General features: G+C 43.1%; 1 protein-coding gene and 1 pseudogene across 2 annotated transcripts; one reads left to right on the forward strand and one right to left on the reverse strand.

Moving 5' to 3' along the window:
- The first annotated feature begins 30236 nt into the window (after positions 1-30236).
- On the forward strand, positions 30237-114841 carry PCYT1B (phosphate cytidylyltransferase 1B, choline). The gene is made up of 8 exons (XM_041000176.1): positions 30237-30578; positions 58659-58758; positions 74889-75005; positions 89076-89227; positions 91780-91858; positions 97676-97818; positions 100336-100524; positions 112427-114841. Exons 1-8 carry the CDS (start codon positions 30462-30464, stop codon positions 112637-112639), a joined length of 1110 nt encoding a protein of 369 aa, XP_040856110.1. The 5' UTR covers positions 30237-30461; the 3' UTR covers positions 112640-114841.
- On the reverse strand, positions 71213-71948 carry LOC121169558 (annotated as a pseudogene). The gene has a single exon (XR_005885866.1). The product of XR_005885866.1 is annotated as a high mobility group protein B1-like (transcript).
- Positions 114842-132289: the final 17448 nt, after the last annotated feature.

Consider the following 132289-nt stretch of genomic DNA (forward strand, 5'->3'; position numbering starts at 1 on the left):
TACCTACTGAACAAGGAAATAGTTCCTTATTATTACCCCACCAGTGAGACAAACTTAAACTTGTTCCAAACACTCATTAACAATTCAGGAGAATTAGACTGTTACACCATTTCACCAGTCCCTGCATGGATATGTTTTGTTTCTCTTGAGCACATAGAAGAGTGGAATTGTGAACTCTCATGGTAAGTACGAGTCAAACATTGAAATAAACTGCCAGAAGCAGGCAGGCACTTTCCCTCACAACATAGCTGTCATTTCACTTATTCGTTTCACTTTTCCCTATACCATAATCAATTAATATATTGATATTACTATGTTTTAAGTAACTATCATTTAGGACCTGCAGCCCATGTTGGAGTGCCTTGTTTGAGTCCCAGTCCCAGTGTCAAGTGCTTGAGTCCTTGACACTCACGTGGGAGACTCAGATGGTGTTTCAGATTTCTGGCTTTGGCCTAACCCAGCGCAGGGCATTTTATACATCTGGGAAGTTAAGCAACAGATGGAAACATTCTCCTTCTCTCTGTGTAACTGTGTCTTTCAGACAAAAACAAATACATATATTTTTTAAAAGACCAGGGTAATCTGTATGCTCCCCACCCCCCACGGCATTACTTTACAACTGTAGCCTTGGAGTGGCTATCTCCTATTTGCTTGTTAAATATATAACAGATTACTGTGAACCACAGTCACCCCACTGGGCTGTGTAACTCTAGGACCTTTGTTTTTTCTATCTAACTCTGATAACAGTATTTTAAAAGAAAGAAAAGTGAACACATTGTAAACAGCATTTAATTTTCTCCAGGAGAATAATTACTCAAAAATGGTAATTATCCAAAACACTGAGAAATTTAGGTATCATTAAACAGATTCCAGTCTTTTGATATTGAATAGATGGACAGGATCTAACTAGCAGTATAAATAATGGCAAACTTTCATAGTTGGCATAACATTTTTGTTGAATCAATACTTAAAAATTCCACAAAAGAATATAAAAATCAAAATAACATATTATAAGCAATTAAACTTGACCAACATTAAAAGAATGATTACATATTCATAATAATGGGAATTAAAATAAGGTCAGTCTACTAATTTTTCACAAAACAGTCTTTGTTCTCTTGGCTTTACACATCATCAGGATCACAATAAAAGAAGTCAAGAATGCTTCCATTCACTGCCAAGAGAATTTGTTGTATTTCTTAATTCTCCAAGTTGTTCTCAACATTTTCCTCTTTCCCTTTGAAAGGAGTTTGCTGGATATAAAACTCTAGATTGGCAGGGTTGTTTTTTTCTTTTCACACTTAATTGTTTATATTTTATTTATTAGTTATATTTATTTGCAAGGTAGGAACACAAATTGTGATATCTCCCAGGTGCTGCTCACTCCTGCAATAGTCAAAGCCAGGAGCTGAGAACACAGTCCATATCTCTCAGGTGGATGGTAGAGAGTCCCTTACTTGAACTTCCACCTGCTGTCTGTATAATCTGGAAGTTCTTGGCCACCATGACTTCAGATATTTCTTCTGCTTGATTTTCTCTCTTCTCCTACTGGTAATCCAGTTATGTGTATATTATACTTGTCAACATTGTCCCGCTATTCCTTTCCTTGATTGCAGTGTTTGCAAACTATTTTCTCAAGATTTTGTCCCTTATTGCCTATCATTTCTTAAATTTTCTCCTTAAGTAAGAGGAGGAGACTAGAGAGGAATGAAATGTCCTTTCCCCAAAGAGAATCATGTTTCAGGGGCGGGCATTTGATGCAACAGCTGGGATGTCCACATTCCATATTGGAGCACCTAAATTCAACTTTCAGCTCTGTTTCTGATTTCCTGCTAATATGTGCCCTGGGAAGCAGCAGGTTATGGCCCATGTACTTGGTCCCTGCCACCACATTGGAGATATGGATTAAGTTCCAGATTTTAGCCTGGTCTAGCCCTATCTGTTGTGGACATTTGGGAAGTGAACCAGCAGATGAAGAGCTCTCTCTTTCTCTCTCTCTCCACCCCCTTCTGTCTTTTAAATAAATACACAGATGCGCATACACAGAATACTTACACATGTAAATACATAGATACTTCAAAATTACCCTTTTGATAAAATTTGCCCTGGCCAAGCCTGTTTGTTGCAGGCATTTGGGCAATGAGTCAGCAGATGAAAGATCTCTTTCTCTCTACCTTTCAAATGAATGAATGCATAACAAAATAAAGTTTCAGAACTGCCCTTTGGCAGAGTTTTGCTCTCTGAAAAACTCTTTCCCCACAGAGTAGGCCTTCATGTTGAAGAAGATTATAAAAAGGTTTCCCACCAGTGCTCCTGGTACATCTTGAGAATATGATGAGGTTCCTGGGGAAAAAGAAAAAGTATACAAAAATATACTTGTTCCTGATTCCAAGGAGACATGGCTTTAGCTATCACTATCAAGGTTTCTGTCCAAATTTGGGAACAATAACAAAATGACAGAAACTTAACAGTGTTACTTTGATGCTCTGATGGGCCTAAGAAAATATAGTGACTTGTAATTTTTACAGCTTTTTCTTTTTATTTGAAAAGCGGAGAGACGTCTTCCATATACTGGTTCAACCTCCAAATGCCTGCCAACAGCTGGGAACTGGGCCAGATCAAAGGTGGGAGTCAGAAATTCAGTCTAGGTCTCCCATGTGGGTAGCAGGGACTCATACTGTAAGCATCGCTTGCTGGGTCCAAGGGGTATGTATTAGTAGGAAGCCAGAATTAGAAGTAGAGCCTGGCTTCAAGCACAGATTCAGTAATGGGCTGTGGACATGACAAGTGTTATCCTACCTGCTGTACCAAATGCCCATCCCTAGAGTTTTCTTGGTATAAGGATAGTAGTGACACCTTCCAAGTTCCTACATGTTAGGCTCATATCTCACATATCTTTTCTGATGGTTGTATCTGGAAGTAAGTATTTTTTAATTTACAAGGCGAGCATTAATGCCACAGCCTACCCCACCCTATCCCACCCCATCCCCACTGTCTCTTTCTGCATATAGCCATGTTGTGATAGAATCATGGAATCTTTTTTTAAAGGATTTTATTTCCTTTTTTTGAACAAGTAGATTTCATAGAGATGGAGAAACAGAAATATCTTCTGTCTGCTGGTTCACTCTCTGAATGGCTGCAACAGCCAGAGCCAAGGTGAGCCGGAGCCAGGAACCTCTTCTGGGTCTCTCATGCAAGTGCAGGGTCCCAAAGACTTGGGTCATCATCTGCAACCTTCCCAGGCCACAAGCAATAAGTTGGATGGGAAATTGAGCAGCTGGGAAATGGAGCAGCTGGGACATGAACCAACATCCATTCGAGATGCCAGCACTTACAGGATTAACCTGTTGAGCCATGGTTCGTCCCCTGCCAAGGGACCCTGGTCAGATTCCATGCAAAACTATAAGCCAAAAATAATGTGCTGATTTCTTTCTGTGTTACCCAGCACCAGGAAGTCTGTGATAGCAACACAAAATGAACAAGACACCAATATTTGGCCCATTTTAAAAACAGTAGTCTTAGCCTGGAGCATTGGCTTTCTTGGGGAGGTCAGCCAGCAGGACCTGAGGCCATAAAAGGGTGTAGTAACAATGTTTTTCAGCCACAGAACCATCAGGGAAAATCTGGTGGAGGGATCTCCATTTATTGAGCACATTACAAGCTTATAAAGTTTAGGGAAGGGGAGGGCTAGAGGGCATCTCCTGACAGTCCCCCTACCCATCAAAGACACTGTAATTGGTTAGAAGGCAGGTCTATTCCCTTAGATCCTCCAGTCATGTCAGAGGTCATGTTCTGCACACAGGGATAGAAGCTGTGCCTTAGGTCATGGGTAGAAAAGCTATGAGTCATGCCCACCAGGTAGCAGGCAGAGACCCAGGGGCGATCTCCCACATGGCTCAGTGATTAAATCTTTACCATGCATGTGCCAGTATTCCATACGGGCTCTGGTTCATGTCCTGGCTGCTCTACTTTCCATCCAGCTTCCTGCTTGTGGTCTGCAAAAGCAGTAGAACATGGCTCAAAACCTTGGGACCCTGCACCCATATGGCAGACCTGGAAGAAGTTCCTGGTTCCTGGCTTTGAATCGGCTCATCTCTGATCATTTCGGCCATTTGGGGAGTGAATCAACAGATGGGAGATCTTTCTCTCTCTTCCTCTCTGTAAATCTGCCTTTCTGATAAAATATAAATAAATCTTTTTTAAAAAATTGAAGTCTAATTATTAAACTATGAGTTCATTTATATCATAAATAAAAACTTCCTTATACAACATGAGTTTTGAAAATATTTTCTCCCACCTTATGGTTTATGTTTTTTTATTTTCTTAAAAATGTCTTAGAAAAGCAAAAAAAAAATTTAATATGGTTGTAACTCAATTTATCCTTTCAAATCAACTCATGTCTTTTGCGACCTAGGCAAGAAATTTGTCTATCCAAAAGTCAAAAATATCTTCTCCTCTGTTTTATTCTAGAAGTTTTATGGATTTTTACCCTGAAGTCTATGATCCATTTCAAATTAATTTTTTATATAATATAAGGATCAAGATTTTTTGGTGCATATAGATATCTAATTGTTCTGGTATCTTTAAACAAGGGACAAAGAGAGAAGGGCTGCTAATGTGCACATGGGAGGCAGGAGCAGATGGCTCAGGTACATGAGTCTCTGCCACCCATGTGCAAGACCTGGACTGAGTTCCCAGCTCCCAGCTCCTGGGTGGCCCAACCACAGCTACTGTGGACTTTTGAAGGGTGAATCATTAGGTGGAAAATCTCTCTGTTTCTGTCTCATTGTCTTTAGAGGTGAATATATAGCTGGGATGCCCCTGTCATGAATGGATGGATTAATGTTACTTTCAGGAAATCAGTTCCTGATAAAAGGATAAATTCAGCCCCTTCCCTTCCTACCACACATTAGCTGGCTTATTCTTCTACCATAGTAGGATGCAGTGAGAAGGCTTTCTGCAGATACTTCCCTGCCTACAGATCTGTAAGACAAAAACAAGAAAAAAACTTCTACTGTTTACACTTTACCAAGTCTGTGGTGGTCTGTTGTAACAACAAAATGTACAAAGATAAGTGTCATCAAATATATTCAAACTATTGCACAACCCATCTCCAACATGCTTTTCAGCTTAACAGAAATCAAGCACTTAACAGCTCCACATTCTTCCTTGCCTGCAGTTCTTGGTAGCCAGCATTATATTCTATGTGTCCATAAATTTGACTACTCTAACTAGAATATACTGAATGGAATCGTACAACATTTGTCTTTTGTGATTGGTTTCTTTCACTTAGCAGAAAGTCCTCAATCTGTATTGTGGCATTTGTCAGAATATCCTTTCCTTTTTAAGTTTCCAACCCATGGAGTTTAGAGGGTACATTCAAACCACAGCTGGGAGACTAGAAATCATGAGCTTAGAGTGGCAAAATACAGTTTTAAAGTAAGGGAAACAGTCCAATCAACAGCAATTACAGACTGATTTACAATCCTATGAAGACTGCTACTGTTACAATTGTTTTCCTTTATGACCTGCCTTCAGGTTCAGCTGATGTCGCATGGAGGACCTAAGGCTGCTGTTGGTCAACAGAGTCAGCATCCAGAAAGAACATCCGGACACGAAGAAGAGAGCAAAGAGAAGCTGGGAATGCTGTCACTTGCACAGCTGCTAGTCACCACAACAACCTATGGAAAGTAATGGCTTCTGTTTTACTCCTGCATGCTAAATCTTGGGAAGAATCCTATTTTGGCCAACTGATCCTAGAGCCTTAAAGGGCAGATATTCTGTGAAATGAGATTCTAGCTTACCAAAGAGGTATGCCATAACACTGTCATGCTGAGGGACTTGCCAGGCTGCCACTGGCAGAACTCCTTAAACAGCTGGAATGGCACGCAGACAGGGTCTAGAATGAGTGAGCAGATGCATAGGCTGAGAAGTATCCTTCACCTGATTCTAGAAAATTTTATTCTTCCAGAAATTGGAACCTAAGAGAAAGCTAGTAAGGGTTTTCTTGCTGGCATAGCACAGAGGAAATCCTTACTTGCGTAAAATAAATTTAGACAGCTAGCAGTCTTCATTCTGTATTCAGATAACAACATACGTTATCATAGCACTTAGGCACAGCCATATTTTAAAAGAATCTTTTTCTCAGAACGGTCCATGCACTTACAGTTTAAGAAGTTCACCATGGTTATCTGAGGGGCCATTATCTTAACACACAATTATAAAGATGCCACATTGTTATAAAAGGTACAAATTCATCATCAGTGGTACCGAGAATAACTCCTTGGAAGGAACAAAATGTACACTACCATCAGTCAAAGTGCATGATATTTATTTTTTTCCATCTTTATGTTCCTACTCAAAGAGCTGAGTTGTATTTGATAGTTTGAGATCTTCACCACTTTTTATCCTTAAAAAAAAAAAAAGCGAGAGAAATGTTTGTCATTCCGGGAGCATAATCAGTTGAGTCCATGGACAATGACATAGTTAATTCACCAATGGAATTTGTTGCCATAGCTCCAGAGAGGGACAGGGTAGATGAAACAATGGCCTTTTTCACAAGTGCAGCTTTTGCCACAACCTGCCTGCCCCCACACAACAGGCCATCATAGTGCCGGTCCAGAGCACAGCGATTGTCAGTGAACAACAGTCGAGAGGGGACAAGAGGAGGCTTGTGACAAGTAAAGGAGGAGTGCCCAGGAACTTGAATCTCTGCTTACTCAATAACTGGGTCACTCCTATCTCCTCCAAGTTTATCTTTGAGCACTGGGCACAGGGAACTGGCTTGACCTTTGGCCAAGTGCCCAGAACAAAAATTTTACCCTGTGGTTTAAAAGAGCTCCAAAGGGAAGCAGGTCCTACAAAAGAGAGAAGACACAATCCGGGGAGGCCATGGTGGGCTGCCACCATAAGGCACCATGGAAGAGGAACCCAGCAACCACTGCACTCCCAGATTCTTGCGCAAGGTAAGCTAGATGCTTTGTCATTTTTTGCCTTTGAATATCAAAGTCAGTTGCAAAGCTAGTCCGAGGTGTCTTCAAGTGGGGTGGACCTGTGCCAATCCATAAAGTCACAATAACAATGAAGACATTATTTGCTGCATCTGAAGATCATAAAAAGGAAAAAAAAAAAAGAAACTGGCTAATTTATCTTTCTGAAACCCCTTGCAAAGTAGGTAAGCTTCCTGGGTAGAGTTGTATGACAGGGATAGATTTGCTTTCTAAAAATAGTCTCATCAATATGAAGAATGGTTGTTTAAGGCAAAGAATGATGCTGTGGAAACCTGTATGAGAAATTCTCCTAGTAGAAACGTCACAGGATTCTGATTAGAGCATCTATTTCTGAATAGCACTTACTCAACTGCTATTGAAGTGACAACACCTTACATGGTCTCTTACAGAGGGGGGATGTGCCCAGGAGAATGTGTATTAATGACTTATATTAGAATTCTTCTAGAGGGAGAAACTTTAGGCAGTGGGATGAAGTGTTAAGGACTCCAGGTGATGCAAAGAAATTTGAAAGCACAAGTAGCTTCCCAGCAACATCATTCGTTCAGTGAACAGTGGAGTGGCTTTCACTTCAGCATCCTGAGAGTGGGTTCTCAGGCCTCAGAACACTTGCTCTGCACTTGGTTGTCATACTAGCACTCCTCCGGAACCCTCCTGTGCTCTTTAGAATGGATGTGGATGCATGGTTTCAATCATCAAACATTCCCTGAAGAGTATTCCAGGTTGGTTCTATAACTAGCGGATGGATGCTTGAGTCACATGAGTCACAGATCCCTTTCATGGTCATCTCCACGTTTCCTCAGATTTGGAGAAACATGTGGATTGAAGGCTCAAATGTTTTTACCAGCTCATTTTAGTGAGTTAATGGGGTATCAGAGAACAAAAGCCTTATTGGCTTTACTTTTGATTCTACAAGCATGCAATACTTCCTTCTATAAAATAGAATAAGTATCCCAATCAGCCGAGAAAAAGAGGCAGCTATCACAGAAAGGAAAGAGCTGCAGGAACAAGAAACAAAGAATGGATTGGCCATTTCAAAATACAGTCACAAATAATAACCAATTAATTAGCATCAAGTTACCTCAGTTACATTGTGTGTGTGTGTGTGTAAGGATTGTGACAGAGCCAACTTCATTAGTATGCCAACAAGAAACTGGCCTGTTTGAGAAGTTTGGCTGTGAGTTTGATTTCTCAGCAGGTTAGATAAACTGCCTTATTTTAGCATGACTCCGTTTTGATCTTTAGCCTGGTCTTTTGGGGCCTAGTGCAGGAGCTCAGTCCAAAACAATGGTTTCTTATAATCTTTATTTAACAGGGAAAATCAGGAGGCATTTACTTCCTTACTCATTTATTCATGCCTCTGTACCAGATTTAGTTCTTGATGGGTACAGCCATGAAAAATTGAGATGACCTTTCTATGCTCCAGTCACACAGAACAAAATCTGTACAAATCATTCTGAACTATCATGCCTTTTGGGAATTAAAAAACAGAAAAAGGTCTCTAATTTTATTGTTTACCAGGAGCATCAATTGTATTCATAATAATGGTTAGCATCTTTAGTCTTTAGTAGGAGGCAAGCCTCATGCCTTATTTAATGTGATGATGCTAAAAAGGGTGTGTGTGTGTGTGTGTGTGTGTGTGTGTGGCTTAAGGTCCTGACCACTCACCTCTCCTGTTAGGTTGTACCTTTATTTCTCCTAGTTAAATGGGATGGGTGTATTTAACCTCCTCAGGCAATTAAAACGTGTTAATTAATTATAATAATAAAATAGTGATCACATTATTATTTTACAATGCTTTTTGTTTCTCAGTGTGCAATACATTTCTCACACAGGAGATCTCAACTGCTGTGTAAGTTGAACTCTCTGAATGCCAGCCCTTTTAGGCACAATATACTGATACCCACAAGCTAACACATGACAGTTCTGTCTATTGCTAAATAATGTTGCTTACTAACCAGTAGTACAATCATTGTCATTAAATATCTGTACCTGTAAGCTAAGCATAATTATGAATTTAATAGAGTTCTCATGGAATAGAAATTCCCTCTAAATGAATTGGTTATTTATGTTCCACACACCGAACTTAGGTGTTTGGCTGGCACTTCTTTGGCAATAGGGCACAGATATTTAAATCCTGATTCTCATATGAGAAAAAATGGAAGCCCAGAGAGTCAAGGGCGTTGTCCCAGGTAGCTGTGGCAGAGCTGGAACTGAGGTTGCTAGAATACAATTTTATTTTCTCTTTATATCTGCACTGTCATGGAATTAGATAGTCACTAACCATATGGGTCTGTTTAAATTTAAATTTAAATCAATTAAAATTCCTCAGCCATACCAACCACTTTTCAAGTGCTCAGTAGCTCCCCGTGGCTAGTGGCTACCATTTAAACAGTGCAGATAAAGAATATTCCATCATCACAGGAACTTGTATTGACTAACACTGCTTTAAACCATGATATCTCTTTCAGATATATTGCGTGTCCTCAAAATATATTGCAGTTCTGTTACAAGTGAGATGGATTCAAAACTTGGCAGCAGAATCTCATTCATTTGCAGGCTCCTCATTTGCATAGTACCAAGTTAACTTTGATCTGGAAATTAATAATATAGATAAGAGTCAAGGAGACTGTTAAACGCACTTCAGAGAGCAAAGATTTTGAAGCACCATCAAACAACTCCAGAGGCACTCACTAAGATGCAAGCAATTGATATGATAATTATACATCATTTTTATTTATTCATTAAACAGGAATCCCCTAAGGTGCCCTTGTAGGAAATAGTGTGGTTAGTCTAGTTATTTCTAGCAATGCCTCTGCTATTTCAAAGTTCTCTGTAAAATCATTTTATACAACCACTGATTTAGCTTCCTCTCCTCCTTTGGATCATAAAATAAATTGGTAGCATAAAATAGTTTCACACTGAATTTCTGACTAGCTCAAGATCTAATTTCAAAGCTCTTGCTTTTTCCCTAAACCCTGTGATTCCCTGGATGGGGTGTTTTTGTGGGTACTGCATTATAAGGAGTTTGGTAAATATCTGTTACTTGATAAATATCTGTGTGATAAATATCTGAGTAATGTCTTCAAAATATGACTCAGAAACTGACACTTGTCTTGTACCAAATGCATGGGAAATATATTTTCCACTTTTTCTTTTTTCTTTTCCTCATCCTTACTGCCAAGTTTTCAAAGTGAGATAAGGGTTTTCTCTGTGACGAAGATATGCCTCACAGGCATTCAAGTAGGAGGAGTGTAGTTGTAATCTGGCCTGAAGATTTGGAAACAAAATTGACTAGCTTCTGTAGAATGGGGAGCTGAGTGACCAGTATGCTGATTTCCAGGAGTACCAGGCATCATTTTGCTTCATCAGTCCTTGAACTCTATTGGCAAGTCAGATATACAGAGAAGAGGAGAGACAGAGAGGAAGATCTTCCATCCATTGATTCACTCCTCAAGCAGCCAAAATGGCTGGAGCTGCACCGATTTGAAGCCAGGAGCCAGGAGCCAGGAGCCTCTTCTGGGTCTCCCATGTGGGTACAGGGTCCCAAGGCTTTGGGCTGTCCTTAACTGCTTTCCCAGGCCACAAGCAGGGAGCTGGATGGGAAGCAGGACTGCCAGGATTAGAACCTGTGCCTATATGGGATTCTGGTGCATGCAAGGGAAGGACTTTAGTCACTAGGCTACCTCACCGGGCCCTGATGAGGGAATTTTTAAAATAGGAAGTATGGTCCAGGACAAAGAGAAAAATAAAATTTCAAATATGTTTTCCTTGGCTCCATTATGCCAGAAATACAAATATAGAAGAATTTAAAGTATAATTGGATAAACACAGGACTCTGCTTGAGCTGGTTGAATATGGAATATTGATTTGAATCCTTTCTCAAGCAGTTCAATGAAAATTAAAAATAATTGTCAGAATATTTAATTTATGTGAAAAGAGGATGATAGAAGAAATTCAGATGTGTCTGTCCTCAAATGCCCACAACAGCTGGGGCTGGGCCAGGACAAAGCCAGGAACCCCAAACTCAGTGTGTGTCTCCCACAGGGGTGAATGTGACCCGATCACCTCATTACTGGCTGCCTTCCAGGCTCCACATCAATCAGGAGCTGCAACCAGAGGCAGAAGCAGGATTTGAATGCAGGCACTGCCATAGGAGATGTGTGAGTCCCCTTATCTTAACCAGCAATTTTAAGTCAAATAATCACATCTTGTCTTTTGAAAACAAGTCAGTCTTTTTCTAAAAGATGTATTTATCTATTTGTTTGTTTGTTTGTAAGACATAGTTAGAGAGAGGGGAGGGGAAATATCTCATCTGCTGGTTCACTCCCTAAATGTGCACAATCCCCAGGGCTGAGTCAGGTGGAAGCCAGGAGTTTCTTCCAGGTCTCCCACAGAGATGCACATGGTCAAGGACTGGGACCACCTGCCACTGCGTTCACAGGTACATTAGCAGGGAGATGGATTGAAAGCGGAGCAGCTGGGACTTGAACGAGCACCCATAGGCGATACCAGCATTGCAGGCAGCGGCTAATGCCAACCTAGTTTCTTCAAAGCAACTTTTTTGCAAGACTTCATCAGCTCACATAATGTTGACTAAACTCTATGTTGTAAATCACAAGTACAACAGGCATAAACAGGTATGGGCAAAACTTTGGTTAACACTTGGAAAATGTATAACACAAATGATGGGATCAAAAGTTCCCAAGCATTCTCAAAAGTGGCTTACCTATTAGGCCAAATCCTTCAGAATGCTCTTAGGATTTTCAGAGGAAATGGAAAGCATTGATTAATTCTGCAGGGAATCAATGACCACCATCGTTCTTTGTACACAATATTAATAGAAGTCAGGAAGAGATCTTGTCACAAATGTCATCCACAACACAGCTCCATTGCAACACTTACCAAGGGCCAATCTACTTATTTCTTAGATGCTGAGGTGATTCAAAGGGACATTTTCAAAGATACAATTTACAACGTCAAGAGTATAATTTGAGTTTTCAGTATATTTATGGGATTGTGGTGATGTCAACATTTTAGAACACTTTTATCACCCTGTAAGGGAAGGTGTGCCAAGTAGCAACCATTCTGCATCCCCCAATACCTTCAGCACCCCCAGGTAAGGACTACCTACTTTCCGTTAGATGGATTTGCCTATTCTGAATATTTCATATGAGTAGAATCATATAACATGTGACCTCTCATATTCCGATTCTTTCACTTAGCATATGCTCTCAAAGTTCTTCTGTTTTGTAGCATGTTCCGGTAGTTCGCTCCCTTTTGGGGCTATGCAATATTCCACTGCATAGATATATCACATTGTGGATATACCACAGTTTGTTTTTCTACTCATTAGTCAGTGGATATTTGAGTTGTTTCCTCTCTTGGATCGTTTTTAATAATGTTGCTACAACATGTTTATGGGCTTTTTATATGGACACATACCTTCAGTTCTCTTGGGTATATGCCTGGGAGTGAAACTGCGAAATCAAACGGTAACTCTACTGTTAGCTTCTTTTGAGGAAATCACAAACCACTTTCCAAAGAGGCTGTATTGTTTTATAATTCTATCAGATGTCTCTCCATTTTTTTTCACTAATCCTTTCCCTTTGTGGGTTTTAAAAAATGACTACGATAGCCATCGTAGTGGGTGTAATTTGAGTGTAATCTTGCTGTCATTTGGCTTGAGTTTCCTTAATGGCTAATGATGTTAAGTACTTTCCATTGGCCATTTATAGTACCTTCTTTAGAGAAATGTGCACTTAAATATTTTCCCCATTTTAAGTTGTGTTACTGATAACGGAAGTTCATCCTTGCCCTGAAGCAGACTTTCTGAATCCTACCATAATTGACAATTGGGCTGGAAATTTTTTTTGTTGTAGGAAACAGTCCTGTAACATTATGGGATGTTTAGCAGCCTCCCTAGTTTCTACCCACCAGGTGCCAACAGCACATCCCACATAATATTCAAAACTGTCTCTCAATACAGTAAAATAACATGGTGGTGGTGGGGCATATTCTCCTCAATCAAAAACCACAAAAGATCAACTTGAGTCACTCAGAAATACTAACATGAAAACATAACTCAATTTCAATGGAGCAGAGGAGGCAGTCTGAATGGGTTGAAGACAACAAAACAGACCCTCAGGGTACAATTCACACTCCCCAAATCTGGTTGGTGAGTTAATTAACAATGTTAGAGATGAACATCCAGGTTACAAATGAGACTTCAGTAACTTTATGAGATAAGCAATAATCAAAAATCTAACACAAAAAGAGTGGTAAGAGTGAGAGCACTGCAACTGAGGTATGTTTATGGAGTAGGCATTCAGCTAACGGCTGAGATGCCTGCACCTGTTACCAGAGTGCTGCTTTCAGGTCTCAGATCTGGACCTGATTCTAGCTTCCTGCTAATACACATCCCAGGAAGTGGGTCCGTGCCACTCACCTGTGCAGACATGGGCTGAACTCCCAGCTCCTGGCTTCACTGTAATCGAGACCTGGACGCCGCAAGCATCTGGAGTGAACCATTGGCTGGAAGATCTGTCTCTCTAATTTTTTAAAGATGATATTTCAAGAGCAATATGGTTTTAGAAAAGAAAATTTTCTGCTTTATTTATTTATTTATTGGAAAGGTAGATCAGATTTATGGAGAGGAGAGACAGAAAGATCTTCCATCTGCTGATTCACTCCCCAAGTGGCTAAAATAGCCAGAGCTGGAAGGATCCAAATCCAGGAGCCAGGAGCTCTTCGGGTCTCCCACACGGGTACAGAGTCCCAAGGCTTTGGACCATCCTCTACTGCCTTCCCAGGCCACAGGCAGGGAGCTACATGGGAAGTGGAGCTGCTGGGACAAAAAGTGGTGCCCATATAGGATGCTGACTCTTGCAAGGTGAGAATTTGAACCATTGCACTAGGCCCTGGAAAAGAGAATTTTCTATGAGCTGGTTTCTGGATCAGAATATCATCCCTTGGCGTCTCAGGCATGAAGTGCACATGACTGCTGAGTGGCCTCTCCCTGCTGGGCACGTGTTTCGCTTCACTCTTCACATTATTCTTGTCTCTCAGGAGAACCGCACAATAAAATGTCTCAGACACAGTGTTGTTGCGAGGAACAGCATCCATGAAGCTAACCTTTTCAGTGGATCTACTTTTGGGGGGAATGCAAAGACAATGTGGTAGAATCCACAGAAAGCTGAAAAGCAGGCCTCAGCAAAGCCGGAAACCAGGAGAGCTTTGAGAAGCCTCCAAAAGCAGTTCTCTAGTCTGTTTAATGCTCTGCCCTCGGCTCAGTTCTTGGCCTACATGGTCTCCGTGTCTTAGTTCCCACTCCTCAGAGAAGGAATCCAGGGTCCGAGCTACCCACTGTACAGGCAACAGTTTGGCTATCTAGTTATCCCAGCACAATCCCCTGCACGGTAGGATGGGGTAGTTTTCATAAAATGACTATACCAAGGTGAGGGAGGAAGAAACAAGTATGAACCATTTCATGGATCCCTAAGCAGTTCCACCTCTCTGCAGATATCCCCCATGCTTTGTCCTCTCAAACACTTTTACTGCACTGTCCCATAAAATACACAAAACTCCTTACACAAAGTCCCTTACCATTGTTTGACAGTTAGTACATAGATACCACCATTAACCTAAGTCTTTCCTCCAGTGAAGATGATGGTCTTGACTCCAACTATCCTGACTCCAGAATGGGAATGGAAGGTAAATAATACTTAGTGATTTCTATTTAATGATACCATGGTAGCCAGGTGTGATCTAAATGAAGGTGGCTATGTTAACGTGAGAGCTATTATTTGTTTGGGTTCCAGTGTCTGCGCCCCCTTCATCATAACCTTCTCCCATGGGTATAACACTGGGCAACAGGGCCTGGTGTCACAGCATGGTGGTTAAAGTCCTCACTTTGAATGCACTGGGATCCCATATGGTCACCGGTTCTAATCCCAGTGGCCCTGCTTCCCATCCAGCTCCCTGCCTGTGGCCTGGGAAAGCAGGTGAGGATGGCCCAAAGCCTTGGGACCCTGCACCTGCATTGGGAACCTGGAAGAGCTCCTAGCTCCTGGCTTCTGATTGGCTCAGCTCCAGCTGTTGTGGTCACTTGGGGAGAGAATCAATGGATGGAAGATCTTCCCCTCTGTCTCTCCTCCTCTCTGTATATCAGCCTTTCCAGTAAAAACAAACCTTTAAAAAATATATAAAAAAAGTAAAAACAGTGGACACAAAGACTACAAAAGTGTTAAGAGATTTACATAGCAGAATGCTGGACTTGTGACTGTTGTTGAAGGACTATCCTAGTGTAATATATAGTGGAAAGCAGAGGGGGGTGGAATGGGGAGGGGAAATCCCTGAGCCTATAGAACTGTATCCTGAGAAAAAATAATTAAAAAAGAAATATTGGGAGATGTTACATCCTCTCCACTAGTTAATAAAGTGATGCCCTGCCTTCATAGTCTATTAATTAGGAAGGCAATCAGTACATGCTTTGAGTTTGCTATTTGAAACTCAAAGGCAATAAAATCAGAACACTGCTCAGATTTCTTTCTCATAAAGAAATGAATAACAAATTAAGGCCACAGAGCTAGAGTAATCACATTTTGAATGATTTCTCCTGAGCACATATTTAATAACCTGCATGTGTCGTGAATGAAGAACCAGGAAGGCAAAGTTAATTACCCAGGAGAAAGTTTCATCAAAGAATCTTGGTCACATTAGCCCAGGGTTTCTGAATTTTGGTACTATTGCTATTTTGAGCCAGATGATTCTTTTGGGCAGGGGACTACCCTGTGCAGAATGGGCCTACGCGGCATCTCTGGTCTCTAACCACTAGGTAACAGTAGAAATCTCCTCCGCCAAGTGGTGATAACCCAAAATGTCACATTATTAAATGTCTCCTGTGGGGTAAGCTCACTCACTCCCTGGTGAGAATTACTGCATTAACAGGCCTCACCCTAAATCCCCTGGAGCCACAAGTTTGTTGTTCTAAACTCTCAGAACAAAATATTTTATAGTAGGCCCTCCTACATTGCTTAGGAAATTATTTGAAAAGAAAATTTATCAAAATTGCTTGTGAAGATAACCAGAAACACCCCCAAAGAACAAAGCATAAAAGATAAAAGTAGCAGACAAAAATAATAAAGTGAGGTGTATTAAGGTAATTGCATAAGGTATTCAACTAAACATTGTACTTGTATTTAATCTATACAAAACCCTTATGGGGCATTAAAATCTTTTTTTTTTATGGTTGAGGAAACTGAGGCTTAAAGAGGTTAGGATATTTATTCAGAAACATACAATTTGTCATTGAGTAGTGGAGCCAGATGTCTGCCCCACAGTTTGGGCAACTATGGGTACTGGTTTGGTGTGTGTACTAGAGTGCCAGCCATCTAATAAAGCAAGGTAGCCAATTTTTACCTTTTCAAAAAAAATGCAATTATTATTGTGTGGAATTTCAAACACATGCAAAATTTGACAAAGCAATAGATTCCATACGCAATGCATACATGTGTGGAAATATCACATTATACCCCATAAATTTGTACAATTATATGTATCAACTAAAAATGAAATCCTTTTCCTCCTCTCTGTGTATCTGACTTTACAATAAAAAATAAATAAATCTTTTTTTTAAAAAAAAAAATGGAACCTTAAAATGAAAAGTAGCCAGAGAGAGAGAACAAGTAGATTTTCTTGTTGCACTGCTCGTGTACTCCTCATCTAGCTTCATCTGTGAGCAACGCGTGATCAAGCCTGTTTCACCCAGAGCTTTTGAACCTCAGTATTACCGGCATTTGGGGGCTGATAATTGTTTGTTGAGCAGGTCAAGCACACTGTCAAGGTCACTGTCTCACTGACATGGCTGGTAAAACTACAACCACTTTTAGATCCAATTTATTGCTTATATACACAGAAGACAATGGTGCCAACTTATCCTGGTCTTTGGCTGACAAACCAAAAAGAACAACACTGAAACAAAGAAGGCCAGGTGACCCTGACTCCCACAGCTAAGGAAGCCATCGCACAATAAAAAACTGAGTAGTTTTTAGGAGATGAGAGCTCTCCTGAGAGAGGCAGGGCAGAAAGGCCCCTATCGTAAGAGAAGGGAAGAAGGCATTATTAGAAAGCGCCTGGTGCCTGTATTGGGGGAGATAAGGAGGTGGGAGGAGATAGCTTTGGAGTGGTGAGCCTATCCCTATATATGCCAGGAGCATTGCAAAGGGTTCCAGTGGCCCAATGAACTACAATGGAAGCCTTTGCCTGCATGATTAAGTGGACACATTCAAGGTCATCAGGGTGCCAGGGAAGGGCCATTCCCCTACAGTGGAGAAATGCCCTCTGCATTTTAGTATGCTTTGCTGCATCTGTGGCTTCCATCCACTGAATGCCTCTATCTCTGGCCCCAAGTTGGAACAACCAAAAATGTCTCCAGATGTTAAAAGGTCCCCAGAGCCAAGGTCACTCAGCTCAGAAGAACTCTCTAGAGTTCCCCACATCCCAACTTCATAGGAGGAAGGGGGTTGCAAAAAACTTGAGTAGAATGGAATTAAAAGGTCACTTCATTTTGGTGCAAAAAAATATTGCAATCTGTTCACTGTCTTTTCATAATATGCATTTTCCATGAGCTTTCAAAACACTCCTCATACTTGATCTTCAAATATTTCAGAATGTGTTTGAAAAATAAAATCTTGAAAACAAAAACACAAATCTATCATTATTCCTATACAAATTAGTACAATTCTTTCATAGCATTCAGGTTGCTCAAATTTCTAATTATCTCATAAATGTTAACTTTTTTATAGTATTTTGAATTAGGGATCCTAATAATACAATATACAGATTGATATGTCTCTTATATCCCTCTTAATCCATGTGTTTCTTTCAATGTTTTGGTTAAAGAAATTAAGTTTGTTCTACAGTTTCCTATAGCGAAGGTTTTGCTGATTACATCCCTGTGCTGTTAGCACACTCCTTTATCACTTGAGTATTTCCTGTAAATTTCTCTTGCATCAAGAAGCATGATCAAAGCCAGATTCCATTTACTTAGCATACTACCTCCTAGATCCCACATGTATGTCTAGCTGTAGTATGTAACAGTTGGATTGTCCACCTCTCTGCCATGTTAGCAGTAGTTGATGCACAGTGCCTAAGCCCAGGAATTTCCAGAGTTTCTAAAGTGGGAATAATTTGTTACTCATTCTAAGGCAAAACATTACTCTTCACCATTTGTTCATCCAGAGGAATAGTATGTATAAGAAAAGTAAGATAAACATTTGGCACTTCTCTCTAGTTTTCGAGCTTTCAAAGTGATGTATTTGTTCTTTTGCATTCTCCAATGCAGACACATGATGGGTTTTTGGAGGGTATTATGTACTAGTGGACTTAAACATACTCAATGGGCTTCAGTCCACTGCAGTTCTTATCTTTATTGTTGCTTAAACTTTCCATTTTTTATGATTTATTTATTTATTTTTTGATTTATTTATTTTTATTGGAAAGTCATATATACAGAGAGGAGACAGAAAAGAAGATCCTCTGTCTGCTGAATCACTTCCCAAAGTGATCGCAGCAGCCAGAAGCTTCTTCTGTGTCTCCCACGTGGGTGCAGGGTCCAAGGCTTTGGGCCGTCCTCAACTACTTTCCCAGACCACAAGCAGGGAGCTGGATGGGGAATGGGGCTGCAAGGATTAGAACTGGCACCCACACAGGATCCTAGTGTGTGCAAGGCAAGGACTACTAGGTTACCATGCCAGGTCCAAACTTTTCCATCTTTGACTGGCAGGAATGTCTTCCAGTTGGCTTTTAAATTCTTATGACAATTTCTGTCATTTAATAAACTTATGGTGTATTTTCATTTCTTATTTGAAAGGTGGAGAGATAGAGAGTGATCTGCCATTTGCTGGTCTACTCCCTAAATACATGCAACAGCCAGAGCTGGGCCAAGCAGAAGCCAGGAGTATAGAACTCTACCCAGGTGTCCCACATGGGTGCCAACAACCAAAGTACTTGAGGCACTACCTACCGCCTTCAGGGATATGAATTAGCAGCAACCTGGATTAAGTGCCATATCTGGAACTTTAACCAGGCACTCTGATGTAGGTACCCAGTGCTGACTTAACCACTGCACCAAATGCCTGCTACTATATCATTTTTAAAGGTTCGCATAACTTACACATTCATGGATTGTCATCTTCACAGTTTTCACCTCATGAAACCCTGTGCTTATTATATTTTTGTGGTTGCTCTCAATTATGTCACTAGAAGTGTGGGCCTCAGGAAATGCCTATGAGTCTGTTCACAACACAAATTTATGGGCCTTACTCTGGTCTGGAATTAGACTCTCTGGGAGTAGGGCCCAGGAAACTGGCTTAATAAGATCTACACTTTAAAGTTGCAGAACTTTTGCCCTGTAAGAACTGACTTCAGAGCCTTGCATCGCTCCCTGCTGTCTTCTGTTCCAGGTCCTGAACACAGAGATTATTTCTAGTCCTTCAGGAATCTTTCCCCAGAGCAGGCCACCTGCCTGTTATTGGATATCAATAGGAGCATGACCATCTTGCAGGGAGAAGGATATTTCTGAAATTTTGGCAACAATCAAAAGTCAAAATTTGACAGGTATATGATAAATCTGGTCAATATATCCTTATATCCAAAAATTAAGACTTTATAATAAATCATTTTCATGAATGGTCTTATAATTGTAATGAAAAAATTTTTCTTCCTAAATTTGTCTTTTAAAGATTTCTATCTGAAATAGACTTTATATTTGAAAGTTGGACTTAGAAAGGGAGAAACAGAGACAGATTTTCCATCTGCTGGTTTATCCTGCACAAGGCTGCAAATGGCCAGGGCTGGGCCAGATCCAGGCAAGAAGCCAGGAGCCTCATCTAAGGCTCCCATGCTGAGCAGCAAGGACCTAAGGACAAAACCAATCCTCCACTATTTTCCCAGGTACTCGATCAGAAGTGGAGCAGCCAGGACTTGAACCCATGCAGGATGCTGGCATCGCAGGTGGTGGCTTCTCTGCTACACCACAAAGCTGGGTCCAGTCATAGTGAAAATCCAATAGGCTAATTTCAAAAATGTTTCGAGTCATGGTTTTCAGTATTATTCTTGTATGTGCTAGGGATTTCCATGGTTCACTGCTAATGGGTTGCTCTTTTTTGAGTTCCTATAGTTGAATGGCAAGGTTATTTGGACAATTTTTCAGGGGGAAAGGGTTGTTTTTCTTTGAAATCATGCTTAGTCTTTGCTTGCTCCATTGCTTACCCGAGAGAATATCTTCATGTAGTGAAGATGGGCTTCCATGGAGAACCATAAGCCACAGAGTTATTCTCAAGCACCGTTAGTGAGTCATGTGGCATAGCCTCCCAGCTGACAGTAGATTATGTGTTTAATGTGACAGCTTTGGGGTGTACTGAAGGTTTTTACACAGCTAGCTTCTTGGGGCACATACACTAACAGCGCTTCTCTGTCTTGATGCAAATAAAAATAATTTATATAAAAAAGAGGCTAATAGTTTGAGGGTCAAAATCCTTCTATCCATAAAGTTCCCTATAATCTCTGCTTCACCACAGTGGTTCTCAAGTTTTAAAGTGCTTGTGGTGCTCCCCAGACCTGGCAGACCAGCCTCTCCAGGGGAAGAAGCCATGCCCGAGGCTTGCAGAAACTCTCCAGATGATGCTAATGTGCCAGGTAGGTGTGAAGCAAAGGCTGTGAGAGAATACAGGATAGCATGAGCACAGGTGCCAGCATTGCAGTAGAGAGGGCAAAGCTGCCACCTGTAATGCTGGCATCCTAAATGGGCTCTGGTTTGAGTCCCAGTTGTTTCACTTCTGATCCAGTTCCCTGCTAATGTCCTGGGAAAGCAGCAGAGGATGGTCAAGGTGTTTGGGCCCCTGAATCCATGTGAGAGATCTGGATAAAGCTCTGGGCTTCTGGCTTCCATCTTCTCAACCGTGGTTGTTGCAGAAATCTGCAGAGTGAACCAGCAGATGGAAGACTTGTCTCTCCCTCTTGGTCTTTAACTGTGAGTTTCAAAATGAATAAATGAATCTTTTTAAAAAGAAAGTATGAGCTTATACCTCTGAACTGTTAGGCTTTCTTTTTCTTTTTAATTTGCAAGGTAGACTTCTGGAGAGAGAAAAGACACAGAGAAAGAGAGAGAGATCTTTCATCTGCTAGTTCACTCTCCAAACAGCTGCAATGGATAGAATTAGGCCAATTCAAAGCCAGGAGCATCTTCTGAGTTCCCCTCATGGGTACAGTAGCCCCATAACGTGGGCCACCTTTTGATGCTTTCTCAGGCATATTAGCAGGGAGCTGGATGAAGTGGAGCACCTGGGACTCAAACTGGCATCCATATGAGATGCCAACACTGTAGGCAGAAGCTCAGTGTGCTATGCCACAAGACTCTCTCTCTCTCTGCTCTTTTACCAAGAGGGGGATAGCTGGTATACTTGAGGTCTTGTGCAAAAATTGCTCACCAGCATCACTAATTAGGTAGAGAATTAAACTCTACTCAATAGAAGAGAATCTGGTAAACCCATCTCTTCTTGTGTTGCAGGGAAAAACTTGCTGATGCTACTTTTGAAAGATGTATCAGAGGATGTGAAGGTGAATTTTTTTAAATTTTTATTTATTTATTATTTATAGGGAAGAGAAAGAGAGAGATACCTGTGCGGATTCACTCCCCAAATGTCTAAAACAGCAGTGACTTGGTTGGACTGAAGTCAGGAGCCTACAACTCAATCCAAGTCACTCACATGGGTGGCAGGGACCCAACCACTCTAGCTACTTCCCAAGGTCTGTGTTAGCAAGAAGCTGAAGTTGGAAGTCAGATCCTAGTGCTGAACGCCAGCGCTCTGGGCTGGGATGCAAGCTTCATAGCTGCTTTATCATGTGCTCACCCCAAGGCATCATGATGAACATGTGTTTTGTGATTACATCCTGTACTGTCAACTACTAGATAAATCAAATATGAGATTTACAGGGGCTTAATAAAAAGCTTTTATCTAGCTAGGCTGTATTATTAAATGTCAAACAAACTAAATGAGGAGCATTCAACATGAAAGCTCTCCTAACGCAGCAAAGCAAAGAGAGCTTGGGAAACACTGAAGTATCAAGGCAGCCTGCAAAGAGCGGGGCCCTCAAGTCCTGCAGCCCTGAATTTGAAACTGAATCCCGCCATTCAGACATTCACGTTCCTAAGCTGATGTTGGTATCTGAAAATGGGTATAATGCATGAATCAAACACAGAGCAGGGCTCCATAAATGAGTGTTACAATTATAGACATTGTGTTGCTCAGAATCACTGGAGATAGGGCCCGGCACGGTGGCGCAAGTGGTTAAAGGTCCTCGCCTTGCACGCCCGGGATCCCATATGGGCGCCGGTTCTAATCCCGGCAGCCCCGCTTCCCTTCCAGCTCCCTGCCTGTGGCCTGGGAAAGCAGTTGAGGACAGCCCAAAGCTTTGGGACCCTGCACCCGCGTGGGAGACCTGGAAGAGGCTCCTGGCTTCGGATCGGCATAGTATCGGCCCGTTGCGCTCACTTGGGGAGTGAATCATCGGACGGAAGATCTTCCTCTCTGTCTCTCCTCTCTGTATATCCGCCTTTCCAATGAAAAAATAATAAAAATAAATCTTTAAAAAAAAAAAAAAAGAATCACTGGAGATAATACCTCATGTCCAGCTCCTACTAAGGCAGCTGTGGTAGGCAAAATAACAGCTTCTCCGGAAGACAATTACATCCTGAGAATGTGTTGGTGCATGTGGTTACATGGCCTTTACAAAAGTGATTCAGAGCTTGAGGTGAGAGAGTAACCTGCAGTATCCAGGTAGCACCATTGTCATTACAAAGGGCTTTTTAGTTGCAATGTGGAGGCAAGAGACAGAAAAAGCAGATATGACTACCGAAGCAGAGACAATGTGATGCAATTGCTGGTTTATGAGAGGGAAGAAATGTAGGCAGCCTCCAGAGGCTCGAAAGGACAAGGAAATCATTTCCCCTAGGGGTTTCCACAGACATGCAAGCATACTGATTTTAGTTCATCGACACTCATTTCAGGCTTAGGACCCTGGCCCAGAAGATGAAGATAATGAATTTGTATTGTTTTATGCCCCTTTATCTGGGAGTAAATAGTTCCAGCAGCCATAGGAAAGCAAGCCAGATGATTAAACCAAGTCTCTGAACACACAAAGATTCTAAGTACAGATTTTGTAAGACAAAGAGTTTCTTTGGAGATCATGTCATTCAAAACCTAAAGAGGAGTGGTTAAAGAAATTGTGGTACATCTACTCCATGGAATATCACTCAGCCACTAAAAAGAATGAAATCATACCATTTATAACTAGATGGTCCCAATTGCAGACCATCATCCTTAGCGAAATAAGTCAAACCCAAAAGGACAAATATCATATATTCTCTTAATAGAAGGAAATCATCATGCAAATTAGGCTTTTGTGTTTCCTTTTTGTCACCCATGCATTGGATATTCAGTGGTGTGTTTTTTCAACTATGGAGATGTATTTTTTTTTTCTTTTTTCATTTTGTCTTTGTTTTAACTTCATATCTGTTGTCAACCTTATCTTGTGGCTTCTCACTTAAGGGAATGTATAGTGATAGAGTAATAGAGACTACCATATCCAGATGTGAAAATACAATGCAATATGCATCCCTATTTCCAAATCAAAGATGGACTCCCAGTGAAACTGTTGGACATGTCTAGATAATGGGATGCTGGACCATCTGACATTGTCTGTACCAGTAATGTTGAGGAACACTTAAGTAACAGACTGATGGAACTAAAACTCCTTATGAAGCACTACACTATTGCAATAATATGGGGAAAATTAGTTGGGGGAGGGAATTTGGGGCGTGATTCCAGTCCCTACATAATTGTACCATAAAATTCAAAATTAAAAAAATAAATAAAACCTATTAGTAAAGTCCAAGGATTTTAATAGTTTACTTACAAATTGCCATTTTCCAGCTTGGGATTAGACGAGCTTGGGATTGCCTCACCAGGCAAGCTCATTTGTTTTCACATTTGGAAGGACTAAGGTGAAATCCTCAGGAACCTGTAGTATTTGCTGCTGTTCTGAATAGTTGTGCCTGGTTGGATAGAAAGAAGGAAGAAAGCTGTTTATGGCATAACAATTAGGAATGATGGAAGATCTTTAGCATATGAAAGAGTGTCAATGTGTCAATCATTCTGGAGGACAATTTGATAACTAGTATCCAAACATCATGCATGAAAGCCTTAAAAATGCAAAGAAAATTCATCCTAGGGGCTGATGCGCCCTGTCACCTGTGACGCTGGCATTCCATACGAGCAGTCCTGGCTGCTCCACTTCCCATTCAGCATTCTGTTAATGCACTTAGGAAAGCAGTGGAAGATGGCTCCAGTACTTGGACTCCTGCCACCTACTTGGGAGACGCAGATGGCATTCCAAACCCCTGGCTTTAGCCTGGCTCAGCCTGGGCTGTTGTGGCCATTTGAGAAATGAACTAGCAGGCAGAAGAATCAATCAATTTCACTTTTTCTCCTTCCTTCTCTCTATAACTCTGCTTTTCAAATTAATACATCTTTAAAAAAAATCACCCTAGGGGAAAAATGGGATTAATATGCATATCATTCACCTGCTTAAAAATCCTTTCATGGTTCTCATAATTGCTTATAGAATACTTGGGGAGATTGAAAGCAGACATCAGTATACCCATTTACGTTGGATAATTAAGATTGGCAGGTGTCAGTAATGGTTGTATCTTGGACTAGACTTGAATCTAGTTAGATTATTAACCTTGAAGTTTCCTGAACTGTGTTTGATACATTTGATCTTTTTCATTAAAATCACTGGAACAGTGATTGTGACTTACAGTTTCAACATTAAGTCAGTGCCTGGCAATGTACATTTATCACAAACTCATCCAAGCTTCTGTGTTACGTAAATTAAAATTTTATGTTTGTGAAAGTGAGCCATTAAGTGGTGAAAATTACCTGTATCTTACTAATCCAGTGATATTGAGATAATGTATTTGGCATGTAAAAGTGACTCCAAAATTCTAAATCATGCACAGTTAACTGACGAATCTTTATCCATTTTTTTTGTCTGTTCATTTTCATGTCTGGACCCAAATCCTATGAATGATGGACCAAATTTCCACATAAGGTGACAGCTTTTGGAGTTTTGATTAAATTGCACTACATGTATGATTCTTACTTGTTAGCAGATGATTAAATATTAGAAAACAAATGATTGTAAAGCACTTAGAAAATAACTGTTTATAAATAACACCAGGTAATAGCAATAATAATTCTTTACCGACTGATTCCACAGCTGCTAATGCTAACAGGAATGATTTATTCTGCTTAAGGGCAACATTAACTTATGAAAAAAAAAAAAACCCTGCCATTATATCTGGTTTGCTGCAGCAAAATAAAATATTTTCAAAATGGATTTTATCAGCATTTAGGCACCTATCATTTTGACAAAAACATATCTCTTTTAGGACCTTTTCAAACATAGGTGTAACCATGACAGCACAGTAGCTTAGACTGCTTAGTGTTCTGTTTCAACTTATGTGAAATAATTATTTAAATATAAGATGTAAGATGACATTTCATTAGCCACATTTTTATTTATGTCATGTTATCTATGCAATTGTTCCACAGCACCTGAAGACTGCATAGAATCAAGATTTTTGGTAAAAACGATGAATGAAGGTAAATTCCCTTATAGTTACTATACTATGTGGAGAAGAAAATCCATCTTAAGAATCAGACAAAGCACTTTCATTCTATCATCTTGGGTTTTTTTTCCTAATTTGCAAAATGCAAGTTTTGAAATGCTACTTTTGATGTTGCCATTATCTTTCCCCTAAGGGCCTTTCTAGGTTTTGGCCCTTTCTCAGCCCTGATCTCTATCCATTGGGAAGTTATGTATATCTGTGTTCGTCTTTTATCCTATGTAAATCCAAACATCACAGTTGTACAGACATGATATGCAATGAACTAAACGAATAAAAGTGAAAGATGCCTTATGTTACATGAATTTAATAGACAATAGATGAAGGGGTTGTGTTGGATGAGATGTGCATGAATTATACAACAACTTTGCTAAGAAGCAAATATAATTATATCAAACAATGAGGCAGCACGGCTTGATGGAAAAGTGAATTTCCCTTCAGTTCAAATGATCTGGATTCAAGTGATACTTCTACCACTTACTCTATGACATTGGTGAAGTCACCAACCCTCTCTGAATCTTACTGTTTTTTAAGATTTATTTTTATTACAAAGTCAGATATACAGAGAGGAGGAGAGAGAGAGAGGAAGATCTTCCATCCAATGAGTCACTCTCCAAGTGAGTGCAACAGCCAGTGCCATGAACCTCCTCCAGGTCTCCCACATGGGTGCAGGGTCCCAAAGCATTGGGCCATCCTCAACTGCTTTCCCAGGCCACAAGCAGGGAGTGGATGGGAAGTGGAGCTGCCGGGATTAGAACCGGCGCCCATATGGGATCCCAGTGCATTCAAGGCGAGGACTTTAGCCGCTAGGGTATGCCGCCAGGCCCGTGAATCTTATTTATTCAATTGAAACTTTTGATTATTATTTCAATCTCAGAGTGCTACTATAATATAATCTAATGTGTAAAAAGTACCACAAGAAGGGTGAAATGCTTTCTACTGAAAAATGGTTTTTATTGCCATAAGTGTTCTGAGGGGATGGTAGATAACATTTATGCCTGGGTTTTATTACTGCATATAGTAGATCATGGTGTTTTACTGAGAACGCCAGATTAGATCTAGTATTCTTGAGTCTCACCAGGTTTTAGGTCCAAACATGCAGGCGCATGTAGACATCTGGGGAACTAAAGCAGAGACATAAAGGTAATAAAATGTCACTGAAAATAATAACCATCTCAGGAAATCTTAAAATTTTATGTCTACTTTCTGTTTTCCATCTTCTTATGTGTATTTTACAACAAATTCTGTTTTTGTTAGATCTAAAGAGGTGAGGGGGAGAATGAATAGAAAAGCAAATGTGGAAGGAAATAGTGGCATCAGGAGTAATGACACTAGGGACAATTTTGGAGTGAAGATTTTACATGTGGCCCACTTGATAAACAGAGCAGTATTATACCTGTAGTGGCATGCAAACTGTTGGTAAATAATGTAAAATTTACAGTGGGCTGGTGCTAACCTTTATATATGATTTTTAAACAAAATTTCCAGAAGCATTTTAAATACTGGAAAAGTAAAGGAAAACGTATTTTTAGAAGAGACAGATTAAAAGGAATTCCTCTTTTATTAAAAACAATAGTAATAACACATTGAGAGTAAAAGCACAATTGGGAGCAGGTGTTCAGCCCAGCAGTTACAGACGCCAGTTAAGGTACCTGGGATTCATATTAGAATACCTGGATTGGATTCTCAGAGCCAGTTCCTGACTTCAACATCCTGCTAATATGCACACTTAGGGTGGAAACTGGGTTCCCACCATCACATGGGAGAACTGGATGGAACTCCCAGATCTTGGATTTAGGCTCAGCATTCTGGTTCTGGGCTGGCCATTGCAAGTATTTGGGGGTTTGTGGGAGTGAACTAGCAGAAGGGAGGTCATTCTGTCTCCCTCTCCCACTCCCTCTTTCTGTCTTTCCCTCATTTTTACCTTTCAAATAAATGAATAATTTCATAAACAAAAAAAGAATCTCACTCTCACATCACGCAGCATGGTTGGACAAGGGGAATTATCCACAATGCAGACCTTCACTCTTCCAGACTCATGGCCTTGGTCAAGCTGTATGTGCAGCTTGAGTTGTTTCATGCTTACAGGTTGCCACACAGGACAAGAAGGAACTAGAATTCTTGCATCACTGGTGTCTTGGGCATATGTAGAATACTGTCAAGTGATGTCATCATAACATAGCAGATTCTGTAACTCAAACTGTGCGGATCTCCGCTGCAGAATCCTCTTCTGGTTTTGTTTTGCTTTGTTTCTATTTGTTTGTCTTTAGGGGTAGCCTTCTGCCTATGTGAGAAGCAATAAAAACTGTCTTCTTAGGCTAGCATTCTAAAGTATGTCCACATGATACTTCACTTGATCTGCCACAATCTTATGAGGAAGGAAGACAGTATTTTGTGCCCATCCTTTGCACTACTGGTTCTGAAAGTGTAGTGCACACATCTGCAGCATTAGCATCAGGGGAGGTATTCATTAAAAGTGCAAATTCCATTCCCATCCTACTCCCCGACCTACAGAATCAGCTCTGCAGTCCAGTGTACAGCGAACAATTCTCATTTCTTTTTATTTATTTTCTTATTCCCTCTTTTATTTGAAAGGTGTTGAGATTGATCTTGCACTTGGTGGTTCACTGCTAAAACACAGAAGCTGGGGCCGAGTCCGGCTGAAGCTGGAAGGCAGGAACTCAACCTAGTTCTCCCACATGGGTTATAGGGATAAGTACCTGAGCCGTCATTTGCTGTCTTCCAAGGCGTGTGTCGGTAGGAAGACAGATTGGAAGCAGAGCAGCCAGGACTCTAACCAGACACCCAGACATGGGGCCTCAGGTATCCAAATCAGAAGGTTAATCATTATCCCAAATGCTTGCTCCAACAATTTGCTTCTCACAAATTCCCAGGCAATGCTTATGTTAGTGCTACTAGCACTATGGCTATAGATAAAAAGCAAAGATTTAGAATCCCAAGGACTTCTGTTCAGAGCACTTCTGTTGGTGTCTTTTGCCATTGCACCTGCTGCACCCCTGGTCCCTGCCACATTTCCCTTAGCCCTTCAAATGTCACTAATCCTCCACCTGCAAGTGCCGGGATCCCATACGGGTGCCAGTTTGTATCCCAGCTTCTCAACTTCCAATCCAGCTCTCGGCTTATGGACTCAGAAGATAATGGCATCTGGTCCAGGTTCTCACACCCCTGTACCCACATGGGAGACCTGAAAGAGGCTCCTGGCTTCAGATCAGAACAGGTCAGCTCTGGGCATTGCAGCCATTTGGGGAGTGAACCAGCAGATGGAAGACCTTTCCCTCTCTGTAAATTTCCAAGTTAAAATAAATAAATCTTTATTTTTTTAAAAAAATGGTGAAACTGCACTCCTTCTTTCCCTCAGAGTTGTCCTCTTAAAATGTGCATGTCCCTCGACAGTTTCAACATTAAAGCACATCATGCTTTATACTGTTTCTGCAATGTTTCTCTAATTGCCATGAGAATTTGGCTGAGAGCTGTGTGATCAGCAAGGACACCCAGGCTCGGCGCAGTAGCCTAGCGGCTAAAGTCCTCGCCTTGCATGAGTTGGAATCCCATGTGGGCACCGGTTTGTATCCTAGCTGCTCCACTTCCACTGGCTGTTATGGCCACGTGGGGAGTGAACCAGTGGATGGAAGATCTTCCTTCTCTGTAAATCTGACTTTCCAACAAAAATAAATCATATAAAAAAGGAAAGGACATCCAAGAGCAGTAAAAATGAGAGCAGAGGGCTACCTGGCCAGCACAGGCAACACAAGGGCAGCCAATGGGCAAAGGCTTCCTTGTGGAAACTCCCAATGGCTGGCGAGTGGGAGAAGTCGCTGGGGGCGGGCAGGGGGGGGGGGGGAAGCAAGAAGCTGCACAGCCATGGGTGGGAGGCAAGCTGTAGAAAATAATCTACTTCCTCCCAAGGTTTCCTAGGGCAGCCCCAGAGGTAGGCTGCAGGGCTACAGCCAGGCCTCAGGGGACTTGGCAGAGTTAAGTGTTGCTTGCAGTTCAGCAGATGAACTGCAGGTGCTTAGACCCTGAGTGACTCTTGGAGGTCAGGTAGCAACTGGCACAGGGAGTTTGGATTCAAAAAGTGGCTTTATCTTCAGTGTGACTCCTATTTGGCAAGTATTCTGACTACAACACATCACAGGCTCCTGCCAGGGACTTGGTCCCCCCCCTTTTTTAGTGGAGGTTGCAGTGTTCTTTCTGAAGACATCCTGAGCTCCTCAGGAAGCAGTTTTATCTTATCTGGGTAGTGCAGCCTGGGTCCCTTGCCCAGAACAGCCCAAGACCTTTGTAACAGAATAAAATAAAAGAAACAAAGCAGCAAGTTCTCGCCTTGTGTGTACGGTCGGCCAGCCAATGGGGCCGGGTCTCTCGCCGGCGGAGTGGTACTATGATGACAGTAGCCAACCAGCGCGTTCCATGCAAATGAGGCTACTGTATCCCGCACCCGCGGCTCCAGTGCCGTCTGGTTGTTATAGTGATAAACTGAGGCCTTGCCTCTGAGCTCCCGGGAGAAAGAACCGGGCGGCAGGGGGTGGGTGGGTGGGTAACCTCTTACCTCCCCCAGGGAAGACAGAAAGAAGGGGAGAAGAAGGGGGATGGGTAGGGGCGAGAAAAATACGTGACAAAGAAAACATTCTCTGGGAGGAGACTCAGAGAGAGTATAGAGCTGGAGGGAGCATTCGCTGGCCATGCCAGTACTTAGCACTGATGCTGAGTCAGAAACAGGTATCCCAAAATCCCCTTCTAATGAGCCTCCCTCAGAAACCATGGAGGAAATAGAGCACACATGCCCACAGCCTCGACTGGTAAGTAAAGACAAAAGATGCAAGGATATGCGTGGCTATGGCACAAATGAGTTCCTTCTGCGCCCGCAGCCAGCTAGGCAAATGATGCTCGGAGGGATTTTCATGTAAATGAGAATGGAGCTACTGCCTAATCCTTTTCAGCTGTTTATACTTAGCTTCTATACCGGGGCGCTGCTCTCAGCTTACAAAGCATTATTGTTTTGGTCGGGTAGGAAGCAGACTGCATGGGCTGTGCCGTGTGTTTGTGCTTCGGGAGGAGGGGGGTGACCTCTTTCCTTTCAGGTGTATTCTTCCCCTGAAGGTAAAAATCCTACGGTATAATGTGGAAATGCTGTCCTCCTGGCAATGCCGGGAACTAGTTCCTGGTTAAGTCACGTATGGAGCTCAGGAATGACTTGCTCCTCAACTGATTTCCGTGCCTATTTGTCCATTTTGGAGAAATGGAAGCAAAACTTGCCCATTCATCTGAGATTTTCTAAGGAAATAAATAAATGTCCCTCGATGATGTTTTTAGAAATAGTGTGTGTTTAAGAGAAATTGTAACAATTTCCCGAGTGTGCCCTAAGGGTTTCTTTGGGGAGTGGGGATGCAAATTTAAAAACGGAAGCCGCAACTATTTGGCAAGGGGCTGCATGCCTTTAATAGCGAAAGTGTTGAAATGGGCCACTCAGCACTTCCTTCCGTTTCATTAGCTGGTATACCAGATTGGATCAGTCTCTCCACCACCGGTCATGACCCCTTAGGTGGATGCGGAAGCTTGTCCTCAATCACCTTAACATGTGTCAAAAGCATCAAATGAGCAGTGGGGTACACCGTGGTCTGAAGTCTTGTGGAACTTGGGAGACTTCTTTTTGATCCCCCATATCCTAGAGACACACTAGTTAGAGCTACCCCTTATCAATTTTCTCCAATTTAAAAAGCGCAATATTTTGATTGGCTCTAGAATTTGATCCTGGGAAAAGGTTTTTTACAATTTTGTCATGTAGTATTTTGTGTCCGTCTCTAAAGTGAGAGCTCACAAATTCTAAGGACAATTCGCCATGGAAATGTTACTTCTTAATGAGGGGTTAACAGGGTTCAAAAACAGGCTTTGGACAACTTCCTAAAAAGCACAAAAACCAAGAGTTCTGTTAGAGACCTGCGGGCTTTTACAGTTTAAAGACTGCTCTCTAGGACTGTGGTTGCTTCCTGAAGGACTTACACAATGTGGTGTCTCTTTTCCTGGGGAATACAAGCCATCCCAAAAAGTTTATCTCTAAGAGATTCCTTTGAAACACTAAACAATTCATGCTTTGACACCGAAAACAAAATGCATCACCCAAAGTGTGTTACAAGGTCACTCAATATTTTCCTCTGCATGTGAACTCAGTGTTGAAATGTGCATCACGTGTCTTCTTACGTCAAGGGCAAGGCTTCAGTGTGGATTATTTCCATTTCTTGTGTCTACTTTCCTTTTCCTTCTCATCTTCGTTGTTCTGCTGCTGGCTTGCTGCTGGCTGCTGTCTTCCAAAGGTGGGTAGAGGAAATTGAGGGGAGGAAGTTCAACTTTGCTTTCTGCTTTGATCTTTCCTCTACAACATACTTTTAAAGTGAAATTTGTTCCCTCCTTTTCCCATCCTTTTGGTGGTTTTGCTTTAAAGTGTGTATCATACACATGTGCTTGCATCGGCAGCACATACACTAGAAGTGTGTATCAAACATGTGCACAGGCATAATAGAAATGTATAGAAGATAAATTGTTGAAGTGATATATTTTGATCATTGATAACATTTTCTAATAGTGTCCATCATTACTATAAATTACTGAAAACTGACTATGTTGAGTAGAAACTTGCAATCAATGCACGACTTTTTTAAAATCACAGTTTTTAAAGCACCTTTTCTCGTATTAGCAAACTTGAGTCATTGTGGGGTTATAATTGAGATTTATGCTTCATAGCCCAATTTTCTTGATGATTTCCCCGTAATCACTAAGGCAAATATTAACTGTTTAATTGCAAAGTTTGTTGATAGAGTGGCAAGTGAAAATAGGAAATTAGTATTCCTTCTTGTAATTTATAAAAAAATCATTTATTTATTGAAACACAAAGTTTCACATACTCACACACGTGCACAGACATCTTTATATGCTGAATTACTCTCCATATGGATGTAACAACTGTGACTGGGCCAGGCTGAAGCTGGAGCCTGGAACTGCACTGGAGTCTCCCACATGGATGGCAAGGGCCTAAGCACCTGGGCCATCTATTGCTGCTTCACCAGGCACATTGGCAGTGAACTGGATAGGGAGTAGGGCAGCTAGGACTTGAACCTACGCTTATGTGGGATACTGGTATTGCAATCAGCAGCTTAACCCACGGTGCCACATCAACTACCATCTTTTTGTGATTTTTCATCACTCCAGTTGATCCTGTAGTTTGAGTGATACACGTGGATCACTCATGTCACACTCATCATTGAATGCAGCTACTAAACTGCTTAAGTAACTTTGGAAAGTGCATGCCAAGTTGCCATGGACCTGATAACAAATGAAAAGCTCCTCCTCCTGGTTACTGACACAAAGGGGAAGCTGGCTTATCTGACACATAGGACTTGAAAGCAATCTTCTAGATTCCTGTAAGTAGTTAGTTAATATCAAAGGAGTGATTGCATTATGTTCCAAGGGGAAAGTTTTATGTTATTCTTCAGTGGAGGGAAAAAATAATAAGGGAAAGGAACAAACAGAATAAAGTAGTGCTAACAAAGAAATAGAGAAGAAACAACAAAACATTATGTCAGTTTTATAATAAAGCCAGTATTTCAGGAGTAAAATCAATCTTGTTACCCTGACCACTTGTTCACGTTGTTCTAGTTTGAACATTTTCTGAGAATTCCTTGCCATTGTTATGCTTATATTTAATCCTCAGCTTCTTTTCTTATTCTTAACTATTTTCCTGCTTAAACATGATGCAAGGTGACTCACAGGCTTGACTGTCAAGAATAGAGTCTGAGTGACCTTGCATGATGTGATGTAACAGCCCTTCTTGGTAATCTAAACACTGATAGATGAGGACCCTTCACGGGAAAGAATATGTCCTCAAAACCCCCGCCCTCCTCTCCCCCTGTACATACACATACCCCAGTAGATTATGCCTAGACACACGGTCAAGGTCCATCAGTGCTCCCTAACCCCATTTTAAGAAGTCTGCAGCTACCCTAAAAGTTGTCTGCTTGAGGATTTGGTGAATGACTTTGATCAAGTTCTTTTAGAGGTACATTCTGCTATCAGAGGCAGGTTGTAGTTCTAGCCTGTAAAGGCTTTTCCATGAAGATGGATGCAGCCTGGATCAACTGACAAGGTCTTGGAAATAAGAAAGGGGTGGCTCCATGGGCCACAGTAGCATCAGTCATTTCAGGACTGGCTTCAAAGTGGAGCAGTGCCAAGAGACTGCTGTCTTGCATATGGTGCCTTATGTTGGTGGGGAGGTAAGACACTAGCTCACTAGTATATCAAAAGATAACTGGGTTTCCAGAGATCTCAGTGGCTTCCCTTACTAGTGTCACCATTATTTAGTCCCTCAGAGAAACAATTTAAAAATGAGCTGTTCTTAATGTGCTGTATTGGTGAAAACAAACAGGAGCTTCCCTGGGTATTTACTGTGGTCAACTGGAATTCTGTCCAAGGTTATTATTAGATGCTTTGTTGGACTCTGTCCAAGTACAACATTTCTTACATGTTAATAAGAGTCAGGTATAGTGGACATGGAATCTATCCATTTGTTTGTTCTATTCTTTTAAACTGGTTCTCTCACAACCCCTACAACCACTACCACCAGCAGCACCATCACTACCCCACTGCCATTTGCCCATTGCAAGACTCCTAATGGAAGAAATAAATCCAAATCAAACATAAAGCTAGGTATTTTCTTAGTTTGTATTGGCATTTGAGATACACAAATTGAAATGGTGCATTGTCGTCCTTCGGGTGGTGAGAATGATTTAAATGAATCAGAGATGTAGGGCTTTAGATAGTAACTGAGAGAAAATTCAGTCCCTTACCAACTACCAGCTGCTAACAACAGGAACCACAGTCAGCTGGGTGGCTAATAACTTTCAAACACAGTAATGCTGCACTAGGTGCAGTGGGGGAAAATAAGAGAAGTCAAGCAATAGCCCCTGCCCTAAAAAGATCGTTTCCATTTAATAGAAGGCAGTAGCTGCATGTGCAGACAAATGTCAGGACACTGAAATCCCCTGAGAGAGGCTTTTTAGAAGTTTGACTTAATTAGACTTTCTTAAAAAGCTGTATTTTGTCCACTGAACAGAAGAAGCACTTCCCAGCAGGGAAGATTCTGTTAACTTGATTCCAACTTAAGACAATGCCCTGCATTTGAAAAAGAAGGAAGGAAGGGAGGGAGGGAGGGAGGAAGGAGGGAAGGGAGGGAAGGAGGGAGGGAAGGAGGGAGGGAGGGAGGGAGGGAGGAAGGAAGGAAGGAAGGAAGGAAGGAAGGAAGGAAGGAAGGAAGAAAGGAAGAAATACCAAAAGATATTTTTGGGTAATGGAAAGGAGAATTTGAGAAAATTTTAAACCCTCATTGTAGGTAGCATATACTCTGGACTCTAGATCATTACTGTCTAAAATCAGAAACAAAAAGTGTTTCTAAAAGTTCACAGAAAATCATTATAAAAAACTATGTATGGATTTCAAAAGCATTTTGGCATTAAAATAGACTCATCTTTTAATTCAGTTTTCCATGAAAATTTGGGAATGCCCTTGAGTAACTCTAGTCACGAATGTAATTGAAAATGCTCTAGTAGCCACATTTTAAAAAATTAAGAACAAGTGCAATTAACTTTGATAATATGTTATCTAGCACAATTTGTTCCAAATATTCTCATGTCAACATGCAACTGTACAAATTATTGAGGTGCTTTGCATTCTTGATATTAAGACAAAAGTCCAATGTGCATATCACACTTGAAATATACCTTAATTCATACTAGCCAATTTCAATTGCTAAGTGGCCACACGTGGTTGGTGGGAATTCAGACACCCCCCACCTCCAGTTTTGTGGAGGATGAACTCTGGGGGCCTATGGTGATAGATGCTTTTATTTTCATATTAATGCTGCCCATTAAAAAAAATATCTAGCCATTTATTTGAAAGGCAAATTGAGAAAGGGATGGAGTGGGGAGGAGGAGAGAAAAGGAAGGAAAAAAGGAAGGAAGGAAGGAAGGAAGGAAGGAAGGAAGGAAGAAAGAAAGAAAGAATGAAAGAATCTCCCCCCACCCCAGTAGCTTATTCCGAAAATCACTGCAAAAGCCAAGATCCAGGAACTCCATTCAGATTTCCCAAATGGAAATTTGATAACTGAGTCTAAGATGGGTAGTATTGAGGAAGGGTCTGGAAAGGCCCAGCTTCACCGCTCCAGTGAGGGAGAGCTGTCACTGACATGAATACATCAGTGGGGAAGACTATGAGAAATGTTGGAGCTCCCATGGGGACTTCCCCTGAGGGGTATCTAGTCAATACTTGGTTTTGGAACTCGGGAGAGAGTTTTGACCTGGGGCTATAGATCTGGGAGACAGCAGCATGGAAGGAGATGAAAGTAAAACTGTAGGTAGTGAAGTTGGTGACAGCAAAACTCAGTCACAATATCAGGCCTGAAAAGGAAGTGGATATAAATGATTGGCTAGGGAGAGTGCCTAAGGATCAATCCTGCTGCAGCATTAGCTCTAGAAATTCACTGACCCTGTGGCTGTCAGGTCATTAGGGTGGGAGAGGGGGAGGAGCTACAATTAAAGTTACCGGACTCCCTTGATGTCTGCTTATCTCTACATGAGATCTGGTTAAGTAAATCTACTTTATTCCAGAATGTTGCTAGGATGGAATAAGTGAGGAAGACCACTGAAAGAGACAATAGAAGGAGCATGAAAAGAAGACAGAGAGGTATTTCTCAAATGACTAGGAAATCAGAAGGTCAAGGCAGGGTAAATTCCATGAAGAAAATGTCCAATAGAGTCAAATGCGGCAGAGAAATCAGTGAGATAAAGCGAAAGGTTGCCTTTGGATTCAGAGAGAAAGGGTCATTGGCGATGTTGTAGTGAAGTGTTGGATGCATCTGCCCAATGGCTGTGGGCAGAGGAGCCTTGAGGAGGCACGGATCTAGAACCTTGACCACCAGGTAGAGCAACAGAATGTAGAGGACAAGGAGGGTTAGAGGTTGAGAGAGGCTGTCTTTCCACCTTTCTCTCTTCCATGCTTTCTTCTCTTTATCTTTCTTCCATTCTTTATTCCTTCTTTCCAACTAAGATGCCAAAGGTTTTGGTGAAGGCATTCTTTTAAGATGGTAGCAATTTACACTAAAGCATATATGGGAAAGTATATGCAACAAGGTGGAGGAATCCACCATGGGGGGAGGGTACGAGGGGGTTGGGGGAATCCCAGTACCTATAAAACTGTGTCACATAAGGCAATGTAATTAATTTTAAAAAAAGTATATATGGGAAAGTGGCAGGGGCTGAGGTCATAGGAGCAAGTGATGGATAGAATGGCCCTGCGCCTGCAGGTTGTTGGGCTCAGTGAAATGATTGGCTTCAGGCAGGAAAGCAGACACCTCTCTCAATGGTGAGGAAGCTGGCAAGGATGGTAAGAGGGAGTAGAGTAAAAGTTCAAAGAAAATCTCATCAACTGGATTCATTTTTTTTTTCTCTGTGAAAATCGGAATAAAGGTACAGTGACTTAATTCTGGCAGGTGGAAAAGTATAACTGTGGGCAGCCCCAGGGTCTGTAGTGATGTAGTGATGAGAGAAGTCTCATTTGCTTCTTTATGTCCTCCACAATTTGACACCAAGCCTCAGCAAATCCAATCCCAACCTGTCCCACAAGAAAAAGGCTCACAGCTGGTGACGAAAATACACTAAAGTTTAGTCCCTACTCAGTGGAGCTTGCAGTCTCATTTTCATCTCAATTTTGCCACTGAATTGCCATGTGGACACTTATGGAAACCTTTTTTTCTCTGTGGAACCAATTCCACCATCCACCGTGAGTTGGACAGATGATCTCTGGTTTTTAGACTGTGTTTCTAGTTTCTATCTCTTAGAGTCATTTTACTTGTTAACTTTTTTATGTGATCCATTTGAAGTTAAAAAAAAGAAAGAAAAAACAAAAAGCCCAGCTTGAATGATCTTATGCTTCAACATCCTGTTGAAATATGAATAACAAATATTCACAAAGTAAATTAAAATTTTACATTCATGTTGTACAAATGATTTCTACTGTCTTTTGCTTTATGCCTGAGGTGCTTTCTTTAGACAGACTTAATGTATTCAGAATCATATTCAGAAACTTCTAGTCATTGTTTAAGGAAATCTATGCTGCATCTTTTCTTAATGTAAACAACAGTATCTGTGTTAATTTCATAATACTGAAGTTTGAAACACTGAGCTTCCTTTGAGGCCTTTGCAAACAGTATGCAGTATAGCTATGAATTATAACGGGCCTTTCTTTCTTAGCTGGTGGCAATCCATGTAAGCCTAATGTTTGACATTGAAGTATAGTGGTGGGTCATGCCACAGTCCTGAAACTTGCATCTTAAGCTAGTATATGCACAGTGCTTCTTGGTGATCCTAAGGAAATAATGCAGCAAAAGAGTTATCCCATCTGTCCGCTGGGGACAGGATAAAGGGAGAAAGCCAGGAAGAAAGGAACAAACCAAGGCATTGCAAGTTGGGCCTATTTCTTCCAGTAATCTGCCTGGTAACAATCTCCACCTTGCTAGGATCTGATTACCCGTTGCTGGCCACAGACCATAGCATTATTGTTTTAGCATTCCTACCTTCCTCTTTATCCCAGCATGAACTGGGTTGTATGCGAAGCTGCGGAAGCTGACCTTGCTTGGGGATAAAGAGAGAGTTTAACACTCAATGGTCTTGAGGGCCGACTTGAAAACACAGTGATTAGAAAATAAAGCAGTGAGCCCTGGTAGTGTGCGCCTGTGTAATAATGTGCAGGGCCACATAGGGCTAGCCTATTGAGCAAGATTCATTTTCATATAATCTCCTCCTTCCCACCAAAATCTTTGACTTTGGTGTTTTTGTTTTCCACTCAGTAATTCATGCATGTTGAACCTGACATCAGTGCAGAGGGATGCTGAGGGTTATTTAAACTGGCATTTAAGAAAAATAACAACAGCAACTGGTTCATAGAAACATCATGAATGATGTGTACAGCCTATTGCCAACCAAACGATGTTGAAAGCCCATTTCTGGTACACAGGCTTCTGTGATTCATCTCTAGCGTGCCTAATATTGATGTAGATACAGGCATAAAATGAAAAATTTCATTGTACCTCCAAAGTGTTTAGTTATAAGGTAATTGTTTTGCATGGGGTTTGAGGCTAGAGAACTCAATCATTTTTCTTCATGGTCTAGAATGAGAAATGGAGCAACTATTCTACAATTCATAGGACACATTGTGTTGAATCCTCTATTTATGTCATCTTCTCAAAATTAGAGGCCCACAAGGGTCCAATCATTTTTTTAAAAAGCATTTTTATAAATCTATTTGAGAGGCATGGAAGGAGACAAAGAGGTAGGGGGAGGGACAGAAAAGAGGGAAAGGGGAAATGGGGGAGACAGAAAGGGAAGGAGGGAGGGAGGGCGAGAGGGAGAGAGTGAAATAGAGAGAGAGAAACTCATTTGTTCACTCATCAGATGCCCACGAGTGACTGGGGCTGGGCCAGACTGGGAATTCAATCTAGCTCTCCCACACGGATGGTAGAGATTCCGTTTCTAAAACCTTCACTTGCTGTCTTCCAGGGAACACTGACAAGAAGTTGGACTTGCAAATGGGGTCAGGACTTGAGCCCAAGGACTCAGATATGGGATGTGGATGTATTCATTGTTAAGCCAAACACCTACCCATATTATTCATATAGCCAAGTTGTAAACTCACTACATAAGAATTACTCTGCCTGGGGTGGGCATTTGGCACGGCAGTTAAGATACCACATCACAGTACATGAGTGTAAGTTCCAGCTCTGCTCGATTCCAGCTGTCTGCTCCTGCATACCTGGAAGGTAACAGGTGACAGCTCAAGTAATTGGGTCCCTACCACTCACATGGGAGACCTAGATTAAGTTCCTGGCTCAAGTTTGGCTTAAATCCTGCTTGGGCTGTTGTGGATATTTGGGGAGTGAACCAGAGAATGGGAGATTTCTGTCTATATCTCTGTCTTCCATGTCGATAAAATAAATAAGTAAATTTAAAAAATTATTATCCCCCATAGCACCAATACTCAAATCAAGAATTAAGTAATTTTCCAGAGAGCAGATGCTAATTAGTTAAAATTTAAAATTATGTTTGTCTGAATTTAAAAGCCCACTTTCTGCCATACAAAATTCCTAGGCAACAATGAGCAATGAGTTGTCTGCCCAAGCTGCCAGGTGATTAAGCAGATACTCTTGGATGCACATTCGTGTCACATCTTCTACTTTCAAGACCAGGACTAGAAACAAATCAGACATCTTTGTATCAAAATTGAACATTCAAGGTCAATAATTAGACCTGGCATATACTCTTATAAAACTTGTGCCCAGAGCCACCAGGCAATTAGTATTAAGAAATTTTAGCAGCATTATTCAGAATAATCCCAAACCAAAAACTACGCAGCATCCAGCAGAAGCAGAATGGATAAGCAGATTGTGATGTAATTGAGCAATGTAATACTGTACTCTAGGAAGACTGAAAAATGTAGAACCCACCTGCAGGGATATGGGTAAATCTCACAGACAGAACACTGAGTGAAACAAGATACAATACACACAACATGATCCTATTTATTTAGGATAAATTAAGCAGGGGGCCAATGTTGTGGCACAGTGGGTTTAAGCCACCTCTTTGGATGCTGGCATCATATATGTGTGGCTGTTTGAGTTTTGGCAGCTCCACTTCAAATTCAGCTCCCTGATAATGCAACTGGGAAAGCAGCAGAAGGTGGCCCAAGTGCTTGGGCTCCTACCACCCATATGGGAGACCCAGATGGAGTTTGGGATCCTGGCTTTGCCCTGGCCCATCCTGAGTTGCTGAAGCCACTAGGGGAGTGAATCAGGAGGGAGATGATACATAGATCTGCCTGTCTCTCTCTCCCTCTCCACCTTTCCCTGTAACCCTGCCTTTCAAATAAATAATATTAAAAACAAAGTAAGCTCATCTGTAATGTTAGAGATCAGTCCAATGGACAGGGCATGGGACGGATGCTGGCTGAGGTCAGTTGCTTGATTCGGTGCATGTGTGCATTCAGCTTGTAAAAATCTACCAAGCCATACCCTTAAGCCATGTGTACTTTTATGTACATGTATGTTATTGTTTAGTCCAGAGTTTAGAGATATCCTAAACACGATAATGGAGAAAGAATGCACTGCACAGCATATGTCCCATTTCCAGACAATTGTGATGACCTAATAGGTAACACTTTAAAGAATGATATCAGATGCTACATAGAATTACAGCTCTTGGCCACTAACAGAGCATCTACAAAGAGAGCCTGGGAAAGCCCTTACACTAGATTTGCCTTATTCTAGGACTATTTCAGCCCTAGTCAGGTATTTATGAATTAAAATCCATGGCCCCCAGTTTGTATGTCTTATGTCTTATATTAAAAATGGCTTGTCCTTTTCAAGACAGTTTCTGGTCTTGGGAGGAAATGAGTGCCTCAGAATAATCCTGCTACTGAGCAAGTTCTAGAAAATAGTTGACCCAGAGCCATTCTATCAAAGTTTGGGAGGGGAAAAATTTGAACAGCTAAATAACACTCCTCATATCTGCCAATCTCTACATGAAATCTGGTTAATCGACTTGCCCCACAATCTTCCAGAACACAATCTGGAAGAACAACATTTAAAGAACTAGTAGAAGAAGGGTTGAGAAGAAGACATACTTCTCAACTAGTTGGGAGATTAGAGGTCTAACAGCGAAGCAAGCACCTTATTGGTAATTACACTTCCACAGTTTCCATGTAAAATATGAGTGTTGTTAAAGAAGTCATCCACTTTGTAGAATATATCTCTTTTGCAAACATTTTTCCTTTAGTGACTCAGAAAAAAAAAGGTTTTGTTATGGAAATAGAATCTAGCAAATACTTCAAGCTGAGACATGATAGAAATATCTGTACTTTCATCCAACTGTATAGCAAACCTCCCACACTGCATAATTTGTTCTAATGCTTGTTTCTTTCAATCTTCAGCAATGTTTTCTATATGTCTTCTAAATATATTTGCTGACAAAGGAATGCATTTTAGTTTGACATCAATTTTTTTTCCTTCACATCAGAGCAGCTAGTTTTACTGTGGCATGAAGAACAGATGTTTTTGCAATGGTATGGGACTTCTGGTTTTTTCTATATTGAATTACAGAAACTCAAAAAAAGGGTTCTAAATGTTTATATGTAGCAGTATTTTGTGAAGTACTTGATTGCATAGTACATGGCTTGAAGCAGTTAAAGCTTGAAACAAAATCAGAGGTTCGTTCTCATATTCTGGATGCTTCATTTTAAAGTAAGGCAACGACAATAAATTTTTACTATCATCAGATAATATCTCAAGGTAAAATATAAGTTCAAGGTGCATTTTTAGGAGGGTTCATTTATTATTGGAAAAGGCACAGTTATATAGAGAGGAGATAACACAGAAAGAGAGATAATTTCCATCTGCTGATTCACTCCCGAAGGGGCTGCAAAGGCTGGAGCTGAGCTGATCTGAAGCCAGGAGCTTCTTCTGAGTCTCCTACATGGGCCCTCCTCCATTGCTTTACCAGACCATTAGCAGGGAACTATATCAAAAGTAGAACGGGCAGGACTCAAACTGGTGCTCAAATGGGATACTGGTGCCATAGGTGGAAGCTTAACTTGGTATGCCATAGTGTCAGCCACCAAAATAAGGCTTAATGCTATTATGGACAGACATTTCAGTTAGATGTCTTGCCAGATCACATGGTTATTGTTGATAACCAATAATGCGACTGATATAGACTATACAGGGGGTAAAAGGGTCAACTCTGCATTTTCTAGTTTTTCCTGTGCTGGGATTATTTTTGCTTTCCCGCTGCACTGCAGAAAATGTTTTAAGCCACCTGCAGATCTTGTGAGCATGGCTATAGTTGAAAGTAGATCATATAAACCACAAATGCACTCACAAAAGCCCAAACTTCAGTGTATTGCAATCATATGAAAGCAAATACAAATGTCAGTAGGCTCAGGCCACCCAACATTTAGCCTCCCCTTAGGGCACCTTATATACTTTATGGTGACAGAGATGGGGGTGCCAGTATAAACTCATACATCAGATGGAACTGTGAGCCTTGCACCCTTTCTTGTTTTTCTGACATGACAAATGAATACAAGTTCTGAGTCTTGCTCTCCAAGGGGTTATCTTGCCCAGTCTAGCCCATGTGGAAAACACTAATCTAGAAATTATAAGTGTTAGCTGTGCACACTGTGATTAGGGAGAAAGAGCAGCAATTGCAGGCTGCACATTTGGCCCCTTGCAGAGATAAGCTTTGGAGCTGGGGCTCTGCCTTGTATGGACAGACAGAAAGTTCTGGACACCTTTATCAGGGGACTGTTGTTGAGCATTAGTAATTATGCTATAGCATCACCCAGCATGCCCTTCAAGGGGGCTCCACAGGAGTCACTGTCAGAACTCAGCCTCAGGAAATACAGTGCCTATTCATTTGCTTTATCTTGATCATTTTATAGACAGACAAACACCAAGAGAGACAGACCAAGAGAGGCTGCAGCCAGGAACCTGATATTCAGTGCAAATCTTTCATGTGGGAGGAAGGGACCCAAACACTGAGCCTCCCGGAGTGCACTGTGGTAAGAAACTGGAATCAGGATTGGAGCTGGGACTTGAATCCTGTCCCCTGATATGTGATGTGTGCACTGCAAATAGTGTCTTAACTGCTGAAGCAAAAGCTCAACTCTTGTGCTTTTTCCTTATTCTCTTTATACAGTTTTATTTTAGGGGCTGTATTTTGTTGCAGAGGGTTAAGCTGCTGCCTGTCAAGCTGGCATCCTATATGAACTCTGGTTCAATTCCATGTGCTTCACTTCTGATCCGGCTCCCTGCTAATGCACCTGGGAAGGCAGTGAAGGATGGCCCAAGTGCCTAGGTCACTGCCATTCACATGGAAGATTTGTATAGAGCTCCTGGCTTCCACCTCCTCCAACCACCACCATTGTAGCCACTTGGGGGATGAACCAGCAGAGGGAAGATTCTCTCTCTCTCTCCATACTTTGCCTTTTAAATGAATACTTTTTTAAAAAAATGAAGAATAAATCTTTATTTCGTTTTACTTGAGACTCAGAGATATCTACTGGGCTACTCTCCAATTGCTCACAATAATCCCAGTTGAGCTAGGTCTGAAATAGGAGCCCAGAACTCAATGAGTCTTCCAGTGGACAGTAGGGACCCACATGTTTGAGCTGTCACCTGCTGCCACCCAGGGTGTGCATTAGTAGGAAGTCAGGACTCAATCCAGGCATTCTGATATGGAAGGTCCATATTCCAAGCTCTTCCCTGTCTTTTTCTTAACAGGTATTTTGGTCTTTGTGAAGACAGTGCTAACTTATTTCTCTCTTTACTATGACTGCTAAGAGCGTAGAGTCATTTCTGTAATCCACCTGTCTGAAATATAGAAATGATATACATTCCTGCTTGCCCATATTTTATCCATAACCTTGCATCTTGGAATATATATATATGGAATATGTATGTGTGTGTGGAATATATATATATTCCATATAAAGTGAGCAAATTTCACATATTGTACAATATATATTTAGGAGCAAGGTGATACTTCCCACCCTACCTTCCTTCTTGCCCATGTTCTCCTCCTCCTTCCTTATTTCTTTCTGGTTTTTTTTGTTTGTTTGTTTGTTTTTACAATGCCATATTGTCATTTCACTTTATAATCTTAGGCCTAACACTCCATTAAGTAATGAGTTCAATAAATAACAAATAGAAAGACAAAATTACTGTTCCCTAATAGTATAGACACAAAGGCTGCAAACAAAAATTCAGAGCTCCAAATATCAATCTCATATAGATCGCACTTTTTTTAATTCTGTATTATCGTAGATCAGGGAAAACATGATATTTGCCTTTTGTGGACTGGCTTATTTCACTGAGCATAGTGGTTTCCAGTTGCACCAATTTTGTTGCAAAAGATATCATTATTTCATTATGGCTGAGTAATATTGCATGGTGCATATATATATTTTCTCTACTCAGCTCTCCATTGATGGGCATCTGTGTTGATTCAATATCTTATTTATTGTGAATTGTGCTGCAATAAATATGGGTGTATATATAACACTCTCCTATGCTGACTTCATTTCATTTCGGTAAATTCCCAGGAGTGTGATGGCTGGGTCATACAGTAGATCTCTTTTCAGATCTCTGACCAATCGCTGAACTTTCCTCCATGTTTGTACTAGTTTGCATTCCCACCAACAGTGGATTAGGGTATCTTTGCCCTGCATATCCTTGTCATAATTTATTGTTTTTGATTTTTGGATGATAACCATTCTGAGTGGGATGGGTGAAACCTTGTTTGTTTGTGTTTTTTTTATGTCATTTTAATTTCTTTGGGGGAAGGAAGTAGAATATGACTATAAGATTATTGTTGATATTCATTATGAACTCCTAAAGTTCAAATGCCTCAGGAAAAAATGATCTGGGTATGGAATTTCTTAGCTCTAAGTGAAAATTATTTGATATTGTTAAGAGCATCTATGCATTCCCTGAATCAACAATACTATTAATTGTAAACTGAATTTCTGTTTTGGAAGTGCTACAAAGTAAAGAAGTGGCCAATGTAAATTTTAAGACAATATTTACTGTCTTAATCTCAAAGATGTTAAGATGGGGGATAGGTGGGAAATGGGATGTATATTTTAGAGTCAACCGGATATGATAATATCTATAGTGCTAAGCATCTTCTACCTATTAGAAATCATTGCTGTGAATTTTTGAAGAAGGTGACCATAGTGCAGGGTTGCAGGTGGGATAGGAGGAGGAATTACTGTTTATGGAGGGTCAATGTTTTAAGGAAGCCTGTAACCCTTAGGGCACAGTAAAAATTCTTAACCTTGATTGTCAGAATGATAGTTATTAGCCTGACGTAGATACACCTGTTCACACACTGGTTTACAAAATGAACTTCTAGGGCCGGGTGTTTGGGGTAGCAGCTGAGCCACTGCATGGGACATCTGCATCCCTTGTCGGAGTGCCTGAAGTCGTGTACCAGCACTACTCTCTGCCCTCTTTGCAGCTTCCGGAGGTGAGCACCCTGGGAAGCAGGTTATGCCTCAGGCAGTAAGCTTTCTGCCGCACCTGTATGTGTCAGGCTTACACTGAGTTCCGACTTCCCTTTTTGGCCTGGCCCAGCCTAGCCACTGAAGGCATTTGGAGAGGAGTGAACCAGTGGATGGGAGATTTCTCTTTCCTTGCCTCTCTACCTTTCAACTGAATTTTTTAAAATGGAGTTCTTACACAGTGAACTCTAAATGAAGTCAGAACATGTGTTTTCTGAAAAATTTTAAGGTAATTTTTAACTGTTCTACTGTTTTGCATTTAACCAACTTCAAAACACTTTTCAACAATAGAAAAAAATGAGCAAAGGACAGATGATTTTCAGAAGAAAATACAAATGGCTAATAAACCCGTGAAAAATATTCAATCTTTCTTGTAATCAAAATAATGCAAATGGAAGCAGTGTGGTGCCATTTTTTGGTCTATAAAATTGACAAAGATAATACTCAATGCTGATGGGATGGCAGCAAAACGGGTGCTTTCCCGCATTGTAATGTGAGTGTAAATGATACAGCTTTTGTATAAAGTAATTTACCAATACATGTTAAAATGTTCTTCAAACATTTATCTTTAGAACATTTATACTCCTGATCTAAGTGATTCAACTTCTGGAATGTACCATTAGGAAACTGTCAGAGGCTCAAAATTATGTCTTGAATAATATTTATACTAGTAAAATACATAATATTCAACCTTACAGAAATATTTAATATAAATATTTAAATTATCATTTTCCTTTTTAAAAAATTTAGTATTTGGGGCCTGGCACAATAGCGTAGTGGTTAAAGTCCTCACCTTGAATGTGCCAGGATCCCATATGGTCACAGGTTCTAATCCTGGCAGCCCTACTTCCATCTGGCTCCCTGCTTGTGGTCTGGGAAAGTAGTCGAGGATGGCCCAAAGCCTTGGGACCCTGCACCTGCATGGGAGACCTGGAGGAAGCTCCTGGCTCCTGACTTCGGATTGGTTCAGCTCCAGCCATTGCAGCCGCTTGGGGAGTGAATCACCAGATGGAAGATCTTCCTCTCTGTCTCTCCTCCTCTCTGTATATCTGACTTTCCAATAAAAATAAAATAACTGTTTAAAAAAAGATATTTTTTAAAAATTTATTATTGGAAAGGCAGTCTGACAGAAAGAGGAGTAAGACTAAAAGAGGTCTTCCATTTGATGGTTCACTCCCCAAATATTTGCAACAAGTGGGGCTGGGTCAGGCTGAATTCAGGATCCAGGATTTCCATCCTGGTCTCTCACAGGAGCCCAAGTACTTGGACCACCTCCCACTGTGTTCCCAAGTGCATTTGCAGGGAGCTGGATTGGAAGTAGAGCTCCGGTAACAATATGGAAAACATACTAGTCTTATCCACTTTCCTGTAGCCCTTGAACCTTCTTACCCTAATTAACTATGTAAAGAATGTCAAAATAAAAATTTAAAAAAAAAAAAAGGAAGTAGAGCTCCTAGAACTTACACCAGCACCATGCTATGAATGCTGCTGTCACAAGTAACCTACAATACCACAGCACTGGCCCCAGCTGACTTTTCCAGCCAGTTGAATGTTTTACAACTATTACAGTTCCTGAGGTTGAAAACCCTTTAAGAGCATGATAAAATCATCAGGACACTGAGTGGAAAAAAAAAAACCTGCTGATGGCAGTAAAATTCCCAAGCTGATAGCGTGTACATATGACACATCAGAAAGCCTGTAACGAAATATACTGTCAACAACTGTTGTCTCTGGGAAGTGTAGCCGTTGATGAGGCTTGTCTTCCTCTTAGTTGTTCCACGTTTTTTGTAATATTATGATAATGATAAAAAAACACGTTACAAAATATTGATAAAATGCAGTCTTAATGTGTTTGAATGTCTTTTCATCTGATGACACGTGGCCTCTGTATCTTGCCCACAACTGGATGAATGTGCAGTCTAATTATTTTAAGTATCATTGCCATTCTGTTGGCTTCCATCCCTTTCTCCCTAGCTTAATCCTCTCTTCCACATGTGAGACTTGCACACTGAGCTCTCCCCATGGCGTCTCCACTTGCAGCTCTAAGAGGCATGTCAAAGCAAATGCTTGAGAACAAACCGCATTTCTGGTCCTTCCACAGTCCCTCCCTCTGCAGCCCTGCTTTCCCAGTATCTGCTCATCTCAGAGCATGGCAGTGCTGTCTTTCCAGTTCCTTGGCTATACCTTTGGAATTATCTGACTCCTCTCATTCTGTCACACTCTAGATGCAATCTATTGTAAATTTTATCTAAAATCTATCCAGACTCACCACTTCTCACCACCTGCAATGCTGGCACCCTCATCTCAGCCTCTATCATCTTTTGCCTGATTGTCACACCTACAGTGGACTTTGCCCTCTACCTCTGACCTTGAATGGTTGAGGCTCGACCTATAAGCCAGGTGGTCTTAGCAAAGCTAAGGAAACATCTTATCATGACTTGCTCAAAATGATCTAATACTTCCCACTCGGTCCCCTGGAGTGAAAGAGTCATTCTGAAAGCCCCACACTGGTTGTCTTCCACCCTCTCCCTTCCTCGCTCCTCTAGCTACAGGTCCTATCACTTTTATGCTCACTTCCTTCAGGCATACTGACTTCTACTTATTCCTGGAAAAGCCAGATGTGCTGATACTTCAGGGACTTTGCACCTGCTGTTTTCTCTGCTCGGGAATGTTCTTTCTCCAGGTCTTTCAATATGGAGCTTGATTGGCCCTTTGCATATTTAGACATATATTGACTTCCTTAACTATGCTACTTACAGTTATACCTCCTACATTCCCTATCCTTTTTCTCACCCAAACTTTGTCCACAGCACTGAATCACTTTTTTACAAAGATCTATTTTATTTTATTTTATTTTATTTTATTTTATTTTATTTTATTTTATTTTTAAGGCAGAGTTATATAGAGAGGGTGGAGAGGCAAAGATCTTTCACCTGCTGTTTCACTCCCCAAATGTCCACAATAGCCAGAGCTGAGCTGATCCAAAGCCAAGAGCCAGGAGCTTCTTCCAGATCTCCGACGTGGTGCAGGGGCCCAGACACTTGGGCCATTCTCCACTGCTTTCTCAGGCCATACACGGGAAGCTGGGTTGGAAATAGAGCAACTGGGACACCAACTGATGCACATATGGAATGCAGGTGCCACAGGCAGAGGTTCAGCCAACTGTGCCACAAAGCCTGCCCCCACTTAATCACTTAATATGCTACATCTTTCATGTTTTCTGTTTCTGTTTACTATTATCATTAAGTGTTTTAAGGACAGATTTTTTAGGTCTGTTTTTCCCCCTTATGCATCATCAGAAGCTAGTACAGTTCCTGGTACACATTAAAGATTTAAGTAGTATATGCTGAAAAAATGAAGAATGCATAAGGACAAGCCTTTGGCCTATTGGTTAAGATAGCAATTAAGAGTTAAGCATTAATTAATTAAGAGTTAAGTGTTGTGGTATAGTGGATTAACCTGCTGCTTATGATTCCAGCATTCCATATGAGCACTGGTTCAAGTTTCAGTTGCTCACCTGTGGATATGGCTTCCTGCCAGTGTACTCAGAAAGGCAACAGAAAATGACACAAGTGATTGGGCCCCTGCCACCTACCTAGGAGACCTTGATGGAATTTCACGCTCCTGCCTCCCGACTTTAGCTATTATTAACCATTTGGGGAGTAAACCAGCAGATGGAAGATCTCTTCTCTTTCTGCCTCTCCCTTTCTCTTTGTAACTCTGCCTTTCAAACAAATAAAGTAAATAAAAAAAATAATAAAAGATGCTAGTTACAACAGCTGTATCACCCATTGGAGTACCTGATTCTCCTGGCTCTGGCTTCTGATTGCCAGCTTCTGGCTTCAGCTCTAGCACAAATGCAGCCATTGCAAGCACGTATGGAATGAACTTGCAGTTGGGAGTTCTCTATGTCCCAACAGCTCTGCCTATCAAATAAAGGTAAAAAAGGAAGGAGCCTGTGCGGTGGCATAGTGTGTAAAGCCACTGTCTACAGCACCAGCAGCTCATATGCCCATATGCGAGCTGGTTTGATCATCCCTGCTCTTCTTCTTTTTTTTTTCTTAAAAGATTTATTTATTTACTTTTATTGGAAAGACAGATATACAGAGAGGAGAATCTTCCATCCATTGATTCACTCCCCATGTGTCCACAATGGCCAGAGCTGAAGCCAGGAGCCAGGAGCCTCTTCTGAGTCTCCAGCATGGGTGCAAGGTCCCAAAGCTTTGGGCCATCCTTGACTGCTTTCCCACGCCACAAGCAGGGAGCTGGATGGGAAGTGGGGCCGCCAGGATTAGAACTGGCATCCATATGGGATCCCCGCATGTGCAAGGCTATTACTTTAGCTGCTAGGCTACTGTGCTGGGGCCCAACCCTGTTCTACTTTTGATTCTGACACAGCTCCCTATGCTAGTGCCCCTGGGAAAGCAGCAAAGAATGGCCCATGTCCTTGGGACTCTGCAACATGGAGGAGACCTGGCAGAAGCTCCTGGCTCCTGCCTTCAGACCAGCCCAGCTGTGGCCACCTGAGGAGTGAATCAGCAGATGGAAGAGCTCTGTTTTTTACTTTCTTGTTCTGCCTTTCAAGTAAAAATTTTAAAAATCTTTTTTAAAAAAGGTATAGACACTAAAAAGTTTTATTAAGACTTAATAATATATAGATAGTATGAAAGCAACTTAGTTTTTAAAAGCTCAAATGAATTTTTAAAACTTTTAAAATTTATAAATAATTTCATGTGATTGCCCTAGGTGGGAACGGAAATCCGGGGATAGAAACTCCATGCACATTTTGTATGTGGATGGCCAGCGCTGCTGCCTCGCAGTGGCTGGAGTCAGCAGTTGTAACCAGCAGTGCATCCAGGTATCTGACATGGGATGCAGGCATCTGAATCAATAGCCTTAAGCACTGAGTCAACTCTGTCGTTCAAGGGTTTTAAATGCTCCACATGCCTGGGAATCATATCATTTAACAGTTTGTAAATTATAATTGTCATTTTTAAAATATTCCCCCTTTCTTGTTCAATAACTATTTCCATCTCTCTACATGTGGAGCACCTCTAAAATTCACAGGAGATATTTCTCTTAAATTTATTTTTGCATTATATATTCTGTATGTGTATGTTCATTATAAAAACAATAAGGCAAAATAACCAACATATATTGGAGTAAGAAGTGAAAGCATTCCTTCATCTCCTCTCCCCAAACATCATCTTTTTACCCAGAGATAATCCAACTGATCACTTTAGGCTGTGTCCTTCTAGACCAGTGATGTCCAGTAAAACTTGCTGTGATGATAGGAGTGTTCAATGCCTGCTCTGCCCAATATAGCATCTATAGTGACCACACATGGTTACTGAGCCCTTGAAATGTGGCTAGATAATATGACTAAGAAACTCTTTAATTTAAACCAATTATAATTTGAATATAAACAGTCACATATGACAAATAGCTAGTGTGTTAGCACAGTTCTAAACAATTCTTTTTTTTTCTTTAAAGATTTATTTTTATTATTTTTTATTGGAAAGGCGGACATACAGAGGAGAGACAGAGAGGAAGATCTTCCATCCGATGATTCACTCCCCAAGTGAGTGCAACGGGCCCATACTATGCCGATCCGAAGCCAGGAGCCTCTTTCGGGTCTCCCACGCGGGTGCAGGTTCCCAAAGCTTTGGGCCGTCCTCGACTGCTTTCCCGGGCCACAGGCAGGGAGCTGGAAGGGAAGCGGGGCTGCCGGGATTAGAACCGGCGCCCATATGGGATCCTGGGCGTGCAAGGCGAGGACCTTTAACCACTTGCGCCACCGCGCCGGGCCCCAGTTCTAAACAATTCTATGCCACTGCCTTTCTCTTTCCCTTCCCCAAGATGTATCAGACTATACATTATTGTTTTCTAACTTGCTTTTTGCACTCAACAAAATGCCTTGGAAATCATTTCCTATTAGTATATATGTTACTGTTTTAAATGGTGCCTGTGACTTCATAACATATACACCCCTTTAACTCAATGAAAAATGGATATGTCTTGGCACTGGACCAGGTACTGGGCCTCTTTTTGCTCTACTCCAGGGACACCTGTTGATGAGCTCTTTCTACAGAATCAGTGACACTGTCCAAGAATCTTGAAATTCACCTGTGGTAGACTTAAGATCAACTCTAAGATCTATTTTTTCCCTTTCTTCTCCATTTTCAAACTGTTTTGAGCCCAAATTAAGTCAGGCTGTAATGAAATATGTTTTAAGACAAGTACATTGGCGCATGAAACAGGTGGATGAGATTTTTGTGATGTCTTTTTGCAATGCTCAGTTTGTAGTTCTATACCTGCTAAGCCTGAGGCACAAGGATTCTAAGGCAAAGAGAAGCAGACTCTGAAGTCCCTATCTTTTTTTGGCCTATCTTGATTACTATGTTCTGTGGTTATAAAATTCTTTGCCACTGGAAGACATTCTAGAGATGGTTGATCTTTATGCTTCTAATGTATCTCAGACATTTTCTAGCTAGCAGTTGTTGAGGCTGGTTTTATACTAGCAGATGTAGATACTGTATCTCAAGGCCATGTGAAGACATAGATAGGTTGCTTTAAAGGGGGCATTTGAAAAGAGATTAATAAGGGAGGCCATTTACTAAAGTGTGGGCTGGGTTTAGGGAAACCCCAAGGAATGGGCCTAGAAACACTGGACTTTCCATGCCTCCAGGCTCAATGGGGCATGGGGAATATGTGTTTCGCAGAACTCACAGAGAGACCCATCACAGGAGATGTAAATTCAGGTCAAAGGCCCAAACCAACACACTGTGTTGGTTATTATTCTACTGCCCTCCAACATACTGTGTGCTTCTCATGGACCCAGTCCAATCAGAAGCAGAATAGCAAGGAAGCCCACTGTTTCAGTCCATGTAGGAAACCACACAGAGAAGAATGGAGATGGGCAAGAAAAGAGAAGATTCTGGAGAGGCAAAAGGATGTTATTTATCACTCATACTTTGCTTTCTTTGCTCTTTAAAATAGCTTTATGAGGTAGATCTCTTTATTATCCTTTGTTCACAGGTAAGAATACTGAAGTCTACAGAAGAACCAGAAATTTTGTAAAAATCAAATTTTAAAAAGACAAGTGTGTGAGTATACTAGGTAATAGAGCTTGGATTTGAACTCAGATCTGGCTGATTGGATTGACCCAACATACTTGTATTATACACTGCCTTAGCTTAAACAAGAAGCTCTGCATCTAGCTGTTGCCAACCATAATCATACGCTAAATTCTGTTTGGTTGATCAACCTGTTCTCTGATTAGTCATCAGTCAGTGATGCATATTGTGTACGTACAGGTTCTACCAGCCATTTTCACTGCACTCAAGTATATTTGCACTGTATATTTTATGTGGTATTCAATAGCTTTTAAGTAAATATTTGATGATGTCTGACAGGAGATTCTGTAAGTCTTGCTGCTCTATTTCCAATCCAGTTCCCTGTTAACGTGCTTGGGAAATCAGCAGAAGTTGGTCCAAGTGGTTGGACCTCTGCCTCTCATGGGAGATACCCAGAAAAAGCTCTTGGCTCCTGGCTTTGGCCTGGACCAGTCCTAGCTATTACAGTCATTTGGGGAGTGAACCAGTGAATGGAAGATTTTCTCTTTCTCCTTCTCCCCCCTCCTTCTCTTTCTCTCTCCATTTTCTCTATTTCTTTCAAATAAATGAATCACTTTAAAGACTTGGATGAGCTTTTTTTTTTAAGAGTTGTACAAGTTTTTCAAGCTAGTATCTTCTGCCATCGTAGAAGGGCCACCCTTCACTTCAGAAGATTACTGCTGCACAGCCAATTCTCTTCCTTCCTCTCTTATTGCTCTCCTTCAGCTTATCTCCAAATGTCTAGGATCACATTAGGCCTCAAGCATGTGTTAATAAATACTACATCACGAGATCTGCATTATTACAATCTGAGTCTTGTCAGTAGCTATCTGGGAGTCATTTGACCTGTTCCACTGAGTCTATATAAAATATAACCATGTGCGTTTATTCCTTCAATTACCTGGGTCCCCCCTTTCTCACTGATGAGGATGTCCCATGTTTCCTTTTCAAGCTGTCTCCATTCTAATAGTCTTACTCTTGGAGCTTTGCTTACTTTACAGCAAACCATGGTGTGAACTGAGCCAAGGGATTGATCATTGCTATTGTTTGGACTTCAAAGTACCTACCTCGCAGAGGGGAAATGAGCAGATCTACTTAAAGGGCTTAGCATACAAGGGACACGTGGCACTAAGTCAGCAGTCAGAGATTTTACTACTATGTTCTCTTTTGGAGCCTGGATCAGAAGATCCCTACGAGCATTCTGGCTTTTGCAAATGGTGAGCAGTGTCTAGACAGGGGCCTTGGTGTCCCCTGCAGGCTGCTTGACAGTGCAACACCAGAATGGCCCAGCCCTTGAGGCTGCCAGGTGCCTCTGGCTATCATACTTACCAATGTCCCAAGGCTGGTCCACCCCTTTTATGTGGAGGGGGCTCAGCATAAAATTCCTTGTAAATCAAATTATTTGCTCTGGATTAGACCAGGAATTTTGTTGTTGTTTAAAAGTTGTAATGTGAGGATAGTTGTACTGAGGCAATACTGCCTGAGGTCACAGTGCCGGTTTTAAGCAAGGTCTTGTTGAATGAAATGCTTGACTTTCGTCTCAGAGTATTCAGCCTTGCTTTGAGAGGCAGTGTTCTGGAACAAGACTGTGCCTCATTTATTTTTATGATCTCCCACTCCCAGTCCAGTGCTTTGTATTGACAAGAAATACCTTCTCCCAGTCAGTGCCATGCAGCAGCTCAGTGTGTGCACTCATGCACACGCAAGCACACCTGCACACTTAACAAATCCCTTTGCCTTCCATTTCTTCTGTCCTCCCTTTCCCCCTACAATCATTAAGAACAAAATGCACAATTCATATAAACCTTTCCTTCACACCTTTGAGTAACTACCACTTCCTTGCAAAGCTTTCTATTTCCACTTGAATTACCAGACTTCACATCCTCTAGAATGTACCTGTGTTGGAAAATGACAACACTTTATCTTTTCACTAAGCCCTGGGACTAGCACATAAAAGACCTCCAAATAGGACCTAGCACGATAGTGTAGTGGTTTAAGTCCTCACCTTGAACACACCAGGATCGCATATGGGCGCCAGTTCTTATCGCGGTGGCCCCACTTCCCATCCAGCTCCCTGCTTGTGGCCCGGGAAAGCAGTCGAGGATGGCCCAAAGCCTTGGGATCCGGCTCCCACGTGGGAGACCCGAAAGAGGCTCCTGGCTTCGGATTGGTGCTGCACCAGCTCTTGTGGTCACTTGGGGAGTGAATCATCAGACAGAAGATATTTCTGTTTCTCCTCCTCTCTGTATATCTGCTTTTCTAATAAAAATAAGTAAATCTTTAAAAAGTAAAAGACCTCCAAATAGTAATTTGTTTCAGATCATAAGAAAAAGATTCACTTTTGGGATTGGCACAGTGGAGTAGCACACTAATCCTGCTTCTTCAAGGGCTGGGTTCCCATATGGGTGCTAGTTTGTGTCCCGGCTGCTCCACTTCCCATCCAGTTCCCTGCTTACATTCTGGGAAAGCGGTCGAGGAAGGGCCAAATCCTTGGGCCTCTGCACCCACATGAGAGATGAGCAAAAAGCTCCTGGCTCCTGATCAGCTCAGCTGTGGCCATGGTGGTCATTTGTGGAGTGAACTAGTAGATGGAAGAACTGTCTGTCCTTTTCTCTGCAAGCCTGCCTTTCAAATAAAAATAGGCGAATCTTCACTTGATCTTAGCCAAAGGGCCGAGAAGCGATAAATAAATGAATCTTTAAAACAACTCGCCATCCATCTACATGAAACGGTCATGAATAATTAATGTAAGTTCATCCTATTTCACAACCAATTTGCCCCATTTAGGTTGCATACTTAAAGCTCATTCATTCATATATATCATCATCATCTTGTATTCTGTATTACATCCAATATATTACATATAGCATCTGTATACAAAACTGTGTAATATTTATAATACTACCACCTCAAACTACAACTTATTGGGTACCAGGTCCATTACACACATTCACTTTTTAACATTTTTATCTTATTCTTTACCCATTACACATATCTGATTTTCATGACAACTCTGCCAGCATTTTACAGATGGAGCTGAGATTCAAGTGAGTTAAAGAATTTGCCTGTAGGAGCACAAGAAGTCAATCACATTTCTCGCCCTAACGGTAGCTCCTGCTGAAGTGGCAATGATAAGCAATGCATGATTTCCGCTGCCAAAGCTGGGCACCTGACTCAATTCCAGGCCATCCTGGTTGTGGCCCAATTTAAAAAGATGGGCCCGGCCATCTTTTTGATTTCCAGACTGTCTCTTGGGAATTTGAGCTGGGAACCACAAAAACAGTAATCTGATAGAAGCAGGAGCTAGAACTAAAAGGTGTGATCAAAAGTTGTTAAATGGGGCCCGGCGCGGTGGCGCAGTGGTTAAGGCCTTGCACGCCCAGGATCCCATATGGGTGCCGGTTCTATCCTGGCAGCCCCGCTTCCCTTCCAGCTCCCTGCCTGTGGCTCGGGAAAGCAGTCGAGGACGGCCCAAAGCTTTGGGACCGTGCACCCGCGTGGGAGACCTGGAAGAGGCTCCTGGCTTCGGATTGGCATAGTATCGGCCGTTGCACTCACTTGGGGAGTGAATCATTGGATGGAAGAGCTTCCTCTCTGTTTCTCCTCTCTGTATATCCGCCTTTCCAATAAAAAAATAATAAAAATAGATCTTTTAAAAAAAGTTGTTAAATGAGTGTTGTGCAGGGAAACCAAGAAGGCTAGAGGGGGTTGGGGGAGGGGGTACTCAAGCTGAAGTTACAGAAGGAGGGGAAGGCAGAGATTTAAATAGTGTGGAAGGATGTAGATTACATGGGAGGGGGGACACGAAAAGTCCTGAGTAGCTGGTGCAGAGCAGTGTGGCTTCTGCAGCCTCCCTCTGTCCCTTTCCTCCATCCCTGCAGCTTCTGTGCCAGGGTAGCCTTAAAATAGATCCTTTATCCTCTGAGCTAGCTTTAATGTTAGTTCCTTTCAACCAAAAGAGCCAAATTGGAATCCACAGCCAGCAAGTGTTGGAAAGGGAATTTCAAGCCCAGTTTTGTGCTACAGAGTTTCTGCCCTTCTCTCTGTGTCTGTCACATTAGGAATGCTGTTCTGGTCCACCATAGCCCACAAGGTCACCTTAATGTGCTGAAAAAGAACCAATCATGGATTCAAGTTTCCTTCATCCTTTTCCTGAGTTTGCGTTCAGAGTCCTGAAGCATAGTGTGTTAGGTTTTTGTTCTTGTTTTTGTTTGTTTGTTTGTTTGTTTAAGTCCCAGGCAACAAGGGGGTCTCCACATAGCACTGCGACATGACTTCAGCTGCCAGGGTGGAAGCATCTATAGAAGGGAGAGGGGCTGGGGCAGAGTCAGTATAGAAAAGGAGGCCTTTTAAAGAGCGGGGACTGATTGTGTTTTCACTTCTGTCCCCAGATTCTAAGATAGCCTCTGATGTATGTATTTGAATGAATGAATGAATGAATGAATGAATGACAGAAGTGGGTCACAGCCCCTGTTCAAATGCATGAATCATTTCTCAGTCAAGTGCTCACAAGTTAAGGAACACCTGTCTCCATCTCTCAGCAACAATTCATGCAGCACCATGAGTAATGTTTATGGTGCCAACTTTAGCTTTCAAAATACCGATGATGATGGAATGGTGACTGGCAATGACACAGTTCAAAGACTCCAAATAGCCAACTCTGGATTGCATTTGTCCTGTTTATAAAAAAAACGCCACTCACTTTGTCTTGCTCTGTCGGAGAGAGTGAGGTTTTTCATTTTAAGAAGCTGACTGAAAAATGCAGGGCTACTTCCTGGGCAGGCTTCCAAGTGACTGCATCTTTCTCGCACCATTCCCCAGAGCCCCAGGCCAAGCAGCCTGGGGCGGGGCCTGCAGCCCTCAGTGGCTGCTCAAGCTGCCACCTGAGCCGGGTTATCTGCAGCGCGCCAGAACTGCTGTGCCTGTAGGCCCTCCCAGGGCAGAGATAACAGCCCTGGCCTTTGAGCTGAAGAGATGTCGGAGTTTGTGATTGGCCAGGCTGCTGTGTGTGGGATCCATGCGATGTGGTGCTGCCCCTCTGACTGTGCCGTTGCTGCCAGCCGACTATCCCGGGTGTGGGTGAGTCTAAATGCTTCTTGAGACTGCCCTGCTGGTTGTGAAATGTTCAAAGCAGGGCCATGGTGACTTTCTGCAGCCATGACTTGGCATATTTCTGAATCCTACTGAACCTTAGTTTCCTTTGCTGTGAGCCAGGGACAGAATTATCCTATCTGTTCTTCCTTCCTTTCTTTTCTTTTTTTCCCTTTTCTTTCTTTCTTTTCTTCCTCTCTCTCTCTCTCTCTCTCTCCGTCCCTCTCTCCCTATGTAGCCATCACAGGGGGCTACGGGACCTCAGAGGGACAGTATATCCTGGATGTCTCATCTGGAACCTTGCATGTGGTAGACACTGCCAAGCTCTTACTATTGCTGAAGCATTAGCTGAAGGAAGAGATTGCAGTGGCCAGTCCTTGTCTTCGCCAATCCACTAGTCCTGTGGATCGCTCAGCAGAGATATTCTACTTCTTGATCAGACCTGTGTATCTCAGAGGGAAGCCAGTGCTAAGGGCAAGTTTGTCAGACTACATTTCCCGTTTCTTTTTTTCCTTCTAGACCCTGACTGCACCTGCGCCATTTGCAGATGAAACCAGCTGCCAGTGCCAAGCACCCCATGAAAAACTGACCATTGCTCAGGCTCGCTTGGGGACACCAGGTGAGGCTGTACTTCTTGTTCCTCAAGTGGGCACTGTCTTGGCATTTAAAGTATCAGAAAAGCCCACCATTACGTAGCAGTACTTGGTATTGCAGGGGTGAATTAGAACTTAGAGCATGGCACAAGGCAGGTCAGTAACTAAACTCGCCAGGCCACGGCAGAAAGGTGAGAGATGCAGCGGAGGCGGGAGGAGGAGCCGCAGCTCTGCCACCACCAGGTCTACGGCAGTCAGCAGATCACTAAAGTGCTGAATCTGTCCCCTCATGTGGTCCCTGTTCCACAAAGTTTGGGTAAGCACTAGACTCAGTGAAAGTTCTTCAGCATTTGGAAACCATGAAGACTTACATGACCTAAGCTACTAGAATCATTACCATCCTTAAAAGCACACACCTTATAAAAGTTTCAAGCATGTTATCTAAAAAGTGTATCTTTATTTTTTAAAGTTTTAGTCAAAATATAAGGAGACAGAGCTAGAGAGAAAAACATCTTCCATGTGTTATAGTTTGTTCCCCAAATAGCTGAGACAGTCAGAGGTTGGCCGGGCCAAAGGGAGAATCACAAGACTGTATTGTGGTTCCATCACATGGCTGGGAGGGATCATTATCTGGTGTTTCCCCAGAGTCACAGTAGCGGGAAGCTGGAACCAAAGTTGAGGAGCTGGGGCTCCAAGCAAGCTCTCCATGTGCAACGCAAGTATCCCAAGCAGTGACTTAATCTCTGTGCCAAATGCCTGCCTTAAAGGCGGGACTCTATTGTGTTCATTCACTCATCTCTTTAGCATATACCAGAGGATAGAATAGGAAGGAGATTTAAAAAGAACTTGAAAGTACCATCTCTATTTGACAAGAGCTTTCATGATATTTGGAGACACAAAACATGGGCCAGCGTTGTGGACTAGCATGTAAAGCTGCCGCCTGTGAAACTGGCATCCCATACCAGTTTGAGACGCATTTGCTCTACTTCCAATCCAGTTCCTTGCTAATGTGCCTAGGAAAGAAGTGCAGGATAGTTCAAGTGTTTGGGCTCCTGCACTCACATGGGAGACCTGAAAAAAGCCACATACTCCTGGCTTCATACTAGCTCAGCCCCAGTCACTGCATCATTTGGAGCATGGCCCAGCAGTTGGAATATCTCCTTTTTTCATGTTCTCTCTGTAACTTTGGCTTTCTAACTAACTAATTAATTACATAATATTTTTTAAAGATGAGAGATAAGACAGCTTGATGTGAAATTAAATTGATAAGTAGCATGCGTGCATGCATGTGCTTAGGGGTTAAGTCCTGCAACAGGTTGGAGAAGGGTGATGTGTCTGGCCTGGGCTGGCCAGGCCAGAAGTCAAGGAGTCAACAGAAGAGAGCTGAGGCTTTCGGAGGAAGTACTACTTGGAATGTGAGGACAGAAAAATGGATAGGTATTCTGGGCTGCAGGAATAGGAAGAATTGGGCCACAGACACAGAGAGCTGTGTAGGAGGAAACGAGAGCAATTCCAGGTGAATGGGATGGGATGAAAAAGAGACTGGGCAAGCAGCTAAGTTTTGGGCCATGTAACATGGCAATAATTCAATGATTTCCAGTTGCAATTGGGGAAAAACAACAAACAGACCAACAAAACCCAGCCCAAACTTAAATGAATCTATGGGATAATGGAAAGAATAATGACTATGTATCAGTTGCATACTTTCATTTGAATGGCAGAGTTTCAGAGAGTAGGAGAGACCGAAGGAGGTCTTCCATCTTCTGGATCATGTCCCAAATGGCCACAGTGGCCAGGGTTGTGCCAAGCCAAAACCAGGAGCCTGGAGCTTCTTTGAGGTCTCCCACATGGGTGCAGGAACCCAAGGACATGGGATATCTGCTGCTGCCCTCTCAGCCCATTATCAGGGCTGGAGGGAGGCAGGGTTAGATCAGAAATGAAACAGCCAGGTGCCTGGTGTGGTAGCCTAAGGCTTAAGGTCCTCACCTGGCACACACCAGGATTGCATATGGGCTCCAGTTCTAATCCCAGCAGCCCTGCTTCCCATCCAGCTCCCTGCTTGTAGCCTGGGAAAGCAGTCAAGGATGGCCCAGAGCCTTGGGACCCTGCACCTGCGTGGGAGATACGGAAGAAGCTCCTGGATCCTGGCTTCGGATCACCTCAGCACCAGCCATTGTGGCCGCTTGGGGAGTAAACCATCAGACAGAAGATCTTTGTCTCTGTCTCTCCTCCTCTCTATATATCTGCCTTTCCAATACGAATAAATAAATATTTTTAAAAATAAATGAAACAGCCAGGACAGAAGCTGGCAGCCATATGGGATGCCAGCATCAGAGGCAGTAGCTTAACTAGCTATGCCACAACGCTGGCCCCAAAGTCTTAATTTAAAATTTGTTTATTTTGAGTCTGGCATAGTAGCTTAGCAGCTAAAGTCCTTGCCTTGTACACTCTGGGATCCCACATGGGCGCCAGTTCTAATCCCGGCAGCCCCGCTTCCCATCCAGCTCCCTGCTTGTGGCCTGGGAAAGCGGTCAAAAATGGCCCAAAGCTTTGGGACCCTGCACCCGTGTGGGAGACCTGGAAGAGGCTCCTGGCTCCTGACTCCTGGCTTCGAATTGATGCAGCTCTGGCCATTGCGGCCACTTGGGGAGTGAATTACAAATAGAAGATCTTCCTCTCGGTCTCTCGTCCTCTCCGTACATTGAACTTTGCAATAAAAAGAAAATAAATCTTAAAAAAAAAGAGATTTATTTTAAAGGCAAAGTGACAGAGACATGATATACTTTCCATCTACTAGTCTAATTCCCATGTGCTTGCGCAGCCTGGGCTGGGCAAAGTTAAAGACATGAACCAGCAGGTCCATCTGGGTCTACCACACAGGTTGCAGGAATGCACAGGCCTGAGTCGTAGCCTTCTGCTGCCCAGGCATGTTAGCAGGGATTGGAAGCAAGGCAGCCAAGACTTGGCTTGGCACTCTGAAATGGGATGGGGTCATCTGAAGCAGTGCCATAACCCACTGCACACCAGTGTGTGCCCCCACGTAACGTCTTCATATGTATCACGTCCCTTCACTGTTAGAGCTCTGGTTAATGCTTTTAGTGTCACACAGATGAGGCCACGGAAGCTTAGACAGGTTGTGAATCTACACAAAGCCGTTCAGATAGCGAACACTAACAATTCTCACGCTTGAGGCTGCATCAGAACCACTCAGAGGACTGGCTAAACCTGGATGGCAGGGCTCCACCCACAGACATTCTGATTTGGTCCAGTTAGGGTGAGGCTTAAGCATATTTTTTTTTCTTTATTTTTATTAGAAAGGCAGATTTATAGAGAGAAGCAGAGACAGAAGGATCCTCCATCTACTGGTTTACTCCCCAAATGAGTGCAACAGCCAGAGCTGCGCCGATCTGAAAACAGGAGCCAGAAACTTCTTCCAGGTCTCCCACATGGAGGATGGCTCAAATCCTTGGGCTCCTGTACCCAGAACTCCTGGCTGTGGACTTTAAGATCTGCTCAGTTCTGACTGCTGGGGTCATTTTGGAAGTGAAGTAGCAGATGGAAGATCTCTCTAATTCTGCATTTCAAATAAAAATGTAAATAAAACTTTACAAAAGACATATTACAATGTAAAAAAAAAAAACAGAAGAGTCATGCTTCCTTTTTTTTTTTTTGGTAACAAAATTTCCATAAAATTTGAGATGACCCTCCACAGTTAGAACTGAAGTTTCTCACCGTCTCCCACACTGGCAATATTCTATGACTTAATACAACAAGTTGAGGTCTTCACACACCCAGGGCTGGGGCAAAGATTTGGAAAGAGATCCTGACAAACTCTGCTCATCACTGCCTAGCCTTGTTTCTGAAAAAGAGAAGGAACTGAATAGAGCAAAACAGCAACTAGCATCGGCACCATGGGTCTAAGCTGCCATGCCGGGGAAGGTGACCCATCATGATGTTAGCACTGCATCCTGACCACTGCGTGGACATCAAGGGAAAGCCAAGCCGTTGCTTCATAGATTACCTTGAACTAAAGCTGACCTTTTTCTTAAAGGGGAAGCTCCGCTCTCATTTTCCAACTTTCCCTCTCCAGAAAGGGAACTTATATTACGCTCTTCCACAGTGTGTAGAATTTCCCAGACTTGGATTTCAAGAGTTACCCTAATGAATTTCGCCTTATATTTGTGCAACCTGTGCTGTAATTTACTTAATATTTTTCTTTAAATATATTTCTTGAATGTAATATATTCAAAAACCATAATCACTATAATTTACAGAAAATAGTTATCACTGGCTATAAGTAGAGGGTAACTATAAAGTTTATATGAAACCATGTACATTTTATAAAATAAATATGTAGCTAATAGATTTTAAAAGGTTAACTTCTGTGCCACTCTTTTTTGCATACCAGTTGTACACAAACAGCACTAATTACCATAATTACTGGGCATTTACTATTAGTGTCTTAAAAAAAAAAGAATCATATCAGCAAGTGGTATTTTCAAGGCTCCACAAGGTAGAAGGAAGTGTAGCTGGTGTAATTTGGTTTGCACTGAGACTCCATCACGATTTCTGCATGCCACTGAACACGCCACAGAACCTCACTCATCATTGCTTTGCCTGTCTTCAAAACCACAAGGACTGGCCAAGTGATGGCTCGATTGGCTAATGCTCTGCCTGCAAGGGCAGCATCCCATATGGGCGCCTGTTCTAATCCCAGCAGCTCCACTTCCCATCCAGCTCCCTGCTTGTGGCCTGGGAAAGCAGTCGAGGATGGCCCAAGTCCTTGGGATCCTGCACCTGTGTGGGATACTCAGAAGAGACTTCTGGCTCCTGGCTTCAGATGGGCTCAGCTTTGGGAACTGTGGCCACCTGGGGAGTAAACCAGAGGATGGAAGATCTTTCTGGCTCTCCTCCTCTCTGTAAATCTGCCTTTCAAATAAATAAATAAATCATAAAAAAAGAAAACTATGCGAACACAGTTTTGACTGTGGTTTGGTGTGTCCTCCTAAGCTTCGGGTGCTGAAGTCTTAGTCCCCAATGTAGTGATGCTGACAAATGGGGAACCTTTAAGAGGTGGTACTTAGGGAGAAGTGGTTAATGCATGGAGGCTGCACCTTCACAACTGCATTAATGCTGGTTATGAGTGGGTTACATATCACAGGAATGAGTACTCTCTTTGAGAATGGAATATTGTTAAATATTTATTTAATCTACCTACTTATTTATTTGAAAGGGAAACTCATAAAGGGAGAGAGAGAAATACTCCATCCATTGATTCACTCACCAACTGGCTGCAGCAACCTGATTGGGTCAGGCTGAGCCAGGAATCAGGCCGTGTTCCATTGCCTTGCTAAGTCCTTAGCAGGGAACCAGGAAGTGGATTGAAAACAGAGTAGCTGGGATTTGAACCAATGTTCTCATGTGGGAAGTTGGTGTTATAAGCTACAGTTTAATCCACTGTACCACTTCTTGAGTCCCAAATTGTTTATATTTTCAAAGCATTGCCCAAATGCCTTAAAATATCCATAACCAAAGTCTTTAAAAAAAAAAAAAAAGATTTGTTTTCGGCCTGGCATGATAGCATAGTGGTTAAAGTCCTCACCTTGAACATGCCAGGATCCCATATGGGCACCAGTTTTAATCCCAGCAGCTCCACTTCCCATTCAGCTCCCTGCTTGTGGCCTGGGAGGGCAGCCGAGCATGTCTAAAGCTTTGGGACCCTGCACCCACGTGGGAGACCTGGAAGAAGCTCCTGGCTCCTGGCTTCAAACTGGCTGAGCTCCAGCCGTTACTGCCACTTGGTTAGTGACCAGCAGATGAAAGATTTTCCTGTCTGTCTCTCCTCCTCTCTGTATATCTGCCTTTCCGATAGAAATAAATAAAAATCTTTTTTAAAAAAGATTTGTTTATTTGAAACAAAGAAAGAATGAGAGAGACATCTTCATCTGCTGGCTCACTTTGCAAGTGGCCTCAATAAGTGAGGCTGGACCAGGCTGAAGGCAGCACACAGGAGCTGCTGTGTCTCACACACAGGTGCAAGAACCCAAGCACTTGGCTGACTTCTGCTGCTTCCCAGGCATGTTAGCAGGGAGCTGGATGAGAAATGGAGCAGCTGGGACTCAAACTAGCACCCATATGGGATGCCAACACTGCAGGTGGCAGCCCATCCCACTATGCTGCTGTCAGTCCCTCAATGTCTTATTAGCAGCCATTACCAAAAGTGAATAATGATCCTCATATTATTGCCTAAATCTGAGGCCCAGCCAAGAATTCCGAGAAATGCTGTAACACATACACTCTGCAATAGTGTAAATTCAGATGTAATGCAACTAGGGATTACCTCCAACCTAGCTGTGTGGCAGGCCTACGCTTAACATTTTAAAGAAGTGTCAAACTGCTTTCCAGAGTAACTGTACCATTTTGTATCCTCACTACAAGTGTATCAGAGTGTCAGTTGTTCTATATCCTTGTCAGCATTTGGGATAGTCAACTTTTGTTTAGTCACTCTAGTGGATATGAAATGTTACTGTCATCCTTATTTGTATTTCCCTAATGATATTTAGGATATTTTCATACGCTTATTTGTCATCAAGCATTTATTTGATGATACACCTGTCCTTGTTTTGTTTCTTTAAATGGGATACTTATAAATGGCTTGATTATTGAGTTTTGGTCTTTTAGTATATTCTAGATAAAAAAATTCTCTATCAGATATACATTTTGCAAGTACTTTTTTTCTTATATGACTTGCTTTTCACTTTTATAAATACTTTTTAAAAAGTAAAAGTCTTAAAGTTTAAATGATCATGTTTTATAGTGTGCTCCTTTGGAGGTGCCAATTAGGGAATTTTTGCCATACCCACGGTCATCACGATTTTCTCCAGCAATTCTGCAGTTTTAACTCTAACGGGTTGGTGTACAATTTATTTAATTTCTAATTCGTGTACATGACGTGAGATGCGAGGGAAGCGAGCCCTTTTCACACTTCCATTTACTTGTAAGTACAGAATAGCTTGTGAAAAACGGAAATGAAAGACCCAGGAAGCAAAACTAGTCAGCTGTTTCCCACAAGATTGTACCACGGTCATTATGTGTATGCATGATCCTCAAACAAATTCCCACAATCATTTTGCTGTTATGTACAACTTACTATATTTAAAATATGTAAAAACATGGTAATCAATGTGTCGCATACAGTGATTCATTTTACTGTAATATCGTATTTATCTGATATGCCTTACTCTGGCCATTGAGGATAAAAAGGAAGTTAATTGCAATACTTTTTGAACTGTATAGTTATTCTTGAGTACAAAGACTATAATGTCATTGTATCCGTTCTACTTTCTGTGGTAACATACATATTACCATGGAGGTAGTGCTTGAAAACCACACCCAGGTGTGATCTCGTGATTTCCGTGGGGTCAGTGGGGTCAGTGGAGTGTGGGCCTGGCCCTGTTGAGGCCTCTGATTCAATCGCCCCGGCCACAGTCAGTGCATCACCAGCACTTGACTTTTTTTTTCTTGGCAAGTCAGATAAACAGAGAGGAGGAAAAACAAAGAGGAAGATCTTCCGTCCAATGATTCACTCCCCAAGTGGCTGCAACGGCTGGAGCTGAGCCAATCCGAAGTCAGGAGCCAGGAGCTCTTCCAGGTCTCCCATGTGGGTGCAGGGTCCCAACAATTTGGGCCGTCCTCAACTGCCCTCCCAGGCCACAAGCAGGGAGCTGGATGGGAAGCGGGGCTGCAGGGATTAGAACCAACACCCATATGGGATCCTGGTGTGTTCAAGGCAAGGACTTTAACCACTATGCTATGGCGCCTGGCTCCAACCCTCGATTCTTATCTGGAGACTGATGGCTAACATCTGCTTCCAAGCTCGCTCGTGTGGTTGGCAGCATTTCTCGGTGACTGTAAGCCCAGAGGTCTAGCTTCTTACGCTCAGCCAGGGGCCATCCCCAGCTCCTAGAGGCCACCAGCAGTGCATTGCCCTCTCAATATGCCCTCCCACAACATGGCAAACGGCTTCTTCAAAGCCACTCAGGGAGAAAGAGACAATGTCTGCTAGTAAGATGGCATCTTACACCATGTGACAAAGCCATGAGAGTGACTGCATCACCTTTTTCATATGCTTCTGGTTCGGATCAAGTGACATTTGCTACAAACACTTGCAAGGAAGGGGGTTACACAAGGACATGGGTGCCAGGAGGGTGAGGCCATTGAGAGCCATCTCACTGTCTCTCGACCAAGGTCATGTTGTGTTTGGACTTCTGAGCACACCTGCAACACTATGGAGAGCTGCCCCTCCACCCCACACCACATGTATCTCACCACCATTCATGTCTAAAAGAATGCCTGGAAAACTGTCAAACAAAAGATTCCAGCCATCAAACTCACTCAAGAGCCATACCAGAAAGGTTATAAAGGGCTTTAAAAAAGATTAAAAAGTCATATCATGGGGCCCGGCGCGGTGGCGCAAGTGGTTAAAGATCCTCGCCTTGCACGCCCAGGATCCCATATGGGCGCCGGTTCTAATCCCGGCAGCCCCGCTTCCCTTCCAGCTCCCTGCCTGTGGCCCGGGAAAGCAGTCGAGGACAGCCCAAAGCTTTGGGAACCTGCACCCGCGTGGGAGACCCGGAAGAGGCTCCTGGCTTCGGATCGGCATAGTATCGGCCCGTTGCGCTCACTTGGGGAGTGAATCATCGGACGGAAGATCTTCCTCTCTGTCTCTCCTCTCTGTATATCCGCCTTTCCAATGAAAAAATAATAAAAATAAATCTTTAAAAAAAAAAAAAGTCATATCATGGGCCCGGCAGCGTGGCCTAGCAGCTAAAGTCCTCGCCTTGAACGTGCTGGGATCCCATATGGGCGCCGGTTCTAATCCCGGCAGCTCCACTTCCTATCCAGTTCCCTGCTTGTGGCCTGGGAAAGCAGTCGAGGACAGCCCAAAGCTTTGGGACCCTGCACCCGTGTGGGAGACCAGGAAGAAGTTCCTGGATCCTGGCTTCGGATCGGCATAGCATTGGCCATTGTGTTCACTTGGGGAGTGAATCATCGGACGGAAGATTTTCCTCTCTGTATATCTGACTTTCCAATAAATAAATAAATCTTAAAAAAAAAAAGTCAGACTATTTTCTTTTTACAGATGTATTTATTTTTACTGGAAAGTCAGATATACAGAGAGGAAGAAGAGAGACAGAAAGATCTTCCATCCAATGATTCACTCCCCATGTGACCACAATGGCCAGTGCTGCGCCGCCGATCTGAAGCCAGAAGCCAGGAGCTTTTTCCTGTCTCCCACATGGGTGCAGGGTCCCAAGGCTTTGGGCTGTCCTCCACTGCTTTCCCAGGCCACAAGCAGGGAGCTGGATGGGAAGTGGAGCAGCCAGGACACATACCAGTGCTGATACAGGATCCCACTGCATTCAAGGCAAGGATTGTGGCCACTAGGCTACCATTCTGGGCCAAAAGTCATACTGTTTAAAAAAACATATCTTTATTATATAGAATTTCAGCCACACACAAATGTAGAACAATATAATAAAGGATCATGAATCTGTCCCTTGTACCTTCCAGTGACCAAGCCAAGGCCTGACTTGCTTCATGTACACACAGGTCTACTGTCTCATCTGGAATGATGTCAAACAGCATCCCATGTTTCCTATCATTTTGTCCCACAAGTACCTCTCTCTCTCTCTCTTTATATATATATATATATACATATATATATATATATGACTTTTAGTTTATGTAAAGAGACCAGTGTTGTGGCACAGTGGGTTAAGGCACCACCTGCAATGTGGACATCCCAAATGGTCACTGGTTTGACTCCCAGCTGTTCCACTTCCAATCTAGCTCCCTGATAATGCAGCTTGGAAGGCAACAGACAATGGTCCAAGTGCCTAGAGCCCTCCTAGCCATGTGGGAGATGCAGATGGAATTCCAGGCTTCTGATTTTGGCCAGGACCGGCCCTAATTGTTGGGGGGGCATTTGGGGAATAAGCCAGAGGATGGAAGATTCATTCTCTCTTTCCCTCTTTCTACGTCTCTCTCCCTTTCTCCTTGTAACTGTGCTTTTCAAACAAATAAAAATAAAATCTTAAAAAAATTTTTTTTACTATTATCTTACCTAAAAAGTAACAATTCTTTAAGATAATCAGATATCCAGCACCAGAATTTCCAGTTCTATGCTTTTTATCCAGAGCTAGTTTAAACCCGAATAACATCTACACAGGACAGTACATTGATCTCTCTCTCTCTCTCTCACACACACACACACACACACACACACACAAACACACACACAAACCTTGAAATTCACTTGTTACAAGACAAAGAAACCAGATTCCTGGTTATTGTTTTGTCTTGGTTTTGATCCTGCTGAGTTTCCCAGTTGGAAACTGCTGACACACTATATTTTCTGAAAGTAAGCTTCCTGCAAAATCATTTCCACAAATATGCCGCAGGCTTACTAAATGGCCTTTTTCTCGGCAATTATGTCATCTTTCTTTATTTTCCTCCTTGCTTCCTGAATTCATTTATTTTGATCACCTCTGAATCATTAACAAAAAGTTCTACAAAACTGCCATCTGCTTTCCCCTGGGATTTATATCTTAAACAAATTTTCCTCAATTGAATTCAAATTGAATAAGAGCATTGAAACCAAGGATCCCTCATTAGACAGTTTGTTATTTCAAAGAATTTCTATTTACTGTGCCTTATTTAGAATACAGTATAATCTTGCAAAGGCAATTCTTTTTTCAAAATAGTGTATGATTGGAAATAAATGCAGTTCCAAAGCTGACAGAAAGTGTCTTGATTTTTATCAGAGAAATTTAATTTATTAGAAACATTGTATCATCTGCATTTATTAATATAGCATTTATTTATGTTCTAAATTAATGAGGTTACCCTGCATTAAGAAATTATTATGATTTTAAGTCTGTCTTTAAGTTTATTTATTTGAAAGGAACAGAGAGAAACAGAGAAAGTGTGTGTGTGTGTGTTCTATCCACGGGTTCACTCCCCAGATGCCTACAACAGCTGGGACTGGGCCAGGCTGAAGTCAGGCACTGGGAACTGCATCCGGGTTTCCCAAGTGAGTGGCAGGGGGACCTAAGCACTTGGCCCATCCTCTGCTGAGTTCCCCGGTGCGCCAACGGGAAACTGCATTGAAAACAAGTGGAATTTTATCCCAGGTACTCTGATGTGGGATGTGGCATCCCAGGCTGTGACTTAACCTGCTGAAATATACTGCCTATACCCTCCCCCTTTCAAAATGTGAGTCTTAAACAGATTTCTTTCTTTTTTAAGATTTATTTTTTATTTGAAAGGCAGATTTACAGAGAAAAGGAGAGAAAGAGAGGAAGATCTTCCATCCACTGGTTCTCTCCCCAAGTGGCCGCAATGGCCAGAGCTGAGCTGATCCGAAACTAGAAGCCAGGAGCTCTTCTGGATCTCCCACATGGGTGCAGGGTCCCAAGGCTTTGGGCCATTCTCTACTACTTTTCCAGGCCACAAGCAGGGAGCTGGAATGGAAGTGGAGCAGCTGGGATATGAACCAGCACCCATATAGGATCCAATGCAAGGCGAGGACTTTAGCCACTAAGGCTACTGCGCCAGGCCCTAAAAATGTGAGTCTTAAAAATCACTCAGTAGGAACTTATATTCATTTCCCTCTTTTAAAAATGTATTTTCAGTGCCATTGTGCCAGTGCCATGGCACAGTAGGTTAAACCTGCTCTTGCAATGCTGGCATCCTGTATGAGCACTATTCCCAGTATAAGCTGCTGCACTTTCCAGTCCAGCTCTCTGCTAATGTACCCGGAAAAGAAGCAGAGGATGGCTCACATCCTTGTGCTCCTTTACCCGTGCGGGAAATCTAGATGAAGCTTTTGTCTCCTGGCTTCAGAATGGCTCAGCTCCGGCCATTATAGATGTTTAGGGTGTGAACCAATGCATGGAAGATTTCTCCCTGTTCCTCCTTCTATTTCTGTAAAATATGCCTTTCAAATAAATAAATCTTTTTTTCACTAACAAAAATTGTATTTACTTAGAAGCATTCAGAATGTCAAGAAAACAGCTGCTTTTTTTTTTTTTTTTGCTATTACAGAGTGGTATTCAGGTAACAGAACAACAATTATTTCATATAAGCTGCCTCAGAGACAACTGAAGATGAAAAACTACCATCCCTACATAGAACTAACTTGTGCTGTGCACCAAGAAGAACCTGCTTTAAATTTCCATGCCAATTTACACCCCCCTATCCTGTACCAGGAAGGTTAGTGGCTATTGAAAATACCACCAGGACAGGGCTATCTAAAGACACATTCAGTAGTGTGTTAACTATACAGAAAAGACACTGTACAGTTTAAAAACAAATCTTACACGGCCTTACATTTCAGTTTTTTTCTTTAAAAGGAATGAGTTGTGTACGGGGGGTTAAGTGCTTTATAGACAGGAAAAAAAAACTGCTAAAACCAACTTATTCATCATCATCATCTTCTTCATCCTCATCCTCTTCCTCCTCTTCTTCATCTTCTCCATCCTCTTCATCTTCCTCCTCTTGCTTTTTTTTCTTGCTCTTTTCAGCCCTGACAACTCCCTTTTTGGCTGCATCAGGTTTTCCTTTAGCTCGGTATGCGGCAATATCCTTCTCGTACTTCTTCAGCTTGGCAGCCTTCTCGGAAGGCTGCTTGTCAGCGGCGGCAGTGTCATTCCACATCGCTCCAGCTTCTTTGCAGCATCACCAATGGAGAGGCCAGGGTGCTTCCGTTTGACCCGTTTGCTTTTTGGACGTTACTCAGAACAGAACAAGAAAAAGGCCGAGGGAGGCCTCTTGGGTGCCTTGGGATCCTTGAACTTCCTTTATGTCTCCCCTTTAGGAGGGATATAGGTTTTCATTTCTCTCTCATAATGAGCCATGTCTGCCTTTACCATATCTTCAAATTTTCCCTTCTCCTTAGCAGACATGGTCTTCCACCTCTCTGAGCATTTCTTCGAAAACTCTGAGAAGTTGACGGAAGCATCCGGGTGCTTCTTATTGTGCTCCTCCCAGCAAGTTTGCACAAAGAATGCATAAGATGACATTTTGCCTCTCGGCTTCTTAGGATCTCCTTTTCCCATGGTTAGTTATTTTTCCTCCACGAGGCACAGAGTCGCCCATTGCCCATCCGGCTCTCACTTGCCCCAGCGCTGTTTCTATGGAGCTCAGTGTCCTGCAATGGATGTGAGAGCCGGAGCCAGGTGCCTCAAATAAATAAATGCTTAGAAATGTATTTTTTTAAAAACCAATGTAATGTACACATTTTAAGAAATCAGTAGGACCCTTGGGCTTACACAGAAATCTAATCATGCCTTTTCCTACCTGCCCCACTTCTGATTTTCACTCCCTGCAAGCATTCGACACTTGAGAATTTTCCAAGCTTTTGTCTACATTTCTGATCCATTCATTGTCATTACTTCTTTTCTAACCACTTTCTTTTTGGTCCTGTCCGTGGTGCGTAGGAAGGAATGAGCGATAAATGTGTCCAGCTCACCGTGTTTAACTCATGGACTTCATCCCTATTTGAAGAACACCTGTGCGAGCACCCGGGACTCCTTTCTTTTTCTCCAGGGAAGGGTAAAATCCCTATGTTGTTTGTAGCCACAGGAAAGAGCACTGAGATGTTTATGGTGGCATTAGAAAGTACTTCGTTTGTCAGCCACTTCTGGATCTTCTTCTTGGATTTCATTCTCCAGTTCCCTTATTTGAGAACTCAGAAAGGTACAGAATTTGGTGAAACAGAATTTTCAACAAATGTAATGGGGATTGTCCAACTGCAAACCCCTTCCTCTAACCAGAAAGAATGGATGTTTTATTTTTAAAGATGTATTTATTTTTATTGCAAAGTCAGATACACAGAGAAGAGGAGAGACAGAGAGGAAGATCTTCCATCTGTTGATTCACTCCCCAAGAGGCCGCAATGGCCAGAGCTGCACCAATCAGAAGCCAAGAGCCTGGGTCTCTTCTGGGTCTCCCGCACCCAAGGCTTTGGGCAGTCCTCACTTGCTTTCCCAGGCCACAAGCAGGGAGCTAGATGGGAAGCAGGGCCACTAGGATGAGAACCTGTGCCCATATGGGATCCTGGCACATTCAAGGCCAGGACTTTAGCTGCTAGGCTATCTCATCAGGCCCAAGAATGAATACTTCTATGAACTGCTTCATTCACTAAACAGTTGGAAATTGACACCCCAGAGTCTACCTCTCACTTGAAAGCTGTCCCCTTCACTGGGTTATTAATTGCGTCATCTTTCAGTTTAGAACGTAGTCACTTGCCTCCTTAGATACTATGGTGAAGCGTGTCCCTCTTCATCATGGAATGACACCTCCCAGAGTGCCATATGCCACAGCTGGATTCTCTGTTGTGACCTCTTCACTTCTGACTTTATCTTGAAAGGATTTAAGGGCCCAGCAAGATAGCATGGTGGTTAAACTCCTCACCTTGCACGTGCCAGGATCCCATATGGTCGCTAGTTCTTATCCCGGCAGCTCCACTTCCCATCCAGCTCCCTGCCTGTGGCCCGGGAAAGCAGTCGAGGACAGCCCAAAGCCTTGGGACCCTGCACCCGTGTGGGAGATCTGGAAGAGGTTCCTGGTTCCTGGCTTCAGATTGGCGCAGCACCGGCCATTGCAGTCACTTGGGGAGTGAATCATCGGATGGAAGATCTTCCTCTCTGTCTCTCCTCCTCTCTGTATATCTGCGTTTTCAATAAAAATCTTTTTTTTAAAAAAGGATTTTAGTTGTTGATGACTCACTTCCAATGCTAAGTACAACCTCTACATGCACCCGTTATACCTCAACTTCACTCTCGAGACATGTGGAGCCCATCTTTCATGGTGCCAGAGCTGATGCACAGTACCATGCTGGTACACGTGTGAGCGGTGGTCCTTCTGAGGAAGTCAACAATAATCTGTAGCGATCACCAACTCCTGTGTGTAAATCGCAGGTGGTTTCAGGTTTCCATTGTGACTCGGGGTTGGGAAGAAAGACCCAAAGTTCCATGTGACAGATATGAGCAGACTCCAGCAGATCACCACCTTTGGGCACAGGACTTAGAGTCTTCATTCAGGATTGTCAGACTCAAGGACAAAATCACATGTCCTTCCACCGAGCCCCTTGGCTCCCGCTGTCTTGAAGCTCCTGCCAGGTTCCACATTTGGTCCAGAGAAGTCCCCAGTGCTTTATTGCTCTTTCCTGTGGGCTGGCAATATGTCTTCTGGTTTGAGCTTAATTTTTCTGTTTTTTAGTCTGCTTTGATATCTTAAGAAGAACCTGATTTAGGGCCCAGCACGGTAGCACAGTGGTTGAGGTCCTCGCCTTGCACATGCCAGGATCCCATATGGGCGCCGGTTCTAATCCCAGTGGCCCCACTTCCTATCCAGCTCCCTGCCTGTGGCCTGGGACAACAGGTGAGGATGGCCCAAATCTTTGGGACCCTGCACCCGTGTGGGAGACCTGGAAGAGCTCCTGGCTCCTGGCTTTGGATTGGCTCAGCTCCAGCCGTTGTGGCCGCTGGGGAGTGAACCATCGGAGGAAAGATCTTCCCCTCTGTTTCTCCTCCTCTATATATATCAGCTTTTCCGATAAAAATAAATAAACCTTTAAAAAAAGAACCTGATTTTAAATCAATTTCATGTAATAATAAGAAGTTAAGGGACATAAAGATTCCATCTTCTGGGCCTGGCGCGGTGACCTAGTGGCTAAAGTCCTCGCTTTGCACACGTCAGGATTCCATATGGACTCCAGTTCTAATCCCGGCAGCCCCGCTTCCCATCCAGCTCCCTGCTTGTGGCCCGGGAAAGCAGTCGAGGATGGCCCAAAGCTTTGGGACCCTGCACCCACATGGGAGACCTGGAGGAGGTTCCTGGATCCTGGCTTCGGATCGGCACAACACTGGCCATTGCGGTCACATGGGGTGTGAATCATTGGATGGAAGATCTTCCTCTCTGTCTCTCCTCCTCTCTGTATATCTGATTTTGCAATAAAAAATAGATAAATCTTTAAAAAAAAAACATTCCATCTTCTGCAGGTAAACTTTCTTGCGGAGCGATGCTGATGGAGCGTGACTTGGATTTGTTATTCAACAGTGGTGTTAACAATGCTTTCTTTTCTCCACAGTTGACAGGCCTGTCAGAGTCTATGCAGATGGAATATTTGACCTCTTCCACTCAGGTCACGCAAGGGCACTTATGCAAGCAAAAACACTGTTTCCCAACAGCTACTTGTTGGTAGGAGGTAAGCACAATTTGTCTTTGGTCAGAAAACTCCTTTTTGCTATAAGTGCTGAAAAGGGTCTCTTTCAGAATTGCATCAGTAGAATCTGACAGTTCATGCTTCCAGTTCAGCTCATATGGCTTGTTTGTTCACTGTAGCCCAGGGGTTGAGACTCTGGCACATCTCCAGCACAGTCCCTGGGTTCTCTTCTCAGCCCTGGGTCCTGATTCTAGTTCTGTCCCAGTGCCGACTCTGGGGAGCAACAGCCATAGCCCAGGTAATTGGGCTCCTGCCATGCCTGCGTGATTGTTGCATTCAGTCCCCATTTCTGGTTCCAGTGTGGCTTGCCCTGGTTATCCTGAGCATTTAGAGAGTGAACCAGCAGTGGTGGGGACTCTGTTTCAGTCTCTCTTCCTCTCTCAAATTTTTTTGTAAAGAAAGAAAAAGTATAAGGGAGTCACCGGCACTGTGGTTTATCTGGTTAAGCTACCACCTGCAGCGCAGGCAACACTTACAAGCCCTGGTTCAAGTCCCAACTGCTCACGCCAGTATGGTGGCATAGGGAACTAATTCTCCCCCTACAGTGGCAGCATTCCATATAAGTGCCACTTCCAATCCATCTTCCACTTCCAACCTAGCTCCCTGTTTATGGCCTGTAAAAGCAGCAAAGGATGGCTCAATTTCTTGGGACCCTGTACCCACATGGAAGACACAGAAGCTCCTGGTTCCTGGGTTCAGATCAGCTCAGCTACAACTGTTGTGGCCATTTGGGGAGCTCTCTCTCTCTCTCTCTCTCTCTCTCTCTCTCTCTCTCTCTCTCTCTCTCTTTCTCTCTTGCCTCTCTCTGCAAAATCTTTCAAATAAAAATTTAAAAAATCTTAAAAGTTAGCTAACAGATACACACACACACTCACTCTCTCACTCAAAGTCCCAACTGCTTTGCTTCCAGTTCTGCTTCCTAATAACCTGTGAAAGGCGGCAGAAGATGGCATGAGGTTTTGGGCCCCTGCCAACCATGTCAGAGCACCAGACCAAGATCCTAGCTCCTGACCTCACCCCCATCTGTTGCAGCCATTTGGGGAGTGAACCAGTAGCTGGAAGTGCTCTCTCTGTCTGTCTTTCCTTCCATCTCTGTAACTCTGCAAGTAAGTCTTTAAAAACTAGAGGAAATTACATCATAGGGCTCTGCATCATTCATCTTCGGAGAGACAGACCAGTTACCACTATCAAGGAAACTGCTTCACATTTTCCAGTGATGTCTTTATCCTGGTGTTTGAGGCAAGTTTATAAAATTTTCTAGCAGGTTGGGGTGGGGGGAAACACCATTGTACTGATTCCAAATCTTGGAGAACTGAGAGTTCAGAATCATTAAGGACAAGCAAAGTCATTGTGTGACCCTTTGTGGGAGCCGCAGCATTTGGAATGATGCCGTGCTAACAGTACCGACGGAATACAGTTCAATTCTAACTAGTTCAATTTCTGTGCAGCGTTGTAAAAGGATGAAGATTTACATTCTCACTCATGGGTCACAGTGAAGGGGCTGACTTCTTTCCTAAGCTTATGGAAAGAGAGGGGGTGGTTATAAGTCCGCTCAAAGACTTCTCTTGCCGAAGGCCTACCTACTTTTACTTGGGTAAAAGACTAAGGAGATGCCATTTGCAAGAGCATATCCATTCACTGCAATTAGATTCTGTAGTACTACGTGCATGAGGGCAGTATCAACCCTCACATCTCTGCTGTGAGAAAAGAGGTGCTGCCCAAAGAATATAACCTGCTGTTTAAAGTATTTGGTTATTTTCTGCCAGGTTAAAACTACATTGTGTACTTTTAAGAGGAACTTTTCTAGAAGTTTGCTGAGAGTGGTGATCACATGGCTATTGATTCGAATTCTTTCCGGAAAGAAGAGCTGCTGAAAGGCGATGGTTCTTGCACGAGTCATACTGATGGAACCCTGAACAGACAGGAAATCTAATGTTTACTTACTTTACATTATCCTGAGGGGAACACATTTTATTTTTGAACTTATTTCCCCTTTATTTCCATTTATTTGAAAGATGTGAGGGGGAGAAAGGGAGAGAGATTCACTCCCAAATGCCTGCAACAGCCTAAGCTGGGTAAAGTCAGAGCCATGAGCCTGAATCTGTGGTCATGGAGTGCCAAGAACTAGACCCATTATCTGCTGTTTCCTGGGGTGTGCATTGGTAGGAAGCCAGATCACGTGTGCAGGAGCCAGGAGCCAGAGCAGGTGCTCTTAATCCAGGAGGTGGGCATTGCAAACAGTGGGTTAATCACTGTGCCAAACATGCCCCCTTTAACATTTTTATTTTCATTTTACTGAAAGGCAGCAAAGGGGTGAGCAAGATGGGAAAGAGTGAGATAGACACAGAGAGAGAAGCAGTGGGAAAGAATATGAATATGAAAGAGTGAGCAATAGCATCAGAATCTGGTCCTAGGCTATTGAAGGCTGGGGGAGAACTTTGCAGTGTTTGGCCTTTGGACATGGGCTGACCTGGATTTGGAGGTATTTACCAGTCAGTCACAGTTAACAGGAACACAAGCGATCTTCCATACTCTGATTTGTTCCCCAATGGCCACAACAGGCAGGTCTGGGCCAAATCGAAGCCAAGGGTCTGGAATTCTTCTGGGTCTCCCATGTGGGTACAGGGACCCCAAGCATTTGCGTCATCCTCCACTGCTTCCCTAGGCACATTAACAGGGAGCTATATTGGAAGAGGAGCAGCAGGTCTCAAACTGGTGTCCCTATGGGATGCTGGCATTGAACACACAGCTTTATCTACTATAGTACAATGTTGGCTGAAATGTAGGTTTTTGTAGAATTTGTCAAGTTAAGGAAGCTCCCATCTATTCCTAGTTTGCTGAGATTTGTTTTAAGATGAGTATTGTATTCTGTGAAATACTGCGTACTGGTGACAAATCCTACTTAGCCATGATGCATAATTGTTTTTATATATCATTAAATTCCATTTGCTAATATTCTGTTGAGGATTTTCACCTATGTTCAAAATAGTTACTGAGCTATAGTTTTTTTCCTTTATAATTTCAGTCTAATCTTGGTTTAAGAATAATACTGACCTCCCAGAGTGAATGAAGAATTATTCCCTATGCTTCTGTTTTCAGGAACAGGTTATATAGAATTGGTATAGCTTCTTCTTGAACTGTTCAGTAGAATCCACCAGTGAATCCATGTAAGCCTTTGCACTTTCCATTTTAGAAGGTTATTAATTATTGATTCAGTTTTAAAAATAGCTATAGGCCTAATCAGATGTCTTTTCTTCTTGCATGACTTTCAGCGGCTTGTCTTTCAAGGAATTAGTTCGTTTCATCTAGGTTGTCAAATTTGAGGGCATGAAATTATTTATAATATTACTTTATTATCTTTTTAATGTCCAAGGGATCCATACTGATGTTCTTGCTTTCATTTCTGATATCAGTAATCTGTCTTTTTTCCTCTAATCTTTATTACCCGAGTAGAGGAAGACTTTATGAACTTTTCAAGGAATCTGATTTTGACATTTCTATTGATTTCCTGTTTCCAATTTTATTGACCTCTGTTCTATTTTTCATTCTTTTTCTTTTTCTGCTTTCCTTGAATCTAATTTGTTCTTCCTTTTCTAGTTTGCTAAGTGAAACCTTAGGTTCTTTATTTTAGATCTTTCTCTTTTTTTGTAATATAAGCATTAAGTGCTACCGATTTAATTCTAAAAACTATTTTCAATATATTGCACAATTTTGGCAGTTTATATTTTTCATTTTGGCTTAGTTCTAAATGTTTTAAAATTTTTCAAGATTTATTTTTTATCCTGCATGTTATTTAGATATTTAATCTACAAATATTTTGGGATTTTGCGCTTCCATTTTTATTGTTTTGCCAGTTTAATTCCATTAAGGCTGAATGACATAGCATGATTTCCATTCTTCTGCATTTGTTAAATATGCTTATATGGTCCATAATGTGGTCTAAGTGAGTGTTCCATGTAAGCTTGACAAAATGAATATTTTTTGCTGTTGTTGAATGGCTTGGTCCAGTGATGTTAATTATATCCAATTGATTGATGGTACCATTGAGTTCACTATGTCTTCATCAATTTATGCCAGATGGATTGTTCCATTTGTGATGGGATACTGGTAATTGTTTTAAACAAATTCCTGGTTTGATAATTCCAACATTCATTCCAATCTGTGGTTCTGATGCTTTTTCTGTCTCTTCTAACTGTGTTCTTTGCCTTTTAGTGTGCCTTGTAATTTTTTGTTGATAGGCAGACATAAAGAACTGAATAGACCTTTAGTTAGGTGGTAGTAAGGTGTTGAAGGAGAGAAAGCCTTATACGGTTAGTACTATATGGTTATGCTTAGTTTTTGTTGAGACCATGCTCTGGACCGTGAACTTCATTGGCCAGTATCATTTCTCCCCCACTTCTGTGACATGAGTGGAGGGTGCTGAACCAGTAGGTGTGGTTCCAGTGAATCCGCAGGCTAGTCTCTGATAAAAAAAAAATTTCTACAGAGCAGGCGTTTTTAAGAACTGAGTGCTCCTGCAGATTTCAGAAAGGCTTCTTTTCCACTCCCCCTGCTAAACACACTGGGGATTTTTCTATGATATTCCCTGAGGGGCTGGCAGAATTGCTGGAGATAAATGCACGTAAGTCTAAGGACTCTGGCTATGCACCCTGCGAGTTTGAAACTCATAGACTTGTCCACATCAAAACTCTCAACAATTCATCAGTTTAAAGTTCCCTAACCCACTCTACTTAGGAGGAGGCTCTGTTCCACTAAGTTATGAATCTCTTCATCCGCTTGTCTATCCCTCCGGTCTGGGGGGCAGCAGTTTACCTCGTGACCTGACTTTTCTGATAGACCTAAGTAGTATCACTGATCAGTTTCAGTATGTTCAACTTCTTACTTATTGTATGATGAGGCATATTGCAGCTTTTTGCACACTAGATTAGAAACCAGAAATGTGATGTTCACATTTTGAAATTGAAATTGTTTCCTAATTACACAGACACAGTATATAGCATCTTAGTTCTACATCTTTGAAATACAGCATCATACATTTACAAAACATATACCAAACTTTTTTTCAACTATTTAACCAATTTTCCTTTTTTCCTTTCAGTGTGTCTTTTTATTCTGCTTCTCTTCTATACTTTTTCTTAATATGATGTGTTGTTTGTGGCTTTTGTCATTGCTCCATCATACTTCTCTGAAACTAATATATGTATCTACATCAGTATATAACCAAAACACACATTATAATTTTTATGACAGAAATTTGATCAGCAATGTATCACCTAATGAAACAAATGGAACCTTCTTATTTGCGGATGAACCTATGGATGCATTTTATTTGCTGCTAGAATGAGGCAGGATTTGGCATACATTTTATTTCTGCTTTCCCTTATTACAGATGTAAGTGCTGAAATGTTTTGTTCACACAAATATGCAGCTGGAAATGAAAGGAGTCTGATACAGTGATGGTACCCAGTTTTATAAATTCCTGAGTGATTTCACCACAAATCACAAAACAATTTCTATTGCTTTCAAAAATATTTTTCATGCTGTGGCAAGTGACATTTTGTAAAGATCCTCTAAATGTTACAAAGAGTGGACTGCATATGACGTGACCTGCAAAAGGCTCTGTTACCAAGCTAGTAGTGTCATCTGCTTTCTCCCTTTCTGGGGATTACAACAAAAGGCTGTATTAAGACTTATCAAATGACTTTTACTTATAACCCTTATCCTTTTACTTGAAAGCAGCATATACAATCAGGTATTTGAAAAAAGGGTTGGGACAATGGAAATACTGGTAATTTCATTACAGTAATTTCATTGCTGATGATCCAATAATTTTTGATAAAATGTTATCACCATCTGCTTAAGGTTTACTTTAGAAAAATAATCCTTATCCTTCGGGCTGCAGTTTTAACTTACTAAATTTGCCAAAAAAAAAAAAAAAAGCAACACAACTTAATTGGCAAAACCAATGCTCATTTTTAAAGAACCTATAAGCTGAGAGAATCAGGATGAAAATAATATAGATCTAATATAAGTTATACATAAAATGATCAATGTACTAAATAAATGATATTATGATTATAGATAAACTTATGATGCATGTAAAAAAAGAAGTATGATTATGAAAAGGGATATTATTCCCTCTCTAAATGTTTGTAGCAAATTACAGTGTTTGGCTTTATGGAATAATTAAATGGAATAAAAATTAATTATTTTCATTGATCTGTAGGTAATTTAATTTTTGTTATGAAAATAGAGAAAATAAACATTTTAGCAGATGAGATAGCGTAAGGATCAGTTAGGAATGGGATTAATATTTTATAATGTGAGTTGATAAAATGGGTTTTTAACTCCCTTTTAAAATAAGGCAAATGACATCTAGGGAAAAAGATCATGTAAACGTTTACCCATGTGTTTATTCCAGTGTAACTTGAAAATTTTAGTAATTCCAGAAAATATTCCAGTTACATTTCTAAGCGGCAGCAGCACCAGCCTATACAGCTTTGGCTTATTAAAGTGATTTTGAAGTGAATAGCAGGGAAAAAATGCTTACCCTTAACTACAAGAGAAAAGCCATTTTTAGGATTCAATGTGAGCATTGAGAATAGCTGGAAAATGCTTACTCTTAACTACAAGAAAAATCCATTTTTAGCATTCAATATTTCTTTCCAATGCTCGTTTGCTTTGAAATCCTGGGCCTATAGCTCAAAATCCACATGTTCTCACGTAATAGTTCGGAGGAGGGGAGGCAGAGTTGCCAGGCAAAGTACATTATTCCCCATTCTCCCATATTTAAGTTTCTGGTACCAGACTTCCTTGGTTTAGGAGTGTGTGTAAGACAGGAAAAGACAGGGAGCCTTTATGCTGCTTTGATGAATAATTGAGTGTTTTCATTTGGTCTGGTTTACAGGCTACATGCCTACATCCTTGCAATGCAATGCCATAAGGTTGAGATGGTGCATTTCCTTTGGGAAGCAGGGGAAAGATGGATGCTAACAGAGGGTTTCTTGGGCCCGTTAACGCTAGCAAGCTGAGGATGTGGGCACTGAATTCCTTTAAACTACTGTGCTTGGAGGCTGCTTGGAAAGTCTTTGCATGCCACTGAGGGGGAACCTGTGCCCTAACCTGAGGATACCTTTGTCGTAGACTGTCTCCTTGGCTTGTTACAAAGCAACTTAAAGGCAGACATCTCTGCACTGAGGAAGACTACAGAGTGACTCAGGAAGAGCTATTCTGTTGTGCTACACAGCTGGATGCTAGCTTATATGCTGTGCATTTCTCTTCAAAAAGTCAAAACGATTTTGAATGTTTCATCATAAAAGAAAGTTAATGTTGGAGGACATAGATATACACTTCCTCAATTGAACATTATATAATGCATCCATGTTCGGAAATGCCACGTGGTACATCATAAATATTATGCAACTTTTATGTATTAGTTAACTTTTAAAAAATTATTTATTTTTATCTGAAAGCCAGAATTACAGAGAGAAAAGACAGAGATCTTCCAATTGCTGGCTCACTTTCCAAAAGACCACAACAGCCAGAGCTGAGCCAAATCTCTCACGTGGGTACAAGCACTTTGCTCCTTTCCCAGTCCATAAGCAAGGAGCTGGCTCAGAAGTAGAGCAGCCAGGACTAAAACCAATGCTCATATGGCTTGCTGGTGCCACAGGCAGAGGATCAGCCTGCTACATCATGGTGCCAGCCCCAAAAGTTAACAATTGTAAAACTCAATTTTAAAGAGGAATATATAATTTGTGTTGTTGGTTGAAGGAAAAGCTCTTGATACTATGTGTGGGGTCAGGAAGTTCAAAGAATCTACATAATTAACTATGGGCTTCTTTACATTTGCAGGTATGTTTGCTATAGGGATTCCCTTGGGTGGAATGAGTGCATCACTCATGAAGCCACTCGGGCTGGGGCAAGTACAGGGGCTGGCATATACGCAGGACACTTGGCAGAGAGAATTTATCTGAAAGAACAAAAACTGTGCTGACTGGAGGTGCTACAGTCTACTTCTCAATCTTAGGCAGTAGTAACTGTTTTGCATTAGTAATGTCATAAACATGTTGCCATAAATACTTGACAATTTTCTATGCATGCTTACTACGTCTGCATTACTTTAGTGAATTGAGACTATCCACTTATAAAGGCCTCCCTCCCCCATTTTAATTTTAAAAGTTCATGTCACTTAAGAACAGGTCAAGAAGTGAAAATACTTAGAATTGTCTTTCCAAAAAAAATGTGTAAGGATAGGAATCATCAGGTATCTATCTTTGCCTAAGAGGAAGAGAATAAAAATAACACCAATATCATACTACTACTGCCAGTATGGTATTGTTCCACAACCTCGGGTTTATGTTTATTGTATTTTAATCAAAATTCATTTTTTCTCATAGATTCTATTTTGCTTGACTGATCTTAACTCCCCTGGGACTCTCTTCCCCTCACCAGAGTCAAACAAATGTCCCTAATGTATACAGAAACAGAAGAGGGGCTCCAATCTTCAAAGCCAGTACTATTTCTGTACTGCTCTCGTCATCGGAGCCCACAGAATTACAACAAGCAAGTAGATCCCCTGCACCTGTTACAGGTGATGCACCTGCAGGCGGTGCCCAGGAGGGCTGCCCAGGGCTAGGGCCACAGCCTGTACAAGCGCTGCTGCTTTAGCTTCTCCTGCTTCTGGGATCAGCAGACATTCAGCTTTTTCCTGACAATTTGGAGGAATCTTCCCTGTCATCCTCTTCTTCCTTTTAGATTTCCTTATGTAGCTCTGGGTTTGAGGAAGTAACAGCCAGGAAGGCAGGCAACTGGAGCTTTACAACTTCGATAAGGAGTTGATAACATGAAGCCTGATCACCTGCTTGGAGTGGTTGCAGTGAAGGGACAAGCACACAAGATCTAAAGGAATGGCTGCCTCACTGTGCTGACATCACTACAAGGACTAATAAATGACCACTATTATTGAACGTTGTTCTTTGCTCATATGAATTATCCAATTTGTCTCAAAACATCACTCCGCTTTGAAGACCAAACAACTAAGCCTTGGAGAGTTTGAGTAACTTTCCCAGAACTGGGTTAGAATCCAAGTTTCTTAGACTCCCAAGTCCCATCCCTAGGTGCTGTTTTCTCTCCCATGTGTTCCCCTGTGAGTACAATGAGCTGCCAGGAGGGGTTAGCTGCTGGGGCGCTCAGGGACTTGGCGCATAGATCACTACCACTCAGGGCTCGCCATCTGCTTGTCAGAGTGCATTTGCCGAGACTCGAGAACAACAGTGCTGTTTCAGGCATAATTAATGTTTAGACAATAACTGGTCAGCATGTCCAGCTGCTTCTTGAGGTCACTCCTGGGATACAAAAACAGGGCCCTGGATCAGCATAAACAGGATGTTTGTTTTCATTTTGGTCTGTCAGGAGGCCATTATCTCAGTCATGTAGAAATTATACCAAATTGTTCAGGCGCAGGTTCATTGGTGGGGAGGATGTGGCTCAGACTAGTTTTGCAATGTTTAAAATAGAAAGTTGCCAAAATAAATTAATATATAAATAAAATAGAAAGTTGATGGATCTGAACTCCATCTCTACCCTGTGTGATTCTTGAGGTAGCATTTTAATAAGGCCCTAATGGAACATTAAAGAAGTCTTAGATCAATTTTTCAATGGCATGATGTCACCCACAAATAATTCCTCTCTATGGAGTCAAAAGTCAATGTAGTCAGTCAATCGATACATCATCATTGTGGCCCCTCTACCTGCCTTCCTTCCTTCCCTCCTCTGGCTAGAAGGATGGTTCAAAGAGCAAGGGGGCTCTTTACTTGAAGTATTTGCTCTATGTTCTGGAGCCATGCAAAGGTTATATGTAGCAGAATCATTCTAGAAGCCTGTCCAGATCAGAACTGCCAAGGCCCACCACAGACCCACTGAATGGAAATCTCAGAGTGGAACATCTTGATATTGAACGAGCTCCTTAGGTGGTTCTGATAATTATCCATGTTTTCCAGTCACCATCATGGTTGTTTTGGTCATTTCAACTGCTGCAATAGACAACAGTTCAGGCAATAGTGTAGGAACTGTGCCCTTACAGGCACACACACAGATGCATCCAGAGACTACTTAGTGTCTTCTGTGTGTGTATGTATGTCAAAATGTACCTCTGGACAAATGTATCGTTTTAAATATCAGTGAACATTGATCATCTATGCTCAAATGTATGAAGCAACATTAATTCACTCAGCAAATATTTGTTTGGAGTTTACTGGAGGCAAGGAGTCACTGATCAAAAAGTGAAAGATACAAGTGCCTGCTGTCAGAGGGCTTATGTTTTAGGAGGATCCCAGTAAGAAAAGCCAGTGATACCATGGAGACTATGATGGCAGGAAGTACCAGAGGGAGGGACTGCAATTTAGGATAAGGTTTCAAAACATACTATAGGGCAGTGGTCATCAAAACGTCTGATACTGGGACAGAGACGGAGAAGATCAATGGAATAGAATAGAAACCCTAGAAGTAAGTCCACACATGCACAGCTAACTAAGTTTCAACAAGAGAACTGAAAATAGCCCAGGATAAAGGCTGATGTCTTCAACAAATGCTGTTGGGACAAATAGGTATCTGCTTGCAGACGTGAGAAACAAGACCATCCACCTTATACAAAAACCAGCTCTATGTCCCAGCACAATGGCTGAATGGCTAAATCCTCACCTTGCAAGTGCCAGGATACCATACGGATGCTGATTTGTGTCCCAGCTGCTCCATTTTACACCCAGCTCCCTGGTTCTGGCTGGGGAAAGCAGCAGATGACCCAAAGTCTTGAGACTCTACACCCACATGGGAGACCAGAAGTTCTGGATCCTTTGGAATGGCTCAGCTCCAGCTGTTGCAGCCATTTGTGAAGTGAAGCAGCAGATGGAACATCTTTCTCTCTGTCTCTATTTCTCTTCATACATTTGATCTTCCTTTCCAATAAAAATAAATAAATCTTTTTAAAAAAAATCAGCTGTAAATGGATCGAGGACTTAAATCTGCACTCAGAACTATCAAACTGTTAGAGAAAAACACAGGAAGCACTCTACAAGATAAAGGCATGGGTAAGGACACACAGTCAAAGTCAAAATAACAAATGGGACTATATCAAACTAAGAAGCCTCTGTACTGTAAAGAAAATCGACAAAGCAAAGAGGCAACCATCAGAATGGGAGAAAATCTTTGCACACTAGACATAGGGAACCAATATAGAGGACTTACAGAGAGCTTCAGAAACTCAACAACAGCAAAACAAAACCAAAAATCCTTATAAAAATTGGCAAAGGAAGTGAGCAAACATTTTTCCAAAGAACAAATGCAAATGGCTAACAGACATGTAAGAAACTACTCAACCTCCCTGGGTACTAGGGAAATGCAAATAGAAACCATACTGAGTTTTTACCTAACTCTAATGAGAAGGGCCTATGTACAGGAATCTACTAACAACACCTGCTGGTGAAGATGTAGGGAAAAAGTTACTCAATTGTTGGTGAGAGCACAGACTAGTGCAGCCATTGTGGAAGTCAGCATGGAGAGTGCTAAGAGAATTGATCCAGAGCCGGACCCAGCTGTCCTGTCTCTGGGACTGTATCTAAATGAAGTGAAATCGGCACACAAGAAAACAGCCTGCATGATTAGAATTATACAAACACAATCCACAATAGCAAGGAAATGGGAACAACCCAGATGCCTGTCCAGATAGGAGTGCATAAAGAAACTGGTATATCCACTCCATGGAATACTACTCAACCATTAAAGGACAGATGTAAAGGACAAGTCCCAACTGGAGACTGTTGTGCTCAGTGAAATAAGCCAGACCCAAAGGACAAATGCCAAATGTTCTTTCTGGTATAAGCCAACCTTCATGCAAAATACAAAGCAAATAGATTCATAGGTAAATAAATATGTGTGTGTGTATATATATATATATTCTCATATATGTGTGATATATATGTGTGTGTGTATATATATTCTCATATATGTGTTGTGTGTGTGTGTGTGTGTGTGTGTGATGGAGACTAGCATAGCAGGAAGTGAAGATACATTGCAGTAGGCATCACTACTTCTGAATAAAAGTAAGACTTCCAATGAAACTGTTAAATATAACTTAAAAATTAGATATTACATTTCTACCATTGCCTATACCTATAATGTCATAATATACTTAAATAGCAGCATATTAAACTTCTGTTACTAAAGGACTATACAACTGTAATAATATGGGGAGGGAAATGGTGGGAGTGAAAAATAAGGAGAGAGGAAGGGGAGTGGAGGGGGAGGCAGAAAATCCTATATTTACAAAATGGTAACATGGAAAATAATAAAATTTTAAAAGGGAAAAAATACAAACAAAAAAGATTTGTTTACTTTCCCCTGAAAGGCAGAATCATTGATAGAAGGGGAGATAGAGATCTTCCATCCACTTCTTCACTCCCACATGGTCACGACAGCCTGAGCTGGACCAGTCCAAAGCCAGGAGTTTCTTCTGGGTCTACCACATGGGTTCGGGGTCCCAAGGACTTGAGCCAAACTCCTCTGTTTTTTCAGTCCTTAAGCACAGAGCTAGATTAGCTGTAGGGCAGACAGGGCAAAAACCAGTGCCTGTATGGAATGTGAGTAACGCAGGCTGAGAATTAGCTTGGTAAGCCTCTATGCTGGGCCACCAAAACCATTTCTAAGGCTAATAACGGTGGATCATTCCTCCCTCCAGTTGAGATCTAGAAAGGATAAAAAAAATATGAGGAGGTTGGGCCCAGCACAATAGCATAGTGGTTAAAGTCCTTGCCTTGAATACACAGGGATCCTATATGGTCGCTCGTTCTAATCCCGGCAGCCCCGCTTCCTATCCAGTTCCCTGCTTGTGGCCTGGGAAAGCAGTCAAGGATGGCCCAAAGCTTTGGGACCCTTCACCCACATGGGAGACTGGGAAGAAGCTCCTGGTTCCTGGCTTCGGATTGGCTCAGCTCTAGCCGTTGTGTCACTTGGGGAGTGAATCAATGGATGGAAGATGTTCCTCTCTGTCTCTCCTCTCTGTATATTTGACTTTGCAATAAAAAAAAAAGTCAATAAATCTTAAAAAAAAAAATGGGACGGGAGAGCTCTGCTAGGCCAAACCTTCAGTTTTATGACTTTGTTTTCTTGTCTGTGTAGCCTGATGTGCAAGACTGGGCCTCATCCAGGAATCAGGGGGTAGGGAGCAGAAGGAGGGAAAGAAAGGGGCAGAGAATCAATGTGTGTGTGTATAAATTGTACATGCATTAGTAAGTACAAATATCTAGTAAAAGAATTGGAAATTTTTAAACAAGATTTATTTATTCTTATTGGAAAGTTAGATATACAGAGAGGAGGAGAGAGAGGAAGATCTTCCATCTGCTGGTTCACTCCCCAAGTGACCACAACGGCCAGAGCTGCACCAATCCAAAGCCAGAAGCCAGGAGCTTCCTCTGTGTCTCCCATGCGGGTTCAGCATCCCAAGGCTTTGGGCCATCCTTGACCACTTTCCCAGGCCACAAACAGGGAGCTGGATGGGAAGCAGGGCTACTGGGAAATGAACCGGCACCCATATGGGATCCCAGTGGTTACAAGGTGAGGACCTTAAACACTAGGCTGCTGTGCCGGACCCAAGAATTGAACTTGGTGTTCAAAACCTCTGTAATTCAGGCCTCTATGTTCCTCTTCTGTCTCTCCTTTGCTCATTTGGTAATTTTCTTACCGAATAGTAATTTTCACTGATGGATAGGATAGTGAAATTAAAAAAAAAAAGATATTGTCCACACGCCAGGTAGTATGGAGGATAATTTGAATAAAAGCCTCAGTGGCAAATGTAGTTGTAATTAGCACTAAGATACACTTCTGAATTCCTGGTGGATTTCAGGTTATTCTATTCTCCTGATTCTTTGTTCTTGCAAAAATGCGCTGGATTATGCCACGCACCTAGCGAGACTGTGTTCTTCCCTAACCTGCCACGGAAGCTGCGTACGTGAGAAGACCCCGGATGGGTAGCAGCATGTAATGTGTTGCCTGTTTCAGTCTGCAGTGATGATCTCACCCACAAGTTCAAAGGCTTCACTGTGATGAATGAAGCAGAACGATATGAAGCGCTCAGACACTGCCGCTATGTAGACGAAGTCATCAGAGACGCCCCGTGGACCCTCACACCAGAGTTTCTGGAGAAACACAAGGTATTTTCTGCCCTTTCACAGCCGCTAGGAAGCAGGACTATGGAGTCTGGTTCTGCAGCCAGGACTGCAGAAAACCCAACGACTGCTCCAATTTCTAGCAAAGGTAGCTCCGGCACTGGGTCATGGCATCACTGGGGACAGCATCTCTCCGCTGCCCAACTTCGGAGCTTGATATCCTCGCACTGCCTCGAGCATGGGACCTGGAGCTGGACCTCCCACATCCAAATACTGCCTCTCCCTTCGCAGCTGTGGGACCTTGAGCAAGACATTTACTGACATTATAGTCTTACTTCAAGTGTTAAATGAAATGATGTAGGTGTTTTCCAGCTGGGGTCACCTGAAACCCTCATGATAATCTAAGCAAACACGCGGAGCACTTGTTAGCCCATAGCAAGAGCCCCCAGACATGTCACCGTCCTCACTATCGCCTTCCTCATGGGCATATGTAGCCCTGTAGACATTCTCTGCACGGAGGAGATGAGCACGTATCTTATCCAGAAGTTCAGGGGCCAGCCTTTGAGGAAGGAACTTTATATTTGTGATTTTGCAACCCTAAAGACTCCCACTGATATAAGATTTTTATTAGTTGAAAACACGAGAAATTCTTTTGATCTGCATCAAATTATGTGCTTTGTATCTCCCTACCAGCCCCACTTTAGGAGCTATTCTTTCCTTTTATAAGCAGTACAAAAAAATAAGATTAAGCTGTTCTAAGAATTTTCTTTTCTATTTTTAAATCCACGATGCAGAGGAGAATAGAGAACACTGGGTAATAGCAGAGGAGACAATTTCTCAGCAAGAATAAAAAGGAAAAAGAAAAACTACAATATGATTTACTTCCAGTAATCACTAACACATTTTTTTTTACTAAGCATCTATTGTATGCCCAACATGTGCTAGGCATTGTGGGAGATATGAATAATGATAATGATGGTTGCCATTTATTCAGTATTTATAATGTGCCCAGATCTGTGCTAAGGGCTTTGCCATTATATAAATTGAATTCAATTTCATGGCTATCCTGTGAAATTGGTGTTGTTATACGTTGAAGAGTAGAACTATATTTAAATATTGAAAATAAAAGCAATAGTAATATTAATAAACATGTACTGTATATTTACTTTGAGTCAGTTATTACATTTAAAGTTAGGTTATTTAACACAGTGAATAAATTCACCCTCAAGAGACATTTTGCAATGTCTGAAGACCTTTACTGATTATCATAGCTTGGCGGGGTCGGAAGGAATGCTACTGGCAACTTGTGGGTAATGGCAATGGATGCTATTAAACATCCTTCAGTGCACTGTTTTGGATGCTGACTGAATCTACTACCAACATAAGAGGTGTATAGCTAGTAAGTACTGGGGCAGCAATCAGACATACCCAAGCAAGTTACACCACAAAACTCCTTACCTCTCAAGGTGGAATGAGGCCTCATTTATAACAGGTTTCACAAGCCAGGCTGATGTGGTAGGAAATAGAGACGAAAATTAGTGGGCATGAGAATGAGCAAAAGAAAACTCTTTTTAAAGAGGATACCCCATGTGACAGCACAATGTCCCAGAGAGGAAAGAGCCTATAGCAAGAGGAAGGCCAAATTCAAGTTTATGTCAGTAATCTAGGCACTAAGTCCTTGGATTTGAGTAGTAGCAATGGAGAGTAGGGGTGGGTGTGCATATATGCAGATGCAGGCAGGCACACACACACACACACACACACACACACACACACACACACACACACACACACACACACACACACACACACACACACACCAGTGGCAGCTGTGCTCTGTGGACTGTGGAAAGTGAAGGCAAAAGGGAAAGAAGGCCAATTCCAAGACTATAAGGCTAGGGAGACTGGGAAATAGAGGTGCTGTTGGGAAGGGCACAAGTTCTCTGGAAGATCAATTAAGTGCAGGACAGAATAATTTTAAAGTGGTGGTAAAAATAATAATAATAAAATTTGCAGAAAATAGGGCCTTCTGGGAGTGGAGAGAATCTGGCTTGGTTCCCTCCTGCTATCCTCAAACCACTAACGAGCCATATGTCTTTGGGCTCATCTGACCAGTTTTTCAGTTTCAGCACTATACCTTACACGTACTCTACTTGGCTCACAAGGTTATGAGGGTCAAAAGAGAACAGAAATAAACTTGTGTCATATAAAATATGACCTAAAAGCGAAGGTGTAGTGCCACCAATGGCACAAGAAATAGAGTTGCGTTCTGGGTTCTGCAAGAGAGAATAAGATTGGTACAGAGTAAGTTTCCTAAAGAGAAAGCCTAGAGGCAGAAGAGAGGGGGCAACAAAGCCTGTCAGAGGGAGGAGGAAGAAAGAGGGACCAGAAGAGCAGATAGAGCAACCGGTTCTTCTCTAGTTGCCGCTATCCCATGGAAATGGAAGCCACTGGTTCAGTCCAGGACTCCGCTCTGCACTATGTTAACATGTGTTTGGGTTAGTCTGTAGTGATAGTTGGGAGTCCCCAGTCCCCTTCAGATCTGCAGACATGCACATCCTGCCAGGGTCAGCATCACTCTGCTTTCTCTTCAACAGATTGACTTTGTGGCCCATGATGACATTCCATATTCATCAGCTGGCTCTGATGATGTTTACAAGCATATCAAGGAAGCAGGTAAGTTTTTCCCCTCTAATCAACTTTTACCCACTGGTTGGGATTCACACCAAGTTTGAATTAGAGGCACTGTACCCTAGGGCTGCAGCTCAATCCATATAGGGCATTGGGATGTCAGAAATCCCCCAAGCAATCTCTGCAGGCCTCTGCTGACATGTGCTAAGGTGCATTTGCGGTAAAAGATATCAATTAGATATTTGTACAGGACTGAACCTGAGCGCCAGAGCACTCAACTTCAGACACCATGCTCCAGTTTAAGCTTATTAGACTCAAACCACAGGACTCTACTGCTTACATACAAGAAACTTCCTTCCAGAAGACAGATGACTGACTAGTTATTGATCTGGACTCTTTGGCACCAAAGTCAGCCTGGCCCTACTTTTAGTGTCATGTTGTCATGTGCCAGGGAACATCCTTAGGTACTACATGTGGCGGTAAAGTGCATGGATACCTGTTGTGATGGCTTGGCTTAGTTTCTGCTATTTTACATTCTCCCACCAATCTCTGGGGTTGTCATCATAGGTGCAGCCATCCATACCTTCCTAGGCACAGTTAAACTGTTTTCTGGCATGGCACAGGTACTCTGGTTCAGTGAATTACCAAGGGCTTAGGAATTTTGAGAAGTCTAATCCATGCCACACTATGCTAGAGCTGACCCGCTGCTGCCATCTGCCACCAGTGCCATCTCCCTACTCCCAGGGACTGATGGACCTCCTCTCATTTGCCCCTGCCATTCCTCACTGTCAGCCTGCTGCTCCTGAGTGGCTAAGGGTAGCTAACCCAGGTTCTTCCCTCCTCAACATCACGAGCAGAGTGCAGCTCCTGGTAGGACAGCTCTTATGATGGGGAACTCCTCGCCTCCCAAGGAAGCCCAGTCTACCTCTGGATTGTTTTAAGTTTAAATATGTTTACTTATTTATTTATTTCTACCTGGAAGGCATACAGTGAAAGAAAAAGCTTCCCACTGCTGGTTTCTTCTGAAAATGCTTACAACACCTGGAGCTGGATCAGGCTAACGCCAGGATCCTGGAACTCCAACCAGGTCTCCCATGTGGGTGGCAGGGACTCAAATACTTAAACCACTTTCTGAAGCCTCCTAGGGGCATTAACAGGAAGCTGGATCAGAAGCAGAGTAGCTGAGGCTCAAACCAGGTATCAGGCACTCTCAGAGTGGGAGTCCCAAGTGGCATCTTACTGCTGCATAAGAGGCCCACTCTCTTTGAATGGTTTTGCCTGTCATTGAATCCCTTAAGTGCATCCACAAACCAGGAAATCTCTGAGGGAAAATCAGATACAAATTCAAATAGAATACTGGCCTCACCCTTGAGAGAGTAAGTGAGATGAGATGGAAAAAGTAAGTTCACCAAAACAGGAGGAAGCTTCAAAAAGGTCATGGTGAATGGAATTCAATGAGTTCATTTTAGTGCAGATATTTCCAAAAATCCATGCGTAGTTTTTTCATTACCCATATTTCCACAACCTTTTTGAAGAGCCTTCATGCAGTATGGCTGTGCCAGTGGGATCTGCACAGCCAGCCAGGGAGGTGTATCCAAAGGCAGGAAGATAGTATGCACATTTGGAGAAAACGAAAAGGCTAATGCAGCGTATGTAGGGTGTGCAGAGGGAAAGGTGGGGGGGCGGGGAGAACTGGTAGGTCAAGGTGCTTGTGACCAGCACATGACCTAGAACCAGCCACTGCACTCTGGTAGCAGGAGTGCTATCAGTAAGTCTTTCCCAAAGCTCCTGGCAGGACGCAGGGTACCAGTGCCCCTGTGGGGATGTTCTAGAGAGCTCCGTTCCCTCTCCACCCCCTGCCCCTGAGATATGCACCTGAGTGGGGATGAGGGCACAGCCCACTCCTGTTCTTTCACATCTGCTGTTCGCTTCCTGATGCCTCTCTGAGTTCCCTGCCTCAGCTCCTGGAGGGCTCCCTTCTTCCCAGAGAATGCCACCATGCTTTCATCAACGTGACGCCTTCCCCACCTAGGTGCCACACTCAAGTGCTCTACATCCTGAGTCGGCTTCTTAACAGTGCCAGGGGCACGTCTGGGATTTCCACAGTCCTCGTTGCACTCCCGAGAGCCTGGCTCTAACAAGGAAAATCCATGCCATTCTCCACTCCTCTACTCCCAACCAGCCTTAGAAAAGCCAGTTCTAGAAGTCCCTAGCTGAACACAGTTTCCTGCATTTTCAGCTACGCCTACTTTCTCCTGAGGTTATGCACATCTCTGTCAGTGGGAAGTAAACCTCCAAACAGACAAGATCCTTAACAATAGAAACAGCATTAGGTAATGGACCGGAAAATGATTCTCCTACATAGAATGTACTTTTCCCCAGGAAAGCTCTGTGCCGCCCCGGCAGGACTGGTACTCGGGTTTGTACTGACCAGTGTTTTCCCCCAAGACTCAGGAGCATTAGACAAGAAGGGGAGAGCTGACCTTCTTAAATCCCAATCCTGTTGGCAAGGGATTCCAAGAAAAGAAGCCCTGCCCACTTCATGACTTGGAAGGCCACTGAGAAACTGAGGAAAAGGGTGCTGAGAGGGAGAGAAGCCAGTGGCTGCTGCACCAGTTGCATCACTCTGGCTATGGCATTTGGTGATTCCTATCTTTTTAAAGCTTTTGTAAGATCTAAGCTGCGAGCCAGCAGCCCTTTCTGGAATACTGTCTTAAAGACCTAGTAGAGGCCAGTGCTTCGTTGCGGCTGCACACCATCTGCAAGATACTGTGAAAACTCTGATTTGGATTTAGTAGCTCTGAGAGGGCCTGCAATTCCTATTTCTGATGAGCTGCTTTGTGGTTAGATGGTACAGGTTCACAGATTTCATTAAGATCCCCAAGAATCTAATAGGTTCTATCCTAAAGAGCTTATTCTGGTAGAGCCAAGTTTGCTTGAGGTCTGATTGAATCAGTGTGTCCCAAGAGTAACAATTCTTGGGTGCCCTTATCCTTGGAAGAATAAGTGTTTTGAGGTGCTTTTCTCTCTGAGTGGGTGGCCTCTAGTGAGCTGAGAACACACTGCTCTCGTCCTCTGAGGGAAGGAAATGTCAAGTTCAGGTTGTTTAGGTATAAGAAACAGGCCCGATATTTTCCTAACCCCAATAATCCAGTAGGCCTGTTCTATTGTTACATGACAAAATGACTTCCAACATTAGAGATTTCAAAGAACCAATTCTTCAACCCATGATTTTGCAGGGCAGGATTTTAGCAAGGTCTTAGTTGGGCAATTCTCATTTCAGGTCTCTCAAATGGTTGTTGGCAAGACTGCAGTCATCTGCAGGTCCACCTGGGTTGTGGTTCCCAAATGGTGTGTGGCTGGCCTCAGATGCTGGCTTTCAGTAGAGAGCTCAGCAGCAGTTGTCACTGCAGTACCTACAAGTGGCTTCTTTGTGTTGCTCGGGCATCTCATAATATGGTGGTTGGAGAACAAGCAATGTTGACATGGTATCATGGCCTATTTCCTTGGGTATGGTCAGCTAAGTCACGGAGGCCAGCTCAGCTTCGAGGGGTGGGGACCTGGGATTATCTCGAATTCACCACAGTCTGGTGGTGTTTGACTTGCCCTGGGAGCAGAGACATCCCACTCACAGGCACAAGAACCATTCCTTTGCTCCACTGACCTGTACCACTGTCACTCACCCGGAAGGATGGACATGGTAACGAGCTGTTCCTGTCCCAGGTAGGCAAGTGCAGCGATCAGTGTGGGAGAAGGATGCTCAGAGATGCCTCATGTGTCCATGTTTGGCTTTTATACTCTGATCATGTTTGTTTTGAAAGTCACTTTAAATGAAGCCAGCAATATTGAGGGCATGAATCAAGCTTTACAACATTTGGCTCTTTTTGTCAAAAGTGCATGTCAAAATCCTCTAGCAGTGCTGGAGGAAGACATGAAACATAAATCAAATAGACTGTAAGGTCCACATCAGTCATCATCATTCTAATATTGCCTACTACTGTGGAATGTTTCCTCCATTAACATGTGCTTTGCTGCTTCCTAAAATAGCCCTGTAACCAAACGCCGCAATTCTGAAAAGCATGATAAAAATGGTTCTCCGATCATGCTCATTACTGAATATTTTTAGCAGAGCAATAATTAGGATTTGGAGGAATCTGGGTACCTCATTATGTCAGCAGAGGGCTTGGCCTGAGACTTAGCTCACAGCCAGCCAAAGTGATCTCGCTTTACCCCCCAAATCTGCTCTCAGTTACTCAACCACAGAGACCTCATTTTCCTACTGCAGGAATAGGTAAGCTCATATCACTGATGTATAAATGATTCCCTAGTGGGTAAAGCAGCTCTTAAAATTGCAGCAGGCAGGGATGTGGCTGAAATACCTGCTCAAGGAAAAATCCTCACCAGAAATCTCCCCAATCTGCCCTACCATCAAGGTGCAGATGCTCTCCAGAGCCTCCTGGCTGGAACCAGCCCATCAGCATTTCCACACTGACAAAGGGTGGGGTACACTACGCAGGTCAGAGGGCCTGAGCTGAGAACAAAGAGAAGCACAGTGAAGAGATCATGCCAGCAAACACAGAACCAAATTAAGGCATTGACTCCCTACCCAGAGAGTAGTTTGAAAGGCATTTGAGAAGTTTTGAGCAACATTTGACCTGCTTTTAGAAAGTTTGCTCTGTATAGCCTGTTATGTGGGTTGAAGCAGGCAGGTGGAGAAAAGTGGGTGGGATAGGTAAATATTTAAGCAGTTGGTGATTGGAAATGGATTGGCTAAGGGAGAGAGGGAGGGAGGGAGGGAGGGAGAGAGGGAGAGAGAGAGAGAGAGAGAGAGAGAGAGAGAGAGAAATGGCACAGATGCAGCCTATGTTATCTTGTCCAGCCTTGTTTCTCACTCAGGGATAAGATCTGAGTGGCTGGCCCCTGCTATAAACTGAGAACCCAGAGTCTTGGTCCCCAGACTCTGTCCAGCATGCTGGGAAGAAAGATCTCACTTGCCAACAGGTCATGTCAGTCGATAAGAGAAGGATAAACATAAACCTAAACCTTGTCTCTGTTAATATTTATGGTCTCTTTTTAGTCTCCGTACTGGGAAGTCCTATAGAACTTGGCATCTTGTATGTTTGTTTATTTTTACTCAGTCCTGCATCTACTAGGTGAGACCACCAAGCTGACTAGATTGTTCTTATCTTACCGAGATGGAATCATGCCCCTGTGGGCATGTGTTTGGATAAGAGACACCAAAAATAATGCACTTTTTCTTCTTCGCTTTTGATTTACTGTGACTCAGACTTCTTTGGGGAAAGAAGGGGAGTTGCCATGAGCTGACTAATTTACTGACTCAGTTGTTGCTCTTCATTCATTTACTCATTCATTTTGCATTTGTTGAGCGCCTTCCTTATGCTGGGTGGATACAGGGGCACAGAACTGGGTGCCAGAGATGCAAAAACCATTAAGGCATAATCTGTGTGTTCAGGGTGCTTACTTGCTACATGGAGGCAGATACTAAAAGGTACTTTGTTGATGGAACACAAGTGTATGTCTCAAATGTTATGGCTTCTGTCTGTTGATGTTAGAAAAGACTTCTGGGAGGTACAATCTTGAAGTTGGAACTTAATGAAAAGGAGTTTTAGTCGAGGAAGGAGTACCTGAGGCAGAAAGGAAGGGCTTAGCATGAGTACCACACATGAACAGAGTGCATGCGTGCAACTAAGGCTGAAGGAGGCATCTGAGGCCAGACATGAAGGCCTCCTTGGCACACCTACAAGTCTCAGTTTTGTTCTGGAAAAGGGACTACTTAAGGAAATGGGTCAGTTAAGGTGGCCTTAGATTTATCTTCTTGTCTCCTCTTTCTTTCCCAATCAGGAATGTTCGTCCCAACACAGAGAACAGAGGGCATCTCAACATCGGACATTATCACCAGAATAGTCCGTGACTATGATGTCTATGCTCGACGCAACCTCCAGCGAGGCTACACAGCCAAGGAACTGAATGTCAGCTTTATAAATGTAAGCATGCCACCCCACAGCCTTGGGGGCCCACCGCGCCACACTACCACTACCAGCCCTGAACACCACTATGTGCTACACTGTGTTCTGAACATGCTGTTGCGTTTCACTCATACAACAAGCCAGTGTGTTACGGATGAGGAGGCTGGTGTCCAAAGGGGTAGCATAACCTAATCAAGGAACAGAGGCAGTGAGCTTCACATCTTACAACAAAAAGCCTCCTCGGTTCCCTCCCTTTACCCCAACCTGTCACGTTAGACTTTTCAGACTTCACGAAGTGTTTTTGCTTGGAAAATCTGTCCCTTGGGAAAGGCAAAACTTACCTACCATTCAAAGGGAGGGAAAGAGGGTGGGGCAAATACACTCCAGAGAAAATGCTTTCTTTCAATGCTTGTAAAGGTTCATTTGATGAAGGCCCTATAGATGCTCACCAGCAACCTTAACAGGAAAAAAAAAATGCAATTCCTTAAATAAAACCCAAAGTTTTGTCTACAAAACAAGGTGCTTAGTACTACGTGCACCCATCATTATCTACCATCACACAGTTGCAATAATGATACTTTCAAAATAGGAGAAGTTTCTTAATTGTAAACCTCATGCTTATTAATTGTATCCCTGAGGCAGAGGATGCCGGGGGTTCAGGCTCTGTGGCTTTGTACAAGCCGGGCAACAAAATGGAAAATGTCAGGTTCCAGTGGCACCAGAGCAAGTGGCTGAAAAGAATTCCGTCAAAGTGATTATTTGCTATCTCGTAGAAGATAAAGCCCTGGTTATTTCAATAAATTAAACTGTCTGTTCTTTTAAATTGAATTCAGTCAACCATCCACGCATGTTGAGCCATTTCCAAAAGTTAATGCTCTCTCTTTAAATGCTCTTTAGATAAGCCACTTAGCTCAAGGAACCGTGCACAGACCGGATGCGCTCACTGCCTTACTGTGACAACAAACCTAGTTGCAGCTCAGAGATGAAATTGAATGTGTTTGGAGGGGCGTGTGGATGAATCATGGGAGCTCAGAAATGCCAGGGACCTGATGGGGTCAGTCACCCAATTTAAGGCCCTTGATTTAGAAAAGAAAGCTGAGCCAAAGAAGCAGCCTTTCCAAGACCCCTCAAGTAAGGTTGGACTGGGAGCACTAGGAGGCTCCTGGTTTTCAAGACTCCCAGCCCAGTGCTCACAATATTTTTCTATGCTGCCCTGAGAGCTTTACAGAATCACTACTGCCAGGCAGAATAAACTATTGGAGAGAGTGGCACAAAGACAACAGCTGACACATGTCTTGCGCCATCTAATTGTTTTACTTGCTTTCTCACCTTTAATCCTCATGAGCATATAGTCATGTGTATAATGACTATATCCAACACAGAGATGAGGAAAGAGACACCAAGAGAGATAGAACAGCTCACCTAAAGTCACACAGTAGGTCATGGAAGACAGAGTGACTTCCCGCAGATAGCACATTTTTGTGTGCATATGGGCAAGTGGCCACACACACAGCCCCACCTGACCCTGAGGCTGCCATGAGCTCTGGAAGGTTTGAACCAGAAAACTGTGGCCCAATTTTGCAACATTCCAAGGCCTCAGAAAGTTTGGAAGTATGAAGTGAACTTTAGATCTGTGTTGTAGAGAGGAATGATAACTCTTACTGCTCCTTTCAGAGAAAACATAAGCATGGTTTCATGGAGGGAGACCCTTTCTCCCGTGTGATTTCCATACCACTCCCATTAGGTAACACAGGCAAATGTTTCTGCCCCTAAATAATGAAACAGCCAACACCAACTGACCGTTTGCTAAATGCCAGGCTTTGTGCCAAACACGTGACATGCATTATCTTGTCTGACAGAGGTGATGTCCAGCTTGCCTGACATTATGGTTTCCAACTACAGAAACAGCACTGCAGCACGAAGGCCTTGCAGAGAACAAAACCCAAATCCAAAAGGAGCCATCAGAGTGAAAGCAGTCTTCATCACATAGGAGATCAATGCACTTCAACTAGCATATTGCCAAATAGTATGACAATGACAATTTTACTATAACCCATACAGTCTAAGACTCAGTCATGGCCCACTTCTTCGAAGCAATATTAGTTTGAACAACACTCAGGTAAAACAGAACTCAGCTAGCTTCTGCACAGTCCTTCAGTGTATAATCCATGCTTTTATCAAAGTCCTAGCAGAATTCACTGGTGGCATTGGCCCAGTATCTACTGATAATATTGGGTAGCTAAGTATTTTTTTTTTACTCTTGTATACATGAATTCAATTTGAAGACATTCAGAAGAAAATATTCAAGCCACTTGTACCCCCCCCTACATATTCAAATAGATGAATAACAAATGATTTCTTCTACAAGATACATGCCTTACCATTGATCTAGCCCTTGGGAAATAACAACATTCTGACTCTTCAGGTTATAAACAAACACAAATTGAAATAAAATTTGCCCATCAGTGTGAATGATCCATCTCTTTCATGCCCTCTTACATGAATCGGTTTTCTTCTTCTAAAAATTTTGACCAGGAGAAGAAGTACCGCTTCCAGAACCAGGTGGACAAGATGAAGGAAAAGGTCAAGAATGTGGAGGAAAGATCAAAGGAATTTGTGAACAGAGTGGAAGAAAAGAGTCATGATCTAATTCAAAAGTGGGAAGAGAAGTCAAGGGAATTTATTGGCAACTTCCTAGAACTGTTTGGGCCAGATGGAGCATGGGTATGTAATGATCTCACTTGGCCCCACAGTGATGGTTGTTTGCAGTTTTCTTTCTGTTCTTGGAGCCACTCAAGACTGTCCCTTATCTGAGTTTACTACAGGGCCTCTGCTTTGAGCATCATGTTGCATGAGTTCAAGTTCGTGTCACTTCCTTATTGAGTTACTGCTTTACCCCTCAGCTTGGCACCCCATAGTACCTGAACCCAGGCCCTGTCTCAGAATTCTTCAGTTTCTCATCCAGAGTTGGAAAGCCATTGAGTAAGCACTGAATGTCTGTTGGTTAGCTGGGGATTGGGGTGAAGTAGATCAATGGCAGCATGGGGAGGGGTCTGCGTTCCAGACAAGGCCAATGGGCTCTTGGGGAGGCCATGCTTCAGGAAGGAGAATGCGTAAGAACTATAGCTGCCTTGTATAGCTTTTGTTGTCAGGAACGCTGCTCTTTCAATGGCTGAAAGAACATGAAGAGGTAGCATTCTGCCCTTCATATGTGCCCATCAGCCCTGATTTTCTCCAATTGCACAGCATACAAATGTTGGGATAAGGCACCACTCCAAACCTTAAAATTTGGAGAAATAATGTAGAGGGTTTCCTTGCCTAAGTTCTAGAGACAGTTCGTCATGCTAACCATGAAAGGGGAAAAGAAAGTTGTGGAAACTACCTTGCTCTCCACTGCTACTTCTATTGTACATGCCCTTCCTAAGCAAATGGCCAATACTGTGAATTAAATACTTTCACAGGCAATTTTCCTTTTAAAGCAAAAAGAAATGATTTCATTTGATTTCCTTAAGTGGCCTAGATTTCCTGTTATAAGAACTTTCTGGCAAAATCCACTTCGACCTAATTATTTTATTGATGGGTTGTTGCTGCTATCTCTGTTCACTTGAGCCCATTCATTACATGATCAACCAAAGTACAACATTCATTAGTAATACAAAAAGAACAGCGTTTGGCAAGTTAGATGAGTGCTTTTCTGTAAGCCTAGTGACCTCCAAAGTGATTGCAGAGGTGAGCAAGATAGGCAACCATTTCCTATCTACTGGCTAAGTCTGAAGTGGGTGGGAGGTTTGCAAGGATGGCTTGAGCCTTCAATGACTTAAAGAAGCTGGCAAGAGTGAAGGACGCCTGCACTGGCCCCATTTTCATTTTCCTTAGGCCTGGAAAAATGTGCATCTCAGGCACTGTGGTGGGGTCTGTGTTAACATCCTTGCCTACACACAGTACTATGACAGCCCTCGTCCCCTAGTCTCCATAACAGTCTGAAAGTTCCCATATGATCTAACATGTGTTTCAATAGTTCACATTTTCACAACTGATTTTCAGGCCCTGGTGGTGGTTCAGCTAGTGGTTTTTAATGAAGTCATATAAGTATTCATTTGCTTACAGATTTAGAAATGCGTCTGAGCTGAGGAGCGCTGGTATTGTAACTCAAGGGGTGGATGTTTTCTCTGCCTGGTGTGAGCAAAAGCAGGGAAAGGGTGTAATTTCATAGAGACTTGATAGACCCGAGTTGTTTCAGGCTCCCAGTGCAGGCGAAGTAGTAGCTGGAATTGTTATTGGGGAGTCTGGTGACAGCAAGCTGAGGTGATTCTTAAGAAATGAGACTCAGCCTAGAGAGTGGAGGTTTTTCTTTTTAAAACTTGCTATTAGTGTCAAAACTGTTATTAACATTAATTTACCATATCAGCCAGACTTAGACATTACTTTTTTTCTGTTGACATTAAAAGTACAGGAATAGTTACAAGGATGTTAAACGCCAAGATAAGTAATTTGCTTTTCATGAATATGTTATCATTATAATAATTCTTTATTTGTGGATTTGGGACTTGAACTCATTTCTTAAAATAGAGGCTCTGCATTACCTGCAAATACAGTAGTGATTCAAATACCCTAAACTTAGTTAGGTGCAAAATAGAAAGCTCTAATGTACAGCATTTGGCACAATGGGATTGGAGTAGTATGTGGTCTCTATTCAGTACTAAATAAATGTTTCTGGATTGAATGAATGATGTGTGAGAAAGACACAGAACCTTCCAGCATCCTTGAAGGGAAGAGTGAGGCTTAAATTCTCCAAATACTTATAGTCTCCTCAGCATTTTTCTGCTCGAGGGACTAGATACAGAAACTGATACAACCTGATGACTGGTGGATCAAGCACAAGCAGGCAGATTTGGTTGCTTGGCCCCTTGTAGTGCTTTAAAATATTTGCAGGAAGAAAGTGATTTCCCCAGTTTGCTGTGACTATCCAATTATCCACACTTCCCCCCCCCCGACCCCTTCCACAAGCTGACTTACACATCTGTGCTGTCCATCTGGCTTCTTATGGTAGATGCTTTAAGACTCCCCAAGCCTGTGCATGTTTGATACCAAGGACCTAAAGCATGACACAAACCCAAACACTTTGTACCACCACCACCCCACCTGGCTGAGTTGAAAGCGGTAATGCCAACAATGGTAATGAAGAAGATCATGTTATTGTCTAGAAGCTGTGGTGCAAGTTGAACTTTTTCCCGTAGAATTCACACCCTTTCTACCCCTTTTAACTACACAAGCAGGTAGTATTTTAGCTGTCATGTATATAAAGAAACTGAAGTCCAGAAAAACTATGAAGCGCCCATGGTCTGTCAGGACATGCTGGTACAGAGTTTGGGGTCACACTAGCTTCGGGCCAACCCTGTCTCCTGGATAGTAGGAAAGCGCCTGGGGTCAGTCATTTTGCTTTGCTCTCCTTAAGTCAAGTTGTGTCATGTGGCATTGCCAAGGCCTATCAAAACCCCTCTAAGGCCTTGTAATGGAGTGAGTTGCTAAAATGGCATCATCTAGATTCAGGGTCAGGTCGACTTCCTACTCCTAAGTGAGCAGAAAGCATGTTGGCAAAGGATGTATTAGTGGCCCAAAATATAATGACTGCAAACAGCAGGCACTTGTTATCTTATGGCTTGTGAGGCTCAGGAATTGAGAAGCAGCTCAGCTTAGCATCTCTTATGCTTACAGTTAAGATGGCACTTGGCCCCACAGTCATCTGGGGCTTCTCCACCGGCTTCTGTGGCTCTGAACTCTTTTCATTACTCACCACATGCGCTTCTCTCCAAATCTACTGGAGTGTTCTCACGACATGGCAGATGGCTTCCCCCAGAGTCGATGATAGAGAAAGTGTGACCAATACAAACATCAGGGGTGATATACCATTCTTTCTTTTCTTTTTTTTAATTTTATTTTTGATTATATTTACATAGTTGATTAGGATCAGGGGAAAGTGGGTAACACCACTGTTTACACATTTTCTTCTTCCTGTATCTGGTGTAGGGGAGGATACTACAGGAGAGACCACGCCCAGCCTCCCCAGTACCTGATGTCATCCCAGAGTCCCTGTTGTGGAGCACTTTCTGACAACTCCACTCAAGTGATTTTGTTAATTCTGAGATGCTGTAGACTTTGCTGCTCCAAGGATGAGGAAATCCTCCCAAAATCAATTGGCTGACATAGTCCAGCACTGAGTCTCCATTCATGCAGAAGTTTGCTGTCAAGCTTCACTGGAGTAGTTGATCAAGTTCTGCCCTCCTTCCTCTGCAAACCAATGGGTGCTGTGGCTCAGCCCAACCCTGCCCACCACACGCTTGGCCCTCACGTACAGTAGGAGGAGCTGTAGCCCAGTCAGAGTGACCCACACTAACCCCTACTAGATCGGCTCTCATCCCTGATTCCTCTGCCTGCCAGCATGTCCAATCTGACTGGTCCAATCTGTCCTACATCCTATTCAGTTCTCATATACTCACTGGACATTGAAGCCTAACTCGACCCAACTGACTCCACCCTCCAACCTACACTCATGCCAGTGGGTATGACCACCTGTCCAGCCAGGCCAGCCCACAATCCTGGTTCTCATGCTCACGAGTGGGAGTTGCAGCCCATCATAGAGGTACCCACAGCCTCCCCCCGAACCCATTCCCTGCCCAGGATCTTGCACATTCTAGGTGGTTCTGCAGTCCAGCTTGACAAGATTTGCCCCCAGTCCCAGCACTTGCCAGCTGATGCTGTGGCAAAGCCCAACCCACCTATACCAGTGGATATAATCAGTTAGCCCAGCCTGGTTCTCCCCTAACCCAGTTCACATGCAGGTCAACAGGTGTTATAGCCCTGCCCAGCCTGGTCTGCCCCCAGTCCCAACTCTGACGCTCACCAGCAGGAGCAGTGGTCCAGCAGGGGAGTCCTAACTACTTGCATGTGCTGGTGGGTGCTATGGCCCAATCTGGTATGGCCCATCTCACCTCAGCACTTGCCAGAGCATGCTGTGGCCTGGCCTAGCCCAGTCTGCCCCTGTTCCAGCTAGCACTGGCAGGTGCTGCAGCCCAACCCAGCACAGTCAGCCCCCAGTCCCAGTCCTAATGTGAACTGGCTGGTGATGTGGCCAGAACCAGACAGTCCTGCACCTCATCCTGGTTCTCAGATCTACCCATGAATCTCATGAACAGGCCTAGCCTGGCCCGCCCCCATACCTGAGCCACAGTTATGCTGGCAGGTATTGTAATGTGGCCTGCTCCTTGCTTTGGTTCTTATATATACCTGCAGGGACTGTGCCCTGACAAAGGAGTTCCCCAAGCTCCTTATTGGGCCTCCTAGTGGCAGATTTCGCACATACCAGGCTGGCTTAGTCCACCTCCTGTCCTGGCAGGAATAATAGTATTGCCCAACTGGCCTATACCCAATTCAGTTCTTACTGTTGAGTGTTACAGCCCAGCCACACCTAGTCCACACCCTGACACAGCTCTCACATGACCCAATGGGGGCAGAAACCTAGCCCAGTACATCCTACACCCATTCTGGCTCTCATGAGACCAATGGGCACTAGAGTCTAGCTCAGTCTGGTGTACACCAGACCCAGTCCACACCCATACCAAGGTATACTGTAGCCATGTCCAGACCAGACCACTAGCCCCATTCTGGCTCTTGCACTCAACAGGGGGAACAACAACCCACCCGGAGCATCCCCTTAGTTCTCAACCAGGCCTGTTCCCAGCCTGATTTTGTGCACGCCAGTGGACAAACCATTATTTCTACCAGGCTCTGTCACGTGCAGCCTCAGTGCTCTGAAGGGAGGACTTGAATGGCATTTTGGAGGCTACCTACTAAAGAGATTTTTAAAAATTTGCAGCAAGTGATCTGTGTGCTCCTCAATTCCTATAATAGATTATCTGTTCCCATTTAGTCTGGTTAGTCAATCCTCAGTGCCCAAGGTGTTGGTTTTCAGCACCTTCTCTCCACTTATTTAACTACCATTGCTTGGTTCTTCTAGCTGATCCTGGCTCTTCTAACTCATCTTAATTCTTACTCAAAAGGCAGCCTGTAATCTAACAAGAGCAGAAATGCAAGATTTCCCAATCGAGGTCTGCTATTCCCTTCTTTCTGATGGAGACATTGTCTCAAATGAGTGCCAGTAAAGACGCTGAATTTTGAAGTTTTCTTGCTACCTTGGATAGGATACTCTGCATTCCCAACATATTGATGGGCAAGGAACCTGGACCAGGGAATATTTGCTCAGCATTTAGGGTTATTTCATCTGCGGGTAGGGTCTTTCTAGTGAAACCCGAGCCTTTGTTTGACATGTCTGAATTTTCAAAGTATTTACATAGCAACCCCATATTATACTTTAACCACACATGGTTCCCCACCCCCCAAATCAGTACTCTTCATTTCTTATCATTCTGGGTGATCTGCCACTCTATCCCATTATTGAACAAAGCCTGAATCCATTCCTGTTAAGGTGAAATACTTTACTCCTTCATGTGGACGTAGACTCTTTCCTTAAACAGCAGGAGAACACGAACTTAAGTCAATTGCAAATTTGTAGTTCATCTTCGATCAACAAACTTCCTTTGCTGCAATCAAATCAGTCTTACTGATCCCTGGGCCAACCTAATAGGCATTTGCCATCTGATACACAAGAAAAATCTATGTGGTCTGTCTTTGGAAAGACCAGATTAACATAATGTGAGAATTCTTTACAATTTTGGCAGATAAGCAGAGGGACACTGTTGTGTAAGCATCCTCACCATCCAAGTCCAGAACTTTCTCATGGTCCCTAACTTCTCCTTTATCTCCACCAGCATTTATTTATATTTAATAGCCATCATAATTTTAGGCACTGCTAATTTTTAAGACGTTTGATTTAGAGGAAAGAGAAAAAAGACGGCTTAAAACTTTTTCACTATCAATTTTTTCTGAATTGTCATTAAACATGCACAAATGTGAGTAAACATGAAAAGCTCATGATAAAAGTGGCTAACTATGAGAGGTGGTTATGAGCAAGGACTCACTTCCTACCGGAGTGCTCTTATGTGAGCTTCTTTGCCTGTCTGGGCCTCAATCGCAACATTTGTAAGTGGGGGGAGTAATTATAGCTTGCTTCCTAGGGCTGTTGGGAGAACTAAACTGGTTCACACTTTAAGGTCCTTAGAATAACACACCCACGCACCCATCACGTTCTGTGTAAGGCTTCAGCATTGTCCTTGCCCTTTCACTTTTAAAGATTTACTTATTTAAAAAGCATTTAACAGAGACAGACAGAACAGCTGGCCATCTGCTGCTTCTCTCCCCAAATGGCCACACTGGAGAGCTGGGCACAGCCCAAACCAGGAGCCAGAAATCCCATCAGGGTTTCCCATGTGGGTGGTAGGGGCCCAAGCACTTGCACTAGCTTCCTGTGCCTTCCCAGGTGCATTAATAAGGAGTTGAATTGGAAGGGGAACAGCTGGAATCCGATATGGGAATGCCAGTGCTGCAGGCACTGGCTTAAGTTACTATGCCACTACACTAAGCACCTCTGGTTTCTTGATTTGGCCTGAAATGAAGCTTGACTCCTTCTGTCTTTTTAAGTTTCAGACTGTACCTGGATTTTTTCCATATTTTTTGCAGATATACCAGGTTGTAACTGAAACCTTTAAAGGCATTTTGTCAAGACATTTACTGTCTCACTAGATGTTACTTACTTCTTAAAAGGGAAAATTTTGTAGGAGGGAAGCAAAATTACTTTCATATGGACAGGAATATAAATGGATTATTTTCTTGGGGGAAAACTTGATAAATGGAAACCTCTTAATACAGTGAAAGACTAAATTTAAATGCCTTTTCTCTTTGAAAATGCCATGTTATGGTCTTCATTATTTGTTATATTCCTAAAGTGCTTTTCTTCCCAGGAAACTCATTATAAACTGTCTCCTGACCAGACTGAATTCAGCTCCTTCTCAAGGCAACTGCCCTCCCAAAATGCACCAAAAACAGATCATCTGCCCCAAGTTGTGCAGCAGGAACATCACAGTTTATGAAGCATGACACCGCTGTTTATCATTAAGATTCAAATTCTTGCATTCCCTTGGCAGAATATCCTGTTATGAGTTTGATTCGAACTAGAGCAGCTAAGTTGTAGATTTCTTAGAAAGTGGGCTTCTAATGGAAATGGTGGCAATCCATTAACAGCAGGAGGGCTAATGGCTGCCACTAAAAATACACTTACAGATTACAGTAATACAAACACATATTTTAAAGTGCCTGCCAGGAGTTCAAGCATTTTTTTAATGTTGCTGTTAATAATAGGCCACCCAGTCCTTTGGCATTTGATTTTTGTCTCATAAATGGGCTTAATCTAAGGTAACGTTGTTGTATGGCACTATTTTTTGTTTGTTCGATTTTGACAGGGGTCTGAATGTCTTTTGCAGAATCATCAGTGCCCTTAATGGAAGGTAAATAATTGGTGCATTGGTTGACGCACAGAATTTTAAATCTGCAAAGGATCTTAGCGATCTGCAAATCAGCTCCATTATATCTGCTGCAGGAAATTTGGGGCTATGGAAAGTAATGGGCTAGAGCTTAGAAAGGGAAAATGAAGGACTAGCGGGAAGTGATCCCTTGACTGGGGCCTCCCTTCTCAGCCAAGTCGTTAAGGGATGCCCACCCTTTTGCTTGATCGCCTTGCCAGGGTTACCTGATCTTTGTAACCATCACAATGCTTTTGTGTGGTAATAAAAGTACTATGCAGTTATCTCTCAGTCTCCTCAAGGGACTAGTCTCACAATTCTCTGAGGACACCAAACTTGGCAGCTGCTCTAGTCCCTGATAGGAAAGGGCCCTGCATTTGTCTATAACCTGTACACGCCCTGCCGTATCCTTAGAAGCATCTCCAGATGACTTTCAATACCTAATGCAATGTCAATGTAGGGTGAACAGCAGTTGCACTGCATCGCTGAGGGGATAATGAATCAGAACCTGTTCTGTACAGACACAATTGTTTCTTCAAGGATTTTCCACCTGCGGAGGGTTGAATCTGCACCCATCGGCCCTCCAGAGAGGGCTGAGTGTCCTCAGTACGGAACTGTAAGGGTAGTGCCAGCAGGAGATTCAGAGCCCCGTACAGTCCTACTACCCAACCTGCTTCTCATGTTCACATAGGCACACTGTGCTGTTCACATACCATTCTGACTTTGCCATTCCCATAAGCATTTTCTCACATTATTATATTTTAAGAATCTGATTTTCATCAGGTACTTTGTCATTTTGGAGTGGCGCAAGGTCTCCAACGCATTTTGCAAGTATGCCTTTTTCTCTCTGATGACTGCGATTGCCAACATCCAGACTACACAGCGTCTGTTTACTTACCTCTCTATCTCCTCAAGAAGAAAAGTCTTAATACCTACTGTCAAATAACAAAGGCCCTACTGTTAGCACTCTCACTTATGTATTTTTATGGTAGAAATTTTATTTTCCATGTATTTTGTTATTATTATTACTACTATTATTATTTTATGATACAGTTCCATAGGCTCTGGGAATTCATGTCCCTCTCCCAAGTCTCCTAGTTCTGCATGAACAGTCATAGTCCATCATTCCACTACTGAAGTGTTTCCCAACAATTTAGGCATGGACAATCTGACATATATTTTTTTGATAAATTTTATTTTTTATAATGATTACATGGTCAATCAGGGTGGGAAGGATCAAGGTTTAGGGAAAATTAGGTGCACTCATTGCTTCCAAATTTGCTATTTCTTCTTGTTGTTTCTGAGGGAAGAGGAGAGACAAAGGGGGAAACCACTCCTGACTTTCCACATGTCCCAGTCCCCAGGGATGAGGAACCGCCACCTCACGTCAACCCAGAGTCTCAGAGTGTACATATTCCGAGGGTTCTGACCAAGTGGCTTGGAGAGTTCTGCCATGCTGCCGATTCCACCCATCCGAGGATGACGTCACCCTCCCAATGTCCATTAGTCTGATATAATTTTTTTAAAGTTTCAATCTTCTGCATTTGTTTTGTCACAAATAATGCTGAACAATTGTTAGAACTCATTCATAAATTTCTTCTGGGAATTGCCTATGCATAGCATATACCCAGTTTTCTATCAAGGCGTTGATCATCTTAGCGACATAAGCTCTCTACGTGCCAATATTCATACAGTTACATGTCACAGAAGAGTCAGCCTATTATTTGCCTGTGTTGTGTTTTCTTTTTATTTGAGATACATGCACGCGCGTGCGCACACGCACACACACACACACACACAGAGAAGAGAGAGAAATCTCTCCATGAATTTGTCTACCCCTATCCCCATAAAAGCCTCACAGCAGCTGGGGGCTGAAGCCAGGAAGAATTCAGTCCAGGTCACCCATGTGAGTGGCAGGGAACTGCCGACTGGAGCCATCACCATGTCTTCCAGGGTCTATAGTAGCAGGAAGGGCCAGTCAGGAGGCTGTGCCAGGAACGGAGCCCAGGAAGCCGGCCACGGGACGCTGCCCTGCCCAGCAGCAGCCTGCCTGAGAGGCTGACCGCCCGCTCTGCATGGGGTTTGTGCTTTGCATTTTTATCAAGTCAAGCATCAATCTTTTCCATTATGGCTGCTTTTATGTTCCCATGTCAAAATATTCCTCATATGCAAATCTATCTGCATTTTTGCCCAAATTCAAGTCTTCCTAAAACGCCTGAGAAGGAACTTTAGCCTTTTCTGGTGTTCCAGACCCAGGCAAGTGGCACCTCACGGGCACTTGGGGCCTAGTAGCACTGGGCAACTTATACTTACTACTGCCTACCAAGCCCCCTCTGTTCACAAAGCCTTCACCAGCTCCTACGGCGGACCCTCTTCCCATATCCACATCCTTTTCCTGGGCCTTACTGAAGTCAGCTCGGGTCCCTCTGGTACCTGGACAATCTCCATAATGGTTTGTAAAATGAATAACCCAAATAGCAAGCAAGATGTACAGCAGATTAACAGAAGCTGAGCACCCACAAACTGAAGACCATAATCTGAAACCTTTTAAGCACTGACAAGTGGAAAATTCCATCCCTGATCTCAGGTGATGGATTGCAGTTGCAGTAAAATACTACATAAAATTCCTTTCACACTAAGTGCATATGAAACACAACTGAGTTTCGTGTTTACACATGGGTACCATTCTTAATGTATCTCACATATATGCAGATATTCTAAAATACACACACACTCACAAATTCCAAATCTGAAACTGTCTGGTCTCAAACATTTTAAATAAGGAATGCTCAACTAGTTTAGGATCAAAAGGTTGGCTCGAGATGCCGGGTGGGGACGGAGCCCAGTTTGAGCAATACAAAGAACTCAGGCAGTAGAGTCAGGGCACTCCAGTCAGTGGAATGAAGCAGCAGGCAATGGGCAGGAGGCAGCTGACAGTGGAGGCCAGGCCCAGGCTTTCCCAGTGGCCGAAGGACAGCAGCAGGGAAGGGCTGCATTTGGAAAGCACCAAACTGGAAAACCGATGTTACCGACGAAACCTTCCCCCACCAGTCACCCCCCACCTCAGCAAATGGCATCAGAGTTTCTAGTTTTCCAGGCCAGAAACAGAGTCGCTTGATTCCCTGTCCTCCTACACGCCACATCCCATCTGTTAGCAAGCCCTGTTGGCTCTGTGTTCCAAATGTAGCCAGACCACATACTGTAGGATTCCACTTCAGTAACATTCTGGAAAAGGCAAAGCTATGGGGACAGAAAACAGCTGGCAGAGGCCTGGGAGGGGATGACTACCAAGGATCCCAAGCGGATTTGGGGTAGGGAGAGGGATCTGGAATTCCCCCTAGGCCTTGATCGTGGTGGTCGTGTGATTGCACGCATTTGTCACAATGTGATATTTTAAAATGGCTTTACTGTACCTTAGTAAGACATAGGGAAGGAATGCACTGGAAATCCAGACGTGACTGTATTGTCACAGCCTTCCACTTGGCCCAGACGCCATCACAACCCTGCTGCATGCCTACAGCGAGGACCCCTTGCCTGCTCTCCTGGCACCTCTCCTGGCTTCCCCAGGGTCTGCTGCAAGCACAGTGCCCAGTACCCACATGGTCCTCTGCAAACCACAAGCTGACTTCCTCACTCCTTTGCTGGGGACTCTCCTGAGCTCTCTTGGAAGAAGAGTCCTCTGCTGTGTGTCTGGCCCCATCCCCCGGGGAAGCGGACAGAGAGCCTCACATACTCACACCACAGCTCCATCTGACTCAATCCGTGTTTTATTTACTGCATGATTCCTCCTCATATCCAAAGGTACAAAGCATTTTTCTTATTTTCTCTTACCTCCCTGGTACCTAGGACATCACCTCTTTCCTGCTAAATAAGAGAAGCTCACTTTAATGTTATAGGTGGAAGGAAAGGAAGGAAGCAGCCCAGAGTGTGGGCAACTAGCAGTGACGCAGTCTCAGCTGCCACATCTCACTGTCACGGAATGTCACCCTGTTTCTTGCCGTGTAGTCTCCGGCAATATGGCATCCCCAGGGTACTGGTCTGGGTGGGGCTGCAGTCGTTGGGGCTAGCAGCTCTCCTTCCTACCTTTCCTTTTGGTTTTGCTGCCATCCCGGATTGCTACATTAACAGGTGCCTTCTCTGCAACTTCCCTCTAGAAGCAGATGTTCCAGGAGAGGAGCAGCCGCATGCTGCAGGCCTTGTCTCCGAAGCAGAGCCCTGTGAGCAGCCCGACCCGGAGCCGCTCCCCATCACGCTCCCCATCGCCCACCTTCGCCTGGCTGCCGGCCAAAGCCTCGCCCCCCTCCTCGCCCAAAGCAGCGTCAGCTTCCCTCAGCAGCATGAGTGAGGGGGATGAGGATGAGAAGTAAAGGTGGCTGGCCGGCCAGAGCCACACCGCCCAGGACACGGGGAGGTGGGCAGCATCATGGGGTGGGTGATGGCCTGGCTGGCGTTTGGAGGGCAAGAGTCATGGGAGCTATGGCTCAGTGGGGAGCCCCCGGCATGCTGTCAGGGGATGCTCTTGCACCAGCTCGCCCTCAGTGTCCATGCAGCCCAGGCCCTAGGCTCAGCATGGAGACTTCAAAACGACCCTTCTTAGCATCATCTTGACTTCCTCTAGCCTGGCGAAGGAAGCAAGCAGAGGAGCCCCAGGGGAGCTTGCCCTGAGCTGGCTGTCCTCTGCTTTGATCCTTCCAACCCAACTCTACCCAGTGAAACGCCTGTGGAAGCCACTGTTCCCTCAACTCTGCCACTCCCAGCCCAGTGGGGGTCCTGCACGCTGTCTCCTGCTCCCCGCCCCCACCCAAGCTCTGCCAGAACAAACTTCTTTCCAACGATGTGATGAAGCGTTTCTGAGAGCCACAAGGTGAAGACTGCAACCTCAGCGCAGCCATTGCTACCCAATGTCCAGTGGCAGCTCTGCTCTGTCAACACTTGGGCCCGGAGGCACGGACCCCAACCTCTGCTGCCCAAGGCAGTTGTGTCCAGGGCCTACTGTGCTCCTGACTGGACCTTTTTCTTCATGGGTTTGCTGTCAATGTGTTCCAGAAATTACCTAAAATCAGTGGAAACTACAACCAAGAATGACGCCCCATCTAGAAAGTGAGGGGCCAGTAGGCTTTGGCTCCATGTTTGGCAGATGCTACGAGGCTTCCGCAGCTTCTTCTATAAGGATGCTATTATGGAATGGCTCTTCCCATTTCTGATCAATTAACAGTATCATAGACCTCGAATAGCAGTACCGAACACATAGTATACCGATAGGGGTGCTACTTGCACGTTTCTGTTCTACGTATGCTCCAATTAGGCCACCCCAGGGTGGATGTCATATGCAACGCGAATCTATGCTGATGGCGTTTTACAATATATTCCTCTCCTGTTCTCCACTCTAACACCCCACTGAGCTCTTTGGCCTAAAGAACCTTCTGGTTCTTTTGTGACTGTGGCAGTTGGTCAAAAGCTCATCCCAGATCCCTGTAGAAATGTTTTGTCCCAATCAAGAAATTAATGTATCGCTCCTAGGGTCTCCCCTAACACAGGTGAACGAAGAGAGGCCCTGAAGAGCTTCTCGGAGAACTGTGGCCTTGGCAACGCTCTCAGCAGCCTAGTGGCCGGGCTACTACAGCAGTCACCTCTAGCCCTCAGGTTGCAGAATGTGATCAAGACTCCGTTTCTGCTGAGCTGTCTCAATTTACTGCTCCCTAATCCCATGTAGGAAAGGAAAAGTCAGAGCCAAGGCTGAGAACCAAACTGGTTATGCCAGTAACGTCAGACAGTGCTGGGCCTGATGAGCAACTTGTGGGCCAAACATAGCGTCTCTCGTGACATAAGCACCCCTTTCCAGAGGCCTTGGGAAGCAGCCTGCTGGATGACCAGGGAGGCAAGCAGGGAACAAAAAGTGGCACGTCTCCCCTCCTTGTGCTGGGGTCATCCTACCTCCCTGCCCACCTGGAGATGTGTGGCATTTACTGGGAAGCAAAACTGTGAGGTCAAGCTGGTTTAGCACTTCCTTGTTCCTGGCTCACCTGCTCTCTCCATAAGCATGTAAAGCACTCACACAGGACAGAACCCTCTGTGAGGTAGACATTTTGTGCACATGGTCCATGCAGACCACTGTCCCATGTCCAACATCCCCATCTGGCCTCTGCTCTCCATCACGAGCCCAGGACAGAGAGTTCCTGGGGGCCCTCCATTTCAGTGGCCTGCCACTTAGAGTAGCAAGGAAGGGACAAGGAGACCAGCCAACCATGGGGAGGAGGCATGAGCAAACAAGGGAAGAGTAAAGGAGAAAACAGGTTCCTTGGGAAAACAAAGGAGCAGAGGAAACCCATGCTCTTAAACCACTTCCGGACTTCCCTTTCTGGGTGGCATTCTCTCGGGCTTAGTCCATGGCTCAGGGCAGACAGACCCACTTTTGTAGGAGTCCTGTTCTAGGGCAGAAAGTGTACAGCCTACATGACAGACCCATAATACATATGCAGACCTAACGCATCATATTGACAGGTGCTGCTTCCACGACCTATTAAACAGCCCCTACGACCTATTAAACAGCCCCCACCTTAGCTGCCAATTACAGGAAACAACCAAGGCCTGGGCTGGCCCAGGGGGTGGCCCAAAACCACCCATGGACCTTGTGCTTCCAGCATCCGGCAATACCGCCCCTACAAGCCTACTGACAAGGAAATAGGAGGATTCTGCAAGCTGCCTTTTGATACTTCATGGCCATCTCCCTTCTCCCTGTTCCCAGAGGAGCTGAGGTTGTCTGTTGCTTGGACCCATCATCACTCAGTGACAATGGCCCAGAATGTGAGTTAAGGCCAGGAGAGGTGATAGAAATGACAGAAAGCAAAGCCAGCGATCCTCTCTCCCATGAAAAGAGAAGGAACCTCCAGCCTCAGGAGGCCTGCAGGACAGCAACTCTGGGTTGTGGAAGGGAGCAGCTGATAGAGACAGGAGAGAAAAAGGATCAAGTAACTCCCTTTCAGGTGTCCCCAGCAGATAAAGAACTGGGGTTCCTTTTACATATCTCCAAGGTTAGTGGATACCTGTACAAGGGTCTGGGGGTGGGGAGGGAGGGGGGCTTTCCAACATTAACACTTCCCTAGGAAGTGTCCCTATGGGAGATCCAGAAAGCAAACCTTCAGCCTGCTTCCAGCTCAGAAACTTGGGTACAGTCCTGCTGCCACAGTTACGCTGAACAGCCTGGTTCTGGCAAGCAAGCTCCCAGGTGCCAGGCCCTGCAGAGGCAAAGCCATGGCAGCCTCCAGAGAAGCAAGACCCCCAGCCCCTCTGGCAGCCTGGCTCTGCCTCTGTTGGGGGAAGACATAGCCACAGGACTGCAAGCTCCCAACCCACCCCACCTCTCACTCAGAGTCTGTGAGTGCATCCTCTAAGGGAAGGACAGAAAGAATGCATTTCTTTTCTCTCCGTTCAAGGACTGATTTTAGCACCTGGGCACAACCCAGGGAGAGAGAGGCAAGATGATGTTACAGGCTCAGCTAAATCCCATGAGCGTGCTCCAGCAGAGATGTGCCTGATGCTCAGACATCCCTTGTGCGCCAGTATCGGCTGTCAGGGTTTTGTTTTTGTTTTTGTTATTTTAAACAAAAGACATAGCTCATGAAGCACCTGCAACTTCTACTATCCTGTAGTATTTTGTTGTGTCACTGCAATGTGTCCGGGGACAAAGCCATAAGAAGAGCATATACACTTGAGACTATGCTGTACATAGAAGACGACCACGTGCCTGGGTTCAAGCACGACCTGAGGCCCAAGCTCTGGTGCTGAATATCGCAAACTTCTGGAATCAGTTCCCCCTGGCCACCCCAGCGCCCATCCCACTCCTGCTCCCCAACAGAACACAGCCTTCCTAACCCGTTTATAAATAAAGGGATGCAAAATTGCACTTTGGCCTGGTATGTTCCTTCCAAGTGTGTCGCTCTATGTTCCTGTTTATTGAGCTCTAGCTCCATGTGGGAAGACACAGGCACTGGTGGGGTGGGCTGGCCCCTGGTTGCCTGTGCCTGGCCATAGCCCTGCACCTGACCATGCTGGGTGGGCCATGGAGAAGCGTCAGAGGTGCCAGCGGAGTTGGAGAGTACCTAAGATCTAGTTAGGAACAGAGTCAGAAGGAGAAGTTAAGTTGTAAGCTCAGCCAGGACCTGAAATGGGAGGCTGCACTGCTCATTTGCTTTGTGACCTTGGCCGCATCACTCGGCTTCTAAGGCCCTGGCCATCTGCTTCTGTAACATGAGGGAACTGAGGTCCTCTTTTCCTAGAAAGCTGTCTGAATGGATATGGCCACTTGCTCTTGCCCAGGCTTTCCCCAGCTACCAGGTTGACACTGAATGAACCAACACAAAGACTCAGTAAGTCAGCCTCTCATGCCCCGGGGCCTCCACCACTGACAGCACCAGTGCACCTGGGGCCTGGTTTCGCTCCTCAACTCCACACTTTGAGCCTCAAAACCTGGGACTTTCCGGCTCCTTCTGCCTGTCTCTTCCTGGCACTTGATGCAATGCTCTCCAAGTGTATCTAGACTTTGGAAAGGGGCCATCTGGACTACTTTCCCACCTTTGAGAAAAAGCGCTTGTGATCAACTACAAGTGCATTGATGGGCGTGGGGGTGCTCAGTCAGGGTCCCACAAGTCAGCAGTGCAGGCAGCCACTGGTGTGCCTGACACTGGTGCTTGGGCTTCGGGACGTTCCATCTGGAGTAGTGTTCTTTGAAATGCCCACAAATCGGACACTGGCTTAGGTTGCAGGATAAATAAAGCCAGGCTTGCAATCAACAAGGAATGAATTTAGAAGCCAGATAGCTAATATGCATATAACACCACATTACCTGGCTTTGCCACACAGATCAGACAGGTTCCTGACAGATTTTGCTTCTCAGGCAACAGTTGTAAGTTACATCTCGACTTCTGGGATCCCTCAAACCTGTCCTCCAGGAAAAACCAACCAGCTCTCAGGTGAAACAACTCAAGAATCTTCAAACAACTTTGTAATAATGTAAAGCACCTTCATAATTGTCCCAGGGAGAACTCATCTTTATTAATAGAAGTTCCAAGAAAAATGCCCACGATCACACGTTTACATACACACACAGCACAGCCCTCTCGTACTGGAATCCTCAGAGGTTATTTCTCCAGGCCTTCAGCAAGAGCTGTAAGACTCCCATAGAAAAGCTCTTTACATAGAATATAACATTTTGTAAGCTTAAAAAAAGTATATTTAGTGATCAGATTATTTAAGAAATGTCAAGCAAAATCTAATAAATAACCAGTAAAATCTGAAAATACCACCAGCAATACCACTACTGTCAGTGCTAGCAAACCCGTATGTTCAGCTCTTCTGTAATGCCATAATTTATACTGTAGAAAAGACACCATATTGTCTGAATCTGTTACAGTTGACCACGAGTGCTTAAGGAGAAATACTCAGAGAAGGGTTGCCTTGTGTTGTCTCCTTCAATCATTTCTAGTCTCTTAATTTCTTGAGTTTGTTGTTGCAATGTTAATGGATTCTTTTCATAAAAGCAAAGTTCTCATGTATAATTACAAACAACTCAAATTTCAGATATGTGATCTTCCATTTAAAAAGCACTCATGGGGCTTGGCGCAATGACTCAAATGGTTACTCTTTCCCCTCCAAGTGTCAGGATCCCATATGGGCACTGGTTTGTGTCCCAGCTGCTCCACTTCCCATCCAGCTCTCTGATTGTGACCTGGGAAAACAGTAAAGGATGGCCCAAAGCCTTGGGACCCTGCACCCACATGGAAGACCCAGAAGAAGCTCCTGGCTTTAGATCGGCTCATCTCCGGCCGTTGCAGCCACTTGGAGAATGAACCAGCAGATGGAAGATCTTTCTGTCTCTCCTTCCCTCTGTAAATCTGTCTTTCCAATAAAAAAAAAATTCTAAGAAAACCATTCATGACTCTTATGTAAAAGAGGACTGTGTACATCTTCTCCAGAGGGACATTTGCAATTTACTACATGTGCAAATATTCTGTCACAATAATGTCTCTAAGTCCAAAGAAAACATCCTTCTCTCTGTACATGATAGGATTCAGTAGCTGAATTCACTACACTGTATGAGAAACTCATCCACTTTTTTCACTTTTCAAATCACTCCATTGGTCAGTTGTTGCCAAGAGACCATTCACCAGCCTTATCACCAATCCATGTGAACATAGCGGAACCACTGACGGCTTTTCTGCTTCTTTCCCTGTCTGCCAGACAGGGTGTAAATGACAGACGAAAGAAGTTGAAGATGGATGTGGTTAGTTCCCTGTTGCTGAATCAAATTAGGAAAGCTAGCTGGCTTGCAGCAACAGAACCTCATTAGTTTACAGCCTTGTAACTCAGGGTATTAAATTAAGGTGTGAGCAGTTCCTGTCCCAAAGCTCCAAGGCAGAGTCTGTTTTCTGACCTCTCTTCCAGCTCTGCAGGTCACCTAAACTCCTTGGTTCACAGCCTTCTCACATCAATGGTCTGCCTTCTGCTGCTTCCCTTGACTCATGGAACGCCTAGGGTTGCATTGGGCTCACCTGGGTAATCCACAAAAATCTCCCCCATTGTAAGGTCATCAGCCATTTCCTCAACAAGCTTAATTACGTCTTTTAGAACAACCCATTCCCAGGTTCAGAGGATTAGGCTGTCACCATTATTCGGTGACAGAGGACAGTGGCCAGAAACCCTTGAACCAGAGAGGGTTGTAGGACAGTAACCCTCCTATAGACAGGTTCTATCCTTTTAAACATTCTGATTTAATATTTATATTCCTACTTAATGATTACTAGCGATGAGTTCGCGTAAATGTTGAGTCCTGCTCTCCCTTAGTGAAGCACAGACATCCTGGGAGATGTGTGACCCAACTGAACATGCTAATTGGCATGCGAGAGGAGGAAGTGCTGAATCTTCAACTTCCAAACTTCCAACAGAGAAGCGGTTTTTAGAGGCCCTTCCCCCTGTTCCCTCTATCCATCCTCTCCATCCGTGTTTGGCTGCAGCAAGAAAATCTGTGAAAAAAGCAGCTAACCCAAGTCAGGGATACAGTTTCTGTTCTCCAGGTGACATAGGCAATGGATATATTAACTTGTAGTCGAGCTTGCTGTCTCCAGTAGAGGTAAAAACACTAACTGTTGACTTGTACTTTGTGCACACGGGAAGCTAATTTACTCAGCAGCAAGAAATAAACGTACATTCAGAGCAAGCGTGGGTCGCTGCACGCTGAAAAATACCCAACATGAGCGGGCCACGGAAATGTCCAGAAACAAGGAAGACAGAAACCCCGAAAACATACCTGTGAACCAGAGCAGCAGTGCTCCACCTGGTCGCTGCCGAGAGAAAATGAGAGCGGAGAGTCCAGGGCATTCTGAGGGGCAACAAAGAGCCCTCTCCCGCCGTCTGCCTCCTTACAATGAAGCAAGTGGTACTTCACTCGGACCTGTCCCGTGGAGGCCTGAGCCTAGACCCTGGGCCGCAACAAGTGCATCTTGGGAAGGTGGGTGTATCAGCTAGCAGTTAAAGAGACAGCTAAAGCATTATTTTACAGGGATAATATGAGCATTTCAACTTGCCTAAACTTGAGCTACTTATAACACACCACAGGTAGGAGTTGTTCTTGCATATTACTCTATTTTCTTTCCTTTCTGGTCATTGTATAGCAACAAGCAGTTTAAACTGCAACTAACTTCCAGTATCCAGTAACAAGCAACTCCATGCTAATTATTTTCTCACTGTGACCCTTGATCCATATTTGAGCTTAAGGTTTGTCATACATTCCCATATAAAGTATTCAACAGACGTCTGACTGAGTCACAAAGTGTTAGGGCTACAAAGATTAAAGAGACACATCTCCCTTGCCTGCCCCAGTTTCAGTTTAATAGCCTGCCTCTTGCTCTTATGTTGAACTTGACAGAGTTCACATTGAGAAGTCCACTTGCTGGCTGCTAAAAAATCTGACTGTACTAAATAGAATCTAAAAATAAATTTCTTTAGAATACATTGCTCTAACCATCCTGATGTGTTAAGACTGCCAATTCTTACTGAGTGGGGGAAAATAGAAAAACAAGATTTTATTTTTTTAATAATAAATTCATCTTATTTTTGACAACTTTTACATAGTTCAGAGGGATGCACACCCATGTGGACCACCAATGAGGGTGGGGAGAATTGAGGAATGGCGGAAAGTACACAAGACAACTGCCTCCAATCTCATTTTTTCTTCTGGTATCTGGGAAAGTGGACAAAGGAGGGAGGAAGGCCGCTCCCAGCAGCCCAACCATATCAGTAACCAGAAATAGGGGGATGGCCAACTGGTGTCACCCCAGGGTACCTGATGTGGAGCATGTTCCAAGGATACTGCTTAAGTGGCTTCAATAGCTCTGAGATGCTGTTGATTTTGTTGCTCCAAGGTTGAGAAAATCCTTCCAAGGTCCATTGGCTGACATAGTCCACCTTAGAACCTCCATTCACCCAGAAACTTGTCCAGGAGAGCTGTCCAATTTGTTCTTCCTTCCGTGGTACTAGATGTCCCCTGTAGGCCTCATGCTGATGAGTGCTACAGCCTAGCCTAGCCCAGCTCAGCCAGCCACCAGTCCTGGCCCTAATGTGAACTGGCTGGTGTCGCAGCCAAACCTGGCCTGTCTGCACCCCATCCCGGTTCTCACATCTGCCAGTGGGTACTACAAACCGGCGCAGCCTGGCGTGCCCCAAGACCTGATCCACGTGTATGCCAGCTGGTACTGTAACCTGGCTTGGTCTGGGCTGCTTCCAGCCTTGGATTGTGTCCGGACATAGGAGTTCCTCAAGCTCTTCTATCAAGCCACCTCTCATGATGAATCTCAAATACACCAGTGGGTACTTGGCCCAGGCTGATTGGTCCACCTCCTGTCCTGGTTCAACAAGGACCTTGCCCAACTGGCCTACACCCATTGCGGCTCTTAGTGCTGAATGCTACAGCCAAGCCATGCCTGGTCCACCCCTAGATCGGCTCTTGCATGGTTCAACAGGTGCAGAGACCTAGCCCAGCCTGTCCTACACCTACCCTGGCTCTTATGAGCACCAGCTGGTGCTGGAGCCTAGCCCAGTCTGGCAAACCCCAGACCCAGTACACACACTCATGCCAAGGGATACTGCAGCCAAGTACAGCTCCACTCACTGCCCCCATTCCAGGTCTCATACTTACTAATGGGGACCATAGCCCAGCAAGGTCATCTCCTTAGCTCCCTGGCCAACCTCGCTCCCAGCCACAGATCTTGTGCTTGCCAGTGGTTGCTCTGACCCAGCCCAGCATAGCCTATCACCCAGCTTCACCTTTGCTATCAGCTGCTTCGGCCTGGCCTGTGTCCCCCTGTCCCCGGCTTTCATGTAAATCAACAGATGTGACAGCCTAGCCTAGCTCAGCATGGCCTGCACCCAACCTGGCTCCTGCACATGCCAGCATGCTATTGTTTGGCCTGACCCTACCCTGTCCATCCACTATAAAGTCAACCCACATACCTGACAAGTGAAGCAGCTCTGCCTGGGCTAACACCCAGCCCTGACTCATGTGCTTACCAACAGGAGCTAGAGCCCACCAGGGGAGTTCCCCAAGTTCCCCTACTAAGCCCACTCCCAGACCCAGATTTCATGCATGCCAGCAGTTGCTAGGCCCTTACCTGGCAGTCTGGCTCCAGTCTTGGTCTTTGTGTGTGCTGGTGGATGTTGCAGAATTGACCTCCCCACACCCAATTCTTGGATGTACCTGTGGGTGCTACAGATGGGACCAGCCCAGACTGTCCCCAACCCCAGTACCCATAAATGTTGTTGAGTTCCATAGTCATACCTAGCTTAGCCCATCACCATCTCAGCCATCAAGCAAACCAGCTGGTATGGAGTCCCACAGGGGTGAGCCCACAATCCCCCACAGAATCTGCTCCCAGAACCAGTTCTCTCATGAGCTGGTTAGTGTCTTGGCCCAGCCTAACATGGTCCACACTCTGCCCTGACACTCCCTGGCAGGTACAAAAGTCAAGCCCTGTGAGGCAGGCCTCCCTCCATGGCTTTCATATGGGTAGGCAGTGGTTGATTCCAACAATCCCAGCCCAGGTCTCCCATGTGAGTGGGTGTATTGGTTTCGCCCCAAAAGTTCTTCTAGTTCCCCTCCTCTAAACCATCCAGTCTTAGCCCCACATTTACCTACAAGTGCAGTAGCCAGGTTGGTGGAAGTCCCCCAGAAGTTACTCCTCACCTGTCACATTCTCCCTCTATAGTCTTCCCTCCAAAACATCTCTAGATCCATTTCCTTGAGCAATCCACAGCAACCCCCCCCCCCATCTCCAGTCCTCTGACACTGTTGCCATGCCAGCCTGCAGCCCTGACTGCTTCTCCAGGGTCCATGCACACTTGCACCTCCAATATCTTAAAACAAAGAATAGGTGACTTTGTTAACTGGTATAGTTAACATAAATTTGGCATTAACCAGGCCCAGGATGCCTGTTAATCATTAGCTGCTTTCTCCCAGCAGTGTAACACTTGCCTAGGTACAATGTGACCTAAACTATTGCCTGTTACAGCTGGGGAAAACAAGATTTTTTAGTTTTTTTTTTTTTTTAAGCACTCTTGAGTATTCTGAGACTAACAATGTCATAACAATGTCATACTTTAGTGAGGTTCATGAACAGGGTTAGGGTTCCAGGTGAGCCACCAAGGTCATTGAGACATACCTTTTTCCTGAAGGGCTTGGCAAATAGGACCCTTGACAAATAGGAGAGGGGCCTCACAGATAATAATTTAAACTCTTGATAATTGGATAGCGCTCCTTTATAAGTTTGATGGCCATTCCAGGTCTAACTCTAGATTCTTTGGATTATGTGGGCTGATGGGCCTCTTTCACTGAAAACATTCAAATAGCTTAGCCTCTGAATATTCCACAGGGCAGCAGTTTCAAATCCTTAACACACTTGTTCAAATGCACATTTGCAGACTTCATCCCAGAGAATGGAAACCCAAGACTCTGCATCTGTGCTACGCAGCATTTCAGGTCATTCTGGTGCAGCTGGTCCATGGCCAGGCTACTCCAGTTTACCCAGGGCAGTGGGTTTACACTCATTTTCACAATTTAGCTGCTAACTTTCACACAATAATTATTATTAACAGTGCACTTTATCACTGTCAAAGTGTCTTAGCATGGGCAATATATTATTTGTGTCTCCTTCCCCATCCAAAGACCCTATTTTGAAAAATATGTAGTTTACTCTTACACAGCTTCTATATTTCACCCAGAAGGATGCTCTCCAAAAAGGTGAGCTCAATTTTTCTTACTACTGAGATTCCAAATAGCCAATTTTTTCCTTTAATTGATCCTAACAACTGAAGTAAACTACCTTATTGATTCCCAGCAACCTGCAAAGGTTCTTAGTGCTGTTAATACTTGAGTTTCAGAAACCAAGAGTGAAGATGCTGTTTACAGGTAGGAGCAATGAAAGCACACAGCAGCGCTCAGAAAGCACCACACCGAAGCACAGTGAGTTCCAACTACGATTTTATTGTTTTGAGTATTCAGCTACAGCATCATCCATGTGTTCCAGGACTAATTTGGCTATGACTGACACCACAGATAGCTCTGCACCCTACTGGGGACATGACCTGGTCCTCACACTTCTCTGGTTATGTTTGTTCCAAACATCACAACAAAACATTTCTCTTCACGCAATGTGGAGTGACAAATGTTCTAAAACCAAAGCCACTTTTCCCTCAACACATTGTGTACCAAACCAGGCCACCAAAGAGCACAGAAATCGGGGCAGCCCAGCTTCACTGTACAAACTACAAGGCTGCTTGGAAACATGGACCTGTGTGTACATTAATCATTATAACTAAGCTGACAGAGGCACTGGGAGAAATCAAGTCAGATTCAGACTTACAGGTACAAAGATTTTAATGAGCATTTAGTTCATGTACAAGAATTGTTCTCTTATCAAATCAGCAATCGTTCCCAGTTTAGGCTCCCCTTTAAAAACCAAGGAGTTATGATGAAAGATCAGCAAAGCAAGGACCTTCGCATTTAACTGCAGCATTAGCTATGTTCAAAAGGATATATTTTATTCTAGTAATGGCTTTTCTTATTCAGTTCAAATACTTCTTAGGTGTTCACAAGATGTCCTAAACCTGGGAAATGTTTAAATTCCAAGCACTTGTACTGCACACATTTGTGAGGAAATCATCTTAGAGCAGCGGATTGTGTATTTACATAAGCCTTAAACAACAAGCATGGCCTCAAACAATCCTAATACCAGGAAACTCTGCTGCTGAGATTTAGCTGAGCCACTGTGCACTGGACAGGACTGGCTGCAGCCCTGGGCTCTAGTGCAGTGTGGCACTGGGGCCAGGGACTCAGAATCACAACACTGATAGTAATGGGTAATGGAACGCCGGTGTCCAACAGCATGTAAAGTCCATTTCAATCTTCCAGAGACTTAGTACTTTATGTTATAGGTAAACCTTGCTTTGGCTGTCCACTAAAGCATTAAGATACATTTAGTTTAGTCTATATATTTTTAAGTGTATACATAATTTCTTGGTCAAAAGCACCTGTCAATTAGCTGTGACAGGAACTCTCAAATGGGAAAAGCAAGATTCCCAAAGAGTTCAGGCAGTGCTTTCCCCAGTAAAAGTCTCACAGGTTTCTAAAAAAGGGAGCAGATATGGGATATCATCAAGTCCCTTCTATGTTGTTTTTTCTTCTGGTTACAAAAGGCACACAGAACCCGTCTCCTGAGAGCACTGGGCAAGTGAAGCCAGAAAGATCCATCCTGGTCCCCCCCGTGGTCGGCAGTGTCATGCTTTGTCAGACACCCACAGTTACAGGCTCTTGCCATAAACCTTCTATGGCATTCTAATTAAACGGGTGAGATGGATATTAACCTCAGCATTTCTTCAGATAAAAGTATAGTAATTCCGTTCTTACTGTAAATGACAGTGCCTTTTAGGATGCAGATTGAGATTTCCCAGTCACAACAATTCAAATGACAAAGGAACTGACAAGGAAGGGGTGCCATGTGACAGATGCAACAGTCCGACATTTTACACTCAACCTACCTGCTGTCACAAAAGCATTCCACATGGAAAAATGGTGAACGCTATTGACTTCCAAATAGACTGAACTTTGGCAATTGCCCTTTTCATGTCTAGCAAATGTGAACAGCAGAACAGAATTAAGCGTTTTTCTAAAAAAAAAAAAAAAAAAAAAAACAACCAAAAAACCCCCCAAAAAACAACAAAAAAAACCCCCTCAAGGTAAAAACATTTTTAAAACATTAAGTAATTCTATTATTAATAGGCATTCCATTCCAAGTTTGCCATTTTCAAACCATTTGGAAGTCAAAGATGACATGCAGAGCAGTTGCACCAATCTATATAGAAGACTCAGTGCTAAGTGTATCGCAAACATCACTTTGTACACATACGGCCTTTGACATGGCATGCTGCTAGCAGAATTATCCAGAGTATTCAAATTAACGAGCCAGTTTCTGGTTAACAAAAGTGAAAAGTATTTAAGAAAATGGATGTTCTTTCAAGTGAAAGCTTACTGTTTCCAAAGGAGTCAGTTTCTGTGGAAAACAAAACCTTCACTGAGAAGCCAAGAAGCAAAATGATCCAACAATGTCACACTGCAGGGTTTTCTCAAGGGAAATCTCAGAGAAGCATGATAAAGATATCTTATCAAAGACGATGGAAGTTGGATTTCATTTAGTAGAAGGACACATTTTGGATATTGTGGGGGAATTTCATGTTCCTGAGACAGCAGTACTTTTGAAACTCTAGCTCTGAAATCGAGACAAGGACTATCAAACCTGGACATGCTGTGACAGACTCCCCAAGATTTCCATGGGATTTGTACCAAAGGCTATTCCCTGAGACAGGCAAGGGCAGTGAAAATGTAATTCTCTGAGTAGGAAAAAATACATATAGAATCAATTTTATCTATCTATTTTCTCTCTTTGAAGAAATTAGGAAAATAAAAAGATTTATCATTATGATCTATATTCTTTAAGTGTTACTTTTTTCCTTTTAAATGATCATTTATTGTGAGGCCAGGAGTGGGAAAGATGCTTTCAAATACATTCTCTTATCTGATACTTCTCTTAAAACCATCACTTCGCAGAAATAAAAATGCAGCTGTTATAATGTATGCAAACTTAGTGGAATGCTGAACTAGTTAAAATGCACTTTTAGAAACTATAATGTGAAAAAGTTAAGCAAACCTAATGGAATCCTAAAATGATTAGAACTTTCATAGAATGCAATTGTAACTCTGTGCTTTTGGAAAATATAATGTGAAAAACAAATCCAAAATACCTCTCCATGTAAATTAAAAGCTCAAACCATGGTATTCAAAATTAAAATGATTTACATAATCTACTATACTTTGTGTTTTTTTAGTAATTAACCTTCGTGAGGCTGATTTTGTTCTCCTTAGTGTTTGGTTAACTAAAGTGCTTAATAAAATTTCCACAGAATATATTACCCTCTCCATAGATGAATATTATTTTGAACTACAACCTGACAAAAATCTAACTACATCTAATTATGCTTGATTAATCCAAATGTCACTGAGAGATTTACAGAGTGGAGAAAATATTTGTCAGGCTATGTTCTACTCTTCTCCTTGTAAGCTTCCCAGATCCAGTATCACCACAGATTTACTATCTTAATTCTTTGTGCATCTTAAAAAGCACACACAAATAATTCCCAACAGGCCCAAAGGGGCCATGAGAGTGCAGACACTAGGCTCTGATCTCAGTCATTTTCAACAGATGGTGCGACTGGCCCGCTGGCAGACTGGGTGCACCCCTGGGAATCACAAGGAGCCAAGGATGGCGAGAGCTCAGGTGGCTCCTACATCTTGGATGTTTTAGGCAAAAAAAGAAAGCACACACCTACAATTAGCTGTCTGGTGGCCTTATTTCAACACATGATTAGTACAGGACTAGGGGAGGCTCTCTTTGATTGCTGGCATGAAACTGTACCTGACATCTGGAGACTTTCTGTCACAGTGCCCTCCAATGCTTTTGTTTATGCAAATCTGCCCATTTTTCCAAGGGTGACAAATTGGCTGTAGCTACAGGAATAAGTAAACACAACTCATCTCCCTCCCCAGTTAAATCTCAAGCTGCTGGGTCCCTGAGCTCTCCTCCAAAGGGTGGCCAGTCAGAAGCGTGAGGAACTTCTTCCCACAGGGAGACAAGCATGCCTGCAGGCAGCCATTGCCATGTGCCAAAGAGCACCCTGCATCTGGGCTACCCTAATGCTATCCCTGCTGCCTTGGGGACATCCCACTTTTACAACTGAACAGAAGGACAGAAACAGGAAGTCTGTGATTCCAACATGGCTGCTGTACTTCAGTTCAGGATAGTAAATATAGCTGATGGCACCTCTACATATTTGAGAGAAGCCTTCTTGAATAATCCTTTGCTCCATGTCTAAAAGCAGTCTGGAAGTAGGAATGAGACCTTGCCTTGTGAAGACAGCCGTTTTAATTCCAGCATCATGCTTCTGAGGCTTTAACTTTAAAAAACTGATTCATATAGTCCTAAGAAGTCTACAACCTGCTATCATTAGTCTTCTATTACAGGGACAGCATTCAAGAAAATCTGTAAAAGCTGGCACCTCTTACCTGACATGGCTCTGTGCTGGCCAGCAAGCCAGTGAGCTGCCCAGTGCACCTGAGACTTCAGCACAGGGCTTCAGCAAGGGCCCCTGCAGCACTGAGCAGAGCCAACATAGAAGGCAGACTCTCCAAATCTAGTTCAATAGACTCAAAGGTGAAAAGGACTCAAGACCATGAACACTTGCTTTGCTAAGAAACATCTGTCCACAATGAAAACATCATTTCTAAGGTTTGGGGCCATCCTCTCTCTATATCCCCATCCCTAGCTTGTTTTTTCCTCCATAGCACTCACCTCCCATGTGGACTCTAACATGGACTTGTTCAGTTTCCAGGCTGTTTCCTTAAGACATCATAAGTACATGAGGCAGTGACTTCTGCCAGCTTTGAAAAGCCACATGCTCAGCACTTAGCACACGTTGTAGCACAGAGCAGACACTGGGCGCTAGGGAAGTGGTAGACTGAACACCGCCTTCCTTCCCATCATTCTTCTCTTGGTCCCCTTCGCTTCCTTGCTTTCTCACACATGGTCATGATGGAGGGGCCCTGGGCTCAACTCTTTGATTGCCAACAGGACAAACTAGGCTCCTGGCAGACCTTCAGGGACAGGCACGGTCAATGATAGAGTTTGGTGTGCAGAGCAGGGTGGCCTTCCCATTCCTTGACCATGAAACCAGAACTCTGAAGGTGACACAAGGCAATATTAATTGTCTGAACAGAATGTGCTGGCCTCTTAGGCAAGAGCTTGCAAGCAGTCCAAATCAAACTCCCTCCCCATGATCCACTTGCAAAATGCACTTTTGAAATATTCACCTGTGCTTCAATGTGGGCCCAAACCTTCCAAACCATAGGAAGATTTCGTGACCCAATAGGAAAAAAAAATCCTGGTGAAGATCTACTATTTTCTATTTCTTAACTGACCAGATTTTGAAATGGGTTGCCTGAAAAGGCCTGAACTCAGAGGGTTAACCCATCAGAGAGATGGAGAAGTGCCACAAGGTAACACACAAGAGCTTCTGCTTCTCCTGATAACTCAGATGATGTGCAAGTTGGAAATATTCTATCATATTTAATCAACTAATTAATCATTGTCAATGATTGATAACTTCTTAAGTTTATTAAAATGTCACATGCCCCCTATTTTCAAACCAGAAGGTACTGATATCTCTAATCAATGATACAAGGAACCCGAGTTAAAAGTTATCTTTCCACACGGAACAGTAAACAACCCCCCTGTATCAACTACATTGTTAATGATGCTTTCCTGCTAGCAATACTGGCTCCTTCTGTTTACCAAAATACAGATTATGAAGGACATTATCTTCAAAGTCAATGTTTAAGCACCTGGATTGCTGGGAAACTTGGCAGAGTAAGTGCATGTTTATATAAGAGCCCCTGCTCTCCAGCACACCTAGTCAAAGGCTGAGCAAGGAGCAGTCTATAATGAAAGTAATAAAAGCCACAGTCCCATACCACGGACTCCAGGGACGCCTCTGACAGCCACAGCGAAGCTAGACATTGATCAAAGATTATTTCTCATGTTTCTCCCTGTCTTAAGCAGACCACAACCACTGGGTAGTTAAATGGAGGGTTTCCAAGAACTCTCCCATCACAAATCCTTTCTTAGTAAAGACAGGCAGCAGCCAGGAGAAGTTAAGTGCACTCTGTGTGGGCACATTTCTAGAAATAAAAACTAAGAGGGGAGGCTGGGACCCCAAATATACTATCTGTATTCTTTCCCTCTGCTCCCTGACACAGGAAGAGCAGTGGAAAGGAAACAGGGCCCACTACAATATGCACACTCCATTCAATCCAGCCGAATGGAATACGAACCCATCTTACTGCTCTGGCAGTAACAGTTGATACTAAGGAGGGAACACACAAGGGGATTGCCTCTCAAAGGGACTTGGCCACCCCCGAGCCACAAGATGCAACAAGTCCAAAAGAAGGCACTACAGTTGAAGGGTTAGGGTGATCATTCAAACAATTCTTGCTTAAAAAAAAAAAAAAAAGGCGGAGCCATGGGAAGGCAGAGGGAAATGGGAACATGTGGATCAATTGGTCTATTGCTAAAATTAGGTAGGAAGAGTAAGTTCTGGTGTTGGTTGTACACTAGGGTGGCTATAGATAATAATGATGTGTTGTATATTTCAAAATAGCTACAAAAAGAGATCTGGAATGTTATTACCATAAAGAAATGATCAGTGTTTAAGGTGATGATAAACTAATGAACTCCCATTTGATCACTATATGAATTGAAATACCACACTGTTCCCCAAGGTAGCATGTTTCAACTGTACACAAACTTATTTGTAAGAAGAGATGAAGTGAATGTATCCACAATCTTCTTGGGCAGGAAAAAAAAACTGGTCCTATACAAAATGGAAATAATAAGCAGAAACAGCCATCACAACACTTGTGCAGCAATAGAAAAGCAAGACAGTGTAAGAAAAAGAAGACAAGAAGCAAACAATATAAAAACTCTCTGGAGAAAGATTGATCCCAGAAGCCATGAAAACTGTAAAACAAACAAACAAAAAAATGAAGTAAGGACCGAAATACAGCATCACGAGGAGCTGAAGAAAGAAACAAAACTGTTCAGGACATGAAAACCATATTAGAAGCGATAGGGCCTAGACTCAATAGTACAGAAAAACTAAGGAAGTGAAATGGAGGATAAGAAGTGAGACAAAATTCCAAAGTGAAAGGAAAGACAAGAAAATGAGATCCATCAAAGGAAATCAAAACGCCAAGAACAGATAAGAGAGAGCTAGTATAAGGACAGATTCTTGCAGAACAGAATGAACCTATTTGTACTGCAGAAAGGCCTGAAATAGCAAAATGTGATGTTCTCTCTGTACCAGAAACTGCCAAGTCAATAGATAACTGTTAATCCCAAGATTTCCTGGAATGAAGTACTTGAATTTGAAGGATAAATAAAGAATCACAAGTGTCCAGGGCCAACAATCAGGATCTACAAAGGGGAAGGAGGCATGCACCCGGAATCAGACCTCTCTGGCATCCCCACAGCACTGACTCACTTCCTCAGCACAGTGCTGAGGTGCAACACAAGACTCTGAGAGCCTGCCAAGTTATTTGTTTGTTCCTAAGTAACAGCAACAGAAATACATTTGCAAGTATGTGAGAAAAATCTAGCTGAAGCTGTAATCCAGTCCACCAAATGATAAAAGCAATAACTCTCAGATGTGGAGTCTTTGCATGAAAGAGCTGGCAGTGAACACTGAATTCACTCACAGAATTAAGCCTAAATAACTGTGGTAATTGTCTACATTTATATCTTTCAAAGTTGGTCATCTTTCTAGGTAAAAATTGCCAAATTCATATCTCCTCTATCTATGCCAAAATGGAAACACACAAAAGGAAACCTCCCCTGAGTGGAATTACCTTGTACTACCTACAATTTTTGGTTTAGAGCTTATCCTTGAGGACAAATACAACCAAGAAATTATTCAAAAGAGATAATGCTAGTGCCCTGGTGTATGGTTCAGAGCTCTAGCTTAGGACGAGAAGACCAACTATTCACTTGGGCTCTTCCCGTCACTTACCACGCCACCTTGGCGAACCACTTAGCTGCTTTGGGTTTCATGTAAAAAACAGAGGTGTGCCTGTGCAGTTCACCTCATGGCATGGTTAGGATCCAGTGGGATGCAGTATGCACCCAATCTTTGGAATCTAACAGCAAGACTGTAACAAAAAAAAAAAAAAAGACCTGGTATATCAAGGAGCCAAAATCAGATCCTCTAAGACAAAGAAAGGATCAGATAGCTCCTGTGGATCCAACTCTACTGCCTTCCTTTAGTTTTTCTATCCTTTCAAGTCAGCTGTTAGCATGAAAAGGAAATTCAGCACTTTCACAGATACAGACTTGATTTTTTTTTTTAATGTGGAGGCAGTGATAGTTTTAAGATCATACAGAGGTACTGTCCCACTACCCAAGGTCAATGTCCATCATTTTCCTCTTTGGTTCAACTCATATTTACTACGCACCTACTCTCTACCAGGCACTATTTCAAACAGCAGACCCAGTCCCCAGATACTTAAAAGGAAGTAAATCACTGGGCATTACAGAGATGGAGAAGAATTTCACTGAAAAGAGGGCCTTATCTACTTAGATTACAAGCTATCTGTTGAAATCTGACCATTGCTTACAGACAAATGCAGCACATGGATAGAGGCTGGCACTCTACAACTGCTGCCTGTGATGCTGGTATCCCATACAGGTGCCAGTTCATGTCCCAGATGCTGCACTCCAGGCTCCCTACTAATGTGTCTGGGAGAAGCAGTAGGGTATGCCCCCAGTGTTTGGGCCCTGTAACCCACATGTGAGACTAGATGAAGCTTCTGG

This window comes from Ochotona curzoniae, unplaced genomic scaffold (assembly GCF_017591425.1).
Source record: "Ochotona curzoniae isolate NIBS_2020 unplaced genomic scaffold, NIBS_Ocur_1.0 contig_1274, whole genome shotgun sequence".
Lineage (NCBI taxonomy): Eukaryota > Metazoa > Chordata > Mammalia > Lagomorpha > Ochotonidae > Ochotona > Ochotona curzoniae.

What these genes read in the sequence shown, in the direction of transcription:
- PCYT1B (XM_041000176.1), top strand. Translation starts at nt 30,462, where the DNA reads ATGCCAGTACTTAGCACTGATGCTGAGTCAGAAACAGGTATCCCAAAA. An exon ending in GGCTCGCTTGGGGACACCAG is followed by an intron (nt 58,759 to 74,888) that starts GTGAGGCTGTAC and finishes TTTTCTCCACAG; the next exon opens with TTGACAGGCCTGTCAGAGTC. An exon ending in AGTTTCTGGAGAAACACAAG is followed by an intron (nt 89,228 to 91,779) that starts GTATTTTCTGCC and finishes TCTCTTCAACAG; the next exon opens with ATTGACTTTGTGGCCCATGA.